Source organism: Lacerta agilis, chromosome 5, assembly GCF_009819535.1.
Source record: "Lacerta agilis isolate rLacAgi1 chromosome 5, rLacAgi1.pri, whole genome shotgun sequence".
Lineage (NCBI taxonomy): Eukaryota > Metazoa > Chordata > Lepidosauria > Squamata > Lacertidae > Lacerta > Lacerta agilis.
Window position 1 is genome coordinate 76,969,577 of NC_046316.1, and position 144,179 is coordinate 77,113,755.

Genomic DNA, 144,179 nt, shown 5'->3' on the forward strand with positions numbered 1-144,179 from the left:
ATGCTTTCCAGTCTTATCTTTACCAATCATTACCAAAGCAGAATGTTTTTGCAGCCAGCAAAAAAGGTTGCTACAAATAACTGTTTCCTCCACCGTCTTATTAGCGCACCTGTCAAAAGTACCTGAAGGAGTTATCTGAGTGGAAATGCTTATGACATCCTGTTTAAAAAAGAAATTGAAGTAGATTGGAGGGGGGGCGTTGTTCTTAAGAACACAATGTAACTGGAGCCTTCATAGAGCACACTATGGATATTACTGTATGTCAGACCTGGTTAGCCTCTTCAATCAATTTGCAAAAAGCTTTCAGTTTTATTGATGCTCATTTATGTAGGCAGAAATGGCTGGATTCAATTTGGACTTTAATGTACTTGTAATTAATGAGTGTTAATCAGGGTCAACTGCATGTTGTTATGCAGAAGATACACAACTGGATCTTCCATGCCCCTGTGTGTGTGTGTGTGTGTGTGTGTGCACTGCAGGGCCCATGGGCACATTTGAAAACTAGAGAAACTGTTGTGGGCATGCAGCCCACACCATGACATATTCTATAGGCTACAACAGAATGCTTATTTCAAGCCTGTTTTCAGTGTGAGAAGGGAACCCAGTGCTGGCTTGTGCTCATTGGGACTGGTAGGTACAGAGTGGGCAGGCAAACAAAGCACAGTGCCATCAAATTCAAGCACAATCTGTAGACATATCAAAGAACCGTATAGCGCACAAAGAAAAATGAATCCAAATGATAACTTTTTTCAAGCCATGGGTAGTGGTTCCCAAATGCCACAATCCCTCAACAGGGGCGTAGCAAGGGGGGCAGGCCGCCCCGGGTTCCATAATGGAGGGGGTGACAAATTATCAAGGAAATTTTTTTTGAATTTTTTTTTAAATGCCTGCTCCGAAGGTCTTATCTTACTATACTAGGGATTATATAGCTATATATGAAATTTCATGCATATCGGTTAATATCTTGACCCTCCTCCACCAAAATAGCTGTTCACTTGGCTGTTTTCCTATGTCAGTTCAGAGAACACTTACTGTTCCCAACCCTAACCCTGTAGAAAGCCATGTAATTAGACTTTAATTAGATTTTGAGGTGTTTTTAGGAGGTAATTTAATTATTGTTTGATTTTATACCAATGTTATGTATCTGATGTTAGCCACTCTGAGCCCGACTTTGGCCGGGGAGGGTGGGATATAAATAAAAGGTTTTTTATTATTATTTGTTATTATTCCTTTGTAAGAAAATATGAAATAACGTAAAACAATTTTTGTGGGGGTGGGAATCAATGGGGGGGGGTTGACAAGAAATTTTCCACACTTGGTACCACCTGACCTTCCCATTTACCTTGCTATGCCCCTGCTTGAAAGCACAGGTGCTTCAATGCACACAGACACACAGGCATAACTTCTTGCGATATTGAATTGTTGAAGCCAGTTATTGTTTATAGAGGTGGGTGGGTGGAGCTGTCAATCTTCATTTTCTCATTTTTCCAATCTTAAATTCAGTTCTCCACATATCTGCACCAGTTTGTGAGTTTTTTTTTAAAATAATAATCCTTGTGAACATCCAGTAGCGTTTTAGTGCAGATCTTTCCCTAATAAACACATTTTTATGCATGCAATTTCCCCTAATGTACACATTTTTGCAAATCAATCCCCCCTAACATGATGCATCTCTGTATGTCATTTTTACTAATAAATGCGCTTCTGTGCACACTTTACCTCAGTAGCTGTGCTTTTGTACACATTAATTGGCTGGAGAACTGTTTTGCAAAATTCAGAGAAGTGTGACTTTCAAAGGGAGGCTGTGCTTCAGTTTACATACTGTTCCAGAAATAGTATATTTGGTAGGTTCATCCTTAAATATGAGTTTTGTAGAATTTCTCCCTCATCCCTATTTGTGGATGTATTTCCATGGGTGGAAACTGCACTGTTTTGGGCTATCTATGAGACAAGTTAATGAGACAAGTCATTCCCCCCCCCCCCAGTTCCCTCTATCTGCCCAATGGTGCAGCTGATTCTGGAAGCAGTTCATGGAATCCTGGAGAATGGCAGATCTGCAAAGCACCAGGGATCCCTAACAGAGAACTGTTAGCACCCACCATCACAAACCACAATTGCTAGGATTATTTGGGGTGGAAGGACAACTGGTATAAAACCAAAACAAATTTGTAATGTGAATAAGTTACCTGAGTCGTCTTTGGAGAGAGGAGAGATCAGTAGGGGACAGATAAAACACATTCTCTTGGCTTCCATAGCTTATTCATAAGGCAACAGATTGCAACACGTATATTTTCAAAAAGAGTTAGCTGCTCGGTTGTGAAAATATATTCTGCTGTCACAAACTTTTGCAATTGGAAGCCGCCTTCTCATTTCTAGAATATGTCAACTGGCATTTCTACACCACACCAGTGTGCTTGTGTGTCGGCAGTTTCATTCAGCCTCAGACTCCATACTCTCTGTGTCCCTCTGAGAGACCTGCTGGGACCTCCAGTAAATACAAATGGAGTAATATGATACTTGCTACACTGACTCAGTAAAAATCACAACGTTGTGTATTCTGTTTCCTGAGGAAATGCCTTAGAACATTGCTCCCGGAGGACTCAGAAAGTATCAATTCTTCTCATTATAAGAGATAATTCTACGCATCCCCCTATTGTAGGAGTCAAGCTGACTGCCGTACACACTTCAAGCTGAAAACATAGCATCAGGACAGCAATTTAATATACGGCTGGCTCAGGCGGGCATATGACCCGTGAAATCAAAAGCTGTGCACCAGCTTTGTTTTGTGGCTCTTGCATGTGTTATGACAACCCCAACCATCTTTGCAGTCCTGCAGGTGGCAATAATAGAAAGCTTACTAAGCCTCTAGCAGGCCTCTGAACATGGCTGCCGGGCTGTGGTCAACTTGGTGAGTCATGAGTTGTTCAAGCCTGTGCTACTCTATTCATTTTAACAGGCAGCCAAACCAACAAGGCCAAAACAAGACATTTTGCTGACTGTGGTGGACTGGCAAATGGACCCCATCTCCCCATGTAAAGGCATGCAATAGCAACTTGACGAGCCGGTTTATTTTGGCACCCAAGACAGAAAATCACACAAGGATATTTTCTTGTTTGCACAACAATAATAATAAATGAACAACTAACAATTTACTGCCCTTTCATGATTGCCTAAAATCAGCCACCTGAGGCAACTGCCTCAGTCTGCCTAATGGTAGGGCTGGCTCTGGTCAGCAAACCACTCTGCCTTGGTCAGAGACAAGAATAGAACGATTATAAGGAAATTGGACTCCACTCAGCAAACATCTTAAATCAGGCCAGTGTCACCCACTGAAGTAAACAATATGCAAATATTGTTTACAGTGCACTTATTGCTTCTCTGCTAGCATTGTTGATTTGTAGTATCTCTGTGTAATGCAGGGATGGGAAACCTGTAGTACTCCAGATGTTGTTGGACAACTCCAGTCATCCCTGACCATTGGCAATGCTGGTTGGGGCTGATGGGAGTTGGGAGTCCAGCAACATCTGAAGGCCCACAGGTTCTCATCCCTGCTTTAGAGAACAATGGTGCATATTGCAACACGCCGCCCACTCAAAAGATTCGTAATGAAGAGCTCATTTAATTGACAATGATGAATGCTTGTGATGGATATGCTGATGTCTTGACAGAACAGTTTATTGCTTGCATGTGTGTTGAATTTAAGACTCCAAAGATGCTGACATGACTTATCAATTATTTTCTCTTCAAAATGCAGAAAGAATGACTTTTTAAAAACATACTTACAAACACATCTTATGATTTGATTTGTGATTAAAACTTCATGTTCCCCTGGACTGACACTGCATAATGAATAACATACTCTCTTGTGTGCTACACTTAGTAAGAATTATCAGCTACTACGATGCATTTTGGAAAACGACCCTCCTTGAAACGCATGCTCACCATGAGGTATGAGTAACTTCCAATCACCCATTAGCTTTCTAACTTTCCCAACATGTCAAGTGACATGGAATAACTACTTTTGCTAACTTATGAGCCCAATCTATGCATGCATTTTTTCAGAAGGAAACCCCATTGAACTCAGTAACTGTGCATAAAATTGCACTCTTAATGAGGGATAGCTTTGCAATTGGTGGGTCATATGAGGAGGGTTGCAACTCAGTGGTAGCACACATTCTCTGCACGCAAATGCTTCACTCCCTGACATTTCCAGGGCTGGGAAAGACTCCTTCGTTTGTTTCTAGCAAGTAGTCAATATTCTGGAAATATCATTCTTGATATAATTCATTTTAACACCACAATTAACACTTTGGTCCAAACCCATTTAAAAGTCAGTTGTGACTAAGATCACGATCCTGTGCACACTTTCTTGAGAGTAAGTCCCTTGCTTTGGACCTTAAAGGTAAAGGTAAAGGGACCCCTGACCATTAGGTCCAGTCACGGACAACTCTGGGGTTGCAGTGCTCATCTCACTTTATTGGCCGATGGAGCCGGCGTACAGCTTCCGGGTCATGTGGCCAGCATGACTAAGCTGCTTCTGGCGAACCAGAGCAGCGCACAGAAACGCCATTTACCTTCCCGCCGGAGCGGTACCTATTTATCTACTTGCACTTTGATGTGCTTTCGAACTGCTAGATTGGAAGGAGCAGGGACCGAGCAATGGGAGCTCACCCCGTTGCAGGGATTCGAACTGCCAACCTTCTGATCGGCAAGCCCTAGGCTCTGTGCTTTAAACCACAGCACCACCCTTTGGACCTTACCTCTGGATAAATAGGATCGGGCTCTGCTGTAGCTGAGAACTCTAATGCACTATTTGAATTTATTGGCACACTTTGCAAACACTTATGTACTTGGTTCCGATACATTTGCCTGTGATTAACTTTGCCACACTAAAGAGGTTTCTTCCACATCTTTGACTGTATGAATTATTAACAATGGCTAATAGGTCAATGATACTAACAGATTGCCAAGTATGCCAAATGTGGCTTTCTTTACAGAGAAAATGGCGGGCACAAGAGTTTCATTGCTTTTTCAAGGAGGGTCCAGGGCAGGTATCTATTTTGGGTTTTGAGGCACTGGCAGCTGCTGGAAGAAGCTGGGTGCTGACGATGGCTCAGGGTGGCATGTGGGAGTCTGATCAGCAATGAACTATGAATGACATGAGTGAGAAACATTTTTCTCTGCTTTTCACTGTATACCCCATAAATTTATAGTGTGTGTGTGTGTGTGACACACAAATACACAAATACAGAGACAGACACACACACACACACACACACACACACACACACACACACGGGGGGGGGGTTAGTCATTCTAAATAAGCACTGCTGATAAAAATGATTATTTATATTGCCAGTAATGGAGCATAAACAGTGCCCTTATTAGTAGGCAATTTCACGGTATCTGCTCAGTACTTCTGCAATTCCCGATTTTAAATGGACACGTCCATTAATTGCCTCTCCACCCCCTCAATGTGAAAGCCTGATTTAGTTCAAAAACAGCCAGGATGAAAACAGAGTCCTAGCTTAGGGATGGTATTTACATGCAGGTCTTTGTGCCACAGGTCCATTACATGCTGTGTGAGTCATCACAACGCACATTGTAGCAGTTGGCTGAAAATGAGAATGTATTCCATGTGTGAAAGTTAATCCAAATATGGAAATTGCCCTGTTTTGTATTAACTACTGATGAAACAGCATAATCCCCGGGGGGTGGGGGTTGTTTTCTAGATGCTTATTCCTTGAAACGTGTGTGTGTGTCTGTCCATATATTTCCCCACTACGAAGAAAGCTTTTTCATTCCCTTGGCATATTAAGAACCCAGTCTCTGGTGTGGGGTACAGCAAACGTATAGAATATAAGCACATTATTCAAGGTATCCAGATCAGGTGAGAGTCTGACATGACATCAGAACACAGCATCCTCCAGCAGGGTCACAGGACACAGGGAACTACTATTGATCCATCTAGTTCAGTACTGTGTGCACTGACTAGCAGCAGCCTTCTCTCTCAGTCTCCTCTAGAGGTCCAAGGGATTGAACCTGGGACACTGTGCATGCAAAGCAGATGCTCGGCCACTGAGCTATGGACCTTCCCTGTTGTTAGAGGCCCAGTGTCAGAGACCAGGCTGAGGAGAGCTATTCTGATGAGGAATGGGGGGGGGGCTCCTCCTCCCCCTGCTCCTGACCAGGATCCTGAAACTGCCTAGGAGCAGTGGAGCAGTATAGCTCTGGAGCAGTGGTTTGCAGAGGGACATAGTTTGGAAGACAACAGCTGGGCAGAACTCAGTGGGGAACAGCTAGGAGAATTAACAGTCTCCCTTTCGCTGGAAAGTGTCCAACCAATCAGTCCAAGGTCAAGGAGAGCAGATAAAGTAGCTACGTAGAAGGCCAAATGGTTGCAAGATCAGGTTGCCGGACGAGGAAGTGATGGGGTGGCTCAGGGGGAAGTGGGTGGAAACCTTAAGTGGGAACGCCTTTCCTCCGAGACTGGAGTCTTTGTTCTTTCGCTGTGAACATTAGAAATTTCTTTAACTGGTAAGAGACTATTTTTGCTTTGTTCTGTTTATCCACAGCCAAAGGAAGGGAGGGAGCAGTTTCCCTGAAACCTGACACCCAGCAAGGTCCACAAGATGTGACCTAAGAATCTCCCTTGTTATAACTGACCAAGGTACCGGTATGTTTAGTCAAGGATTCCATTACTTTCCAAAAGTCAGATGCTTCTGCAACTGCTTAAGTTGGGCCCCATTTAAAGTAGCATGATAGGACCCAAGATGCAGATTTGGCAATCTGTTTGCTCATTTGGAAGTACACAAAGGTTCCATGATACACCCAGCCACCACAATTTTGTCTCCATCCTTTTAGAAAGCCATCTAAATTAGTGGCCACCACCTCCCTTCTCTTTTGTTATAGAGAACTTCACGAGTTTACTTACGTGCTGTGTGAAGGCATACTTTCTTCTGGGCCATTCCATGAAAAATGAGCCTGATAAGAATGCTAGATGAGCACTGGACTTTGGTGAGGAAGATTCCAAACGTGCAGTCTAACCATTTTTTAAAAGCTAAAGACAAAAGAAGTTTAGTTTATGGACCTTCTTTTCAAAAGTCCACCCACGTAGTCGTCACAGAAGTGTTCAAGTTAAAAGTTTTCTGATGATTGTCCCACCCGTGACAGCATTTTTTCCTTAATTTTGTATCGTTAAATTTCTTAAACTTAATTCCTGATTGCTTAGTTGTAACCAATAAACATTGATTTAAACAGATATGCTGAGTTTATCATTGATTCACCTCTCAAGTCAGAGTTCTTCCATAAATCAAACTTATCTCAAGCTCCATGTCCTTTTTTTGTCCCACCCGTGACAATACTTTAACATTTAATAAAATTGTAAAAAATATCCATAAAAATAATAAAAAATTAGTAAAATGTTCAGTATCTTATTAAGAACATAGTTTAAATTTTGGTTGTTAATTTTTATGTATATTTACATTGTTACACATGTGTGAATACAAAAAAACATGGTACAAGTGTCCCACCCGTGACAATGGAATGGCCCTTCTGTCTGTCTTGGCCTGAACTTACTAACCAGATCAGCAGTGTACACATGAACAAAACATACATGCATACATATATATACATGGCGCTTCGCAACATGGCTTCAAATTTAATTTTGGTCTCCAAGAGTCAAAGAAAGCAAAATGAAGAAATGTCATATGCTGGTTCTCCTAACAACAGGAATATCAGTTACAGAAAATGTACATTCAAGTTTTCAGTGCAGGCCAAGTAAGCAGAATGCAAAAGACAGTAACAAATGCAGTTTAGTTGCTTGGTATCAGATTTGGCACATTCAGAACAATGAAGCCAGACATGGAGATATTCCCTATTTTGCCATCTTTCACGAATAACCCTTTCCATGATCCACACAGTCCAGAGTTTAATAAAACCTTTATTGATTTGCCTACAGAGGTTCTTCTTTTCTCGCAGGATGTTCTGTGGCCAATTTAGTCATGCAATAAACAAGGGTAATCTGTTCCACACTCACACAGTTCAAGGTTTATGAATATGGTGTGATACACAAAGAAGGAAACATAAATAGGCATCCTATCCCATAGTCCGAGACCCCTAACTAAGAAGGAAGAGTGATGTTTCTAAAGGTTTGCTCTCAAGACATGCTTCCAGAAAACAAATTATCCCAATTTTACTCAGAATCACAGATGATCTGTAACAATATTTATGAAACTGCCTTATCCTGATTGAGAACATTGATCTATCTAGCCTGATGCTGCCTGCTCTGACTCATAGAAGCATTCCAAGGTCTTTCCCAACCCTGGAGCTTTTTTAACTGGAGGATTCAAACCTGAATCTTGAGGGGTAGCTCCACCATCAAGGTACTGCAGGTAACAGTTACATTAGAGAACATTTTCCAGCCTGGGGATCATGTCCCCTCAAAGAGAACTTTCAGGTAAATTACCATTATGCTTCCTGGAAATACACTTCCTCCCAGAAGCCTTAGGCACAACCCCTTATTTGCCCTACGGAAGTAATGGGGAACCTTTGGCCCTCCAGATGTTGCTGAACTACAACTCCTAGCAGGTATGGACAATGGTAAAGGATGATGGGAGCTGTAGTTCAGCAACATCTGGAGGGCCAAATGTTCCCCACCCCTGTTCTACCGTAACAAAACCTAAGTATGTGTAATAGAAATGAATATTTTTGCATTGGTTAACTGCTTCTGTTCCCTTCACTTTATTTCCTGTGTCAAATTTTAGGTGGTAAGCTCACTGGGGCAGGGACCACACACACAGGGCTAGAAGACAGTCACATCCATTGCCCCCATCCACATTTGCCTCTTCACCCATCTCAGGCAGTAGGTCCCTGGCCAGTTGTCCAAAAGGGAATGTAAAAGTTCGAATTAAGCAAGCTTTGATTAAACTGTGGCAAACACAGAAATTCCTGGGCTCAGTTTATGCAAACGAAGCAGGATGGCTTGGCAGGGCCAGTTGAGTACAAGCCATGAAGGAATAAAACAGAGTAAATGGCTCATCATAGTAAATGGCTCATCACCACTAGAGCCAGTGAGCTGTAGTGGTTAAGAGTGGTAGACTCGTTATCTGGGGAACCGGGTTCGCGTCTCCACTCCTCCACATGCAGCTGCTGGGTGACCTTGGGCTAGTCACACTTCTTTGAAGTCTCTCAGCCCCACTCACCTCACAGAGTGTTTGTTGTGGGGGAGGAAGGGAAAGGAGAATGTTAGCTGCTTTGAGACTCCTTCGGGTAGTGAAAAGCGAGATATCAAACCCAAACTCTTCTTCTTCTTCATCATCATCAATGGAAACTGTCACCTAGGGCAGAAGACTTGACAGCAGAGGGAGGTTTCCAATGCAACAGAGGGGTCCTTCTTTGCTGGGCAGTTTAGGGTTTCTACTTTGAATGATGTAGGCTCGGGGGAGTTCCTTGGAGTCGGTTAGCAGCCAGGAGGAGAAGGAGGGGGAAAACCTCCATGTGAACTGAGAATGGCAGGCTGAAACAAAGAGACACAGAGGATGGCTTTCTGCTGAGCCTGGATAGACCCTCATAGGTAGTCAATGCTCTGCAATCCCTCCATCTAGGTGCAGGTTGTATGTATGTGTCAATAAAACCATATATCATAAAGACATCACAGACTCCGCTGTGCCCAATTTCTGGAGGAAAATTTATGGGTAAGTGCCTGGAACCTCACGCCGCTCAGAGATGGGGTGGCATGTAGCAAACATATAAAGGGACCAGCTTTGTGCTTAACTTCATATTTATCCCATATAAGAGGCAACTCGCCTAGCTTTGTTTGAAAGTAGCAACTGTCATGTTATATAAGCAATGGCACAAGCAATTCCAAATAATCAACGGGACCTTAGATAAGATCAGGAGAGTATATAATACTGGATACAGTTGCGCCAAAAGGAACCTCTTGGCATAGTGAGCGACTTCTACAGAGTTAAGAGTGAATTTGGCCCTGTAGGTCTGGTATAAATTTCAACACCAGATAATAATTTTGGCGTGACTTCAAGGCTATTGAAGGAGGGCTTGTAAGATGATCTCCCCCCCTCCCTTTTTTAACTTTCCTTTTCTTTTCAAATCAGACTAGCTAGAGTATGCATAACAAAAATTTGTATATTGAATTCAACTATCCTGATGTATTCCACCAGGGAAATCGTTATTGGCATAGTAATACGAGCTAGATATAATCCTGGAAGCTCTTCAGGTTTTTGTGCATAAGTACAGTCCTCCTTTCCTGGAGCAAGAAGTCAAATATTCCCTTGGGTCTGAGAAAAGAGCAATTCCATCAAGGATAACAAAAGCCAAGAAAGCTTGATTATCTGTAACATCTGCATAGCTGAGATTGACGGCTGGTTACTGCGAAAGGAATACGAGCAGGTTTGGGTTTTTATCTGCTGCCTCTACCATTTTATGATCTGCTCTTGAACTCTTATGTGTTTTTAATGAGGTGGGTTTATTGACAACAGCAACATTATTTTGATATTTTGTTCTGTTAGCCAACTTGGCCAGGGTCCAAAACTAATACAAGCATACCTAAACCCATGGAAATCATTGGGCATAAGCAGATTAAGCTGCATGTTGGATTTTGACCTTTGACTTGAGTGTAAGAAAGGCAAGATGTAAAAATAAATAAATGCACCATGTATTAACGCTGTAAACGTGTTGGACGCGATCCAGCAAAAGCTTGTTGTGCTTCATGCCACTTTCTTATGTTGCTGTACATATCAAAATGGGGGCTAGGAAATATCCACCCAGTGTCCATTACCTGATTCCCATTACTTGTTTCCCCATGTAGAACTCCACTTCCACTAAAGTTGTCGTCTGCACATGTGCTACTACTCCTTCAAGCAGCAAATGGCTATACATGGAACTCCCTTCCACAGGAAGCAGTGATGCCTGCCAACTTAGATGGCTTTAAAAGAGAACCGGGCAAATTCATGTTGGGATAGGGTTATCAACAATTCCGATTATTATATTCTACCTCCACAGCAGGAGGCAGAAATGCTTCCTGCGTTCCCCAGAGACCACAGGAAGGGAAGGGAAGAGTACTCAAATGCTTGTGAGAAGAGGATGCTGGACTAGACGGGCCACTGGCCTGATCCTGCAAGATCTTCTTATGTTTTTTTATGTTCCTATGATATCATCTGTGCAACAGCTGATGCACACACCTCAGCTAAACTGCAGCTTGTGTTTTCAAATTGGATGGAAGCTGGTTTGAGGGAAACCGCATTATCTCAAGAAACTACAGGATACAGATGGATTGTGCCTCACATCATGCCTACTCAGCTTCAAACACCAGCAGTGGAAGTGAGCTGGAGCCTGAGTGACCTGTAACGTGAACATATCCGAAGCCCTGTTGTTTTAACATCTTGGTCCTGTACATGTTTGTTCAGAAGAAAGTCCCACAGATTTCAGCCTGTCTTAAATCATAGAAAGCGTGCTCTACTCCGACTTGCAGTGGCAGCACCAGCGATTATGCTAACTGGATTCCTCCCATTGTAATTTTATCTTCACACCCGGGGACATCTTCAAAGTGTAAGCTTTCTGTTGTTAGTCAGGCACTTCAAAAGAATCACTCCTTCTTCAAAGGGTTTTCTTCCCCGATAATGGAGGAGTTCGGACTGATTGGGGTTGGGCTTAGTCATCAACAAGCTTGCTATTCTCTCACCACTTAGAGGCACACAGCCTAGTCTCTGCCAAATTTTAATCGGAACAGACTATGGTCTGGGACACCCAAACACTCTGTATGTTTTAGAGGTTCAGGACATGCTTAGTCCTACTGATTTCAATTTTGGGGTGGGGGACATGGAATCTGTTAGAGGACTGATTTCTAAGATTCTATGAGCAGAAGACCATGGTCGTTTTTAAACAGATGTTAGAAGTGTAAAGCTGCAATCCAATGCACAGTTGGGAATAAGCTGCATTAAACACAGTGGCACCTATTTCTGGGCAGATATGTGTAAGATTTCCTGCCAACCTAGCAGTTTGAAAGCACAAAGTGCAAGTAGATAAATAGGTACCCCTCTGGCGGGAAGGTAAATGGCGTTTCCAGCGCTGCTCTGGTTCGCCAGAAGCAGCTTAGTCATGCTGGCCACATGACCCAGAAGCTGTACGGTACACCAGCTCCCTCAGCCAGTAAAGCGAGATGAGCACCGCAACCCCAGAGTCGTCTGCGACTGGACCTAATGGTCAGGGGTCCCTTTACCTATGTATAAGATTGCACTGTAAGAATGTCAGCACCCTGGTTTCAGGGACAGGGCGGAATGTTGCAGTGCTTCTGAATTCTTCTCTCCTAATGTCAAAGCTGTGCTTACGTTCACTGGCCAAGAACCAGATTTGAGAATTAGTTTGGTCTAATAAGAAATCATTGCTAGTCATATTGGACGATACGGTGCAGGGTTGAATCCAAACAGAGCAGTGGGATAGTAAGGACCAAACAAAATGCCACAAAGCCACGAGAAGTTTTTTGCATTCTCCAAAACTCCTTGAAGCTATATGCTAATGAAAACAAGGAAGAAAAAAAGTAGGGCATGCTATTAAAGCCCCAAAACCTTCAGTTTGTGGCTATCAAGGTGCCGGGTGCGTGTAATTATAGTGTCAGACTAGAAGTGGGAAGAACCGGGTTTAAATGTTTTTTTCCCACCATGCAGCTCACCTGGCCTATTTCACAGGGTTGCTGTTAGGAGATAAAATGGGCAGGGGGACCCTGTACAACACCCTGAGCTTTAAAAAAATGCTACTTGCCTGTCTTATTTTCCAAATAAATTCAAGGAAGCTAACAGATTAAAAAGGAGCATTATTCCAAACTAAACCTAATACAATGAAAAACAGATTAACAAATCTGGTCATCATGAAATTAAACACAACCTAAGCTAGTACAAAAGTTATTTAATGAGCCAAAGGCTTTATTAAAAAAAACCAAGTATTCATGAAGTACATGAAATAATACATTGAATGAGCCTGTGCTCCTTCGATAATTAATAATAACAATAAAAGGTAATGAATAAAATGGACCCAGGGGTGTGACTAGAGATTTGTGCAGATTCTTTCCCCCTGGTGAACACAGGTCAGTTCTTCTAAACTTTGCCTTACAAAGAGTACAGGAAGCTGGATGCTGTAACCATCTGAATGCACACCAGCACTTTCCAAGACAAAATGCATCACGGAAGTAAATAAAATCCAGATCACCTCCACTGCTAATAACTGGGAGGTGATTTCTACATTGGTTAATTTTTGTTCAGTCTTTTGTAGCTGCCATAAATTTGTGCTTATCTCAGTTTTGCTGTTGTGATTGTGATACAACAAGCGATTGGCAAAGTGCATTGATTTTTTTCTTACAAATATCCCCTTACATTCAAGGTTATTATTATTTTTTGTTTTTGCCTGAAATGCCATTTAACTCACCCTGGGGAACACGAGAAGACTGATGCAGAATGCAAACATTTGAAGGGCTTGCACACTCATTAAAGTTTGCCCATCGGTTCTTTTGCTACTAAGAGACAGCTATAAGGCCTAATAAGTTAAAAGTAGAGGTAAGCAAGAATCTGTGATGGAAAGGGAGGTAATTTCCTCCTCTTTGAATTCGTCTCCATTCTATCCATGCCTGTGATTGCTTGGGCTGTGTTTAATGGTGTTACTTAAATTTTTGTTTTGTAAGCCTGTGTTTGATTTTACTGTAGAAAGATGGGGGTTAAATGCATGGAAAAATGCATGGAAATAAACTTCTCCAAATTCAAGGTGCTGCTACAAGACGCTTTCTTGTTTTTTCCTGCAACAGATGAACATGGCTACCCTTTCAGAAATAAATTCTGATTGTACACTTCTCCAAGCAGGGACCTGTCCTGTGGTTATCTGTTTCTATTTCCCCCCCCCCTTAAAGTTCATTTTCCACAATAAAAGCATTCAGCAAGGCATTATTTATCCTTGTGAATACCATAGCCACTGGTATGTGACCAAAAGGAAACACCAGGAAGAACTTTCTGACAGCAAAAGCTGTTTTGACAGTGGAATGGACTCTCTCAGGAGGCTGTGGACTCTCCTTCCTTGGAGGTTTTTAAACAGCGGTTGGATGGCCATCAATCATAGTTGAGCTTCTTGCATGGCTCAACTATACAATTCTATGGAAAGGTAATTCTGTGCCCATATGTCTCAAGACGTTTAACACCCTCCTTGCTAGATGGCTGGGTCCTCCTCCACATTCTCCAGGGAAAGGAAGACACCGACCTCTCTCCCTGGCTGGGAAGCATAAGGGAGGCACCCAGCCAGGAAAATCGCAGCCTCCCCACTCCTAATGGAAGAGAAGCTGCATTAAGCCCATTAACATCCGCCAAATGGTTATCATCAATTTTTAATCAGAAATAAGACCAGAAATATGGTAAGCAGCTCCTAGCAGCAAGTAAATTTAAATAACGCCAATAGGGGAATCCAATCACTTAGGCGCAGGAACTCGAGCAGCAATGGGGGAGCAGAGGGGTGTGCGCCGCTACTCCAAAGGTGAAGGCGACAGGAGGCAGCTATGTTAATGGAGATGGAAGAGCTGCAAAAAAGAAAGAAAGAAAAAAGCCAGCCGATCCCTCGGACCCATTAACCCCTTCCCGGGTCGCCCTCTTGCTTTGGCGCCCCACGCGGGCGCCCGCGGCGCAACCACACACACACAGACACACACACACCCGGTGCCAGATTTTCCCGCCTCTCGCCTGCAGGACCCAGCCGCGCGGGCAGCTTTTGCAAAAAGCAGGACCTTGCTCAGCATCTCCGCACTCCGCAGCTGGTCCAATGGGCTAAAGGGAGATCCATCCCGCGGCTCTCCGGAGCCGCCTTTCAGCAGCCTTGGAGAGAGGCTCCTTCGGCAGCAGCTCCCTCCGCCGCCCGCCGCCCCTCGCCCGGCTCCGTCGCAAGAGTTTGCAAAGCGCCCTGAGAGCGCATGCTGGACGGGGCGATGGTGGAGGGGCCGGCGAGGTCCCCGTCCTCTCTGCCTCCTCCCCCTCCTCCCCTCGAGTGATTCGGTGCCCGACGGAGGAAGGAGGGCGAGAGGGGGTCAGGAGGAGGATGGGGGCCGGCCTCCCCCCGGGGCTGCTGGCGCTGGGGGCGGCTTTGCTGTGCCCGCCGCCTTGCCAGGGCAGCTGCGCGGAGCTGAAGTGCGGCGAGCAGGAGAGCTGCTGCAGCTACGGCAACGCCACCTACCCGGAGGTCAAGTGCTGCCGGCTGCCCTTTCACACGTTCCTGGACAACGTGGGCTGGTTCGTGAGGAAGCTCTCCGGGCTGCTCATCTTGCTGGTGCTCTTCGCCATCGGCTACTTCCTGCAGCGCGTCATCTGCCCGAGTCCGCGCAGGAACAGCCGTCGCCGGCGCCCTGGACGCCGCCGCCGCGACGAGGACGACGACGACGACGACGACGATTGCGACGGCGACAACGAGGGCGACGGGGACTCTCTGGCCCGGGGAGGCACCCCGCTCAACGCCACGGCCGCCACGTCGCAGGACTCGCTGCTCGACAGCGGCAGGAGCAGCCAGGCGCCGCCGCCGCCGCCGCCCCCCTTTCTGCCCGTCGTGTCGCCCGTCTTCTTGCAGCTGCCCAGCTACGAGGAGGTGAAGTATTTGCCCACGTACGAGGAGTCCATGCGTCTCCAGCAGCAGCAGCCCCTCGTACTCCCCGTCACCAGCCTGGCCACGGGCGCGGGAAGAGGCCTCGCGGAGCCCGGCTGCTGGGCGGGGGCGGGCAGCTGAGGACCCCCTACCTCGGCCCGCTTTCCCATAGGGCCCCCCCCTCCCCACGACAAGGAACTGCAGCTCCCCGAGGGGGCGGCGGGGCGCGTGGCCCGACGGAGCTGCCCCTTTGCACGGAGATGCCGTGGCGGGTGGAGGGGGCGGGCGGGGAGGCAGGGGGTCGCCCCGAGGGGGATCCCGCGCTCCAGGAGCTAAAACTGTATTGGCAACGGAGGGCATCCGACCCGCCGTGAGGGTCACAAAACGCCTTTGCCTCCTTCTGCCTGCCCAACGGCCCCGCCGGCCTTCCACGTCTGGGATTTCGGAGATACATCGATTGTTATTTTTTGTTAAGATGTTCATTAAGTGCCTGTGACATTCATTCGAGTTGGACACATTCGGAACTAGGAGAAAGCAAGATTCCCCCTCCCCTCTTTTTTTCCCTTGCCTCGCGGAGATGCCTTCCATTGTGTTAATGAACCCCTCTTCTCGCCGCAGATTAAAATCCTGGAAGGGGTCGATGGATGTGATTTTTGTTTTTTGTTTTAATTTGCGGCAAATGCAGCTCAAGTTGTTTTGGAATTTTATTTCTGTCTCCCTACGGAAATTTTCCTCCGGTTGCAACCCTGAGCCCAGTTCCCTAGAATAAAACTCCCATGAAATTCAGTGCTGTTTACTTCAGAGAAGAAACGCATAGGATTGCAGTCTTAAAAAAACAAAGGGGGGGGGCGACCTCCAGCTGATTTAGAATCTGTGTATTGCAAAGCTTCCTTTGAAGGCTGAGGTGGGGGTGTCAGAAGACATAGTCACAGTTTTGGGACTTTCACTCGTTGCTTCTTCAGTTTTCCTGTTTTTAAGGAGTTTGCCACAATTCACTTCCGGAAGATTTGGGGGGGGGGTGTCTTTATTTTTGCAGGCACAAAACTAGGCTTTATTTCACCTAGGTCAAAGACCCAGTTTGGCAAAAAAAAAACAACAAAAAAACAACAACCCACACATTTGCGTACACACACACAACACAGGCTGGGGTCCTCAATGACGCTGCTTTGGAGGCTTCACGGGCAAAAAACCCCAGCTAGCCCTCTCCCCCCACAGATATGGCTCTGATTTTTTGATGGTGGTTGGGAAACACATCAAAAAACTTTCTTCGAAGCGGAGTATTAAGTGCTGTTGATGCTTCCACTGATTGCTGCAGGGATGGAAGTGATAAATAGTCACAGTTTTACGGCTTTTCTGATAATTTGGATTTTATCATTAGTGTTGGCCCTGATTGAGTACTAGTAGCATGTAATCTCATCCCCATACAATGTAGACATGGGTTCAGGGGACAGGTGCAGGCAGACTTGCTGCAAGAGCAGAGAAAGCACCCCACTTCTTTAGGGGGGATATCTGTTAGGGAGATGCATGCTCTGGTGATGCAGCTCCCACTTCTGTCTAGGGCTTGCTGAAGATTCGTGGCCGCCCTTTGGACCTGCACACTTTTTTTTTTCTTTTATAACAGATGGGTTACAGATTAGTGTACCGTATGTTAAGATTACATATAGCCTAACCTCTGCCTTAATATTTTAAGACTGCAATCCTGTACATACCTAACATGAGAGTGAGCTCCATTTAAAATTAAGGGGGCATTTCTGAGTATTATTATCATCCTAATCATTTATGAATCACTTCCCGTGGGGCATCCAAAAGCCATTTACAATATAGACACGCATAAGAGGATTGCACTGCCAGATGATTGCAAACTTCTCCACCTTGCAACATCTTTATCACTTATCTCCACCCACTTCTTGTTTGGTTTGTGGTTTTTGTCATTGGGCAGGGCTGATAAAATATTTTTGATGATCTCAGAAGCATGCTACTGGAAGGATTTTTTTGTTTTTGTTTTTGTTTTGACTATGGCAGACCAACACGGCTACCTACCTGTAATCGGAAGCATAGCTGTCAATCCTCCCTGCTGTTTCCCAATGCTATAATAAGGGAATTTCCCGCAAAAAGGGGGAGAAGAAGCTTTGTTCACTTCTGTTAGTTGGGACCCTCAACTGTTCCAAATGCAATTAATGTAGCACAGTTAAGGAGAGACCCCAGTTCAAATGTTGCCCAGGAGACCTTGTTGGATCCCCCCCGCCAAGCTTCAACACAAGGGTGGTATTTCTTTGGAATGCTGTTACCAGCATGGGTGAAATAATGTTTGCAAAGCATGTACCACACTTGAAACGCTCAACATAAGTGCAAAGTATGAAGTTTAGGTAAATGACCTTAGATTAATACACCATTTACTCTCTCTCTCTCTCCCCCCCCCCACTGCTTCATATCTTGCTCTGATCGACACATCCATTTAAAACCATTGCACATGCTGACTCCCTGCCTGGGGCCTGGGAGTTATGCGATGCTGCAGGCAATAAAAGTCCATTTTGGATCATAGATGGTGCCATGGAACATATATAAACCTTGCTTTAGATGGCTGTGCATGACCAGTTGGTTGCAGGCAAGAAGTGAGCGTCTGTAGTGGTTTCCAGCAGCCTTTTTGATCCCATTGGTTGCCAGAATCACACAGTCCCATTTACATCAGTTGAACTAACTTTTGATTCACTACACTTAAGTGTTGCACTTACTATCCTGCAGCTGCAATACCTACATAAGAGTAAATCCCAGAGAGCTATATGTGGCTTATTTCCAAGTAAACATGCATAGGGCTGGGCAGGCCTGGTACTACTGCACAATAAGATCAGGCAAATGCTGTGGCACATGCAGCTTATAATGCCTGCCGGGGATCCATCATTGCCTGAGCCACCCAGGCAGCCTTTTAAAACAAACAAACAAACAAACAAACAAACAAACAAACACATTAGATTCTTAGAGAAAGTGTATTGGGTAGTTTAATCATTTGCTGTTTTATGTCACCATGAGGTTCTGGCATAATGGTGATAAACAGTCAAACAAAATACTAAAGGTAAAACCAAATTTGCAGCCAGCCACAGAGTTTCCTTGTAACTTGGGGCTCTATTCAACGAAATGTGGAAATGTGGAGAACTGAACTTGCGCATGGAAAAAATAAAAAATGGGAGAAATAAAAATTGACATTCATCCATCCCACCTGCATCTGCAGGGGTCTTCCCTGGGGTCCACAGGGTTCCATTTCCCTGCCAAAACTAGCCTCAAAAGCCTTCTATGGTAGCCAGTAGATTAGGCTGTGGTTTGTGCTTGGTTGCTGTGTGTGTGTTGCACACAACGGTTTCTCCAGTTGGCAAATCTACCCACAAGCCCCCAAAGGTTGGCAACACTTTAATAGATTAACAGGGTCACATGGAAATAGATGGTCCATTAGGTGTCATGGTCGTAAGGCAGGGAAGGATTTCCAAGTACAAAGCAGCAATGGAAACATAGCCAAAAGTGAACAAAAACCAGAGAAGGTGATGTCAGATGGGTACCACTGGCTCACAAGCATCAGCACCAGTCACAAGCCTAGCGGCTGTATTGTGGACCAGCCGCAGTAAAACTTAAAAGCCGCTTCTAAGCAGATGTGGAGCTAAGTTTGCCTTGTCAGTTACAGTGCAAAGGGTTCGGGCACCACTTCAGTTCCTGGTTTTATGTAGTCTGTACAAGTCTGTTGCTCCTGCAATCTCTGTGCTTGTTATACTCGGACCCATTCTGGGTAGTTCATTAATGTACATTTTTTACTTCTATGTATGAATCCCATGTTCCTCAACAATCCAACTTCAGTCCTGCAGTTTAGAACAGTTTAGGTGAGTGTAAAGAAGTGCACTTAACACCAAGACTATGGAAAGTGTTTTGTGTGTGCATGTGTTTACTGACATTTAGCACGTGCACCGTATGTAAACAGGGAATTCAGTCAGTCAGATGTGCATTATAGATGCTTCAAATCAGCATGGACCCACTTTTCTGAAAAGAAGAAGCTAATATTGGCAATGCCCAAGTCATTAAAAGTAAGGCCTCTGTGCCAGGAACTCACCTTGAGACTCCCTATCCATCTTGATACCAGAGATATTACATGAGGACGTGCGGACGACAGCTTTTACTCAATGTCTAAATATTTCCTTTGTCCTGTCTAAAGATCATAGAATCATAGAGTTGGAAGAGACCACAAGGGCCATCCAGTCCAACCCCCTGCCAAGCAGGAAACACCACCAAAGCATTCCTGGCAGATGGCTGTCAAGCCTCTGCTTAAAGACCTCCAAAGAAGGAGACTCCACTACACTCCTTGGTAGCAAATTCCACTGCCGAACAGCTCTCACTGTCAGGAAGTTCTTCCTAATGTTTAGGTGGAATCATCTTTCTTGTAGTTTGAATCCATTGCTCCATGTCCGCTTCTCTGGAGCAGCAGAAAACAACCTTTCACCCTCCTCTATATGACATCCTTTTATATATTTGAACATGGCTATCATATCACCCCTTAACCTTCTCTTCTCCAGGCTAAACAATAATTATAGCAATAATTTCCTAATTTGCACCAATAAGCATATGCAAATTGGCCCTCTTTTTTGGCAATGGGTAACTGGCCACCTTAAACCACAGAGCCTAGGGCTTGCTGATTGGAAGGTCGGCGGTTTGAATCCCCGCAACGGGGTGAGCTCCCGTTGCTCAGTCCCAGCTCCTGCCAACCTAGCAGTTAGAAAGCACGTCAAAGTGCAAGTAGATAAATAGGTACCGCTCCAGTGGGAAGGTAAACAGCGTTTCCGTGCGCTGCTCTGGTTTACCAGAAGCAGCTTAGTCATGCTGGCCACATGACCCGGAAGCTGTACGCCGGCTCCCTCGGCCAGTAAAGTGAGACGAGCACCGCAACCCCAGAGTCGGACACGACTGGACCTAATGGTCAGGGGTCCCTTTACTTTACCTTTAACTGGCCACCTTAGCAGAAGGCAGTGGTGGCTGGTACCTTTGGGATTGGTAGGGCAGAAGGGAAGGAGGACAACAGCTGGTGGGGGGGGGGGTCAGAGACAATGACAGGCAGAACCAACCTCTTCTAGTTTTGTCCCCATCCTCCTCCCTGCAAGTTCTAAAACTAATTTAATCCAAGGCTAAGCCTAGTGGGACTAAGGAGGAGGCAGCTGACAGCCAGTGGTACCGAAAGAAGGCAAGTAATTGCGGGCTGGCTGAAGGCAGGTGCATCTACTGGAGGAAGGGGTTCTTAACCATTAATGCAGCTGCCAATTCTCCCCAGGTAGTTCTCTTCCCCCCCAGGAGGGTTTATAAAATTGAAAGTGAGCTTGCATGGAGGGAAAGCAGTGTGGTGGTTGTGATATGAGATTATTGGGAGGTATAGGAGCTCCTGCTACTCAGTATTCTGTCAAGCTCCCCCTCTCCATAGTTCTCTTATTTCAGTTTTTCAAATTCCTCCTGAAAGTTAGTAATGATGGGGACAGAGCCAGCTTACAAGAAAGGGCATTATATGAGTGGAGAACCACTACTGGAAACATCCTTGAATGGATGCAATGCTAGCTGGGTAGCCCCTTTTGGTAGCACCATCAACAATGCATCACCTGCAGATTGTAGGGTCCAAGATGGTTAATACTAGGGAAGACTTTCCCCCCCAGCTACTTGGGTTGCAAGCCATTTAGGGCTTTATATTATGGTGTATATAGGGCCTGGTAGCTCACTGGCAGCCAGTGCAGTGAAAGGACTAGTTCCATCAGGCTGTCCTACTTACCCATCTAGCAGCTGTATTCTGCAGCCTCCAGACCATCTTCAAGGGCAGCTCCACACAAAGTGCATTACAGTAGTCCAAGTGGGAGGTCACTGAAGCATGGTCAACTGAGGTCATGCTAACCTGGATCAAGGGATAGCTGCAGATAGCAGAGCAGCCTAAGCTGGGCATAAGCGCTCTTAACCACAGAAGCAACCTGAGACTTCATTGACAAGTTGAAATCCAGGAGTATGAACCTGTTCCTTCAGGGGGGTATATGACCCCTCCCAGAATAGGTCATCTATCTAATTCGCGGACACGGGAACTAGCCGCTTCAGTTTATTGGTCCCCATCAAGTCCATCACTGCCTGCAGTCCAAGACCTTCACAGCATCCCCTGATTCTAATGGAATGGAGATAGCACTGTGCACGAACTGATGACACCATGATCCAAATCCCAGATGATTGCTTGTAACAGGTTTCATATAGCATATAGGTGAGAGAATAGATGCTTATGGGATCCACACAGCCCCAAAGCCATGAAGCTGAGCAGCAGTCTCCTAGTTCTACTTTTTGACAGCAACCCTGCAAGCTAGGAGCAGAGCCACTGCAATAACATAAGAGCCCTGCTGGATCAGGCCAATGGTTCATTTAGTAGTCTAGCATCCTGTTCGCACAGCATCCAACCAGATGCCTATGGAAAGCAAAAAAAAGAAGGACCTGAGTGCAGCAGCAGTCACCCTGCACTTCTGCTGTGGAGACTGATGCACAAAAATCATCCAGCTATTCTGTAATCACCTTTTCCTCCTTTAGCACACCTTTGACATACTTGTCATCCAAAAGCCGTACACTCTCCCTAGCTAGTTTCCTGCTTCTAATTATTTATTTGGTGATTGTAGTTTTTGCTTTTAGCAATATGCTACTTTAGTTCTTTTTCTGCGTTCCTTGCATTTCTTTCCCCCAAAGTTTGTGTTCCTTTATGTTCTCATTTAGACAATACTTTCATTTTCCGAAAGAAGGCTCCTTGTCTCTAAAAGCTTCCTTTACTCCGTTTGTTAAGCATGGTGGTATTTTCTGTTGGTAACTTTTGTGATTGATAGTATACATTGCAGGTGAGCTTCTATTATAGCAGTTTTGCACAACCTCCAAGCATTCTGGAGAGATTTAACCACCTTCACTGTACCTTTCAACTTTTTATCATTCTCCTCCTTTCTGATAAGTTTCTTCTTTTGAAGCCACATGTGATCGTTGGACTTACTTGGCAATTCTCAACTTACATACACATTCAGTTTGATAGTACTTTGGTCCCTGTTACCAGTTGGTTTAACAAAGTTAAAATCATGCCTTGTAGTTGGTTTTGTGGCCAACTTATTTAGATCACCATCATTTAGGGTATTTAGAGATTGTGCCACTTTGTTTGACTGGAACACAAATGTATTCAAGTCTATGTGAGGCTACCTGAAGTCATGCAGCAGTACAACAGTTCCTCCTGTGGATGCCTCCTTGATTTCATTCTGCATCTGCATCTTTGGAATTTTTCTTTGCTCCCCCTCCTTCCTTTCAGAGTGGTAGCATTGGCTGTAATGCTAAACACTATTTGACAACCTAAAACGGAGCACATTGTGTAATTAACTTGAGTGCCTGCAGCACAATGGCTCCATCTGAGTTTCTGCCAATATTTCAAAAGCTGTTTTGGGTTTGAGGCTTGAACTGATATTTATTTTGCCATTGGTATGCTGCATGCACATGAAATCTACATTAAGGCAGGGATGAAGGACAAAATGTGGCCCTCCAGGCAGTGGCAGGTTTATGGTCTGTGAGGCCCTGTGTGCAGCCTTTTGGGGAAGCGGGGGGCAGCATTTGTTCACCAGGGCCAGTGTGGTCGGGTGGTTAAGAGCAGTGGACTCGTAATCTGGTGAACCAGGTTTGATTCCCTGCTCCTCCACATGCAGCTGCTGGGTGACCTTGGGCTAGTCGCACTTCTTTGAAGTCTCTCAGCCCCACTCACCTCACAGAGTGTTTGTTGTGGGGGAGGAAGGGAAAGGAGAATGTTAGCCGCTTTGAGACTCCTTAGGGTAGTGATAAAGTGGGATATCAAATCCAAACACTTCTTCTCTTCTAATGTGACTATGTCAAAATTAGGAGTGTGTGAGATGATAATAATAATGTTTCTTCCTTTGCACTGTGCTCATCTTTCTCAACAGCTTGGGAAGAATCACTGCTGTGGATCAGGCAGGAGGAAAAGGTGATGATAATGATGACTCTGAAATGCCTCGCTCCAAAACAAAACAAAACCCTTGGGAACAATCAGGAAAAATGTGATGACGACGATGATGATGAGTGTGTGTCAGCATTGCCCCTCCCCCAAAACAAATTGGGAACAATCTGGGGGAAGCTGACCTAAAAGTTTCTGACCAAAAAGTCCCAGCCCCTTAAGATGAAAATATGGCCGAACCAAGTTGTGGCTGAGATCATTTTTCAAATGATGGGATTTTGCTTTTAGTAGGGAATTTGATTGCTTCTACAGAATGCTCCATTTTGATGTGTTTAGCTTATGAGGTCAGGGGGAACTTAATATGGACTAAAAAGAAGCTGGCGAGTGGGTGGATTGCAGGTTTCATCGAGAAGCAAATCAGGTTTTGTGAGGGATGGGTAAAATTCACGCGGCACAATATGAAAGCTTCCTTTTCTGCTATATTCAGAATTAAAACTGCAAAAATAAAAAATGAATGCCTTTTAGGAGCCTTTGTTGTAGTTATTCTCACATCTCATTAGCGGAAATAATTGGGAAATCTTCATACATGGTTCAAAATACAAACATCGGCGAAGGCTGGGGGTACCAGCAAGGTTTTAAGGGGCCCAGTATACTGAATGTAGATTGAGCCTCTGCTGCATTTTCCAAAAATGACAAAATTGCATATACCTTAAGTCACATGCACATTTGTAGCCTCTTTTGCAAGTCCTGGGAAAACTGCAGTCCTTTCCAAATCAACCTGTCTTCTGCTTCATCTTGTGGCACACACTCTTACAAACCATCATGTTGTTGTTGTTGCCTAACCAGTTAAATGGAGTTTGGGCAAATCACAATATAGATGTACAGTAACTATGTTTTTAATTAAACATCTGGATAGAGCCAATGTGCCAACAGGGTAAGATCGTACGAAGTAATACTAAGAGGATATGCTCTGAAATTAATGGACATGACTAACTTTGCTAAAACTGTGGGAGGCAGTGGAAGACAGGAGTGCCTGGCATGCTCTGGTCCATGGGGTCACGAAGAGTCGGACACGACTAAACAACAAAAACTTTGTTATCCATGCAGAACTTTAATCACAGGCATGTGTATGTCAGGCTGCGAAATACTCCTTGCCTTGAAACCATAGTTTCTGCCAGTCATTGTAGACAGTACTGAGCTAGATAGACCAGTGATCTGATTCAATACAAGGCAGCTTGCTATATTCACATGCTATGTTCATTGGGTCTATTCTGAGTATAACCTAGTTCAGTGATGGCGAACCCGTGGCACGCGTGCCACAGCTGGCACGCAGAGCTCTCTCTGCTGGCACGCCAGGGGCGGGGAAATGGCGCCGCCGCGCTGCTCTGCTCATGCGTCCTGCCAGCGCAGGCGCAGCAGCAGACAGCAGCAATTTCCCTCCTTGGCGCCTGTGGTGTTTGGCTGCTGCTGCTGCGGAGGATTCGACGCGAGGCAACGACGACGGCGAGGTAACAGCAGCGGCGGGCTGGGCCAGGGGCGGCGGGTGAGGGGGAAGCCCTCCTTTTGAGCGCTGCGAGTGGGGGGGGGGAGCCGCGCGGCCCCGCCGGCGATGCCATCCCTAAGTAAAACGGCAGTGCTATGTATGTTCGGGTGGAAGGAAGCAAATGTGGAGCTCTTTACTTAAACATGTGCACACAGGGTTGGTGCATTGGAGGAGTAGGCGGCCACCTCCCCTTCCATCCGAGCGGTGTTTGGGATGGCGCGAAGAAAAGTCTCACTAAGACCCAAGCCGCCAAGGGGCGCGCGCCCCCGCGCAGGGGTAGGCGGAGCTGCGCCAGAGCTGAGCGGCGTTTGCTTCCCGCCTCGCACTGCCGGGTGGGCTTTTCTTCCCAACCGCCTTCACAGTCCGGGAGGCGCCGTTGCTGTGGTGGCGGCTCTCACGTGTCTTTAGCTACCTCCTCCGACTGCCTGAGCGCTCTCCGGTAAGGAGGAAGTCAAACCTCGAAGAAAGGGCAGGAGCTGCATTTGGGAAGGTTTGGGATGCAACCGCTATGGTTCCTCCCTTTGCCCAGTTTTTGCAAAACAAAAACAAAACCCCCACACATAATAAATAAAAAAACCCACTGGCCCTTTCCTGCGTTCCGTTTTCTGGGAACGGTCTGTCTCCTCCCTCTGCAAAGTTGTATGCAGATGCGGAGAGGAGGGCGGCGAATAACACCGGAGTTCATGCAGGGAGAACTAACTCTCAAAAGTCTTTCTCTCTCTTCTCTTCCCTTCCTCCCCCCCCCCCTCTACTTCCTTAAAGGTAAATTACATGCATCAAGGCAGCTTTGCCTGTATCACATTCCGCGGATTGATTGCTTATGTATTTACACACACCAGCACAGTCGTGGGCGAAATTTTATTCAGTGTACCCAAAATAAAATAACTCTTTGAACCTGCTGCCCATAACCTTCTATCGATCTGGCTATGAATAATAGGTTGAGAAAGATTCAAAGAACAAATGAAGGGTTGTACTGGTATGTATATTATTTCCTCAGAGCAACCCCAGTGAAATAAGTGAACTTAAGGCCATTTAATTGCAGTGTTGGCACTTTGAAATAAAAAAGTTGGTTTTCCACTGCAGTTTGGGCACTCGGGCTCAAAAAGGTTCGCCATCACTGACCTAGTTGGATCTTACCCTGTGGTGTTCTCACACAGCACATAATAAATTTACAGCCCAATCCTATGCATGTTTACTCAGAAGTTTCAGAGGGTTTAAATACTTAGTGTACATAGGACTACTGCCCTAATCACTGGTACCACATGGAGTGATGCCCACTATCATGGGAGGGGGGCTTTAAATGTATCAGACAATTTTATCCATCTATCCACCAGCGGCTTGAGCCATGGTAGCTAAAAGGGGAGCCTGTATATCCAGAAGCATTGTATTTGGCTACCAGATGCAGTGAATGAACAACAGGGAATGATTTTCAGCTTCATGCCCTACTTAGGAGCTTCTCGGGAGCATGTGGCTGGCTACTCTCAGAGTGCAGGACTGGATGTGCCTTTGGTGTGACCCAGCAGGGCACTCCTTGTGTTCTTCCCCTTGGAGCATTTGAAGATGAAGGGCCAAGTGCTTTTTATTTGCCCACAAAATCCTCACAGGAGAGAAAGGGAGGCGCATTGTTCCAGCTTATCTCAAATTTTGATAAAAATGGTACATTTCTCATTTATATTTAATACAAGCCCAAATTACTCCAGTACTGCAAATTATATTATGGGAATCATTTAACATTTCTGTGAGGAAAGCCAAAGCAAATATGCCAGGATCCTATTACTTTTCAGATTTGTCTTATGCTTTGAAAAAGCATTTTAACTTGGCATGAGTCCCATTTGAAACCGGGCCTGGAGTGTTTTAGTACTTTAAAAAACCTTACTGGGGTGTGTAATAGCTTGGCATATCCTTGAGGCTCTTGTCAGTGGGACGTACATTTTTGGTTCAGATTTTACTTCTTCTAGATTTATAAAAAAATGCAAGCAGTGCAATTTTTATTGCTTATCTTTAATCACAGTATTGCTTCTCTCTATCAGTTACGAACATGCTACATTTACTTTTTTTCCAGGAGTATCACAGAATAAAAATATCAGAAGAAATTAAAGAAAAGTTGTATTGCAAAGTTATGCATTTCCGCTGTGGCTAAAAAGTATGCCATGGCAGCAACTACTAGCTAGTGCAACCAAAGCATTTATAAATTTATTAAGTGCACAAGTACAAGCCCTGTGTGTCCAAAACCTGGGGATATTTGTCCACTGGGAGACATTCATTCCCTTGTGGAATGTTTCTTAAATGTGTTGGAATGTTAACTAGGGGTTCTGTCATCAACGCAACATACCAAACTTTAGCTCTATAATAACTAATTGGCTGAAATAAAGTAGGAAGTTAAAACAGGATTTGACAGGGTCTGTTTTGAAAAATTCTCTCTTACTCACATCATTTGCTAGCACAGCTACAGTGAGAATTCTCATGATGCCAGTGCAGATATAACACTACTAAATGATTAGACCTGGCCATCAACTGGTTTGCTCAAATCGTGCCACCTCTTTTTTGGAGTGCAGATGTCCCTTGCTGAGATTAACTACAGTCAATTTTTATATTGGCATTTATGTTAACCATAGTTGGAGGTTGTCAGGGTTCCTGTTTGATTCAGTATCTGAAACAACGGTTTAAAGCTGGCTGTTGATGCTGAAAGAAGGAACCCTTAATACCCCTAACTGTAGTTAACATCAGTGCTGACATGGTTAGGGCCTGCTCAATGAATTTGCACTCCAAAACAGGGGTGCTGTCTCGCCCTCAAGATTGTGAGAGACCGCCGCTGCAATGCGGATGTGTGACATCACACACACACACAGGCCTGTTGTGGTGGCCAGTGGCAGCGGCTCCTCTTCCTCCTTTCTGCAGCCAGCCAGGCACCCTTTTCCGCAGGGAGGAGCTCGGACGTGAAGCTGGAACTCAGGCCACACTGCAAAGGAAAAATTGGTCAACTGAAATCATACCCACTAGGTGGGCCTAGCCATCTGGTAAAATGGCCCGGTGGGGGTGGGGGACCTCAGGATCTGGCTGAAAATGTTCCCCACCTATTTTCAAACCTGCAGTTTCCAATCTAAACGATTCTGTATTTCAATTACTAACTTATTATGTGGACAGGAATCAGGCTTCTGTGAATTTTAAATAAAGATATACAAATGTCTAATAAAATGCTAGGGATAAATTTTGCTCTCCCCAACTTACTGTACATTAAAGTCTACTCAGCTTAGAAAATGATGGACCCTAATAAATTGTACGTCTAATAAACCATTATAACTGCCTGATCCATAATAAATCAATATTTTCAGTAACCTCTTTCACTATAGGTTGCTCTTTCATGACAAAGACAGATTTTCCTGAAAGTCATTGGGAAGATAAACCAGTTAAGCTAAGGTTGCCAGGAATGCAATAATAATAATAATTTAAAAAAATCATCTTAGTAATTTCTCCCCACATTGCTAGAAATCTCTGTTTCAAAGAAACCTATAAAACATTTTCAATAGATAGCACAAATTACATCATTTCTGATTATTGCCATCTATCCTGGCAAAAACATTAGATTTTCATTGACCTGACCACGTAAAGGTAACTTCTCTGCAATTAAGAGAGGTAGATATTGTTGCTCGGTGAATAAATACAGCAGCTTCCTTGATCAATTTGGAACAATATTCAGAAATGGTTCCAGACCAAAAGGCATTGTATTGCATAAACACCCTTAGTTCTGACAATGCTTCAAGATTAGGGTTCCTTTGTCTGAACAGTCGCCTTGAAACCCCATAGCCCTCTGGGAATCATGTGTATAGCTCCCTCCTCAGCAACAGAAACCCTGGCCTGAAGAGGGCTTTCTTGTTAATATGTTTTAAATTGAATTTTAAAGTTTTATAAATGAATGTGAAATCTACATTTTTCTCTCTCTTCAGTTTCATATTCGTATTATGTTTATATAGTTGTTATGGATAATATTGTTTACAATAGATGATAATTTATTAGAAATCAATTGAGTCCAGTTAGCCCATAATGACAAACAAGACAATAAGACAGATCTATGAACCCAAAGACTTGTGCTTCAAAAATCCTCACTTCTGCTCTGAGATTCAAGGTAAAACTCTCATATTTCATTGATGGGCTCCATGATCCCACTTTGGACATTACAGTATAGTAAAAATGCAAGTCTCTTGCCATTTGGTTGTCCATGCTTCTTATGTATGTTTGACATGGCACGAAGTGATATGTAAGGCTGCCTTCCTGGCTAATAGGAACAAAGCCTGTGGTGGATTTGTAATATTTCAAAGTATTGCAAATGCTTAAGGAGACAATGGTTTCATTTAGCAAGTTCATTAACAAACCAAAACATGTAATAATTTATGCATTTATTATGAAAGGCACAGTATTTCCATTAACACCAGTTACAAAATGATTTTTGATTCCAAGTAATGATTTATTGTACAAAAATATTATACTACTGATATCACCATAAAATATTGTGTTTTGCCTGTTAAACAATCAGGACATTAGTGCTGTATTCTTGAAATCATTGGCAATGGGGATACTTTGGACAAGTAATGAGGCTACACCAATAAAGTGGCTTGAGGTTTTTCTAAATCCCCAGTGCACTGGTGAAATACCATAAATAAATAAGGGAAATGGGACAGCTAACCATCACAATATGCTTTTAAAGGACCGGGATATCTGAACATTTTCAAAAATAGAAATGCCTTATCACCTAGCATTAACTATTCCTAGAAAAATTAAGTGTCATTTTAAACAAATACGTTTTACAACATATGCACATTGTTAGGTGTATTACTTGCTATGTTGAACTTGGGAGAAAACAAGTTTTTAAAAAGTATCTCCAGTTTGTGTTTGCATATGCTGGTATTCATTGTACAGAGTTTATGTTTTGTATACTTCAGTGTCAACAGAAGTTAGTTCAACTAAGGACTACCCATTACATCAACCATCTTGTATGCCACTGTCTATATCAACAATATTTGTTTCATTCTAGCAGGATTCATTATGCTGCTTCTGCTAAAGTTAACCCTGCAATCTCAAAATCATTTACAAAAGAAAAACAAATCAGAAATTTTAATAAATTTCTTGGAAATATTCATTATCCAGCAGTTTCAGGACTGCAGTCTGTGCTCATGGTATAACGCTTCCTTGGTTTTCAGGCAGATTATACTTCAGACCCATAAATTTGTATACAAAAAGAGCTTCCTTAGGCATAAATATGTTTAGGTAAGCAGTCTGCTTTGAAAATAAATTCCATGCTTGTCTATTGGTAATCTTAATAGTTGACCATTTATTTATGTGATAGTTTCCACTGCCTCAGCTCTGCTACCAAGACCAACAATTTTCTTTTGAGAAACCAAAGGTCAGAGAACCTGATTCTGGTAACATATGCCATGCTCACTCCAAACTTTTCGTATTACCATAACTAGAATAGGATTGTCGTTGGTAGCATAGGATGACATACATACAAATTCATTTGCATTAACAATAAATCAATAGCTATAGAAAGTTCAGGATATGGGAGTCAGGCACTACTGTCCATCCCAAAATACCAAGGCTTACCAGTATGCTGAAGTAGCAGAGTGATAAAACCACTACTTAATATAATCAGCATGCCACTTAGCGCTGTATGGTTATGCTTGCTCTGACTGCTGGTGTAGCTGCAGCTCGTTCTCTCTCTTTAGCAATTTCCAATTCTATTTTGGCTTTGATTTTATCCCAGTTGACTTCAAGCTGCAGAATCCAGGGGGTGAGGGGGAGAGAAAGTATCCATTAATCATAATTATAGTAGATGCATATAAATTAACCTGACAAGTCTTTACTTTATATGTTACATCTGCTACAGATTTCTTCATAACTTTCTGCTTGTTGGCCTTTTGTGGCTGGGCAGCTTTCTGCAATGTGTTAGCAAGATTAAGAAACTAAATCTTGGTACTATGGCAGCGATCCAGACAAGCCCATGTGGGTGCAGCAAATGCTTCTGCATGCAAATGGATTGCCAATTTTTCCTTCTGTTGGCAGCCCCTTGCAGCTCATGGGTTGTCACTCTGGAAAGTCCTCTGACTTTAGAGGCAAACTTGATTGCAGGGTGGGGTTTGCTGCTGCTGGAGGGGAACTGAAAAGGCCCTTGTATGTGCAAAAGTTGTACTTCAGATCCTCACCTAAAATATTAAAATACATCATCCAAACATCTAGAGGCATTGTGCATCTCAGATATGACTTTAACCTTTTCATGATTTTGATATCTCTTTTAATGGCATTAGGATATGCATAAAGTGGGCTCTGATGGATCATCTAGCATTGCTTGTTTTCTCTAAACCTGTTGACTGGCTGCTGAATGTGTGACCTGACCACTTAAAGTACTGTTTGAGGTGAAGTGGGTATATAGAAAAGCTCTAGCTAAGGTTTTGTATCTGTAATGGCACATTCATAGAGGCAAATCAACACTTAATGTTGCAGCTGCGAAATGAACATGTATGTACCATAACCCTCCATATAAGAATTGGAATTTGTGCATATTTCAGAACCTTTAGAAAACAATGACTCCGCCCTGAGCCCGGTTTTTGGCTGGGAAGGGCGGGGTATAAATAAAAAATTATTATTATTATTTTATTACATATTTTCAAGGAAATCTCTCTCTCTCTCTCTCTCTCTCTCTCTCTCTCTGTGTGTGTGTGTGTGTGTGTGTGTGTGAGAGAGAGAGAGAGAGAGAGAGAATGATATCCATCTTTTGCCATATTCACTGCAGTTTGTACCACAGCAAATACAAAAAACAAAAAACCTGTTAATTTTATTAGAATTAATAAATGTCTAGGATCTAAAGAAGCAAGAAATATGTTTTCTAGACCCAAAGAGTTATGCTTATTTTTATCAAACATGACCCCATGTCACATAGAGACAGATTTTGAAATTGATGGGAGTTTCAAAAGCAGCTTGTGATCTGTTAAAGAACTCAGCTGTTAAAATTAAAAAGGCAACTGGCCCCTTGCAGAAGCCCCTTGCATTAGCTGTTTGGATTTCAGCCTGTATTCCCCCTCATTGTATATTATGTCTCCACTTCCATCAAAGATGGCACAAATAACAGTGGTGACGTTAGAGCCAAATGAGGCCTCCCTTTACCACAACTATTTTATGTTGTTTCAGAAGGCTGCTACTGAGATCTGTTATAGTACAATCCAAACTTGCCAAATATTGCTGGCCAAGTTAAGTCCCACATGCTGCTTCGCTAAATCTCTATCCCTCTCTTACACAGGAGGAGTGTGAAGGCTATGATGCAGATTGCCAAAAGCTGCATATGATTTTCAGATAATATTTATTATACCTTACTAAAAGCTATGCTAAGCAAAACAGCACTGGGGCTTTTGCTGTAGTGGCCCCACAGGATGTCAACCCAAGAATAGGTTATGACCGCATCTGTTACTGAACCAGCTTGCACTGGTGAAACCTCAAAATTGAAAGCTTCAGAAACAGAAAAAACCCCTCAACCTTAATGTTTCTATTTCCCAGTAAATAACAATGTTCCACCTATATTACTCAGCTGTGTAATATTTACACAGGGTGATTGTCAAAATTGTCATGGGACATCCCCCGACATACTTTGGGCCCAGCTCTGTAGACATTAAAAATTAAGCCACAAAATGCAGACCCTGAAAACTAAAGATAATAAACAGTTTGTTTTATCTGCTACCGTAAAAGCACAAGCACAAAGCATTACTAATCTCATATTAGACTATAGTTTCAAGTTGTTTCACAGCTATAATGCTGACTTTCTGACAATATATAGCACAGCTTCCACAAATACTTGCCCCTTCTGCATACTGCAAAAATCTCTGATTTGTTTCTTTTTTACCAAAGTCATCCAAGAACTTTTGTCGGTAAGCCAGAACCGTGTCAACGTGTGTCTTGTGTTTCACTGCAAGTTCTAGTGCCCTAGAAGAAAACAATAATGAGCTCATCAGGCTGAACTCAGAAACTGGCCTAATTACAAATGCTTTGGTTTTTATAAAAAAAATACATGCTGTACAGTGACTACACTGGTGGAAAGTTTTCTTGACATAAAGCAAGAAGAAACCTAGCATTAGTGCTGGCAATGATGTCTAGGCACTAGACAAATTTTATGAAGTATGTTATGAGAAGCAGTCATATTTCTATTGTCCTTACAGTGCTATTAAGAAATTGACACGTATCTTCCCCATATAATATACTTTGCTCAAAAAGATTATGTTTTTAAAGCAACATTGTTGCTTTCAAGCGTAAACAATGATTCATATAACTATTGGAGAGACTCTAAACACAAATAATGCCACTCTGTGGTCCCTGTATTGCTGGAGTTTAACATCCGTGACTCCAGGGATCTTCACAAGAGACTTTTGGGGTTTATCAACAGGAGAAGCCCCTGGCTCACCTAAAATAGGCTTGAGGAACCCCAGCTATTATACTTAAAGAAAATCATAAATGTTATATGTAAGTAAGGAGCAAGAGACCCAGTTTGGTCTTCATAGAATCATAGAACTGTAGATTTGGAAGGGACCCCCGAGGGTCATCTAGTCCAACCCCTGGCAATGCTGGAATCTCAAAGAATCCATGACTAGAAACATCTCAACTAAAGCATGTTTAAAAGTAGAATGGAAGAGCAAGCACACAAGTTCTACATTGGTGACTCATTCTACAGTTTAAAAAGAACCACCACCAACAAAAAAAACAGGTTCTCTTAAATATTATGGGAGGTTGCTGTCAGTGCTTGCCTGATGGAACAATCTTCCCTCACATGTTGATTTTTTTGGGGGGGGGGTCTCCTGCCCCCCCCAACCAATTTGGGGGCAAATAGAGTGAGGGGAGGAAGAAAGCCCCATTATGCTAGTACACATATTCATGCAGGCTTCAGCTAGTGGGAACTGTTAGCTGAATCCAGTCCTCCTTTTACATTCATAAGAAAATATATAGTCCTTTGGGGCAGAAGAATGGGATTAAATATTCTTTTTTCTCCCAAGTATGTAGTCTTCAAAACAATTTAGTTAAATGTCAGGGAACAATGACTAATAAAATAATGGAATTGACTTACAAGTATATCACAAAAACATTAGTTGAATCTGTAAGACACATGCTACATCCATAAGAAACATACTACCTTTCCCAGTTGTAAAGGTTAATGTTGACTTGAATAGCTTGATAAATAAGGCCAGCTTGAAGAAGCAGTGTTTCAGCATCCTGTACATTTCCACTGAAAAGCAGGATATGAGCCAATCTTGATTCCTTTGATGGAAGATCTTTAATAGAACTGATATACTGAACTTTGTCGATCTGTGTTTTTTATTTAAAAATGCAACAGTTTTAATAAAATTAGCGCATTTAAAGTTACATTGTAAGAAACTAAGAAGACAAACTATTAAGGCGAATCTACTTACTTCACCTATTGATGCATAGGCTACTTCTGCTGTATTCATATCTTTACTGGCTACTGCCATAGCAGCTAAACATGCCCACAATGTTTGATCCTTAAAGTGAAAGAGAAGAAGCTTAAGACAATCGTTTGTTTTCAGCCATAGAAAAATGAGCAGAAGTTAACGTCTATATCAAGCTGTTAAAGTGTCATTGTGGGTCTCCCATCACCCTAACCCCACATTTATTCATTTCTAATATTAGATGTTAAGGAAATAAACACTATCTGACTTTCAGAAGACATCTGAAGGCAGCCCTGTTTAGGGAAGTTTTTAATGTTGGAAGTGTTATTCTTTTTTAGTGTTCTTTGGAAGCCGCCCAGAATGCCCAGAAACCCAGCCAGATATGCGGGGTACAAATAATAATAATAATAATAATAATAATAATAATAATAATTAAATATGGGCTGCAAACAGATTTGCCAGTAGATATTCTCTCTCCATGAAGAGGGGGTACTCTACAATTAAATTTTCTATTTAAAGAAGAACCTTTGTTCAATACTGACACTGAAATGTAAGCAGAAGCCAGAGGGAACAGAAAAGAACCAAAATGATGGACAATAAAAAAGTATGTCAGATTCTGCTTTTAAACTATGATACAAGAGACAACTGATATATTTATTTTATCACGACAATTTCAAGTGCGTGCGAATAAATCAGAAAGTTACAAATTCCATACATATTATAGCAAAATTACTTGATGAAACGTCATTGTTAATTATAGTAAATATATTCCGATCTTGGTAAAACTGTTTGTAACCATACTGTTAAAGCTACCAGATATGAATGATATTTCTATCTGCATGCTCTTAAGAGGGGCAAGGGCACTATATAAAAATAGTGTAGTAACCAAAGCTATCTGATAGTGCAATCCCAACCAAGTCTACTCAGAAGTAACTACTACTGGATTCAATGAGGCATTTCCCCAGGTAAATGGGGTTAGGGTTTTGTAAACAACTGCATAACCCTGCCATGTAAACAAATAGAAGTGAGTTAGCAACTCATTTATTTGCTTGCCTCACTGCCCTCTGCTCCCATTCCCACCTGCAGCAAGGGTATCTGTTGCCAGGAGAGACAGCCACCATAGCAGTGAACTATACTAATGAGTCTGTTCTTGTTTCAGAAGACAGAAAAGAGCCAGAACACAGTGTTGCATGTTCCCTTTTCTCTTCTGCCCTTAAAAGGCTACTAACCCTTACGCGTAGAAAACCCTTATGTGCAAAAAACATAGAATGTAAACACTGTATTGGTGGCTGCCAATGCCTACATTTAAACAGCCTGGACAGGCACATATGACAGCACTCTGGAAAGCAGGGTGTGAGCAGAAGAGGCAGCCAGTCAGATGGAAGGATGAGCAGTTTTGCTACTCAGCTCAGTCAAATGACCAGCTGCATCAATGAGAATCAATTGCATTTTAAAAAGCATTTTAAGAATTTTGGGGGGAATTCAATCCTACAAACCTGCATGCTCTATTTCAGGGTGGCCACTCCCAAGAGACTGTGATCTACTCACAGGGTTAAAACTGGCAGTGATCTACCCCCTTTTTTGGGGGTAGCGGGTCAAGTTGTTGAAATTTTGTCAGGGAAGAGGTAAAATGTTGAGCTTTTTTTAGGGGAGCCACAGTTGTTCAGCTTCTTCATAATAAAGAAAAAAATGACTTTACCAGAATGTAAATAATTTTAGAATTCTCACTGGCTCTGAAGCAGAGCGGTGTGGAACTCTTTAGTGCAACATAAGCTAGTTTTTAAAAGCATGGGGAGTTTCAAAAACACTTGAGGATGGGACATAGAGAGAACTCTTTGCATGCTGAGGGCAGACCCAAAAGCCTGACAAAGTTCATATTTCAAAGTCCATTTTTCAAAAGTTGAAGTGGTAATGGGTATGTGAAAACTACAAAAAACTGCAGAATTTTATCTTTACCTTAACAAAGCGACATAATCTGACAGCATCTTCCCATTTTGAATTGTTGACATATTCATGGAGTATGGCTGGATAAGGTGAAATACTGATGTGAATAAGTGAGCCATCAGCTCTCCTGACCGTTACTTGACTTCCAGCAAAACTCACAATCTGGGGACTTTTACTAAATTCGCTGTTGAGGGGAAAAAATCATAAAATTATTTGAATGTTGAATAGTTTCATCTAAAGAAGGGATTTCAAACTTTCTGGTCCGGTGGGCACATCTGAAATTTTGAGAAGCTGATGTGGGTGTCACTCACAAAATGGCTACCACGAAGGTGTGGAATAACACAAAATGGCTGCCACATCTAAAAAAACCAAGAAAGGAGACAAGACTACAAAGTAGTGTAAGCAAGCCTCCAGCATCAATTGCTCCCATCAATGGTGGAAAGGCACTTACATCAATCACTTAGAGAGAAGCTCTTTGCACCTCTCCATAATGAAAAGGACTATGGGTGTGCAATCCTGCCATCCAATGAAATGTGGGCATGTTTAAGGGTCTGTGCTCAATGTAGGAGAGACTGAGGAAGCACGCAGAATAGCATTCTCTTAGTATTCATTGCCTATCACTGGAAATATGCCCATATTCTTCAAGTCTATATACCCCAATTTCTCTTCTGGGCTTTTGTGACATCACATTATTTTTATTTTTTGTATCAGTCACACCTCATAAAATAATTTATCTAGGCGATATATAGAAAACAGAGTATAAAACAAGTTCAAAGAAAAACACATTAAAATGAATTAAACACTGAATTGAAACAGCAACAAAACAAAATGTCAACCATAGAAAACAAGAGATTTAACTCAGCCAAAGAGGTAAACATGCCTCATAGGAGCTAAAAATCAATCATCAAGTGGCAATAACTAAGGTTAAATAAATACAAAATTATGTTTAAAAAGCACGAGAGAATAAACAGTACATTAATGTCAGTGCCAGATGAGCCTCTCTAGGGAGTGTGTTCAATAGCTGGGGGCCCACAATCAATGGCAGTGTGCCACCATTAACTATACAGGGGAGCTTATAGATTAGCACATAGCAACTAGATCTATTTACCACCCTAAAAATGAAAGTAAATAACCAGAAAAGATAGATTCTTCAGGTGGAGAGATGGAAACTGATAATTTGACAGGGTGGATAAAAATCAATGATTCTTTTTTAAAAAAATCAAAAAATCAGATTTTTGATTTAAATCAGATTTTTTTGATTTAAATTGGATTATTTTTATTTAAATTGGATTTTTTTAAAATAAAATGCTTTTTGGGGAAAATATATTACCATCCAAAGGTTATTCAATCATGAAATAAAGATTAGTTTTTTAATTATGTAGAATAAGGCTGTATATGTTTAAGTGTTTTGGTAAATAATTCCATTAATCCATTCACAAATGTCATTTATGCTCTTCCAGAGGTTTTTGTCAAGATAATTGGGCAGTTTCTCTGCCTACAAGATATTATCAAAGATGCTTGGTTTACTTTTGCCGTTCTCAAAACTGAATTTGACTCAGCAGAGATCACAGCCTCTTCTTCACAGCAAAAATGTTATAACAGGAACAGAGTGAGAAAAAGACCTTAAGCCTATTGTTCTACAAACCTATGAATACAGAATCAACCCCTTCAGTGTTAAGTTTCAAGAGAGTTCAGTGAACAGAATAGAACAATATTTTTCTGATTGTTTGGAGTGGAATGGATGCTAATAAATCTAATTTAAATTGTTATTATTAAGGTAATGATTATTTTTCTCCTTCCTAAGTACAACAAAAAATTGTCCAAATATGAATGATTACCCTATTAAACTGGGGGATAAAAAAAACTAATATGAAAAGTTGTTATTCTAAAAATCTTCATCTACTTGCATATTCATCTACTTGCATAGTTATACCAGCAAGAATTAGTCTTTATGTAGAAAACTGTGATTTAAATCAAGCCTTACTGACTAGTGATTTAAATCGTGATTTAAATCAGTTTGATTTAATCAAATCCAACCCTGTAATTTGAAACTGCAGATTTAGTAGCTCAAATTTAGCCCCTGATCCAAGTGTAACAATGGCACTCCACACTTGTTTTCTCCTGTAATTGCACCCATGTTTTCACACTGTGTAATCTTACTCCAGATGGTTTCTAATGGAAAGTATTTATTGATGAGGGTACTATTAATTAAACACTAGATGTAAAAGTATATAATACCTTGCATCCCTTTCATAAAGGGTTTTTGGTAAGAGATCTTTGTCTACATATACCACATTGGGATAGTACCAGACTGTGAAGCGTGTATCTTGAAGTCCACAGAGTATGTTGCATGTGTCATTCCACGCCAAAGTATGCACCATTGTTCCTTAACAGAAAGTAAGCAGAATCAAGTATCTGCTCAAGCACATGACACTACGATATAAACAATATATCTTCAACTCTTCTCTGCCAGTAAATACGACTCTTAAGTAACAGTTTTGTCTTCTGTGTAAAACAATGTTTATGATTTACTTCCCATAAATTAGAATTTGTACCCTGAAAGATTAAAGCAGAACAAACAAACAAACACAAGCCTGCGAGAATTCATGGGTAGTTTTTTTAACCCCTTTTCTTGGTGTTCCTTGTGTGTGTGCTGAAACTTCCTCTCACTGTAGAATACTGGGCATGGGTGTCTTGTTTCCCCCCTCACAGCACACAGGGTTATGGCTCAGTCCTCCTACTGGGGTTTTATGCCTCAGTGTCTGCAATATGCCCTCTCCAGCATCAGCTGGGCTTCCCCCACCCCTCAAAAAGGAAGTGAACATGTGTTGGTCTACTTAGGTGCAGAACCTGTATGTATGACTGCACCGAGAACACAAAGAAGTACTGAGCATATAATTTTTAATATCACAAATTACTGTTGATTGCTTCATGTACAGTATTTTAGCTTACTTACTGGACACCGTAAAATTATGTGCAGATATTAGAAACTGAAAATACCATTGGCTTGACTTATTCCATGGTTGCAAGCCAATAATGGGAATTAACTCCTGGAATATTGTCCACCCACGCCTAAGGGGTGCTTCTATTTAGAAATATAATTTTCAGAAATTTTGATTCCATGGGAAAGAACCATTTGGGTGGGTGGGTGCGGGGCGGAGGGCTTCATGAAAATGGAGGGCTTTCAAGAAAAAAAGATAATAATTTTTATTTTATCAATAGTGAGGGGCTAGAAAGAAGGGGATAAAAATCAGTTGCATAAAGTTAATTCTTACCTATTTTGATAACCTTCTGTTCTTTACCAAATCTCTTCACTGATGTTATATAAAGGTCTCTATTTTTGTCAATAAAAGCAATTTTCCTTTCATTTGTATGTCCTTTCTGGTCTAAGGCAATTTCCATGATTTCTGTCTATATTATAAATCAGTAATATTTCATGGAGTTAGGAACTAAATGCTTTATTTAAAAAACAAACATGAATGAATAAATCATTATAGGAATAAACATTTTGCACATTGATCTTGTACACTGAAGGACAGTGAGTTGGTCCAAGAAGAAAACAGGAACCTGCGTGTCCCAGTTCCAGAACCTGCTCTTATATCTACTATACCACACAAGCTCATACTATGCGAAGTCAAAGGTATAACTTATACCAGGTCTTGAATCCTCTTGTAATAAATAGGTTGAATTATTTTTAAATCAGAATAGTGTGAAGTCTAAGAGTGGGCAATATTACATTAATATCTTAAGTCACAGACCACTTTCTTTTAGAGCCATGTTTGGGCTAGGACATATCAGTAGGCCGTGGGTCACTTTCAGGTGATCCCCTTAAATTCCCTGCTCCAGTCCCTAGCCATGCCAAAGCATTTTGGTTAGACCAATCCCAGCACTAACAACTGTGAGTAAAATTGGCCGGGAGAAAAAGTGTTTTTTTTTGGGGGGGAGGTCTCCCTCATCTGAGGGGGAAGGGCCAAAGGAAGCGTTGAAGGAGACTGAGAGATAAAAAAATAATAATATTTACTATTATTAGATTCAGGTAGGTAGCCATGTTGGTCTGACGCAGTCAAATAAAAAATAAATAAGACCAACTAACATTGGTGATGACACAACCTTGATGGCAGAAAGTGAGGAGGAATTAAAGAACCTTTTAATGAGAGTGAAAGAGGAGAGCGCAAAATATGGTCTGAAGCTCAATATCAAAAAAACTAAGATCATGGCCACTGGTCCCATCACCTCCTGGCAAATAGAAGGGGAAGAAATGGAGGCAGTGAGAGATTTTACTTTCTTGGGTTCCATGATCACTGCAGATGGTGACAGCAGTCACAAAATTAAAAGACACTTGCTTCTTGGGAGAAAAGCAATGACAAACCTAAACAGCATCTTAAAAAGCAGAGACATCACCTTGCTGACAAAGGTCCGTATAGTTAAAGCTATGGTTTTCCCAGTAGTGATGTATGGAAGTGAGAGCTGGACCATAAAGAAGGCTGACCGCCAAAGTATTGAATTATGGTGCTGGAGGAGACTCTTGAGAGTCCCATGGACTGCAAGAAGATCAAACCTATCCATTCTTAAGGAAAGCAGCTCTGAGCGCTCACTGGAAGGACAGATCCTGAAGCTGAGGCTCCAATACTTTGGCCACGTCATGAGAAGGGAAGACTTCCTTGAAAAGACCCTGATGTTGGGAAAGATGGAGGGCACAAGGAGAAGGGGATGACAGAGGATGAGATGTTTGGACAGTGTTCTCGAAGCTACCAACATGAGTCTGACCAAACTGCCAGGAGGCAGTGGAAGACTGGAGTGCCTGGCGTGCTCTGGTCCATGGGCTCACAAAGAGTCGGACACGACTAAACAACTAAACAACAACAAAGTTTGTTCTGGGTATAAGCTTTTGTATGCATTTCATGGTATCTGAAGAAGTGTGCATGCACACAAAAAGCTTATACCCAGAACAAACTTAGTTGGTCTCCAATGTGCTACTGGACATTAATTAATTAATTAATTAATTATTGTTATTATTATTAACAACAACAACAACAACAACAACAACAACAACGAAACAGGGAATACAAGAGGAAAGCTGTTCTAGGAGGAAGAAGTTAAGTGAATGTAAAAGAACCAGGAAGTAGGGATGAAAGAAATGAGCAGCTGGGGGGTAGTGATAAGGTAGAGGTTGAATATGAAAGGAGAATGAAACAAGAAATGAAAGGAAGAGGAGTTTGGATTTGATATCCCGCTTTTCACTACCCGAAGGAGTCTCAAAGCGGCTTACATTCTCCTTTCCCTTCCTCCCCCACAACAAACACTCTGTGAGGTGAGTGGGGCTGAGAGACTTCAAAGAAGTGTGACTAGCCCAAGGGCACCCAGCAGCTGCATGTGGAGGAGCGGACACACAAACCTGGTTCCCCAGATTACGAGTCTACCACTCTTAACCACTACACCACACTGGCAGGTCAAGAAGCATGTGGGAATGGGAATAAGAAAACTAGGGGAAAAAACATTTGCTATTTAGAGCAGGGGTCATGAACCTAGTGCCCATGAAGACCTTAACTGGCACACCTGAGGCCCAGACTTTGAGCTTTCATTTATTAAAAAAGTTAAGTCTCTAGCTCTCCAATAAAGAAAGTTATGAACAAAATGTGTATGGCCTATTAAATATAGGGGTGTGGAGAGGAATGTTGTTATGATTATTTTATCATCATGCAGTCTATTATTGTGTTCTGTACGATGTTTTATTATTATGCTCTGTGAATTATGTTCTTTGGATACAGGGTGATATATAAACAACAAAAACAACAACAATAAATGTTCATTTCTACAAATGAGTTATCTTACTCTGACCTGTATCTTATTGTTTTAAAAAACAAAGCCAAGCCGTTATTTAAAAAAACCCAAATATATCAAACATCTGGCCAAACTGGCAAAATATTTTTTTCTGACTTTTAAAATTGAAACCTGTATTTCATTAATTAGATGTGCATAACTTCTAAACTCCCATTAGCTAACTGCTGAAACAGCTATATTAATCTCAATGATCACTGAATTAAGATTTCTTTCAGTTTCAATCAACACTGGCTGATTTCTAACTGATAACATGCTGGGATACTTGGAACTCGAAACTGGGAACATATCCAAGCTACAAAGCAGAAAATTATTCATGCAACGTCTCTTTCAACAATCTGAGCACACCGAGGTTTTCAGCAACATTACACCTGCCTCTCCAACCTAAATTACAGAGGATGATTTCCAGTGATGGTCTGTTCTGATAATGACTATTGATATTACCCCCAAATATTAAATGATACTATGTACATTACCTTATGAGTAAGGGGCTTCCCATCTCCTAAGGGCTTTCCAGCTAAAGGCTCAAACAGGTAAATAACTTGAGAGAGAGAGAGAGAGAGAGAGAGAGAGAGAGCGTGTATCAATAAATAATTTGACTGTTATACTCTATTTATTTTTAAGTGTTTTTGTAATGTTGGTAGGATGACATGGGAACTTTGGTGTATTTTATTCTTCATTTACTATAGTTCAAATTTTGTGCCATGCATCTATTTGTTTTTCAGGGTACACAGTAGTTTACAACCTTTACTTCATTTACCTTTTCTATAACCTTGATAACATAAGACTGAAAACATTCATGGTAGAGCTGGGGTTTGAACCAGGTTTTCACATGTCTAGATGTAACACACTGCCAAGGCCACTCTGAATCCCAGTTATCATGATTTCTGACCATTTTAACAATATAACCACAAAGCAAAGAATAGCTGCTTGATTACTGCAAATGGAAAATCTATACATTACACTCTTGTCATATGACTGTAAGGAGAAAAAAACCCCCAGGAACTTTTCATCGGAATGCTTTGAACTGTTGTTATTATTGTTAGTAATTTGCTTGAGAGCCTGATTTGTGCTAGATACCTGAAAGACTTATAACTGAAATTTAACAACTGGACAAAGAGCCCCCCACCCACAAGTTGTGTCCTTTTGCAAGCTGCTGACTTCTTGGGCCATTTTGTAAACAAAAACTTATACATGACAGAAAAATTAAAATGTGATTATTTTTATCCCTGCTCACTACATTTTGTCATAAAATGCATAAATCTTTCAATTAGACTTACAGGAATATAACATGAAATATTGAAAAATGAAGGATATTAACAATACAATGCAGGATCTACTTTGTTTTTTACTGTTGGTATGCTAAAATGCTACTGTTTAAAAAAAAGATGAAAAGGTTAAGTAGGTGCACATAACTAGCTTCATAAAACAGGGTTTTATCCTATGTACACCATTACAGGGGAGTAAATCCCATTGAATTCAGTGGCACTTACTTCTGAGTATACAAGCATGGGATTTGTGAGTTAATATATTAATCTACTTTATACAAGGTCACATTTTATACAAGGATTAACCCCATGTTTACTTTTCTCAAGACAGGAAGGTTAGAAAAACTAGTACATGTACAATCTGAAATAAATGTTGCATAATTCAGCAAATACATGGAAGGGAGTGATTAATTCTAAACAGATTTTAAGCACTGACATCACATGCCAAATCCAGCTGATAATATGTCATCTATATTCCATGTGGCATGCACGTTTAACTTTAAAAGACTCTTCCATTTGCATATTAGCATAGTGTCATGAGTTTCTTTTAGAAGGATACAGGATATTGGTTTGCGGTCACTGGTTATATTGGCAGGAAAAAACTATGTTATGAGAACAGGTGCTGTTCTGATGTTGTTGGTTGCATATGAAAAGGAAAAAGAAGGGTTACATCCAGTGCTAGTTTGAGCCAGCTGTGTAAACACAGGAAAATAACTTGTGACTTGAGACAGTGCTGTGCTCTTTTTGATGTAAGGTTTCCCTTGTCATAGACACTGTTTGTGTTTTTATCAAAACCAAAAGTTTTACTTACTATCATGATGTTCTTTTTTATATAAGAAGTGTATATATTACAAACCCCATAATTTCTCAAAAAAGGAAGAGGAAGATCAGAAAATAGGTGGAAAACAGAAAATATTGTCATCTTTTAGATTCAATAATTACTAAAGTGGATAAAGGAAAGAAGGGTTAACCCTTCTTATCTGTGATATGCCCACAAGAAATGCCACTCCCTATTGGAATTAGGCTTGAAAAATGACTTATTTTGGCAAAGCAGAAGAATTCTTTCAAATTTAATTGCGGTGGGGGCATTTGTGAGGTGGAGTAATCAGTTGGGGGGTGAGAATTAAGCTGTGATCTATTGAACCCTCACTTCATCACATTTAGGTTTGAAAGAAACCTTCTATATGCTGCAATAGATTCTTTGAAGCCTAACTTAAGTAGGAGAGAGAGGATGCTGAAAACATCAAGAAAAGGCTTGGTAGGTGCAAGTACACCCATAAGTGATGCATTGGCAACCCCATATTTACTTCTATTTGCTCAGAAGAAACGTTTTATGCAAAAATAACAATTTAAATGTCTGTATAACATACCTTTTTCATCAGATTTATCTCTTATTGCTAGGGTATCATTACTCAAAGAAATGGTCTGAACATTTAGTATATCTGTTCTCATTCCTGGAACCTTCGGAGAGGAAATTAAACGTCCTTCATAAGAATATAAATATAGCCCTCCACCATCTACAAGAAGAAAATGTCTATAAATAAAAAGCAGAGGAGAAAACACTGATTAACTATTTTCACACAATACTATTAACGTAATTGTCCACATACTGTATTATTATTATTTCTTGCATAATTTAAAAATGCATTGATTCAAGTACGTATTTTCAAATAATATATCAATGCACTGGCATTTGTAATCGAATGTGTTTCCTTTAAAGTTCTCTAATTTCTCCTCTGCTTAGGACATCTAATATTACATCAATCCGATACTGAAATGACTCGGCACAGATGCATGGTAATATTTGCATAATGATACATACACTTATTTGGAAAATGAGGGGTTTTTTGCTAACTGGTTTAAAAGGCAAGTGTTAATGATAAAAATTCAAGACCTACAAACATTTACTTGGAGGGGAAATTATTATCAAGTCCAAACCAAGCTTATCCACACAGATTTACTCACAGAGTCAAGATTGCCAAGTGTCACATTCATGAGCATATAACAAGGCAAGCAGAGCACATAGCTCTAGATTATTGTAATGAGGTCAAGAGTCAGATCTAGCTGGGAAACTGCTTCCCAAACACTATCATCGAAGTCAACACATATATTTCTTCCAAATATGATCCCACTATCTCACCCTATTTAAGTAAATATTGTTTTAAGACATGCAATTAGCAAGTTACCTTTCTGCCTGTAAAATTAAACTGACAGTTCCTTCTTTAAGGTCAAATATTAATGGCGTATTCCAGTTTTTAGTCCTAAAACAAAGAGCAAGACAATATACATTAAGAAACAAAACAAAAAAAGAGATAGTGTACATACTTTAGTTATATAGTGAGATTTTCACAGATATATCAGCTTGAAAACATTGTGGTATGACTTCAAAAGAATCAGAGGACAGATAAGTATTTATCATTCTGTTTATATAACAATAACCTATTTCACATTTTTCCAGTATCATTTTAAACTAGGGCCAGACTAAGACATTTGGGCAACTGAGGAGAACCACGAAATGGAGCCTCCCGCCCCACCAGGGAATAATAATAATAATAATAATTTTAATAATAACTTTATTATTTATACCCTGCCCATTTGGCTGGGTTTCACAGGAGGGGTGAGTGAAGATCTACATCAGGAGCAAGGGAGATAAAAAGATCTATATTGGGGTCTGCTGCCTGAGGCTGTCATCTCACCTTGCCTCATGGGTAGGCCAGCCTTGTTTTAAACATTAGTTACAGCTTTTATGCACCAATAGAATGTACATGAACATCAGCTAAATGCCCACTAGAGCTTTGTCATATTCCCTTGAAACAGAACTTCCAACTGTACCCCTAAACTTTGTTAGAGGACTTCAAACTTTAAAAAGCAATTTAGAAAGTTGGCACGAGTAGTGATTAAAAGGTTACAGACCAAAATAGTGCACGGTTGCACTGGGAAACAGGATGCCAATAAGCAACAACATGTGGCTTCACTGGGAGGGTCTCACTCATGGGAAAATGAACATAGCTAATTCCATTCACAGTTATGAGAAGTTTGTGTCATTTAGCTTAGGTTTATGGGAGATCTCCATAAAACAATGGATGCTTCCCAAATCAAATCACGAAGCTGTGAAAAATTCAAGGTTTTTAATTGATCAGATGGCTGTGTCTCATTAATTCAAGCTGCTTACGAGAATATGTAACACTGAAGAGATGTTGAAACTACTAAATGGCCATAGTTCAAAGAGGCTTTAATGACTCTGTCTCGAAATTCCAGTAAATCCACTGCATCATTAAGTACATTACGAACCTAGTGGGAACAGAAGCCAATGGTTAAATAAAATTTAAATAATTTTGAAAGCAAAAGCAAAGCAAAGAAGTAGCCTTATTCTTAGCTCTAAAGACAGTACAGAATGTCAGGAAATGAAGATGAATAATGAATATTCAAGTATTTATATTCCTCAAATTCAAGCTTTAAAACTCCCATTTTTGTATTTATTTTAAAGAATCTAGGGCCTGTAATTTAGAAACTATTGAGCTGAAGACTGTTAATGTATTGAGTGAGACCTAGCAATATGCAGTGTGCTCCTATGTATCTTTATTCAGATTAGTAGTGTAGGGTGTAGCCTTCTTTGAGGTCAAAGACTGAACACATGACTCCTAATAAATAAGACTCATTTTTCTTGTCCACATGCTTCCCCAGATTATTGCAGCAACAGACTTGGGACATATAGAGAAAGGCATCCTGTGCCTAAGTTGTTCAGGGCTTTGTTCATTACAATACTGGTATCATTAGATACTGGTATCTGAGAAGGCCTCACAGAAAGTTGACATTTGGAAAGTGAAAGCTGTTAAAAGGGAATAGTTCCTCCCATCCTGAACATGGAAATACAATGATAATTCACAATTAATGGGTGGAATGTCACTTAACTATTTATAAGCAGTAAACCAGGGCAGGACCAGTGGGGATCTAGTGAGCTCTGGTTTCCAGAAACTTATAACAAAAGTGATCTAAAGTTTTTATGTAAGATTGAGAATGATATGTTAATTGTACATTTATTCTTATTTCTAAACAACATGGTAGAAGCTGGGCTGGAAACCTTTCTTGAGACAACCCCAAAACAAGAATTTAAATCATGTGCAAGTCATTTGCATACACTGTTAGTGAAGACTCCTTTGTATACCTTTCCCACAAAGCTGTACAAGCTAAATATAACTAAAGCTTCAGGGATTACTAGACAGAGTCATTCATTACGATTCGCTGTCTGGGAATGAATACCAAAAATATGATTTTTACCTGCCAATTTGTCTTCCATATTCCCAGACACTGACTCATAACATCCCACCCAGTGGACAGATGGGTAATATAGAATTTCTGTTGTTGCAAGTTTTCCCAATTATATATTCAGCATCAAAGACAACTTCACTTCAGGCCAAAAGATATTTAGGTGCCTAATTATAGATTTGGGAGCCTAACACTGGGCACCCAGGGCTGAAAAGCTTGGCCTGAACTCTAATACTGAATGTGTAATTGAGAAAACTTGTAACAACAGAAATTGTATATTATCTCCCTGTCCTCTGGGTGAGATGTTATGAGTCAGTGTCTGGTCAGCGAGAACATTTAGCAGGTAAAAATTTAATGCATTTGCTTTCAGATACTCAGACTCACATTTTAAATTTAGGACCATGTGTTTTTAAAAGAACCTACATTCATAATTCTTTTAGGCTTCACTTCTAGTAAGGTAACCATAAAATAGAAAGTTGCCTGAAAATCTTTAATTGGGTCTAATAAAAGGCTCTTTAAAATATTCTGTAAGCAATCAGATTTTAGGTATGAAAAGCTTATGATTTCTCTAGGCAGGACAACTAGTAGTTAAAATAAGTCATAGTAGATGAAAACTATTTTAACCTAGGGCTGAAATATTCTGGGCAAAGTTTCATCAAGAAGCACCATTAGGTTGGGGGGGGGGTAGTGCTTGACTAATTTACTGATTTTGTAATCAAAGAAAACAGACACATTTAGTGCTATCCCTGTTCTTGGCAGAAAAACCTGCACTATAGTAAAAAAATAAAGCCCAACAATGCTGCAGCTGCTATAATGGTAAACCACAGCTGTGTACATGTACAGGTTTTTTTCCCCAAAGCCAGTAAACCAAGGCTATCTGTGCATGGACTATTATGCTATTGGTTCTGCAGCTGTGACTTTGTTGCCAGCTGCAAAATAATTTCTAGCATAAATGTGTTTTTTTTATTCTGAATTTCCAGTCACTGCAGTAACCAGAGGTGCACTCCACAGTCAATTTACTCCAGAGTAGCCTTCCTAACATCAACAAGCTCACATTGGATTGTGAGAATTGACCTCAGTTCATAAACATCTTGGTCAACATGCTAATATCACCAGGAGCATCCTGAAAGCTGCTCAGTCCAGCTGACTGATGAACAGATCTCCTGGGGATAGTTAGCTGGCCATAGAGATCTCCTGGGGATAGTTAGCTGGCCATGTCACTCATTCACTCAGTTCATCTACAACTGAAAAGGATATTCAAAAAGTACCAGTTATTTTCTGTCAACATTTTGTGCTCACATTTGTGTGCTACTCACAAAGCTTGAAACATCCAACACATACCTCCATCGTTCTTCTTTTAGTTAATGTTATTCCAAAGTTTTTCCACACCCAGCGCTGTTCCACAACATGAGCAAAAATCACGTGTCCATTTCCACAAGCCCCCGCTATCTGTGTGCCATCAGTAGACCAAGCAATATTAAATATGCTGCCGGTGTTTGGTTTCTCTAAGGCATAGGACCACTGCAAATTTAAAAAAAAAGTGCATACTTTCACTTGTAATTACTTCTATAGCACACAACACATATATTACAACAATGCAGTAATAATGCTCTGTGTATGTGTACACATACAACATCTTTGTCTATCACTCTTAAATTATTTGTCTTTTGGACAGTGATAGGATTACTTAGTTTTCTGTTCAGCATCCAGGACAGTGAGGACACTAAATAAATGTTAAATGGTTTCTGAAGCAAAGGCATGAAGCTAATTAGCTAACGGTAAGGCAATGCTATTCCAGCTTTTTATTAGATGAACTGAGTGCAAAATAAAAGGAAAAATGTTGGTATCTCTGGGATAATTTCACATAAAAGTCTAAATTGCTAAACAACAGTGAACACTTGTTATGTGGAGCAGATGATTTTTGTGAAACAGTTTGAATAGGTATCTGTGGGTGGGGAAGAATAGAGGGGAAGAGCTCTCTTTGTGGTTCCCTTGCAGGTGGCTCCGTCTACAAAACAACTAAAACAGCACATATCCAGACACAAAATAGGACAGAGGTTGATTCAAACTTCATAAATATTATTTGAACAGAGGGCAGAGAAAGTAGCATTTTATCTATTGTAGATGCTTTGTTCTTGTTGTTGAAAGCTCCTCCTTCCAAAGTCAAAGGAGCAGCTGTATTAAGTCTTGCAGCAAAGAGATATAACATGATGAGACATTTTAGAGACCAATAGATTTACTGTGGCATGAGCTTCCATGCACCTTACACAATTGCCCCACAAGTCATATTCTAGCTACATTAGAAGACAAATGCAGAATGTTATGCAGTGTTGGACTTGAGTCAGGGAGATTCAGGTTTAAAACCTTGCTCAGCCATTAAGCTTACTAGGGTTTGGGGTGATTACTACCTTTTACTCTAATATATTACACAGCAGTGTTATGAACAGAATAGAATGATAAACTTTTGGTTTGTCCTGTTGCTACTATGCCATATCAAGGCCCATTGTGCTTGCTAAACAGTTCCATATCACGGTGTACTTTGCAATCAGTTGTGTCCATTATTATTACAACAAGGCCAACCTACCCTAGTGTCCCACGGCGACATCCTCACTGGTTTATGGTTAACTGGTTCCATTGTTAAACTTTTTTTAACATTAAGAAGTTTTCCCGAATGTTCAATCCAAATCTACTATCCTGTACCTAAAGACCATTAGATGTAGTCCTGCCTTCCAAGGCAGCAGATATAAAGTATTTCCTTCTTCTACTGTGAGTATTTGAAGAGTGCTATTATGCCCATCCCTACCCTGCCAAGGCTTCTTTTCTCCAGGCTAAACGTACTTCAACCTTTCGTCATAGTACTTCAACCCTTTGTCATAGGACTTGTCTTCTATACTCTTGACCAGGGGTCCCCAAACTAAGGCCTGGGGGCCAGATGCGGCCCAATCGCTGGCTAAATCCAGCCCGTGGACAGTCTAGGAATCAGTGTGTTTTTACATGAGTAGAATGTGTCCTTTTATTTAAAATGCATCTCTGGGTTATTTGTGGGGCCTGCCTGGTGTTTTTACATGAGTAGAATGTGTGCTTTTATTTAAAATGCATCTCTGGCTTGTTTGTGGGCCATAGGAATTCATTCATATATTTTTTTCAAAATATAGTCCGCCCCCCCCCCACAAGGTCTGAGGGACAGTGGACCGGCCCCCTGCTGAAAAAGTTTGCTGACCCCTGCTCTTGACCATCTTCATTGACCTCATCTGAACCCATTCCAGTTTGTCTATATCAGGCATAGGCAAACTCGGCCCTACAGATGTTTTGAGACTACAAGTCCTATCATCCCTGACCACTTGTTCTGTTATCTAGGGATGATGGGAGTTGTAGTCCCAAAACATCTGGAGGTCCGAGTTTGCCTATGCCTGGTCTACATCCTTCTGAAAGCACAGCACCCAGAGCTAGGACAAAATGCTCCAGCAAATGTCTGACTAATGCAGAATGAGCACTTCTCATGACTTGAAACCTATTCATCCACCAAAAGTTAACACTACAATATACATTATTTAAATAAGCAGTGGTCTGTCAAAAGCAGAGCACTTGTAAATTGTTATACAGTATAAATTAAATCAGAAAAATAACACTGTTTTTGAGGATATGCTTTCCTCAGATGTGAATGACTTTGTGGTTGCTTTCCAGAGCAATGGATTAATATGGTAAATGATGGAAAAATCTTCAATGATATTATGATGGTGGCATATTTTCTTGCATCTCATTTTGTGTCTATTTCCAGCTTAATAATCAGTTTTTGTAATATGGGCCCGAACGATCAGGGGAAAGCAGGAAGCTCTTAACATTCTTTTCTAATGAAAATGATCTAAGATATGCAATACAATGCATGAAAATTATACTAAGGGCCAAATGCTCATTAAATTGTCTTACCAAAGAATTTGATATAAATACTAAGCAGATGTGCTTCCAGGCCATAGTGCGAAAAGTAATAATATTTGAAATAAGTTACAGCTTCACAAAATCTATTTCACCTAAAAGATGACAGAGCAATGCAGATACCTTAGTAGTACAAGGTGACCTGAATCTTCTCCAAGTACGCCTTCATGTACTTGTGATTTTCTCAGTCTGCATATGATGCAGAAAGTGACACACCTGAGGGAGGGGAGTCACGTATCCTGATCTAATAATTAAGCAACTGTGAGGCCACAGAACCCTGGCAGGTCTACCTGTGGAAACAATTGTATTTCCAGTAATGTTAACTGTGGCTATAACTATCAATGGCCCCTGTATATCCGTGCCTAAAAATGACTTAAATTTATGGTTTTAGTATGGGTGAAGTGGGAACCCTGGTTACCATTAATTGCAATTAATGGTCCAGTATGGATCATCTCAGGAATTAGTGTTGGGTTGGGTTCTCCTCCCTAGTCCCTCCCTCCCGATGTACTACTTTGGAGCTTTTTTGTTGTTGCTTGTATTAAGCCAGAGTTCCATGTTACATCTGAACCAGGTTAACCAGTTGTCAAGTCATGAAAATAAGCCAGAATCCAACTCACCACAAGATCTGGCTTAATACAAGCCAGAAAATAAACTCCAAAGCAGGATGGAAGGGGATGTGCTACAGAGAATAGCTTCATTCCATTGCTCATTCTTGGCTTCATATACTTTTTATGAAGTCTCAAACGATTGTCAAAACCATCCTATTATCACCAGAAAAGTAACATTTAACCAGATATACCCTGCAATCCTACAGCTTTCACCTGAATGTTTAACCGTAGTTTAGAAATTGGGAATGTCACATTTGCATTCGTTGTATACTGTACAATGCATATTATTAACATAAATAAGCTTTTAGAATTTATTGTAGCATAATAAAGCAGCAAGTTCTAAGACCTGTGTTTTGAAGACTATAAGACAGCACTGCTCAAACTGAAGATTTTGAAGACACCAAGGCAACCTTTCCTATTTAGAAATTTGGCTTTCACTACAAAAGAAAAATAAATTCAAGTTTCTGAAACTCAGAACAGTCAAACCTAAACAGAAGAACAATAGAGAATAAAAGTTCTAAAAGAAAAAATAGCACATATTGAGAGATCTGGATACATGTGTCAAATGGAAAAGTTTAACATGGTATTAAGCCTGGCACAAGGTTACTCTTACTTCTCTTGAAGAAAGATTGTTTCAGCCTAGACTGTTTAAAAAGGCCCACTTCATTTTCAAGGGAAAGGAAGCCAAAAATCAGATCTTATTACAAGAGTTCTAAATCAGTATATATGAATTCACCAACCTAAGTTTGGTTTTGGGATATGTTCAAAACATTAAAGTGTACACTTGATTTCTCAGGAGCGTATTAAAAACACCAACGATAAAATTACGACTGTGTTAAAATTAAGTTTAAACACACTTCTACAAAAATCTGTGTTTGGGTCTTTGGGTTTCTCTCTTGAGATTAAAAAGTTCTGTGAGAACCAAAAGCAGCAGCATACATATTTCTTGTAATTAGAAGATGCTGTCAGCGCCTCTGTAACTGATGGAAAACAATGTTCTAATAGGTACTTCAGGTTACAGACGCTTTAGGTTACAGACTTCGCTAACTCAGAAATAGTACCTCGGATTAAGATATTTGCTTCAGAATGAGAAGAGAAATTGCACGGCGTCAGCGGGAGGCCCCATTAGCTAAAGTGGTACCTCAGGTTAAGAACAGTTTCAGGTTAAGAATGGACCTCCAGAACAAATTAAGTTCTTAACCCGAGGTACCACTGTAATAGGTTATTTAAAAGATATGGGGGGAAATAAATAAATTTTAAAATGGGTAACTTGTAGAATATTATTACAGCAAAACCTCAGTGACATTTGAGCAGCATTGTGTATTTTTTTCTGTGTGTTCCACCTTGTTGTGGCTGCAAAAACGTATCCACAAAAAGGTATTCCATAAACAAATAAATGCATATTTTATTCCCACAAACAAACACAGTGGAAATTGCATCACTAATGAGATGCTCACTGGATGATGGGAACATGTATGTATACATGGCTAGAAATGTAACCTGTAGCCAAGTGGACAGGCAAGTACCAGAGCCAGTATCCTTTGTGTTCCTAGCTGGCTTTGTTCCATACTGGTATTGCTTTTTCCTCCAGTGGTTTTTGCTTAGATTCCTTGTTTCCTCCAAATGGCTGTAACTTGAACTTCTTTCTTTATCCACTGTTGCCTTTCTTTGCTGCTATCCCCTTTTTTGTTTTGACCTAGTTTCCTTCGTTAGCCCAGCCACAGCTTCCCTTTGCTTGGCCCACCCTTCTCTTTTAGATTGGTTTGACCACTCACATTTGGGGAATAACAAGGTTGTACTTTTACATCAGGGGTGAAGAACTGGATAAGGCTGGTGGGCCAGATCCTTATCTACCCTAACTCTTGCCAGCCAAATTTGACAGGTGAGCATGGCTGCTTAACTGTCAATCACCTGACACCACAATGACATCATGTGATGCAGTGCTTTGAAGCCCTGACAATCAGCTGACTGTTGTAGCTTCAAAGTGCCATGCAGGACTCTTTAAAGTACCAATGATATGCTGATAATTAGGAATTGAAAGCTCTTTGAAACCCTGATAGTCGCTGATCTTTAGCCAAATAGATGGGGAAGGTACAGAAATACCTGGAATGTAGGAAACAACCCAGTCAATGAATTGCTAAGCCACCTCCTACAAAAGCTTATGCAGCAGCTTTTGCTCTCTCCAAGACATTTGAATACCTCAGACTGGCATCTCCAAGTGGTGGTCCAGTTTGCTTCAACCCTCCAAGGTTGCTTGCTCATGTATATAATTAACAAACCAGAAGCACAGTGCCATAAGCATTACTTACATGTGCATCTGCACAAAGTTAACATTAAATCAACTTTAGTATTTGCTTCTGGGCAGAAACAGCTGTAATACAAAGGTTTTGTATTACCTATGAAACCAAGGTTTATAGTCACTGTTGTATACAAAGCTAATAGACTAATGGTGAACTAATGTACTACAAAGCTGATTAAAAACTGAAACCACTGCTACCTTTTAAAATAATTTCAGTCCTCCTCTCATTCTTAATCTTGGAACTTAGTCAATGATTTGGCTCTTTACTAATCTAAGATATGAATTAAATGCACAACCTACTTTCTAATATTTGGATCATTATCTCATCTAGTGAATTCTACCATATCAAAATGTGCTGTTCTGGAAAAGAATTGCTGCCAAAAACCTCTTTTTAAATTCTGGTTACAGTACATTGTCAAATTTCAGTAGAATTCTACCCAATCATTCCCAGTATATTCCAAGGAAATCAATGGGAGGCCACAATGGAAACCAGTGTAATTTCTTTAAATAACTGAATTTGGTAAAAATAAATATATTCAAATATATAGGTCATACTAGGGAAAACTGGGATGCAATCCCTGAACAGCATTAAGGGAAACAAATTTGCTAGGTCTACAGTTATTGAATCAATCCCAAAGAAGGGCAGTGCCAAAGAATGCTCCAACTACCGCACAATTGCGCTCATTTCACACGCTAGCAAGGTTATGCTTAAAATTCTACAAGGCAGGCTTAAGCAGTATGTGGACCGAGAACTCCCAGAAGTGCAAGCTGGATTTCGAAGGGGCAGAGGAATCAGAGACCAAATTGCAAACATGGATTATGGAGAAAGCTAGAGAGTTCCAGAAAAACATCTACTTCTGCTTCATTGACTATGCAAAAGCATTTGACAGTGTTGACCACAGCAAACTATGGCAAGTTCTTAAAGAAATGGGAGTGCCGGATCACCTCATTTGTCTCCTGAGAAATCTGTGTGGGAAAAGAAGCTACAGTTAGAACTGGATATGGAACAACTGATTGGTTCAAAATTGGGAAAGGAGTACGACAAGGTTGTATATTGTCTCCCTGCTTATTTAACTTATATGCAGAATTCATCATGCGAAAGGCTGGACAGGATGAATTCCAAGCCGGAATTAAGATTGCCGGAAGAAATATCAACAGCCTCAGATATGCTGATGACACAACCTTGATGGCAGAAAGTGAGGAAGAATTAAAGAACCTTTTAATGAGGGTGAAAGAGGAGAGCGCAAAATATGGTCTGAAGCTCAACATAAAAAACAAAACAAAACAAAACAAAACAAAAAAACCTAAGATCATGGCCACTGGTCCCAGCACCTCCTGGCAAATAGAAGGGGAAGAAATGGAGGCAGTGAGAGATTTTACTTTCTTGGGCTCCATGATCACTGCAGATGGTGACAGTAGTCACGAAATTAAAAGGCGCCTGCTTCTTGGGAGGAAAGCAATGACAAACCTAAACAGCATCTTAAAAAGCAGAGACATCACCTTGCCGACAAAGGTCCGTATAGTTAAAGCTATGGTTTCCCCAGTAGTAATGTAAGGAATTGAGAGCTGGACCATAAAGAAGACTTATCGCCGAAGAATTGATGCTTTTGAATTATGGTGCTGGAGGAGACTCTTGAGAGTCCCATGGACTGCAAAAAGATCAAACTTATCCATCCTTAAAGAAATCAGCCCTGAGTGCTCACTGGAAGGACAGATCCTGAAGTTGAGGCTCCAGTACTTTGGTCACCTCATGAGAAGAGAAGACTCCCTAGAAAAGACCTTGGTGTTGGGAAAGATGGAGGGCACAAGGAGAAGGGGACGACAAAGGATGAGATGATTGGACAGTGTTCTCGAAGCGACTAGCCTGAGTTTGGCCAAACTGCGGGAGGCAGTGAAAGATAGGCGTGCCTGGTGTGCTCTGGTCCATGGGGTCACGAAGGGTCGGACACGACTGAACGACAGAACAACAACAAAACAGTTATTGAATGGAAATATAATCTTCAATGCAGTAATGCATTTATTCCATGCATAGTAGCTACTTTAGAAAGAGGATCCCATCAATTACATATATTTTTTTTACAAAATCAAAAGCAACAGTTTTAATTATGGGATAAAATAATTCATGGTGCTTTTTCATTTCAGATTGATACTGATCATGGAGTTTAATCCCAATAGAAAACTTTGAAAATATATCTACAAATATTTGCTGACAAACACATATTACAAATACAGAATACAAATACATATTTGCTGATGTAGCCTTCAGGAGGAAGGTACTGCAAAGAGTGGTACAGACTTCCCTCCTGGATACCTCAACTGGTTAGAGCGTGGTGCTAGTGGCACCAAGGTTGCAGGTTCGATCCCTGTATGGGACAGCTGCAGATTCCTGCACTGCAGGGGGTTGGACTAGATGATCCTCAGGGTACCTCCCAACTCTATGATTCTATATCATAAAGGAATTCTTAAAACTGCTTTTTTCTCAGTACAAAATATCATGCAAGTATGAAGAACAAATATGTATTATAAGTATTTTATATTCTAGTCCAATGCCACAGTACAACAATCATAAGTAGTCCTTTTAACTGCTTTGTTATGATGAGAGAAGTGACAATAAAAGTACGGTAAGTAACCAAATGTGATTGAAAATAAAATAGCTTTCATGCACTCTACAGAGTTTAACAACCCTTCACCGTGCAGTTTAAATCACCTAGAACAGGAGTCCCCAAACTAAGGCCCGGGGGCCAGATGTGGCCCAATAACCTTCTAAATCTGACCCGTAGACGGTCCGGGAATCAGCGTGTTTTTACATGAGTAGAATGTGTCCTTTTATTTAAAATGCATCTCTGGGTTATTTGTGGGGCATAGGAATATTTTTTTCAAAATATAGTCCGGCCCCCCACAAGGTCTGAGGGACAGGACCGGCCCCCTGCTGAAAAAGTTTGCTGACCCCTGATCTAGAAAATATCTCAACACATTCTGAAGTGAAGAAACAAAATGCCATTGTAGTCCTTATCTACTGGTTCTCTTTAATATCATTGCTACCTACCTTCATTTACAGGAGGGCAAAGAAAACAGTAAGGAGATTATAGAAACTTGCAAATACTTTTTACACAATTCTTGTTTCAGATTTTTATAATGTTGTCAAGCTTTATAAAAACCCATTCCCATCAATCTATTCTGAAATGTGACCAGGAAACAACACAGAATGTAAACTCTTCCTATAGATACCCGAGGCCAGGGCAAGAAACAGGTTTAAATTCCATCCCATTATTGTGCCCAAGTTTCATTACCTTCAGTCAAGGAAATGGTGGTACAGTCTCTACTACCAAAAATCCCTCTGAAAGTAAAAATATTTCCTGACCGCTCCACCTCAACCACATCTTCAAGAAAGGGCACAGCTACTATAATGACTATTCATTTTAAAAAGCTGTGCTCATGCATTAGAATGATGAGACATATGGGATATGTCCTACTGCAGGCACCCCCAAACTTCAGCCCTCCAGATGTTTTGGACTACAGTTCCCATCATCCCTGACCACTGGTTCTGTTAGCTAGGAATTATGGGAGTTGTAGGCCAAAAACATCTGGAGGGCCGCAGTTTGGGGGTGCCTAGCCTACTGCATAGAGTAGAGATCAATAATATAATTAAAAGTTAGTATGCAGAGGCATTCACAATATAACAAGATATTCAGTAGGAAAATGTGTTGCCCACAAGTCTAAAAAATACAGTTGATGTTCCAATACCGGTACTTAGACTAAACAACTGTAGTAGTTTTATTTTTTGTAGAATAGTGCACATTTAAAAAAAAATCCCTTAAAATCTGGAAAAGAATTCACAGAATGTAATGGCACAAACAATTGTTTAATGGGGCTCAATTAACCTCTGGTAAAGAAAGCAGAAAAGTAACATTCCTTTATATGAAGGAACAGATTGACTAAATGATTGTAACAACAAAAAATCATGTATATGTGTGTGCGCACTCGTACTGACTGTGGTTTATAATGTTCTTTATGCTTTATATAAATGTTTCTTTCATTCTCTGGGGCACTGAGAAAGGGGTCCTCTCTTGTGATTCATTTTCTGTAACTGCGGGGGTGGGGGAATATTAGAAGGCCTCAGTCCTTCCTGATTTCTATTTCTGTGTAAGAGTAATGCGACATGACCAGCAGTGTCAAAGCAGGCATACAAACCCACAGGAAGTCACCCACAAGGTATGTATGAATAGTCACCGGCGTCAGGCACTGGTCTTTTCCTCAGACACTTAGCATTTTAAAAATCAGGGACAAAGAAAATGCAACTGTTTTTGATATTATATGCAGAAGTGTGTTTGGCTTTGAACATAATCTATGCCTAGCACAAATGTTAAGAGCAGCTACCAAAGTTAATTCTAATACTGGGTGTTGTTGCTTTTCATGAAATTTTAACTGAAGTCTGTTTCTAAGCAGTACTACTGTAAAAGTGGCACGCACACACACACACACACGAACAGATGTAAAGCAGAAAAGAGATGGAAGCAAAAGAGTATTTGTTAGCGTATTTAATTAAATTATGCTTCGTAACTAGTTGCATATGCTGTAGAAGGGTTAATGATATGTATATCTCCTGATGGCTCTCGAGGGAGCAATTCGCTGATTCAGCTCCATTACATCAGACACAATAAAAATGTCTGTGTTGACCAGAAAGCCAGGTCTGGTTCTCTTCAAACACTATCACACTGGTTATGTGACTCATTCTCTCTTCTCTCTCAGCACCAGCATGGCTAATTCTTTAGGAGCTATTTATATTTAAGTCAAGGAAAAAAATTGCATGAAGCAGCAAAAACTAAGGAGGCAAGCCTCATAAATTATTCCTGCCAGCTGTAAAGGAATAGATAGTATCTGGCTTTAGCTACTGTTAATCCCCTCCCCATTCCTTTGTAGAAAGAAAGTCCCATTTTAAAGTATTTTTCTGTAAACAGACTTAACGTCAGTATTTTATGCTGTGTGTTCTGTAATAGATGAACTTACAAATGATTAAGAAAAGTCTCTGTAAAGTTTGTGTTTCTTCTCTCATTCACCTTATGCTTCAAAACAAATACACCACCTACGGTATATATTTTGTGTTAATAAATCAATAATCATTCATACCGATGCCAGACTCATAAACAATACCATGGATTAGAATTCTCACTTTGCCTATAATTGTTGAAAGAGTGGAGATGGGGATTCTTTCCATTAATAGCCTGAATGTATGACACAGTGGTTGAAAAATGTTTGAGAGTAACTAACATCAGGGTTTGCAACAAGTGATGCTTTTACTTAGTCTGCAGTCTCCTCCTCAGAGTCCATCTTAAGGCTATGACTAAATGCAGAATTTGGGGTTTCACCATTAAGGTAGCAAAATGGGAGCAGAGTGGAGGAAAGCTAAGTATCCAGCCCAATTGATTAATGAACAGCTCTGGGAACCTGAAAGCTTGCTTACTATTTTGTACTATTTTGGTGGATCTGTATGAAGGCAATGACCAACAATGGATTTTGAAAGACAATGAAAGAGTGTGCCACTGAGGTCAAACTGTTGGAGTTACAGCGCCTGTTGTGGCTGTAGAGACCAATATGGGAGAGACATGTTTTGTTGCAGCTGGGGCAGATGAAGGCATCTGGTTTTGGAGAGAGCTATTGCCATAGCTGCCTTACTTACACTTTTCCAGCTCAGTGTCATTAGAAAGTATGCTGGTTATGGTGGAGACCAGGCAGACAGAATAGTCCACCACCTCAAGCATGTGGCCACCAATGATGATGCATGGAGTGCTGATAATGTCCTGACCCAAGATGTTGGCCTTCATGAGGCAGTGATGCTGCAATAAGCCAGAAGCTGACTGGTTGATCAGTTCCTAGCCCATTACTTCACAGCAGCTGGGTTAGGTTATTAACAAGTACAGGCGTGGAGCTCCCAACCCCATTCCCCCCCCCCCCTTTAGAATGAAATTTTCATGTGTGAAGAGGATTCTTCCTGAAATCCAGCATAAACTCTATCCTGTTGTATTACAAAGTATTCTCTCAGATTTTCAACGGAGTTAAAACTGTTGTGATCCCCAATTAAAGAAAAAATGAGGCTTTGAAAGTTTAACTTAAAGAACACTCTTCTAGGCTGTAACTGAATTCTATGAAGTGTAACGAAATTCAGCAGGTCACATCTTGAGTTGCAAATAATTTACAATTTGAAAATTTAGTAATTTGAAATCCCATTAAGCTCTACTAGAAGTAAATGCTGCTGTTTTCATATGGCTCACTCCCAAGTAAATATGAATAAGATTGCAGTCTCAAATTAGTAAGCATACAAATGTGAACAATGCATACAGAAAAGTTATTCAGATTATGGCTTTGTTGTGACAGATTTTGGGGAAAGGTTTCTGACTCATTTACCATGTTCTCACATACCACTAAACCACTATTTAGCACTACATGCATGAGCTGGAATGAGCCCAAGCAAAGCCTTGGACTCACACACTCTCTCCTACCTTCTCCACCTCCTGCGCAGACCGGAGAAGGATTTTGCCAGCATTTGGCTTCACTTTCCCCTAATCTTGACTTGTTGTTGCATATAAACCAGAGATTGTGGTTTATCAGAAACTCTGGTTAGTTAAACAAGCCAGCTTCATAACTCTTGGTTTGAAGTTTGCTTATTTTGAAACTGACTAGTTTGAAATAAACCATGATCCCTGGTTCCTATGCAACAAGTCAAGATTAGGGGAATGTGAAACTAAACACTGGCAAAGTCCTTCTCACAGCTGCATGGGAGGAGAGGATTAGAGATGTGAAAGCCCCAGGGGGAAAAAACAAGAAAATTGGGTGGGGGGTACCCAAACTACCCCCATTTTCCCATTCTTTCAATTTTTCTCAGGGAAATTGCGGGGGGTGGGGGTGGGGAAGAAAAATTGGGTGGGTTGATTTTTCCCACTTTCTTTCCAGGCCTTCACATCTCTGGGAATGATTCAACTTAAAAGCTTTGCTCATGTTCATTCCTTGTCACTGATGTTGTGCAAACCATGGTTTAGCATTATGTTCTAACTGGGCTAGTGTTACTTTCAAACATATTCTTCAATTATCTATTGCATTATCAACAATTTATGTGTTACAAGTATACCTCCCACCCTTCCTTCAAGAAGCTCAATGTGGTATACAGTGGTACCTCTGGTTAAGTACTTAATTCGTTCCGGAGGTCCGTTCTTAACCTGAAGCAGCACTTTAGCTAATGGGACCTCCCGCTGCTGCTGCGCCGCCAGAGCACAATTTCTGTTCTTATCCTGAAGCAAAATTCTTAACCTGAAGCGTTATTTCTGGGTTAGCAGAGTTCTTAACCTGAAGCGTATGTAACCTGAAGCGTATGTAACCCGAGGTACCACTGTATATGGATTACCCCTCTTATCTCACAAGAATCTTGTGAAGTAGGTTAGGAAAAGAGACAGTGACTGGCCCAGAGACGAGCCCTATTTTACATGGTAATCCACTACCCTACCCTAAACTCTTCTTCATCTTATTCTACAATTGTCGTTATTATTTCTAAGTGACTGATGAATCATGGATTCCAATATTCATAATCTAGAGTCAGGCTAGGTAATAGGTGGTGGCACACTGCTTTGTCAAGGAAAATTAAGGCCACTCAAAATATTACAGCTGTACAACAGGTGCCAATATGATAACATTTGTTTGAAGAAGGACTAGAAGTCACAAGCTGTTGTGACATGAAAGTCAACTTCTGGACTGTAAAATACTAGTGCAACCTGATTTATCCTCTGCTAATAATGTTCATAATTGAGATGTAAAGCACCTATATTGTCTTTCTTTTGTGGCTGTGAATCCTCCCTATGAATAGTGTATGCAGAACAGAGAAGTAGGAGACAAAGATTGAGAGGAAGCACGAGAGGAAGGAAGTATTAAAGGACAAGTGAGTGTGGAATGGAGTGAGAGATGACAAGAGAGAAATGTATGAAACTGGAAGATGTGAATCGTATCAAAAATGTTATGTATTAGAAAGTTTTCTTTTTAAAAGCCAACATAATAATTTATGTAGCATTTTTAATATTTCAGTATAAAACACTTTAATACCAGACTATTGCATACTAAAGTTACACTAGCATTAGACCCTTTCATGGAGTAAGGTGTTGAAAGGGATGGTAACTCTACTGTTACAAACTTAGCTCACTCTCATGCCAGCACCATGAGGAAACTCTGTTTCACTCTTTATAATTATATTTAACTATGATCAAATAGAATATACTATGGCAGATGTGAATCACTGTAACAAGAACTAGTCTTCATGATTGATTAGCAATTTACCTACTTTAATGCTCCAGCTGCAAACACTGTCTTTGGAAAGTCAATTATTTTGGCACAAAATTGCAGCTTATTTTATGAACAGCATACTTTCTGGTCTGAAAAGATTATGATTGAAAAGCTCCAAACAAAACTATTTTGCCAGAGAACCTTAGTTAACCTAAATCAGAAGTTGCCATTTATCCTTTTTTTCTAGCCAGAAATAAAGCAAAGAGAACTATTAAATGAGATGAAAGTTTAAAAATGTAAAATATCCTACCTTCTTAGTTGACTAAGAAGTATTTTAGAAGTAAAAATAAATTAGTGATGAATAAACCTTGAAGCTATGATTTATAACAGATTTTCAGATTCAGAGGAAAATTATAATTTCTGAACTTCCCTTATTATCTACATTTAATATTTGTTTCTAATTTGCTATATATGTGAAGCTATGTGAATGATCATTTGAAGCACATTTTTTCTTTTGATTTAAAAGTCAACTTGGACACATTTTGAGCTCTTGGGCATGAGTAGCAAGAGGAAAGAGAGTAACATTGTTCAAAACAGTTCTAGAAACATGAGTGAAACACACATACATTAATAGAAATCCAAAGCCCAATTCAGCACTTCTGTGCAGTCAGGGAGCACGTGTGTGCAATTACACCTCAGCCCCATGTCATTCATAGCCCACAGGGAGGGTGGCAATCCTAGTGGAGTAATCAGATTACCAGGTCATGTTCCAGAGGCTGAAAAGAAGCTGGTAGCAGTTTATGTAGTGCTATGAAGTGATCCCTGCCCACAGGGAACTTAAAATTCCTCTCAATGCTGTATTAGCCTCTGGGATATGACAACCCCATTAAGAACGGAAGCCTGCTCCCACCTCGCAACATGGGCTATCAATACCAGCATATTCCCGCTTATCAGCCGGAATCCTGAATAGGCACATTTCATTTGTGGGCATTGCATCCACTACTCAGTCTAATAGGTATTTTGATCAGTCCCTCGTTCCTGCTTGAAAAGAGGTGTCCTTCTCCACCACAAAGCACATTCAAAACCTGCTCTGAAACGAGTCATCAACTTTAAGAGATAACATTTGTTGCAAACAAACCCTAGGCAGTTTCCAGAAATATAAAACAAAACATTAAAATTATAACTTAAAAGCAGCTATTAAAATATTAAAATGATTATTAAAATCAACAGTAGCTAAAAAGAAATAGCACACTTGTAACTTCTACATGCCTGGATAGACTTGCCTAAATATATTTGCTCTAAGCAGGCACCAGAAAGGGTACAGTGAAGGCACCTGCATGATGTCAATAGGAAGGGACCTTTTAATTGTAATTTCTGCCACACTAAAAGACTGATTTCTTCGAAGTGCAGAATGGGTATTATGTGGCACCTGAAACAGGGCCAGTTGTGCATACTGAAGCAGTCAAGTGGGCACAGATGGGGTAAAGTGATGCCTCAAGTAAACTGATTCCAAGTGGCTAAGGCCTTCTTTACGAATAGTAATACCTCAAACTTGTCCCAGTAGAAAATAGGTAATCAGTGCAGATCTTTTGGAAGTGTCGTATGTTGACAGGGGAATAAGACTGCTTATTCATCATATAGCATAATGAAAAGAGGAATATCGTAAAATTTTAAATTGGAAATATAAGATGTATCAGTGAAATTTCTTTACTATTCTTCTTTACTACTAAATAAACAAATATACAATATATACATTAAAAATTCTAAGTTATGGTCCAATTTTGTAAAGTTTAGATTTTTAATGTATACAGCATTCTTTTTTAAAAGTGAATCCACTAAGCACACCAGGAAATAATTTGTAAAGATACCCCACTGGACAGACACCCCAAAACAAGAGTTATTCTCAAATCATCAGGTACTTACCCCAGTTTTATCGCAAAGTCGTAAGGTATGAAAGGACCCCACAGCAAATAACTCCCCATCCAAAGCCCAAGCAACAGAAGTGATAGGATACTCATGTGACTGTGAACTATACAATAGACGACCATAGCTATCCCACACCTATAAAACCATTAAAAGATCATTGTTAATGACATCGTATTTCAAAGGAGTCTTACTTGTTTTCCAAATACAAATCATGTTTCAGAACTACATAACATTTCTTGTATATTACCCAAAGTGGGAGCAATGGCAATTTCCAGTCCTTTCTCCACTCCCACCCTTTATATCCACTCTCCAAGTGGAGGATCTGTCCTAATCTTTCCCTTTGCTCTACATGCCACAATGGATTATGGTTCATAAATAATGGGATAGCTTGGATATGTGTGGCTGGGGGTACTACTGAAGTAATTGACATGGGAAAAACCAAGAGTAGTACCAGGTCTGCTCAGATGTTTTATGTATCTCATCATCAATATTTTGTGCCCCCGGTTTGATATTCTGAAGTTCATTCCTTCAAATAGTCACCTTACCCCACACCTTATTTAGAGTATGTGCACAGACATTTCCTTCTACACTGCATGAGATCCTTGGAACACTATGTGATCCAAGTAAAAAGGTCATTTGGCTTGCTCAGTATGGGCAGACTGAGGTAATATGGGTTATATCCAACTAAGTTCTACTCATAATAGACTGATTAGAATTAATGGATCTGATTTAGTAATATCTATATCTATATTACAGTTTTGATTTACCAATCTATTTAGTTTTTTATGATGCAATCACTCTTACCTCGCTGTTCTTCTATGAGATTAATTTTTGTTCTAGCACACTGGTGTGGACAGGCATAAGCAGTACTTTAAAAATATTTAGCCATAAATAAGGTTGGCTGGTATATATATTCTGAAGAACAAAAGACATTTAAAGGAATGTGTTCTGAATAACGAATAACCTACCTGTAACTGGAACTCTTTTACTTCACTGCATTTTTTTCTGTAGACTTCGTTGAAAATAATACATACCTTGTATTTGCAATCTTCACCAGCTGATAGAATAAGATCATTGACAGAGTTCCAATCAACTTTTAGAATAATTCCATCATGAGCTTTCCACTGTAGAAGAAAATAGAATTGAAATAAACTTTTTAAAAAACAAACTAGGAGGATGTTATCATTTGTATATTACAAACAGCTACAATTGCAAGATGTAAATTATTATTATCATTAATCACCATAGGCGAGGTTAAAGAGAAACATTTCCCCCTTGTGCCTAAAAATATGTAATGAACAGGCACACCTCCCTGGGGAGAGCATTCCAAAGCAGTTCCTGTGCCAAAACCGGGCCTAAACCCCAATTGAAATGGATCTAGAAAATCTAACACTGGCCCAACAACATATCCAGTGTCCTCTGTCTGCTAGCACAAGGGCTCTTGTGCTGGAGGACAGGTGAGTTTTAATATAGCACAACAAGGGAATCAAATGCAACCATTGCTCTATCAGAAAATCAATGTACAATGATTACATAATCTATTGTACAACAAAGCAACCTGCTTATGCATTTTCTTTCACAACAACTTTCTGTTGGTGTAAAACATTTTGCCAGAAGAACAAGCAGACCACTAAGTGACCTAACTTAACACTATACTGCATACAATTCTAAATATTAACAGGTTACAGTTTTAGGCTGGCTATCCATTTCAACCATATTGGGGGGGGGGACAGCAGTATAATTGACAAGTTGTTTTAAAAACAAAGCTTTTAAAGGTCATGTCATTTGAGGACAGCTAAGATTAAATAAACTAACTTTATATACAACAAACTGATAAAGTCATATATTACTTTTGCAACAGAGCTCTCTCTAAGTTAGGTTGCACAATCCATATAAAAACATTTGGATAGATAAAAGTTAAATATTCACCCACTGTGTGCGTTTTGGATAATTGTTTTAAAAATGGTGTAGGTTCTGCAATGTAGGGTGAATAGTTATGAATCCACATGTGTTCCAATGTTTAGGACTATATGCACTTCTAGGTGTCAGTCCTGTTAAGACGCTGTGCTGGTGCACACTTAACATTCATGACTGATTAACTGTGCTTAAACAGTCAGGACTGGGTTGCAAGATTTTGTGCTCTTTCTTCCCAGTGGTTCCCTACTTGAGTGAGTGCAAATCCCTTTCTCCCCAGCCTCCTCAATCATGATTAAGCATTACATCAGCACCACTTTCAACCACAGTTTCTAAACTTATTTCAAATTCTGGTTAAGTCTGGTTAGCCTTAATTGCAGTTAATATTGATCCCCTGTAATGCTTAACTGTGGTTATAATGAGTGATTGTGCAACCTCTGTTAATGAAAGTAGAAGTGTTATGTGTACATACAAACAGTTGCATTACCTTTTAAGAAGTGCAATTAGAATTTTAGCACCATGTGAAGAGAATGCCAATTTATTTCACAGGATTACAACAACTGCCTTGAACTATCTGGCGCCAGGCAAAAACATTCCTCTTTACCCAGGCCTATGGCTATTAAATAATCTACGGCCTGTGAAAGTGTGGGGGAGTGGACAGTTATTATGATGCCAATGTCATTATTACACTGTCTGACAGTATGTTTTTATTATGTTTTTATCTTCTGTAATGTGTTTTTTATATTGTATAGTGCCCTGGGATTTTCTGATAAAGGGTGGTATGTAAATTGAATAAATAATAATCCTAATAATAGTTGCAATGTGGATACTGAGGCTCTGTTCCACACATGAACTTGCGTATATGATGGTACTGTATTCTCTATGCCAACACTACTGAGTTAGTCCTTAACACTGTTGTGAACGACAATGTTCCTGCCAAAATAATAACATAATTTTGTTATTCATACCCCAACCATCTGGCTGGGGTTCCCCAGCCACTTCTGATGCACACACAGTTTTTTATTATAAAAATATTATATATAAATATAAATAACCTGCAACAGTATGAAAGGCTAAATCCCATTTCACATTACAGTAATGGTACCTGCAGAACTTTAGCATTTGGTTGAAGTGGTTTGATAATCAACTGCTTTCCTGATGTGTAAAGAATCTTTTCAGAATCAGGGCCCCATGCTACTGAATATATCGGTGTGCCTGTAGAAAAGCCCAAGAAAGAAAGAGAGAAAAGAAAGAAGTAAGGATATATTAGCAGTGCTTTTTTCTGGGGGGACGCAGGGGTATGCATACCCCTAAACATTTCGATTTTGTTTTGACTATGGCAGACCAACACGGCTACCCACCTGTAACCTAAACATTTTGTGAATCTAAGTTTGGCCTCATTGAGGGGCAGTATTTGACTATGAGTGGGTAAATCCCCTTCATGGATCACTGCCTTGTCGTGGCGAAGGGGTTTGAATAACTCCAAGAAGCTATGAGCTGTCCGTGCCGGGCCACCCAAGATAGACAGGTCATAGCCGAGAGCTCAGACTAAATGTGAATCACCTGGAGAAGGAACTGGCAAAGCACTCTAGTATTTTGCCAAGAAAACTCCATGGACATAAAAAGGAGAAGCTTTGAGAAGAAAGTGAGAGCTTCCAAGGCATGCTCTGGTTCATGGGGTCACGGAGAGTCGAACACGACTAAGACGACTAAACAACAACATGGTAAATGTACCCCTAATTTTTTTTTTAAAAAAAACACTGTATATTAGTAAGAAATCCTGCTAACTTGCAGAGTATGGCCCAATATTTTCTAGCACTGATATCTGATCTGTTTTTAAAAGGCTAATTTACAGAAACTGTACTGTTAAAAAGGGATGGAAGATGTAACCAAGGTCAGCTGCTGTGGCATGCAACTACAGTGGTACCAAGGGTTAAGAACTTAATTCGTTCTGAGGTCCGTTCTTAACCTGAAACTGTTCTTAACCTGAGGTACCACTTTAGCTAATGGGGCTGCCGCATGATTTCTGTTCTCATCCTGAAGCAAAGTTCTTAACCCGAGGTACTATTTCTGGGTTAGCGGAGTCTGTAACCTGAAGCGTCTGTAACCCGAGGTACCACTGTATTATTTATTTATTAAACTTGTATAACGTTGATCTCTGGGAGGTTCACAGAATAAAAATACAAGCTAAAAACACAAAATACATAATAAAAACAAGAACATAACGAACCAATAACCCCAACTGTTGTTGTAAACTTACAAACCACTACCTAGGAGGGACAGGCCCATGGGCACCAACTAGTGAGATGCGTTCCTGCTCACCAAAAGGCACTTGGAGGTTAGCAGGCCAATAGGTTAAGAAAGCAATTACACACTGGGAATTCTCTTTTCCTGAAGACTTTACAAAGCATAATCCTCTATTGGAAGGTGTTTCTATCTGGGCTGGCTTCTTGTGGAAATGAAGGTTTTTAATGGAATATTAAAGACAAATCCAATGTTGTGCAACCAGATTTCCCTTTTCTCTCCTCCCTCTTGCAACCCTCCACATGTGCAAAGGGAGGGGAGCAGAGGAAGTCATGTTGTGTGAGCAGAGGTCCTTTCTGAAAGCAGATGAGCAGAATTAGATATTGTCTTTATATTTTAGGACTTTAGTTATTGTTACGTATTTATCACCAGTGGGCTAATGAGTTCAAACATAAAGAGTCCAACTGGTTTTAGCTGGCAGCAATTTCACTCCTTAAAAAGACAGCACATCAAACTAATCCAGAGTACCTGGAGGGGGGAAACCAAACTTAGTGTTGATGTATGTCAAAGTTTATGTCTGTACAGGATCGAAGCAGAGCAGGCAGGGCAGAAAGGAGGAGCTGAGCAAATAGCAGGGATTAGCAGCAGGCTGTTTCTTGTTCCTCATATCAAAGAACCAGATCAGAATTGATAGTTCTGACAGAGGATCAGGGTTATTGCACGACCTGCATCACCCCATCTGGAGTTTGTTTAGATCCTGCAAGTTGGCATTAGATCTATCAACAGCAAGAAACATAAGAATCTACTGAAACAGCATCACAGCTTTAGACTATAGCAATGCTAGTGCCACCCTTATTGGATAGCCGTCACAAAGTAGGCAACAGAGACGCAAGCAAGGGTATAAGAAATGGCCTTGTTGCAGGGACTGTGAGGTGACCGATTTTAAAGTGAGTATATAAATTTAGTCCCTGTTTGATATCCACAAGGTCCCAGCTTTAGGACCTGGTGTAGCCTCTGATACACACAGAAATACAGCTTTATAGCACTGTTATCCCCGGATCCTTATAATCCCATCCTGTTCTAGTTTTAGGACTGTAGCACAGTTATATTTTATGGAATAAAGTCAAATTTTCTCAATGCTAACATTTTCTGAGAATCTCTCATTGCTATACCACCACTAGCAAAGCTATAAAACAGCAAAATTCCATCAGAAGACTGCTCTAAAAAACATGTTTTAAACAGCAGCCAAGGGTGTTGAAGATTAAGAGAGGTACTGAAGAGGTTGCTGCTGCCACTGAAAGACAGAAAAAGATAAAGAATGGAAACTGGCTATATGAGTTAACATAGCTGCGTTCCATATGCTTAGAAGGTCCGTGCTTGACATATATTAGCTATCATTACACATTTGGATTAAAAGGTCTGTTGGTATGCCTAGGTCTAATTAAACTAATTAAATTACTTAATTAAAAATATATAACCAAAAGCAGGGAATAATCCTTTTGATGTAATTGGGTTTTAATGCGCACTGCAGATCCTTTAACACGCATTAAAAATAGACAGCACTGACATATTTTTCAATACTGTGAGACTTGCCTGATTAAAAGTAAAAGATACCAGCATGTGCCTTATCTGCATTCCAACAGTAAAATCTGCACTGCTTGAAAGCTACATGTATATTTACAGATATATAGGGTTTTATAACAATGGAGTGCAGATTTCAGATATCATTACCACCTCAATCAATAAATTAAGATGCCAATGAATATTAGATTGCTTTGGTTTATTTTATTTTTATTGGCAAAGGTGCTTTGATTGCTATGGCTAGTTCCCATGAACCCATATTCAAACAGTATTTTCTGAATTAGGCCCTAGTAAATAAGTGAAAGGTTGAGTTTTGAAAACGGAATGTAAAATAATTTTTCTTGCCCTTTTATACCTTCCTTTGTTATCTAACCTTTGACTTCTTCACTTCTGTAATATGTGATATATATTCTACACAAGCTTCTATTACAGTGGTTTTAAAGAACCTCCAAATGTGCTGAAAAGATTTTGATTCTCCCTTTCTGCTGTCTTTTAACTTATCCTCTCACAGCTCTTTCCAGCCTGAGGAACAAATACAGAGCGCTGTTCTGCAGACTTGAAAGGGCACAACAGGGGTAACATACATTTCAGGGCTGAACAAGGAAGCTGGAGTAGCCCCACAGTGATCTGTTTAGTAGCTAAAACAAGACTGCGGTAGCAGGCAGAAGCAGGTGGGGGAGGACAAGGCAACTGGAAGAGAGACAGTGGAGAAAGGGCAAGCAGGCAGGATATAAGGAAATTGTACAGTTCTATAAGTGGGAGTGTGGACCAAATAATTTTAAAAAGAACATCAGTACAAATTCTAATAAAAATAGAAGTAGCAAACAACAAGGCAAGAAAAACAAAGAATTTTAAAAGCAGAGATAATGGTATCTGTGTGGGAGGAAGTTTGACTGGGAAAGATTGGGAGCTCATTTTTCACTATACTGCAACAAGACACCCAATAAGAGAAACCAATGAAACAGCCAGAAACACAGTATTTAGGAGGCAATGGTAGGGGCAAATTCGAATGTTATGGTCCTCACAAAGAAACCTCTTCAGCATGATGGAGCATCGGGGACGTGTAATGAGTGACAGCATTTTGACTGGCCACAAATTTATGTACAGTATTGGGATGAGAGCATGCAAAGGCTGTGAGGAGTCAGAAGACAAGAATCAGGACTCAAGCTAGATTTGATATTCTCAACTGACATTCTTTATCCTTTAGATTTAAGAGTTGGGTAAATAGATCACTAAAATAGCATAATGTGTTATTATCTTTAGAAAGTTTTTAGATGAATGTATCTGTTCATAATCTACCATGTGTTATAGGTCAAAATCCATGTTACTTTGCATAAGCCTATGAAATAAAATAAAACCTTTTTAAAAAAGTTGCCTTTCCTTCCATTCTTGCCTATCCTATCCTTCTTTGGTCTCAGTCCATTTGTCCATTAGGCCTAAGTCTCATATTTAAGTGATAAGCATTTTAATAAGAAATCAGAAAACTGTGTTTGAAATTAAAATACTTCTGAATACATTCACTAACTTCTGCTAAAATTATTTTTAATGCATTTTAAAAATACACAAATGCATCTAAAATGTTAAAAAATATCAGGTAAGAATAATATCCAGTATTGCTAGCTTGCTTGAACACATGAGACTTTTGTGTAATTTCAGAAGCAAGACCCTGCCAGGAATAAGGCACAAACATTCTATTAACTGTGTTGATAGAAAACTAAATGTCAACATGTACTGTTGGCTCATCTTGGGGGTTTTTCACAGCAAATGAGAAAACAAGCTGCATTTGTGATAGAAACTTCCTTCAAACAGTTGAAATCTCTTTGTCTTTTACTTTTGTGGTTAGAAATGTCTTTCATAGGCTAAGAGAATTTAGATATTTTGTTTGAGGGAAAAAAGAGCTAAAGGTCTGACATTTCACCAAACCCAGCTGCATGTGACTTCTTAATGTCAAGAGAGTACAAGATCTAAATGTATAAATGTAAAGAGTTGGGTGTTTTCAATGAAACAGAAAATGAACACAAAATATTTTGCTAAAAAGTACTGAAAAGTGCATATTTAAAATATATTAGCTCCAAATCACAATGAAATATCCCCAGTTATGTTTTATTCTATTTGTTTGTAAAAACAATAAAGCTGCCTTTCAGAGTACACTGCACTCACAAGTTGGTGTACAAAATTACATTAACAAAATAATTAAACCACACTACAGTCCTTTTATAAACAGCAGAAACAATGAATGAAAACACAACAGTTAAGTAAATACAGATCAAAATAAAAACAGCTAAAGAGCTTTCTTAAACATTCTAAGCTCAATATAACTCTTGTGCTTAACAAAAAGAGAGATGTATGAATAGATGTGATGGAATGTGGATGAGGATGCACATTCTAGTGAGAGTAATGCTCCACACTCAGATATGCATATTCCAATGCATAGCACACTTGATTTGTGGGTATCATTTTAAATTCATGCATGAAAGCCTTCCTAATTGGTTCATCTACTAAGAGGCAGATGATTAATCAATAAATGTTCCCTTTACATAAGAACATAGTAAGAATTCTGCTGGATCAGACCAAAGGCCCATTTAGTCCAGTAGTAAGCTAGATGTGTGCAATAGCAGTCTCCCCACTTGTAATTCCCAGCAACTGATTTACAAAGGCATACTGCCTCCGACAGTAGTGGTGGAACATAGCCATCGGGCTAGAAGCCAGTACAGTCTTACACTCCATGGATTTGTCTGGCTGGGAAGCTACCACTGGCAGTGTTCCTACAAGTGGTAGCCGGCATAGGAACACCTCTTATTGGGCATGGGGAATGGGGAGAGGCAGTAAGGGGTGCAGCAATTTGCCAGGTCCTGAGTATGAATGAATGAATTTATTTTTACGGTCACAGACCAACTCACGGTCCTGAGTATGGAGAGATAAGGCACTGGAAAATGGTGTCATTGCCATCATTAAAGGAGGGACAGGCAGATGTTTGTCACCCCCTCCATTCCAACTTCCAGGAGTGCCAGCTTGGCCCCGTGACCGTGGGTGCCTGGGGTCGTGGGTGCCATGCAGCGTGCATGCCCAGGCACAGAAATTTGTGGGTGCACGACCCCTTCATGGGGAATTTTGTGGGTGCTTGGGTACCCAGGGCCCCAGGGAGTTGGCACCTATGCCACTAAATCCTAATGGGACCTGGGTAGCCATGCTCATTAGTCCTCCCACATGTCAGTCAAATAAAAAGTCATGTCAGTCCATAATAAAACTTGGCTCACCCACAACTTGACATCTTGTGTGTATTACCAAGATCTGGGTGGGCAAGCAGGGTGGTCCTGACCTCACAATTTCACATCACCCCCCAAAGGCACACTCCTCCATTGTCTTGTGAGACAGACAGATGCGAACAACAATTTGTGGTACAGGACTATTGAAGAACCAACTAATTCTTCTGGGAATGTAGGAAAACATATATATATATATATATATATATATATATATATATATATATATATATATATATATTACATAGAAGGGTATAAAACACCTTACCTTGTTGTGCTAAAGTTGATCTCAGCATTCCACTCTTAGACCATATTTTGACTTGTCCATCTTCACCAACTAGAACAAAGGAACATTTAGCAATGACCTTGCAAATGACTGAATTAAAATTCTTAATTTTAACACTCAGAATTTTTAACATTGTGTTAACTACACTGAAAAAACAAATTTAACAGACAATAAAAAAATTCCTAATGTTTTCTGAGGAATCACATGCCACATCATCTCATTCATCTGGAATTCCTATGCCACTCCAAAATAACCATAATAAATCATGCTCCAATGCAGTATGTCAGTGGTTGGGGGTGGGTCATAACAGCAGGCTTCAATTGACTAGAAGAAGTGATGTAATAGCCAGTGATTTTCATGTAGGAGGTGATAGAATGAGGATGATCCTGTTTGTCCCCCAAGAACTTGGAAATATATAGAATGGGAACAGATGCATACTCTATGTTATAAAACTATGCTTCCTCAGAGGGTGGCTATTTCAGGGCACTGAGATTAAATGACACAAGTGGTGTGGGCCCAAAGGTTTTCTAAATCTGATAACATTGCAATAAGTAAGGCTGGGGAACAGGGAGGTTAGCCTGTTCTCCCTCTTCCTCCAATTGAGGGCAGAACATGCAAAATAGCAGGGGATGTAACAAGACATCCAGATAATGAAATGCTTAAAGAAATGGAAGCATCAGGTAAGAATTTATACTGAGATAAACATTGATCATTAGTTAGTTGTTTTTTTGGTTGGACCTAAGAAAGATATTACTCTACTGCTACTTTTGGTTTGTTTTTCTAATGGACTAACAATTACTACATATTGGCATTAAAGTATTTCATTGTTATATGCAAATATTTGACAGTGAACAGACAACAGCTATTCAGGGCTGGCCCCAAGTGTTTTGTTACACCACAAAAATTATAATTTTGCCTATATGCTTCTTTGTGTATTGTTGTCTACAGAATAAATTACCAAGAATAGAGCGGAATACTATTCCTTATTTTTTCCTAAAATGACTGTCACCGTGTTGTGCTACATATTAGTTCATCTATACTAAATACTATCCTGATTCCTGGTTCCCATCATTAACAGATTAGAATCCTCATTGCACCTATTTGCATGCGTTCAAAAGTGATTAAAGCCAAACATGTAAATGTTAACCATTTGCAAATATAACATCTTATGAAGAGTCTGCATTGCAGGAATCTCAACTAAAGCATCCAAGACAGATGGCCATCCAACCTCTGCTTAAAACCTTCCAAGGAAGGGGAGTCTACAACCTCCCATTCCACTGTCAAAGAGTAGGAGATAACATCCCACAAATAAGCTCCTAAGCTGTTGATATGTGCCTTCTCTAAAACTGCAGGTAGAGCCTTCCTCTTTGCACAGTTATGGTGCATCTCCTTTCCACAGGAGGGTGGGCTGGCCCCCTCTTTGCTTTCACTAGCAAGCAAAGATTTTTGTGTTCTGTGTGTCCCGCTATGACATGGTCCTCGAACAGCAGGTGTCCTTTTATGTGTGTGCTTTTACATGTGTTTAATTGTTTTTTGGTGTTATTTTTAATAGGTCCAGTTACAGGTGGGTAGCCGTGTTGGTCTGCCATAGTCGAAACAAAATAGGAAACAAAATAGGAAATTCTTTCCAGTAGCACCTTAGAGACCAACTGAGTTTGTTCTTGGTATGAGCTTTCGTGTGCATGCACACTTCTTCAGATACACTGAAACAGAAGTCACCAGATCCTTAAATATAGTGAGGGAGTGGGGAGGGGTATTACTCAGAAGGGTGGTGGGAATGGGTGATCAGCTGATAGGTGTGGAAAACCTGTTGACAACTCTTAATGGCTGCAATTAGTCTTGCAGGGAAAGGCAAGGGGTGAGATGGCTAAAGATAGCTTTGTTATGTATAATGAGATAAGAATCCAATGTCTTTGTTCACACCAGGTTTCTCCATGGTTTTAAGTTTGGTGATTAGTTGCAATTCAGCCACTTCTCTTTCCAGTCTATTTCTGAAATTTCTTTGTATTAAGACAGCTACTTTGAGATCTTTTATAGAATGTCCTGGGAGATTGAAGTGTTCTCCTACTGGTTTCTCTGTCTTGTGATTCCTGATATCAGATTTATGTCCATTTATCCTTTGGCGTAGGGTTTAGCCTGTTTGTCCAATATAGAGAGCTGAAGGGCACTGTTGGCATTTGATTGCATACACAATGTTGGAAGATGAGCAATTAAATAGTCCTGAGATGGTATGTTTGATGTTGTTGGGACCAGTAATGGTGTTGTCCGGGTTTATGTGGCAGCAAAGTTGGCATCTGGGTTTATTGCAGGCTCTGGTACCAGTGTCCATGTTGAGTCCTGTTGTTGTATTATTGTGGGTGAGGAGCTGTTTGAGATTGGGTGGCTGTTTGTAGGCGATGAAGGGTCTTCCTCCCAGAGCTTGAGAAAGAGAACTGTCATTGTCTAGGAGAGGTTGTAGATCTCTGATGATGCGTTGTACTGTTTTAACTTGGGAGCTGTATGTGATTACTAGTGGTGTTCTGTTATTTTCTTTTTTGGGTCTGTCTTGCAGCAAGTTCTCTCTGGGTATCAGTCTGGCTCTGTTGATCTGTTGTTTAACTTCATCAGGTGGATATTTTAGTTCTAAAAAGGTTTGCTGTAGATCTCTTAGGTGAGAGTCTCTGTCTGTAGAGTTGGAACAGATGCAGCTATAACGTAGGGCCTGGCTATATACAATGGATTGTTTGGTATGTTTGGGATGGTAGCTGGAAGCATGTAGATATGTTTGTTGGTCAGTTGGTTTACGGTATAAGGTGGTGTCTATGTGTCCATCCTGTATTTTTATAGTAGTGTCCAAAAAGTGTATTTCTTGCATAGATTGGTTCATTGTTAGGTTGATGGTGGGGTGAAAGTCATTGAATGTCTTGTGGAAGGTGTCCAGGGTCTGTTGACCATGTGTCCAGATAATAAAAATATCGTCAATGTAACGCAGGTACAAGAGAGGTTTGAATGGGTAGGAGTTTAGGAAACGTTGTTCTAAATCTGCCATGAAGATGTTGGCATACTGTGGGGCCATGCGGGTGCCCATTGCTGTGCCGCTGATCTGAAGGAACAGATCCTCACCAAATTTGAAGTTGTTGTGGGTAAGGACAAAATGACAGTTTCGTAGCAAAGTCCGCTGTGGTTTTATCTGAAATAGTGTTCTTTATAGCTTGTAAACTATCGTTGTGTGGGATGTTGGTATACAGAGATTCCACATCCATAGTGACTAGAATAGTATTGTTAGGAAGGTTATTCAAAGATTGTATTTTTCTCAGAAAATCTGTGGTGTCACGTACGTAGCTGGGAGCACTGATGGCATATGGTTTCAGAACAGAGTCCATATAACCGGAAACCCCCACTGTAATGGTGCCAATACCTGAGATGATGGGGCGTCCTGGATTTCCTGGTTTGTGTATTTTGGGTAGAAGATAGAAAGTTCCTGGTCGAGGTTCTGCTGGTGTGTTCATGAGGATCTGTTCTTGGATGTGTGGGGGTAGCTCCTTAACAATCTTGTTCAGTTCTTTTTTTGTATTCTTCTGTGGGGTCTGAGTCCAATTTTATGTAAAAGGTGGTATTGGAAAGTTGTCTGTGAGCCTCCTGGATGTAATCAGTTTTGTTCATGATGACGACAGCTCCACCCTATTTTTAATAGGGTTACTTTTTAATATTTATATGTATTGTGTTTTTAGTTGTATCCATTTTAATTTATGCTGCGAGCTGCCTTGAGTCCTGCACTGGGAGAAAGGTGGGATACAACACAAAAATAAATGATCCTGGAATTTTGTCACTCTGTGCAATTGCTTCTTTTGCTTGTATGCTTGGGCCAGCCCTATAGCTACTTACTGTTTTTACCAGCCTCAACAATTTAGTATCAGCAAACTTGGCTATCTCACTGCTTACTCCTAAGTCTGCCTTATTTTCACTTGTATAAACACAAGAATTAAATGACAAGCAGTTGCTGTGCATTTATCATGGTGTTGCTTCAAAAGGTTGCTTAGCAACTTATTGAACTTTATAGGAGTTGAAACAATTCACATGTGATGCAGCCTTTGGCTACTTTCACAGTAAGTACTGAACCTTGGCCAGGAGATATTGATTAACAATCATTTATTACTTTTGCAATCATAGGACTGTGGATGGAGAGGACAATGTGCCTCTGAATAACAGTTGCTGAGAATCTAAAGTGGGGAGAGTGATGTTGTACTTGCTGGCTTTCCATAGTCATTTGGTCGGCCACTGTGAGACCAAGATGCTGAACAAGATGGTCATTTGGTCTGATGTAGAAATGCTTTAATCTTCTTGTGTTTAATAAGACATCTAGTCAGTAGACATCTAGTATGTTTTAAGTCATGTTAATTTTGTCACTACATTTCAGGAAAGTACATGTTCTTTTGCACGGACAGGCGGAGTCCCCCAAACTCCAGGCGGCCCCCCGAGCGGAATAATGACACACGACAACGTGCTATGGGATTAAAATTGGCCACAACTTTATTAAGATTCAGATGTAGGGAGACCTTGGCTCAGGCATTGGGCGTTTATCCTTCCCAGCCCCCCCCCCCTTGCCGGGGATCTGGGAAACTGCAGGGCTATCCAGAATGTGTGGGGATTGGGCTAGCTCTGGAGAACATATGTTCAAGCAGATAGCCCGCCCTCCGTTTGCCGCCACTGGTGCAGGAGAGCAATGACAACCTCTCAGCGTATGGACAATGCCTCCCCCCCAATACCCCTTTAACAGGGAACCCTGTTATCGCCACCACACTGGGGGCATGAAGTCACTGCCCCATGCCCACCCCCATTTAGGAAGATGACTAAAGGATTCCGCCCAAGGCCTGAAACTGCCAAAATTGTGATGAATTGCTACGGGAAAGGCGAAACCTGCCAATGCAGGGAAATTCCTTTCCGGCCCTTCAACAGCGGTCTTGGCATAGCAGCACCTGCGTGCCTGTGGAACAAAGGTTAACCTGTAAAGTAAACGTTAATTGAGGGAGTGGAGGGTGGATGAAGCTCTGAAGCTGACTGCTGCTTCTCAGGTAAGCTACACTCTCTACTGTGTGGGCTGGGTAGTCCCTCCCCTTACCTGGCCAATCCCTTGGCAACGCCTCCCCCAGGCGGGACTGGACAGTTAACTGGGCAGGCGGAGACCCCAGGTATCCATTCTGGGGGAACTACCAGCTGTCGCCCAGGAATTCAGGGGGTTGCGCACGACCACGCAAACGTCGGCCCCCATTTAATGTGGGGAGCGGTCATTCTATGAATGTTATACTTCACTTTTGAAGACAGTTCTCCTTCATCATATTTTTACCAAAAAAAAAAAATCCTCTTACCTGTAACAAGTGCTGTTCCCTCATAATTCCATCTCCCTGCAAGTACAGCTCCACAGTGGGCTTCTACACTTTTTTCAACTCTTCCAGTCTTGGAAATCAAATGGAACTTGCCTATACAAATTTTAAGTTGTAATGTTAGAAATCAAATATATACAAGAAGGTTATTACCTTAGAGTTGTGACATTGGTTAAAATAAACAATTATCAGACAAATGTCACTTGATTCCTCTAAACCTTTTTCTGATTCCTTGACTAGCCAATTAGTGATCATCCCATAGCCCAACCAATAAGCAAATTCTTCAGTTAATAATCCTTCCTATTAATCTCATACCTTCCTATTAATCTCATACCTGTATATACCAGAAGTGAAAACTTTTCCTAGAATTAGACATTTACATCTCATTGAAATCAATGGGACAACAACTTAAGTCCCACTAACAACAGTTAACTTTAGCTGGATTAGGACCTCTATATTGGTAAACAGTTATGTATCTTCCTATACATTACCCAACTTCAAGGAACCCTTTCCCCATTATTTCTTCATCCTTCTATAGGCTAGTTTTCCTTAGTTTTGCAAAAGCAGATATAATCCTGAATGCAATGATAGGTCTGTGATAATTTGTTCCTAACAAGAAAGTATTTTTAGAAAATTAAAACATTAGTTGTTTTAAGAAAATCCTGCAGTGCTGGCTTCTCCCTGATCAAACTGATCAGGTCACAGCTACCATCTGTGATGTCATGGCACTCACTCCCAGTTTTGCTGGAAAGCTTTTCCCCTCAAGCTAAAGAACAGATCACCTCTCATCAATAAGTGAGAGGCTTCTGAAGTGATGTGTAAGTTTCTGGGGAAACTCTCATCTCCCACTGGGCGCAGCACTTTCAGGAAACATCAGTTTCCTATATATTCAGCCTGCTAGGAGGAAAGTTGGATGGAGCTAGATGGAGCTAACGAGTTACTCCTTGGCCATGGCTGCTTCATACTAAAGATGGAATATGCTCACATGCTATCATCATTATCACCTACATCTATAACAGCTTTCGCCAATCTGTCTCCCTCCCATCAGATGTTTTGGACTACAACTTTCATCAGTCCCAGCCACCATGGTCTACAGTCCCAGATGATGGAAATTATAGTCCAAAACATACAGGGTATCAGGTTGTGGAAGCCAGATTTAGAGAAAGATTAGTTGTGGCACATTTGAATGACATATTATAGTTATTCTGAATTCCAGTAGAGTAGGGATAGATATAAGATGGTCAATTCATTAATTGTTGTTTGTGGCAAATATCAGATACAGAAATCTATACTGGTGGAAAATGTTCATACAAGAAAAACTTTCTATTGTCAACCAGAAAGACTGAAGTTACAGCATTCTATTATGGAACAGTGCCTTAAGATTTGAAGGTAAAAAAAAAACATGTTGGACAAGTGACCAAGACTGAAAAGATGGATTCAGAGCAGGAACATTCAAACTGTGAAAGACAGCTAACTGATCTTCTCACAAATCCACTGTCAGCGAACAGATCATAAGCAGAGAGTTATCTTGTAGCCTCATACAGTTTAAGAGTCACTTGATGGGTGACGCTGGCCATGAAGACATTAAAAAAAATATCAGATGCTAAAAAACTCATTTGGTGTCTGTTGGCATGAGTGGACATATCAAGATTTTTTTTAAAAAAACTTTACTGTTATAGGCTGCATAGAAAAGTGAAATCTTTGACCATATGCTTTATTCATAATATAGTTTGGAACAGAATGCGAAGGGACTCAGTTTCAGCCTTACATTAATTCTCAGTTTTATAAAATACTGCTCCTTTCTTCCTGTTTTTATTATTTAATGAAACCATAAACTGTTCTCAAAGTTGAAGCTGTTTTGCAGTTCTGGATGGCATTCAAATAAGAGATTAGAGGCCTATTCAAGTACAGCATGTACAGAACCATGTCTGTTATATTCATTTGCTACCACAGACCTCTTAAATATTCTGCTCTGATTTTAATGATTAGTCATCAGTGTAACGAAAACTAGTAGAAAAAGAGCCAACATAATTTTTAAGGAACCATTACAGATTGTATTAGATGAATAATTAAAGTGGTAACATAAACATATTTCATATGGGAAGACAGATTGTAATTCCACCAAATATATCTTTACATACAAACTAAACAAACTAAAAGTTATTAATTAGGAAGAAAACATGCTATAAACAAAAAGGAGAAAGGTTATTGTGTATAGCAGATAACTGTAGCTCAATTTTAACGTAGAATATGTAAATACTGGATTCTAGATACAGACCATAGTTTTAAACAGAATTTTAGAAAGCTGAAGAATTATAAAGATGCTAGCAGATACCTGTTATGAATGTCAGTCCTTAAAACCCTGCCTATCAGGCATTTCTTGTTGGCAGCAGTTCCCTTTGAGGGCATAGTAATCCTGTGTAATAAGGGCATCATGACCCCTCTAACTACCTTTGGCTTAGTTCCTGGGATTTTAGAATCTGAATTCAAGGTTCTACGGGCATTCTTATAAATTAACCAAGGGGGTTTTCATAGCACTTTGGTTGAGTGGTAGAAGATCCTTTCATACAAAATGGTGGACAACATCTGCTGCTCAAAATATAGCTACTGAGACTCGCTGAACTAGCTAAAAGGAGATTGATGACATTTTTAAAAAACTACACTGCTCAAGTATCCTTGAATATGCTGCTGGCATTGTAGAGAAGCACTGAGCTCATCCTCACATGGGATCCCTTATGGAGGAGCAAGAGAGAAAGCTTCAGGACTATCCCATATTTATAACAGCCTGTTTAAAATGGCTTTTCACTTTCACTACCTCACCTATGTGTCACTGAACCCCCTTCACAGAATGATGCCAATAGCAGTGTTGACTTTGAAAAAAGAGATCTGCGAACATACTAAAATGGAAAATCTGCTATTCTGGCTCATCTTACAGGCATACACAAGGAGGCACAATCATTAGGGGGACATTCAAAGTTCAGGTCTCACACACTCCCGTTGCATAAATGATTTGCCAATGCTTATGTATAAATACTAATTTTAAATTCTGAATGTTATGAACTAAGACTAGTTGCTAGTTGGCAGGGTAAAAAAAAGGAACTTTTATTGTAATCCATAAGGATTTAAGAGTATTTCTTTTGGTTTTGGTTTAACCTTTCTTAGTACAATCTTGCATGCATCAAATCTTGGAACCTTGTTCCTTTATTGTCACAACTACAGTAGTGCTTTGTCAATGGGCAGTGACTCTGACAAAATTAGGGAATGGTATGGACCACAAACCTAAAGTCCCATTAAGAAACCCGAGTGATTTTTGATCATAATAATTGGAGAAAACCTTTTGGACTTTTTGTGTGGAAGGGGAAATTATCACTATTCTCTCATACCCACTTAAAAAACAGATACTAGCATATGTCAGAGAACTAATGCTAATTAGTCCTCCTTCATCTCCTAGTGAGAATAGTGCCAAGTAAAAGTGTTTCAGTAACTTGCATTGAGCCATTTGTATATGCTTTCTCAGACACCCAACATAGCACTAAGGCAATCCTTTAATCAGTGCAAGGATTTCTTATTGTGCAATGCAGCATTCTCCCTATCTCCTTTGTCCTAAATCTGTTCTAGAAGTTCTTAAAGGTAAAGGGTCCTTTGACCAGTAGGTCCAGTTGTGGACGACTCTGGGGTTGCGGCGCTCATCTCGCTTTATTGGCTGAGGGAGCTGGCGTACAGCTTTCGGGTCATGTGGCCAGCATGACTAAGACGCTTCTGGCGATCCAGAGCAGCACACGGAAATGCCGTTTACCTTCCTGCCAGAGCAGTACCTATTTATCTACTTGCACTGTTGTGCTTTAGAACTGCTAGGTTGGCAGGACCTGGGACAGAGTAACGGGAGCTCACCCCGTCGTGGTGATTTGAACCGCTGACCTACATATTTGGGCACATGGTGAGAGGAGAACAAGTCCCATTGTGCAAGTGGAAATCTTTGCACTGACGAGTGCCCTCTGTATGTGAAGTTAGTTGTAGAAGTATCATGAGCCAAATCTCCTTTGAAGTGGGCCCATTCAGTATTTGTTTTCATGTTTACCATACTCCTATGAGAACGAAACTCCATGTAATGCTGACTATGGCTTACTACAAATGAGCAAACACATGGGCTGCTAGAGAGGAGATTGTGGCTATTTTGCTCCTCCCTGCCTCCCCCCACCCCCGCTTTTCTTTTGCTACTGCTCTGTGCTTCAGTTAAACTGCAGTTTGGCTCAGCTTACTGTCTGAAGCAGAGCTCAGGGTTTATCCCTCCCAGACAATCCACAAGTTGTAAACCATAGGATAAACCTTGGTTCCAGCTTGTGGTTTGTCTGGAGAGCGCTAAACTACAAGCTCGGGTTTGGACAAAAAGCCAAACCACAGCTCAGCTCAGTGTAGCAGAAAACAACCAGGGAGGAGCAAAGTGCTACAATCTCCTCTTTGGAACCCCACGTTTGTAGTAAGTCATGGTTTGGCTCAACATTATGTGGGAGCTGGGCAACTGTAAACATTTCAGCAAGGAAACAGCTTTTTTGCTCTTTAATGAAAAACCAGAGGGAAAATGTAACCCACACTGAGCCTTTGAGATAGAGCAGGATACAGTGAAGATCATTTTGTTTTGTTTTGTGTTTACATTTTTATGCTTGTTGTTTTATCACCTGTCTCCTCAAAACATAATGGGATAAAAATAAATATGGATATTTCCCATTTTGTAGCAATGTTTTCCAAAAATAGTTCACATATGTAAGATATTGGGCTATTACGGTGCCAAGCACCATAAAAGCCTTTCTATGAAATCCTATATCATGTATAGGCTACCAGTGTGGTTGGTCTTAAATGTGACAATCACAGATGATTAACTCAGCAAATCTAGGAATTCTATACTACAGCTTTGTTCTTCAGAAGATGTGTTACTCCTGTTAATCTATGAATTATAGCAGCTGTCTAGTTAGATATACTTCAAGACATAATGGTCCCTCTATTACATATGTGGTAAAATAAAGGTCTCAGTGGGCACTTTCTACTTTTTACACTGCTATTAAAAAAATCTAAGATGCATTCATAAAACACAGGGAACTCAGGGGAATTCTGGTTTGCAATATTAATACCATAAATAAGATTAAAATTGCTGTACTATCATGTAAGAGGGATTCTCTTGGTTACATTCATACAGAACCAATTTGTAGGATTTTGATTGATGGCATAGAAATGCTCTGAGAAACACATTAGTGGAATATAATGTCTATATATACATAACAGTTGCATTGTTCTCTTTTCAATGGACATAATATGTTTCTTTTAAAATGTCTTTATCAATCTTCATGTTGTAGATTGCAAAGAAACATGAAAAAGGCCCAGTCCTGTCAGTGTACATACCTTAAAACAACTTAGGCTCAGGATGACAACAATGGTAGCTTGTTCATTTGCTGTCTAAATATGTGTGTGTGTGTGTGTGTGTGTTAGGATAACAAAATAAAACTATTTGGTTTTAAAGAGATGTTTTATCTTTTGAGTTTTGCCAGTTGAGTACATTTTCCCCTTATGCCTTTGATATTGTCAGGAATTTTTTTTAATGCTAGAAGTGTGCATTTTTAAATCTTCAGCCATAATTATATCAAACAGATTGTTGTATGTACAATACATTCTATTTTACAGTATACTCAAACATATACAGCTACTTACACTAGGTAAAAACTTGTTGTCATTTGCCATAAACAACAACCTCCACTGTTTGCTTGGAAATAAATCAATTTACTTCAATAAATGTCCACATGAATGCATCCTCTACCTCTCCTTCAAATCGGAACCAGTGAAGGCGGTGAAGGTCCTCCATCTAGAGGCAAATGGATGGATGGCGGCTAACAGATTGATGTTGAATCCTGACAAGACAGAAGTACTGTTTTTGGGCGGGCAGGTGTGGAGGACTCCCTGGTCCTGAATGGGGTAACTGTGCGCAACCTGGGAGTCATTTTGGACTCTCAGCTGTCTATGGAGGTACAGGTCAATTCTATGTCCAGGGCAGCTGTCTACCATCTCCACCTGGTACACCGGCTGAGACTATACCTGCCTACAGACTGTCTTGCCAGAGTGGTGCATGCTCTGGTTATCTCCCACTTGGACTACTGCAATGCGCTCTATGTGGGGCTGCCTTTGAAGGTGACTCAGAAACTACAACTAATTCAGAATGTGGCAGATAGACTGGTGACCGGGATTGACCACTGGGACATTATAACACTGGTTCTAAAGGATCTTCATTGGCCTCAGCCCAGACACTGAGGTCTTCCTCAGAGGGTCTTCTGCTGGTTCCCTCACTGTGAGAAGCGAAGTTACAGGGAACCAGGCAGAGGACTTTCTCAGTAGTGATGCCCTTCCTGTGGAACAATCTCCCATCAGATGTAAAGGAAATAACAACTATCCAGCATCTGAAGGCAGCCATGTATAGGGGAGTTTTTAATGTTTGATGCTTTATTATGTTTTATATATTCTGTAAGCCAACCAGAATGACTGGGGAAACCCAGCCAGATGGGTGGGGTGGTCTTCTTCTTCTTCAGTGGGTGCAATGAGATATGAGACAGTGCAAGACTCAATTTTTTATCCCTTATAAAGTGTGGGTGGGCAGATGATTTAAAGTGCAACATATGTCAGTGGGAAGGAACAACATACTCCTGCTAGCTGTGGAGACCCTCAAGGAGAAATATCATCAGGGTAAAACATGTAAAGACAGGCTCTGGATTGAGTGGACGTGACCAACAGTGAGTCCAATGGTCAAGAAGGCGGTTTCTGCATATGCTGTAGGGGGAAGTGAGGGGCAGATGGGGCCCATGAGCCTGGGATGGTAGCCCATCTAGGAGAAGGAAAACTCTGATTCTAAAGAAAGGGCTAAGGAGTAAACTCTACACATATCCGGAGTGGAGTCCCTAAGACAGTTAGATGGCAACTACAGCAGCCAATTTGGTTCCAAATAATAATAATAATAATAATAATAATAATTTATTTATACCCCGCCCATCTGGCCGGGTCTCCCCAGCCACTCTGGGCGGCCTCCAACAAATACCAAAATACAATACAAAGTCACAAATAGAAAGCATCCAATAGAAAGACGGATTGCCTGCTGACGTCATCAGACCTGCGCCGACAAATAAAGCCCTGTCCACCATTTTATAACTGCCATCTGTAAGCACCCAAGGACTTTCTGACACAAACTGCTTAGTGGAAATGTGGAAAAAAGACGGAGCAGGAGGCAGGGCAGTTGCCGAAGAGAGGGGGGAGAAAAGAAATGCGGGAGTGAAATAAGCCCAAGGCTGCCTGAGAGGTCGCAGTGAGTAAGACCAGCTCTGAGGGGATTTTGTCACTGGGGTGCGTAATTTTGGGACTGGGGTGGGTTAGAATGCTCTTTTTAATGGCGTAGGGCATGGGGCCAGTTAATTGTGAGGAGGGGGGTCTTTGTGGGGGGGTGCACTTTTACAGTAAAAAAACCCACAGCAAGGCCCGCAGTAGGCCTCCATAAGGTGCCCAGTGCCCTCACTTAAAATGGCCGCCACAGCTTCGCATGTTCAACACACACAGTCCCAAGTGATCAATACCACCGACCAATGTGTTCTTTTATGTAAAATGCATCTTTGGGTTATTTGTGGGGCATAGGAATTCGTTCATTCACATGGTCTGAGGGACAGTGGACCGGCCCACGGCTGAAAAAGGTTGCTGACCCCTGCAACGCGTGGCCGGGCCAGCTAGTTATAAATAAAACAGCTTATCAAGACAGATACCTGATTTACAGTTAGAATAGATACCAGAAGAAAAAAAATCTCTTCTACTAGTCTTGAAAGTCTCTAATATAGACAGTTGTCCATGAGTGTCACAAGGAAAAATGTGTGCCATATTCAATATAGCTCATGATTACAATTATTTTTATTTGCACTAAAAGCAAGTGGAAAGGAACCATTTAATACAAACCACACCAGGACAACAGGGATTGCATGTAACATAGTATGTATGTGCATCTAGGCAGAACTGATTCAGCTTACCAGAGCTACTCTGCATGTAGATCTAAATTTACCCTTTTCCCCACATCCATGCTACTGCTGACCTACACCTATGGTGTGCTCAAGACAATTTCTGGATTAGATCAGATAAGATTTTGTTCTTAAAAGACACACCAGTTACAAAGCTGTAGCATTCTTACTTGAATTGCTTGCAACATCCCAACACTTTGGGATGTTCTTTCAACTGCTATTGTAATTAAACTACTGTTTTCCTCTAGAGTGAAAACAAATCATCCCAAATACATGCTTATGTCTGGCCAGTGTATTTACAGCATAAGGTCAGAGCCCAATGTTTCAATGCAAGGGAAAGCATGCACCCAGAGAACAAAATAAAGTTGTACAAAATGAAGAATCAGAGAAGGTGACTCTCGAAAGGAGTAATAAAGTTAGTGATTAAAGATGGTGCATCATATTGCATGATAATCTCAGGAGAAACTGTAGACTCAGCAGTGCCATTTAAATGACTAGACATTACTAATTTAGGCCCATTAATTTCAAAGGAACTGCTCTAACTCATTTGGCTACAACTTTGCATACTGACAAAATGAAATACTTTCAAAAGCACTGTACTCTAAAATAAGCTATATACATCTCCATATTGACTTACCATCAGAACTTGTAAGTACAAAGTTCTCAGCGTGAGTTTGTCTCTTTCCACCAAAACTTTTGGGAAACCAGTGAAGATCGATGGGATAGATATCATCAGGAAGCTTCGCTACTTGTGTTGTCTCACCATTTAACAAGTTCCATTTCATAATTTGGTGATCATCGCTGCATGAATAAAGATCGTCTGCTGTTGTCCAGCCTACACAACTAACCAATTCCTTATGTTTTAACAGAATTAAGGAATTTCAGAATATTGGTACAGTTAAATCTTCATACATATTGGCAAAGACATATATTATTTTTTCTTCATTAAACTTTTTCGAAAACATGAATTAAAATTATTTAAACAAAAAAGATGCAAGGGGTTGGTAAAGAGAGCTCAACAATTATACATACCAAAAATACTTTATTTCTTGCTTATATTTTATTTACAGTATTTTTCTTTAAAGGTTCAGTTACAGGTAGGTAGCCGTGTTGGTCTGCCATAGTCAAAACAAAATAAATAAAAAAATTCCTTCCAATAGCTACTGGAAGGATTTTTTTCTTTTTCTTTAAAGGGTTTTGAGATGAAGAGAGAACTCAAAACGTCTATAGCAGTGTTTCTGAAATGTGGGTCTCCAGCTGTTGTTGGACTACAACTCCCATCATCTCTAGCTAGCAGCAGCAGTTTGAGAAACACTGGTCTATAGTGTGCACTTACAGGTTGTAACCAGTTTTGCAAAGCCTATTTAGTTATTCTACTACTAGACTTATACAAATCATGAAAATGATGAAGGCTTTTTGGGCACCAAGCTTTAACATCTCCTACAGAAAAGCTTCCTAAAAAGGAAGGGTAGTATGGTAATAGCAATAGGAGAGGTGTACACACCTGTCCAGGACTTTCAGGCATGAAATATGCAAAGGGATAGATTTTGACCGTCTTTACAAGTGCTCTTAAAAACCAACAACTTGATCAAGTTCATAAAGGACTAGAAAAGTTGCATCTGCTGGTTGTCCAAGCACAAAGAAACCTGGAATATCTTTGTGGTCCATATTGTTGTAAACAAAATCTGGCCCTTTCCCCCTTATGAATATTTATTATATATATAAAATACCTTTTTAATATTCTTATTACAATATACAGTAAAGCTGGCTTAAAAATACGATGCTGGCTCTTAGGACTTAGAGATACAGTGGTTCCTCTGGTTACGAAGGTCCAGAGGTCCGTTCTTAACCTGAAACTGTTCTTAACCTGAGGTACCACTTTAGCTAATGGGGCCACCCGCTGCCGCTTTCCTCTTTGTTTTCCCTTAGTTTGAAAAGATCCATTATGATTCACACTAACCAGGAATTACCTGCAAACCATTTGAAACTATGTTTTGTAGGTAATACAATTTAGTGATTATTGGTTTGCCCAACTCAAGACACAACAAACAATATTTTTTATTTTACAAGATTTATAGACTGCTTAATGGTGTGCCACTCTTGTGCTGCATGGATTATATGTGTAGTACAAGGAACTTGAATATGGGGATACAGAAGTAAAATCAAATAGCTAGCACTGAAACTGTTTACAATATACAATAACCTATCAACCAATAACCCTTTGCATGTCTGAGCATCAGTGACTTTTCCTCACAGATTTAAAAGTTCCATGATAACATCAGTGCATGAACAGGAAATAGATTCTATATGGGCACTTCCTTTTCTTCCACACTTCAATGAAACAGATGCTGTTAAACTTTGCATACGGTAATTTTCCTAACAAATACATGGACAAAAGGATTCTTGCCCCTCCTCAAAAACTGTGCTATTTTCTCAAGGAATGTAAGAGTTCTGTTGGATAAAACCAAAAGCCTAGCTAGTCAACCATCCTGTTTCACAAAATGGCCAACCAGATGCATCTGGGAAGGCAACAAGATTAGACTGACCAGCTCAATTGAGAGCACTCGCTTTAGTTGTGAACATATTAATAGTAATTTGTATTTTACAAGTGGGGTGTCATAGTTCCTGATAACTTTTTTTAAAAAAATTCTCACACACAGATGGAATTACACTGGTACCTCGGGTTACAGACGCTTCAGGTTACAGACTCTGCTAACACAGAAGTAGTACCTCGGGTTAAGAACTTTGCTTCAGGGTGGGAACAAAAACTGTTTGGCGGCGGCGCGGTAGCAGCGGGAGGCCCCATTAGCTAAAGTGGTACCTCAGGTTAAGAACAGTTTCAGATTAAGAACGGACCTCCAGAACGAATTAAGTTCTTAACCCGAGGTACCACTGTATTCTAACAGCCCTTAAGATGCTGTTCAATGATAAGTCTTCTATATTCCCTGGCTGCACAACAATATCAATATCCATTTGCTCAAAAACAGTAGGTCTGATGTTACTGCCTGAAACTGGACCAGTTTTCATGTCACAGTGACAGATAATGGGTTTTTGGGAATGTGCAAACCCTGCTTAACTCTTCTCCTAGGACAAGCAAGAGCAACAGTGTTGCCTAGCTGAGTGCAATCTGAATCAGGTATCATAGTTTGCTTTCGTTACAACCCTTGACTGACCATCACTGTTTGTTTGGAATTAAACAAATCACACTGATACCAGGTTTAGACATGACACTAAGCCAGGGACTGTGATTTGTTGCTCTCATTCACACTAAGGGATCAAAGACGGTTTACCAGAATATGCAAACTGGACCATTGTAGGATATTAATAACCAGAGTGTATTGTCAAAAAAATTGTGTCTTTCTTACAGTTTGAGCTCTGAGATACAGAATTATATTTTGATACATTTGTGATTTTTTTAAAAAACCACATTGTTACAAGCACTGAAAAATAACAGAACATTGTCAGCTATGCCTATGACATAGGTTTGAGAGATGAACAAAGGATATGTTTTGGTTCCTTCAACAGAGATGTCTTTAATCTCATTATGATTTCTATTATTGATCATCCAGTTGCTACATTGATAAAAAAATATATTCTTGGTTGCACAGTTAATACCTGTAAAACACATACAAAACAGTAACCTGTACTAAAATATTAATACTCACATTTTAATCAATCATTACTTTCTCTGGCCCAAAGTGGTAATGCAATGTGCTACAGATTTATGCATAAAGATGAGGAATTGTTTGTATTAACTTTTCAATACAGTCAGATACTTTAGGAAAGCTTTGGACCCATTCCTGGCAATAAAATGCCAAGTTACAAACAACTGTTGGAAGAAAAAAATGTTTACAAAAGGTTCTGCAGAAATAATGGACTTTAGAGAACTTCTTCAATTGCCATAACTCCCCTTAATGTAAATTAATGGGCACTTTCTTATTCAGAAGAGAATATGCCATTATGCACAACATATGCCCTCTAACCTCTTGGGATTCCAGCAACATAGATACTACAACCCACCAAGGAGTTACTATGCAAGGATTTAGCAACAGAAGCAGGCCTTGCAATGATTTGCAGTCTTTTGGTTCCTGGCAGTTGACTACACAATATTGGTTTTGAGCCTATTGTGCTTTATTGTTACTGATTTTGTTCTCAACCATTGGCAAAGCTTTAACTGATAGCAACTGACCAGACAAAGTAACACCTAGGCAACACAATCCAATGCTTGTTTACTTAGAAGTAAGGCCTATTGACTTTAATGTGGCTTACTCTGATATAAGTGTGCAATGGATTGTAGCCTCAGAGTGAAATATAGGGTTCAAATTATAATGGACATATTGATTTTTCCCCCCTTGGGAATTTTAAAAGAATGGGAAAAACAGTTCTTTCATGACATTTTTTAGTGCAGAAATAACCTCTAAGTACCTTCCATAATCACAAAGCACCAATGTAAAATAAAATCCTCATGCCTTTTTTTTTTAAAGCATGTGCTGAAACAGGGGGACAACCTGTTTTAGTTAACATCTTCCATTGGCTTCTATGAAATACTTTACTTTCTCTTACTGATGCTGATGTTACATGTTACATATGAGCAGAAATGGCCATGCATAAAGACTTTGCCTATGATTCTAGGGACAATTCATTGTCAAAGTGACCTCTGCAATAAATAAATAAATAAATGCATGCAGTATGGGAACCAGAAGATTTTGTTTCAAAGGCTACATCTGTACAACAGCAGCAGCAGTATTCCGAACCCCCTTTTTTCAAGGCTTTGAAAGCTGCTCCGAGTAAAACGGGATTAAAAATTAAGGGGGAAACTGCATGTCAGGCTGTAAGCAGGCCTCCCTTCACCCCCGCCCCCCGGTAAAGTCTACTGTCGCTTTCTGTCCCCAGGTTAATAACTCCCGAGAGCTTCAGTGGGGTCACCCCCCAAGGAAGCGAGAGAGAGGACTGCAACATTGGAGCCTGGAACGAGAAAGAAAGGCACCGTTGCGTACCTGGCTATAACGCACTTTTGCAAAACCAGCGCGTACTAAAGACCCCGGAGGTTTCGGCGGCCAGTTACTCTCAGGACTCTGAACCTGACAATTTCCCATTCCCTCGTCCGCCCGCCCCCACCTGCTCCTTCCTTTTTTACCTGCGCAAGGTGAGCGCCTAGTCCAAGCGCACAGCGCCGTACCTCTGTGAGGAACTCGGAGCACTGAGGGGCGATGAGGCCTCTGCTCCTTAACTTGTCTCCGCGCCCGCTTGCCAGTCAGGTATTCCCGCTCCAAGAGCCCTCAGAAGTTCGCCTTTCTGGCCAAAAGTACTCCCTCCCTCCCTCAGCGCTTTTGATGCCAACCGTGAGCGGGAAGCCGTTCGGTCTCTATAGCGACTTCGCGCGAGATTTCTCACTCCTCCCCCCCCCACCTCCCGCCCGCGAGGTTTCGTTACACTCTCCTGCCCACCTCAGACCCTCCCAGAGCGTGTGACGCCAGCCGTGACGTCAGAGGACTGACCTGTCAAATTTGTATTAAATGCATTAATATTTTAATATATCTATATCTCGTTATTCCTCCGCTGTTATATTCTATTGGATATTGTTGCTAGGTGACCGGTTCCGCTTGTCCGATTATCCGCGGGAGGGGCTCGGCTCCTTTCCCCTTTCGTTACATTTGGATATTTTATATTTTAATCCTATGTTCAAAAGCATTCTATACACACGCACACATATACGGTATACTGTATATACTTCTCTGCCCCCCCCTCTATTTTTTGGAGGGGGGGAATACTGAGGAAAGCATGACGTGAAAACATTCAACCCCCCTTTCCGCTAACTAACGGAAAACAAGATGGCGGCGCCAGAGGGGTTTCCCTCCCTCCTTTTTCCTCTCTTCGTTTTTTTCCCCCTCCTTTCAAACCTGTGGGAAGCCAGCCCCTTTTTTCATTCCCCAGCGTGCTTTGCGCGTTTCTAACGAATTTCGTTACGAGTTTGCCGTTTGGGCGCCATTTTCGAGTGTAGAAGCCGCCAAGGCTGCAGGCAGGAAAAGGGAGCTTTCCGCAGCTCGCGCCGCTGCTACGTTGGGAGCGCCGTTGGCCCTCGCTCCAGGTTGCTCGTTCTGGGCCCTGGATGGGGACGAAGTACTCTGTCTCTGCCTGGTAAGAAGACCTTTTTGCGGGGAGGAACTGTTCTTGCTTTTGGGTTTTTGGGGGGAGAGAGTTTTGAGAACCTTCCCTCCCTGCGGTTAGAATGGAGGGTGAAACTTTCAGTAAGGATCATGGACTTGGCTGGTACTTAATGGTACTTGGGAAACTCGTTCGCTTTTTAAAAAATTTTAAATTTATTTTTAAATTAAAAACAAAACCCCCACAAGCTATTCTATGAGGAAAAAGGCGGCAGCCTTCTCTCTCCCCCTCCCCTCTCCAAACCGGCCGCTTTTTCCTTCTCCCCCGCTTTCCCCCCTACCCGCCTCCGTGGGGGTGGGGTGATAAGCTATATTTGCTGGCGATTTCCGTTGCTATCGGTAAAACCAAGTTGGTCTCCTTCCATTCGCTCCTTGCACATTTTTTAAATTATTATTATTATTTTTTGCTGATTTTGGTATAGGCTGTCACAGACTATAATCATAATTTTTTTATAAAAAAAATTATTCCCCCTCCCACCGTGATTTTTATAGTCGCCTGGAGGATTTAATTCTTAGCTGTTGGAGCGGTGAAGTAGATATTTCCCCTTCCTCCCGCGAAAAAAATGACTTCAACTGGTTGCTCTCGGTAAAAGGCACGTACGCATCGGAGTCGAAAGGAGGGTTGGCTGATTCCAATGCATTCTTAAAGAGCATGCATGCCAAACTATTTATTTTTAAAACTTCTGCGTTCGGTTTACAGCAAGTTTTTTTTTTAATTTTATTTCGCGGCCCTGACCTGATGAGTGATATTTGGCAGTAGTAGGACTGCAAGTGCTTTTAGTAAAGCACCACTAATTAGACCCCCTTGATTGGAAGCAAGCTACGAAGGGGTGGGGTGCGGGGAGGAGGTGATGGATTTATGAAGGGCAAAATGTCCGATTCATTTATTAGGGCGTTTAATTTCCCATAATATTTGTGAGATAACGTGCATAAATTAAAACAGCCGTTGCTTTGCAAACCTGTTAACGTTTGAAAGCCGACGTCACTTCTTTCAGTCGGATTCCTTTGGACTCCTGGAGGCTATAAATGTCAGTGAAATATAACTATTACAGTATCTTTCCTGAGTATGCTATTGGCTTAAAGAGAATGTTAATAAGCCTATTTAATTATTGGGTGTGGGTAAAATTAATACAAAACAGTCCACATCCTGTATGCATGGGTTAAGATATTTTATTTGATGTCAGTTATTTAAAGAGGTCTTTTGAACATGATTTTAATAAACCTTGATTATGAGAAGCAAATTAACACCTCCCCTTTCAGTTCCCCCCCTCAAGTTATATACTTAAATATGGGCTTTCTTGAATTACTCTCATCAGGTACCAATTTAAAAAGGTTGTCCTCATTTCAAGTTTTACACTTCTCTTCATTGGAATAAAAGAATGAGAACACATCTTGTTAAGGACTCTGTTAAATTATTTAAGCAATACTAGACTAATTCTTGAGTCTTGAACCTGAACAGAATCCTTTAAAATAATTCAAATAAAGGGCTGGAGATTACACTTCTTTATTGTAAAGAGATTTCTGCATTTAAGGAGATTACACCTGTAATTCTGGTTAATAAAATAGGCAATATTTTTTTTGTTTTCTATTAAATTAGTTAACTTTTTAATATATTGAGTCAATATGACAGTTGTAAATTGTCAGTTACAGTGGAGAATGGGTGGAGAGGTACTACATACTTGTTATAATAGCTTGCCAAATTGCAAAATTAACCCACATTTTAGATTAATATTAGGCACTGGACACACAACTTTATCATTTTTTAATGTAATATTTAGGTCATTGGGATTTTTTTCCGTTTACATTAACAAACACAATAACAGGGCTTCTGTAGTTTGGTTGTTTGGAATCGGAACAGCTAAGTGAAAACCATGCCAAGAAAAAGAGCTAAAATATCTACAGCAGCCCATCACAAAGGCAATGAGCCCTTGGATGACTCCTCCAGTGATGGGGAACCTGAAAAAGAAGCCAATATGCACACCCCTGAAGTACCTCAGCAAGGTCAGTTTCTCTTCATCTTTATATATTTGGCTCATAAACTTGGCCGTGGAGGTGTTCTGCTTAGAAGCTAGGACAAGTCAAATTTTGCCTTTTAACTCTGTGATGGTTTCCACATTAGTTATAAGTGTTTCAGGTTAATGTGGTGTTAGCGGCAGTATCTGTCTTCTTATTCCTGGTGTTTAGCCTGTACTCATTATATTGTGCCAGAAAAGCAAGTAATGATTCAAACAGATATAATTTTGAGGTGGTGTGAGAGTAGTTGTTTGCATCTTGTGTGTCCTTAGGCAAGTACTGTATATTTTAAACATGTTTGAGCTTTGCATGTTGTATTGAGAACGTCTGCATTGAAATGAAGCAATAGGCCACATAATACATTGGTCATCAGACATTTAGCATTTTATTGGGGAATGGGTTAATAACTGAAAAGTGACACCAACAAATTATTCAAAGTAAACGTTGCCTCAATGAGTTAAAAAATTGTTCTACGTCTTCTTGAAATCTAAGTGGCCAGTTTTCTGTGTGTGACAAACTTCCTGTCTGAGGAATAGTGCTGTTGCTGTCATTACAGCTTGCAGGGCATTGTGCAGAGATCCTCAGACCACCTCTTTTACAGTGTTCGTAAGCTCTGAGCATGTCTGAAAATGCAAGTCTGCAGAAAAAGTTGTTTTCTTTGGATTTGTATGGATGAAAGTCTCTTATTGCCAGCATATTACTTTGAAAATGTTGTGGCTTTAAAGTACAGTTCTAGTGGTAGAATAAGTTTGCTTGTAAATGGAAGCAACGTTCTAGATCCTTTTCCTAGTAATTCAGCCTGTGGATAGAAATTTGCTGATTCTTGTATAGTAACGGTGTTATTGGAAGGGGGGGATTCTTCTGTTTTTACTACAGAGATGAAATATTTGTACTGTAGGTGTATGTAGTTATTAAGTGTGTGTGTCTTTCTGCTTTTGTTTGGAAATTTCTAGCAGTCTCAGATGGAGTAGTTGACAATCACAGTTTAGAAGAGATTTTGAGTAGCATCTCTCCTCCCCCACCTCCAGCAATGACCAATGAAGCTGGAGCTCCTCGTCTCATGATAACTCACATTGTAAACCAGAACTTCAAATCTTATGCTGGGGAGAAAATTCTAGGACCGTTTCATAAGGTATCTTTCTTTTTTAAGTGACTTCTAAGTTGAGGTAAGACTCTTTTTGTCTTAGCTGCTCGCAGTAAAGTGAAAATTACAGATTGCTAAGTAACATGGGTGCGCTTTTAATGAAAGAATGTGAATTACTATTGTCTGTACTTCTGTTTTCAAGATTTTGCTTTCTGTGGAATTCAAGCAGCTAGAAAAAGATGCATCTTTTTCTATTATGAATAATGATCAGTAATTCACTTATACAATATGAGTTCATGTTAATTTGAAAACATATTGATACTCTTCAAGAAGCTAATTATAAACATGTTTCTTTGTAACATTTTGCTTGCTGAATGCAGTTCGTTTTGCAGAGTTCATAGGATGAAACTTCAGAAATTTGAGCTAATAGGAGGTGTCTTTGAATAGGTTGTACTTTTTACCGTTGGCTGTAAAAACTAAGCTTTCCAGTAGTTCACAATTTCCTGCACTAGGTGTAATGATATTTTAAACTGTCTACAACGCAAAGAAGCATAATTGCTAGTGGTTATTAAAGTGGAGTGCTTTCTTTTTTCTATTATGCAGCGTTTTTCTTGCATTATTGGACCAAATGGCAGTGGAAAGTCCAATGTGATTGATTCTATGCTCTTTGTTTTTGGTTATCGAGCACAAAAAATAAGGTCCAAAAAACTTTCAGTTCTGATCCATAATTCTGATGGGCATAGTGATATTCAAAGTTGCACAGTAGAAGTTCATTTTCAAAAGATCATTGACAAGGTATGTTTTAGTTTTGTTAAAATTGGGGAAGGTTTACCATATAGTGTCCTATATCATTTTATTGAAACATTGTGCCTTTCTAGTTCTCTGTGTTAGAAAACAGAGTTCTGAAAGGTATTTGATGTACTTACAATCCAATTATGTGCATGTTTACTAGGAAGTAGGTACCACTGTTTATTGGGGCTTACTCCCAAATAAGTGTGCATAGGACTGTAGCACTGGAGTTTCATTTCTGCTTCATAAGTATATTTAACTTTAAAAGTATTGTCTTCACATATTACGGGAGTGTAAAGCTTATTCTGGTTTCAGTTTAAATATGTTAAAGCTAGATATGCATGTTATAAGAACTACTGTAGAACTGAAAGGTTTTATATGTTTCAGGATAGCTACAGGGTTGTGTGTGGTGTATATGTAAACTATAAATGTGCTCTGAAAGACCTCCTTAAAGTCATCATCCTTCCAATATCAACGTACAATAGCTTAAAATTTTTAAAACTAATTCTTGGTATGGTTTATTATAAATTACAAACCTGTAGACACTACATATCTGTTTAATAAATAAATTGACCAGTAGCACCTTAGAGACCAACTTAGTTTGTTCTGGGTATAAGCTTTCGTGTACTTGCAAACTTCTTCAGATACACTGAAACAGAAGTCACCAGGCCCTTATACAAGGGTTAGTGTTAAACTAAATTCAAATCATTTCTCTTGCTTTTCAAATTTGTGTGTGGGTAATATGTTAAAATATGTTTTAAAATAATCCCAATTAGCTCAATAAAACATTACCAGGTTAACTGTCCAAATAGTAAAACCAGGAGGGGGATTCTTTGTACACAACTGGGGATGCTGTTGTGGCTGTGTGTGTGGTTTTTTTTAAATTGTCAGCATTGATGGTGTAATGAGCTGGAAAATATTTTTAAAATATATATTGAAAGACTATCCTAAATTAATACACATCTAAAATAGAAATAATATTCCATTAAAGCCAGCCACATACAATCATATCTAATCTTCCATTTATGCTTTTTTAAATAATAAATCACTTTTCCATAAGTAATTTTTCTGTAGAATTTCATTGGAACAATTTTAAGCTCTCAAGGAATTAGGCTAGGAGGACAAACAATTTAAATAAGAATAATTTGTGGGATAAAATTTCATAGAAAAATATTTTTTGCATTTTTTTGAATATGGATTAAAACATTGTATGTGTGGCTTGTCAAAGATCGGCTTAAGCCCATGCTTAATAATTTTTGTAGAATGATTGGGGATTTTTTTAAATAAAAAAGACGCTGTATTCCCAGTTTTTTTAAAACTGCCTCTTTAAAATGGTTAGCCTTGGGTACTGAAGGTTTTCTTTGCTGAAAACTGGGAGTAACTTCTTTGAACTGACAGGAAACTGCTTTGCAAGTTGACTGGAAGAAGATAGGAGGAGGGTATCTGTTCTACAATATGGTGGTAGGCAAATGACTAAGGCTACAATTCTATTCACTGATATTTTGGAGTATCCCACTGAACTGTGTTGTGATTGCATGTTTTCTCAGAAGTAAATATCAGTCTGCACATTAAGTTGTTGAAATCATATGCTACTAAATTTAGAAAAAATGGAGAGGTTCTGTGTTTCCAAGACATTATCTGACAGCAAAAATGCTGGCATTACTAATAAAGTGCATATGTTATAAGATTTTTAAATGAGTTTTAATGTAAGAGTTAACTAGGATATAACAGATTTTTGAAAATAAATTATTTAATTTTGAAATCTTGGGTAGACCTGTGGCTTAAAACTAACAATTGTTTTTCTGTGTTTGTTTTCCGTCAAAACAGGAAGGGGATGATTATGAAGTCATTCCCAACAGCAATTTCTATGTCTCCAGAACAGCCTACAAAGATAATTCTTCCGTGTACCATATCAGTGGGAAGAAATCAACATTTAAAGATGTTGGGTTTCTACTTCGAAGTCATGGAATTGACCTAGATCATAATAGGTTCTTGATTCTACAGGTAATTCTTTGAATAATATTGTTACTAAATTAATTTTTTCTAACTGCATTAGTTTAGGTATATCGGAGTGAGTCTTGTGTTCTAGAAACCTTACAGTACTCTAGCAGCACATCATGATTTGTATGTCATAGTAAATATGCAAGTCATTATATGCTGCTTTAGAATTTTAAGGAAAATAATCTTTTCTGGTATTATGGCTTTTTTTTCTGTGTTATAAGCAGGCAAGTGAGTAGAACAATTGTTATACTTGTTCCGCCCTAGCAGCACGTAAATATTGGTGTAGTAAAGATAATCTTAACCCCAATATTATTGTGCTGCTTAAGCGTAGCAGGGATTAAGCAACATTGTTGTTTCTTTCTGTCCTACATACCATGTTAATTCAGTACTGAAATGTATAGATATTAACTACAGTATATGGTTGAAATGAACATTGCCATTTTCTTTTGACATCTTTCTAGCCTCAGAAGCACAAATACATAGAAAATTAACCAAATCATGCACTCTGAAAGATCAAATTTCATCATTTACAAATAGTTTAAATTTTCACAATAGTATATGATGGGACCATTTATGATACTGGATTTAACAACAAATATTCACTACTCATGCTACCTAAATGAAAGTTTAATATGTGACACAAACAATTCCTCTTCTGGGAGAAAATTGGTGTAACTTGATATTTGCTAATTTCCACTTTCTGTTTCATGATTATGACTGAATCCCCACACTAATCACCAGGGAAAGACTTCTGTAAGAAACAAAGCTTTTTGTTACAGTTATATATATAAATAAATAATATAAAGTAAAAGAAAGACTTAAGTTCAGTTAAATGTACAAATACTGACATACTCAAAGCCTTTTCCTTCAATGATAACTTATTGTGATAGCGTGGAATCTTAAAAACAGGTACAAAGTACAGATTTTATTTGGAATTAGTTTAGAAAATTAGGATCCTATAGAAGGGCAAGCACTGGAAGTTACCGTGTTTCTCCTAAAATAAGACATGGCCATAAAATAAGCCATGGCAGGATTTCTATGCATTTGCGAAATATAAGCCGTTCCCCAAAAATAAGCCATACCCCGAAAATAAGCCATAGTGATGCAGCACCTCCCATTAAAACAGCCTGGAGAGGCGTGGCTATGCAGAGTACTGATGCGATGCGGTTAAAATAAGACATCCCCTGAAAATAAGCCATACTGTGTTTTGTTGAGGGGAAAAAAATATAAGACGGTGTCTTATTTTAGGAGAAACACGGTATAAAGGTTGAAATGGAAGGGCTGGTCTTCTGTACAATGCCAGCAAGCTTTGGGAATGTTCTTTGACATATATGTTGGAGGCACCTCTGTGGCCTGGGTGCCATTTGAAGTATGGGCTATAGCTCTGCTTAGAAGTACTCTGATGTAAACATGTATGCTTAAAGGGTATGGTCTCATATATGTATGGATACAAGCAGTGTTAAAAACTCAGATATATAAGCTAATCGCCAGATGGCACCTTAAACCTTGGTTCCGATTGCCACTACAAAACGTCTAGGTGCCATTCCCACCTCCCCACCCCAGTGAAGTTTGTTGTTGTTGTTATTATTATTAATTTCATTTGTATACTGCTTTCTGTTCTAAAGAAAAATTCTCAATGCTGTTTACAGCACATTAGAACATCAAATAAAACAATCCAGAATAAAACAAATTCAAGATTCAAGGAACATATTTCAGATCCTTTTCTAAGGGACCTTTTGCTTTCCTTGTATTTATTTACCTGTTTAATTTATATATCTGCCCCATAGCAGAAGTACTGTAGAAAGCCAGTGTGATGTAGTGGTTATAGTGTCTGATTAGGACCTGAGGGATCATGGTTCAAATCCCCACTCAGTCATGAAGCTCACTGGGTCACCTTGGGCCAGTCACAGCCTCTTAGCCTACCTCCCAGGGTCGTTGTAGGGATTAATTCTAGAGGAGGGTAAACCATGTACTGCTTGAAGAAAAAGGTGGGATATAAATGCAGTAAATAAGCTCTTCTGCTTACCTGCTTAAGAAAGCTGAAGAGGCCAGCCAGAAGGTAATGTCAGTCGCCAACCTGGCATCCAGAGATCTCTTAAGTGGTTGCATGCACCTGGCACCTGGGGGATTTCTAGCACTGGATACAAGAATTTGTTTATAGATTTGTTTGTTGCTTCCCTTTTTACCACATTCAGACAGGATCAGATTTTAATTTCACTGAACTTTGAAGAAATCAGACTGGTTTTACAGTTAAGAATAAGAAACCATAACCTTGTGTGGAATTATAGTAGCTGGATAAATGAAGGCTAATTGCAATATTTGCGCAACTTTTATTTAGCATTCATTTTTTAATGTACTTCATTTAATTGGTTACTTATTCATTGTGTCATAATGGGAATGTGTCATAATGAAAAAATAACTTCCAGTACTAACAAAAGGTATGCTTCTCAGAATTGTTGAAATCAATGAATGATTGTCATCAACATGCACATTTTATAAGATTAATGATGTTACTTCCTTTAAAAAGTAATAAATACCAGTTTTCACAATTTGTTATATAATATGCTAAAAGACCCTATTTTTAATGCCCATGTTAAATAATGTACAGATTTATTACCGTATTCCAGCTCTTTGAATTATTTGTATTATATAAAGAGGCATTATTTTCTAAGCACCCATACCTTTATGATTTATGATAACCTGTACGATTGGCAAGCTACATCCTTGAATGGTATTATTGTTTTCATTGGACAACTGAGTAATTGAAATGTTGCTTATATTTGATTTGGTAAGTGATAATATGTGTACTATTTCTGTGCTAGTTTCTTTCCTTCTGTCTCTCAAGTTCAAAAATGGGATATAACTAAACGCAAAACTAAACTAAGTTGATTTTCTGAAGCTTTTTGTATAGTAATTTCTAGAACATTTGAAGGCAAGTGGTTTGAATTTAAATCAAGGCAATTTAATTAAGAAAATTCCTAATCTTCAATCAAGTTTCCATTTGTAGTTTAGATACTTCTTAGATCAATCTACACACTAAGGACCTAACTATAGGCTAACTTTTTTAAATCTCCACATAGAACTAATATCTTTATCTGGAAGATAGTATCATCATTAATATATATTTAGGTAGTGGCGTGGCAGAACTGAAGGCAGTCAAGCTTGTTTACCCAGTGCCCTGCTCACCCTGTCAGGGCAGAAGTAAGAGCAGAGCAGCGCTCTTGTGCTCATACATCTTCTTCAGTTTTGTGTTGGATTTTGGCTTTTTTACAGTTTTCTTCTATTGGAAACAGTTGACAGCACCAACTCTAGGTGTAGTGTAGCTTTCTTACTGATTTGGGGGCATGTCAGGGAATAGGAAGACTTTAGATCTATGCCTTCCCTTGCTCCATCTCTGGCACTTCTCCTTTATAGCCTTACTGATGTTGGAGTTCTAACAGTCAGTCTCCCTCTCTGAGGTTGTACCTCTCACTTAGAGTGGGAGTTTCAATGGTTCCTATAGTCCAGGCATGTCCAAAGTCCGTTTCAGGGGCTCAACAACTTCAGTCCTATAAAAAAGGTCAACAACTTTGGTTGGCCCTTTGGTCCACCCTCATGGCACTTCACTTCATCAAATCTGGCCCTCTTTGAAAAAAAGTTTGGACACCACTGCTATAGTACCTGGGACTCTTCTTCAGGGATCATAGGATTGCAGGGCCTATCTCTTAGAAAAAGTTATATGAAGCATTGTTTATTTAACTAATAACTTACTCTTTTCTCAAAATTTTGTGCCACACTGTAGTAGTGTGGTTAGTAGTGTGGTTAGAATTGGTTAGTATTTTTTATTGTAAACTATGGATTTTTTTCTCAGTGCCATTCTGTATACCTTCAAAGAAACTGAGCAAGAACCTTTACTTACAGGTTAAATGGTACTAAATGGCAATGTGGCTCAGAAGGATAGGTTTATAGTCAGCTGAATAGTATTTGTCCATCTCATGCAAAACTAATTTTCATGTGTGGTTGATGGATAGAGATATAAAAAGGGGCTGTTTTTAATGTGTTGGCCTATCAGGATGCTTAGCCCATTTGGACTCCACTTCAGGCAGCAAACTAATTTGGGCTGGCTCTGTACATGAACATGACAGAACCCGAGAAAGATCAAAGGAGGTCTCTGTTCATGCATGTGGGGTGGGTATCACTAACTTTACTTTCTAGCTAACTTGCTTTCCCAGCTATGGATGCTCCGGAGGACCCCATGGAACTTTTTTATATGGGGCAGTAAAGCGTGAAGGCTGATCATGTCGCACAAATGACTCTTTGAATACAGTGGTGCCCCGCTAGACGAAAAACTCGCTAGACGAAAGGCATTCACTAGCGCAAGGCTGCCCCGCAAGACGAAAATGTCAATGGGGCTGCCTCGCAAGACAATTTTTTTTTTGTTTTTGGCGCGAAAACCTCCGCGCTGCATTGCCGCTTCGCTAGACGAAAAATTCGCTCTACGAAGACACTCGTAGAACGAATTATTTTTGTCTAGTGGGGCACCACTGTACCTGTTCTTAAACAAGCAGCATAGGTGTAATGTACAAGATGACCCCTGTGGGTATGGCATCTGTTATGACTTGCTAGTCTTTGGCTACCAGTTTTGGACTCCTAATAAATTTTAGCTGGAATCCAGAGAGCCCCATGCATAAGTAGAAAGGGCTTCCACTGGGAGAAGGATTCCCTACTGGCATGTGCAGCTCTTCACATAATGTTGAAACTCGCTGTAAACTGCCCTCTCCATGTTCAGCGGGTGTGAAATATATCAGAGTTTAGGTGTGCCTGAAAAAAAATCTGCAAGCAATCCTTTGGATCCCAGCCAAAATATGTGAATGTAAAGATGTAATTATAGTTTTTGACCTCAGTAGCTACAGTAGTTGTTTTTTCTCGTGGTTCTTAATTCACATAGAATAGCAGTTTTATACACAGACTGTTTGATACTGTGTGACATGATCTATATGGAGAGGGTTCTGGGTTCTAGCTTATAGCTAACTTGGTTCCATTTACTTCAGTGAGTCCTTTTGGATGCAACTGTCAGTTTTATTGTAATTTTAGGTTTGTCTGAAGATACTTGTATTAAATTCATTCATCTTTCCCCCCCAGTTTATATAAAAAGATAAGCTTATACTATAACTAAAGTTATGTTTTAATTTAGTTGTCTACTATACATGATACTTGCAGGAAAAATGTTGTTAGCAGTTATTCTGCAGCATCCTTGCTCAGCTAAAAATAATCAATTTTAAAATGCGTAGTAAATTTTACAAATAATTTTAATAATATTTTAATTACATGTTAAATGCATTTTTTCTTGAAAATCATCTTAGGTTTGAAAACTTTGAAAATATTTTTAATTGTCTGCATTTTAATAGAAAGAACAACTTTAAAGTCGTATGATTCGGCCAAATTCATCATTTTAATTCCCTGGTTCTTATAGTTAGATAAACTTTTCCCCACAGAAATCAGTGATACCTAACATTTAACTGGATGAGGCTCAAATGTATTTGCTAAACACTGCCACACAATTTTATAAGTTTAGCTTCAATGTATACTTATACCAGTATTACTCTGCTATGATTTTTGGGAAAAAATGCCATTATTCTTGCTTTAAATTCACACAAGTTCCTAAATCTGCACATCACAAATTGAATTTACTTCGTACACAACCTAATTTCTTAAAACTGGTAAAAGATAAAACTCTGAAGTATGTCGGGGTGTACTCAGATCAGTTCAAAAATATTGCATGTTTATGGTATAATTTAAAAGTAGAGGGCTTTTGGTTTTGCATGTGGTGAGTTTTTAAATTTTGTATGATGTATGCTAACATCTATTACTGAAACCAAACAAAATTTAAGAAAAATCTGCCACAGTTGAATAATTGCAGCAACAACAAAAACTTGACTTTTCCTGACAATTATTTGCAAGTAGCTTGTATGCCTGATTTAAAATAATTATACAAGCAGTAAAATATTGTTCCTATCGACTGTTATACTTTCATTTATTTTTTGAACATATACTACAGAGAGTGTAATGGATAGCTCTTACAAGTCTATCAACAGATCTCTTAATCATTTATGTGGGATAGTGGTTGCTTTCATTGTTTCCTTCTCAAAATTACTATAAAGGCATATTGGAGCTTGTGCAGTTTAAGCATAGTCAAGTCCTACTAACATGCTTTATTTCAATGAAAGTATTGAGCACTTTCTTAAGTCTCCCAGTGAAAGCAAAGATATTTTTAACAGTGCAATTCTATACATGGCTACTCAAAAGCAAGTCCTACTTAATTCAGTTGAGGCTTATTCTGAGGAAATTTGGTATAGGTTTGCAGCCTAAAATATTGCACTGTGGAGTGTTTACACATTTTATAATATATTGTAACTGGTGTTAGTATTTTTATTGTATCTGTAAGTTTCTTTGAATCACTTGAGTAAAGTGACTAATAAAATAGCAAAAATAATGATTTAAAAAAACCTGTTTGATTTGCATTTCATAGAACATAATATCCAGAATGTTAAAAAGCAGTATTCAGTAATATTTCAGTAAAACGTATTTGGTTTGTATTGGTTACCCAGGAAGTGTTTTGCTGTTGAATCTGAGGGTGGTGTCATGGTTCCCCCCTTCCTTTCTTCTATTTTAAAAATAGTGAAAGTGATTAAGGATTTCTTTGCTGTGTGTGTGTGTACACACATATACTCAAAATAAAATATAGAAGTTAAAGAATAAAATCCATGCAAAAATAGTCATGTATGGTTTATTAAATTATTCTTTAGTCATTGTTTCCTTTTTTAATAAAACATAACTTTATTTTTAAAAAATACTAATATAGTATCCATATTAGTAAAATCCATTGTGTAAATGGTAGCTCTTGATTTTAATGATTATATTGATGTTTGAGGTGATTATAACAGTGTTATGCATGCAGTAATATGTTTTTATAATACAAAAAGGCAAATAGCTTTGCCAGATAAAATCAACAAGTCTGTGTCAGAACAGTAGTGAAAAAGGGTTATTTAACAGTTAATGAAATATTAAAATAATGTCAGGTGAAAGTCCCCAGTGTGGATAATTTTTATCAGGGTTTTCTGTTTGCACTTCTAATATAACATATCTAAAATGCATACTGATTTCTTTATATAATAATTAAAATACTGATTTTCAGCTAAGTTGGGCCCACATTTATGTATTGCATAAATAATAGCAGTGTATTTATTACTTTAGAAAATTGTACATCATATATCTATAACTATTTGTGTATGACTTGAGCTGCACTGAGAGAGTGGCTGGAAATGAATTACATGTGCAAGTGTATTTTATTTTAAAACCTGGATCTTTTCTTTGTGAATACTTTGTATTCAAGTGCCCAGAATTTTATAAAAAGTACTGGATTCAGTGTCTTTCAATTTCTATTAGTTGGGTATAAAATTTGTTGGTTGGTAGTAGCTAATACTCATGGTTTCAGTACAGAACAGGTTGTAGAGCTCAGGTAGTTTTGTCATTTCCCAAGTGGACTCTTGATTCTGATGAGTTATTAGATGATTTTTCCTTAAGCTTAGTGTCTCAGTTCAACCCCACAATAATAAACGTAAGCATGCTGTTGGGCTATATTTAGAATACTTTCCCTTTTTAAAAAGGTGGATATTCTACAATTTTTATTTTTTTATATAAGAACCTCTGTTTGATACAAGCTCAATATATTGTAAGTGTAGTTCACGTGTTCATGCTGTGTTCTGATGGTCTTTTTTTTAAAAAAATAAAGCTCCAAGTTTAAAACTGTTACAATGAATTTTAAAAACTAAAAGACTTTATCCACCCATCCTTGGCATGTGAATGAAGCCAATGGAGAAATGATGTCCACTGCTATTTTGCTGTTCTCTGAGGATTGAGAACTACAGTTCCTAGATGGGTTGACCGATTTTCAGTACTAAAAGGTTATAGAACAGAATCTTCTCTGCTGGAATTTTACTAGCCTTTGGACAGACTAAAATATGCAACTCAGTTCAACTTGCACTTCACTTCCTTTTTCTTTCTTTTTTGTCCCACTTTCAATGCATATGCCCGGTTTCATTGTTGAATTTACTCACTCAATTATTTTTTAACCAGCCATTGTAATAGTTACTAATTCTAGTCTAACATCAGACTAAACTAGAGTAATATCAAACCGTTACTGTCATGTAAAGAGTGGCTGTTATGTGTGGCCTGACCAGTCATGATAAAGGTTTAGCATGGCCTGAGGCATTAAACAGTTTGCCCACTTTATCTTTGTTAGCCCGATATTATCAGGCTCCCATCTTCAAACAAAACGACTGGAAGGAAAATATATTTATTTAGGTTAATAGTAATATAGGCTCAACAGCAAGCACAAGAGCCAAAAGTCAATATTTTGTGGTACATAAGAACGGTGAAAAGTTCATAACTGAACAGAAACTACAAAGATGTCCCAACAGTTGGCACATCTCTCATGCATGCTTCAACTAGGCAGGTGCCTCTGATTCCATCCAGGAAGGGATGGTGACAAGACCACCCTGCCCTTTTTTCTCCAGATCCAGTGCTCTTCCTGGCTGGTTGAAGTCTTTCCCCTTGATGTGAGGTTCTGTACTCCACAGTAGGAGAGGGGTTTGGCAGATATGCTTTCTTCTCTCTGACATCTAGAAAGAGAAGGAAAGGACCTCTTTCCCTTAATCCTTGTGGGCCCCTTTCCAGTCCCCATTTGCTGCGGCTTCCTCTTGAGTCTGGGGCTGCCTATTCATGCCAGGTCCTGCTTGGAGCCAAGGGGCCCATGACAGATAACTGGCTCAGGTTCTAAAGTAGTTGGGGTTATTTTATGTATATAATCAATCAATAGGCAATATTTCCTTAAACCTTATATCAAAAACTTACTTGGCGTGAGTCTTCATGTTTGGTGCCTATCACTGAAAAGTACCGTGTTGTGGGGATTCTTTGCTGGAGCCTCCCGTGTGCAGGACAAGGTCAACTGCACACGGGATACCAGTTGCTGGGGATCTGCGGCCAGCGCCTCACGTGCATCCTTGCATGGGCGCCGGCCAAGCCTGCGAACGGGACAACCGGTAATTCCGGAGCTTGACTCACACCGCGCCCTTGTCCGCCAGGCTGAATCTGAAGGGTGCGTGAGTAGTTCGGATAAAAGGTGCCTCGTAGATGAACCTGAAAGCACTTGCGACCTCCTAAATTGTTCCCTTAAGTAACGTACCCAAATAAAAGGTGGCCAAAATTACGACCAAGAAAAAGCGCTAGTAAGCTACGAAAAAATTAAATAAAGACGAAATAAAGACAGACAACCATTGTTTCTTTTGATGGCTTTGGCTGACCCGCATGGGCTTCTATTTTTCTCTATGCCTCGACTGTTCTAAGCTTACCTAAACTAGCCGACCCTGTACCGCCAATTCTTCCGCAATCTCTAGGCTAACTAAATCTTTACCGCCAATTCGTCCGCAAGACTAACCTATGCTAAAGCTAAAGCTAGCTAAACCTTTACTGCCAATTCTTCCGCAAGCTAACCTCTCTACCTCCTGCACGCGCTTCCAACCCAACCAACCCGTTCCCCAAAACCCCAGCTACCTGAACGACTGATCAATCCTGACTATCTGCCCAAAACGGGGAGCCGCAGCCTTTTATTGACAACGAACCAGCAACGTCATGATCAATACTTTTACCAATCAGAACACGCTGCCCTTGAAAAGGGCGAGAAGCAGATTAACTGACCATTAACAAGTTTAAACCTTTGGAGCCAAAAAGTCTAAGCGGAGGGATCTCAGTGGCAAGACGCCTGCTGAGTCCTGCTTTCACTTTCGCTTTTACTCGGAAGTATACGTTAAATAGTGCATATTATAGACATTAACCAGATACAAATAATCGCGGGTGCAAAGACACCCACGGAGTGTATTCCCACACCGTATATCGCGGCGTATAAGGCAACTGGGCGTATAAGACGACCCCCCAACTTTTCATGTTAAAAAACAGAGTTTGGGGTATACTCACCCTGCCCGGCGGCTGGAGCAGCAGGGAGAGCCTCCCCCTTGCCACACAGGAGCCCTCCGTGCTTGCCGCCCAAGCGCACAACGGCCTCCATGGCGGCTGAGGCGGCGGGGAGAGCCTCCGCACAGGAGCCCTCCGCGCTTGCCGCCCACGCCCAGCCCGGGCTCCATGGCGGCTGAGACGGCGCACACACGCAGCCAGTGGCGGGGCGGAACTCCGTGTCACCTCGCATGATGTTGCCGCCGTACAAGACGACCCCCGACTTTAGAGAAGATTTTTCGGGATTAAAAAGTCGTCTTATACGCCATGATATACGGTACATACTGTACCTTGTTGACATTGCCCTCCATAACCTAAATGTAATTGCAGTAATTCAAATTATTACTGCCTTTTTCTAAAGGCAGATTATAAACTATTGCATAAGATCTTATGAATATTATATGTACTTGAAAATAACATTTTCTTAACACGTAGATAGCCGTGAATATAGGTATGTATAAACAAATAGCATGCTCAGTGTTCCCTACATATCGGCAAGATATTATGGTTTCCAAGAGTGATTAAATATTTGTATTAAAGCAAACACTCTTTCTGATCCGTAGGCTAGGATTATTAATATTTTCACCAAAGCTTCTCAGCCAAATCTGCAGCCACAAATTACAATAAAATCTATTCTCCGAAGCCATAGATTGAACAACTTCTCTTCCTTCTCCTCCTCCTCCTCCTTCAGAATATTTCTCACCACCTTCGTCTAATTTGACCTGCAGTAGTCCATTGTGAGCCTGTCTTTGAGAGTTGTGTACACGTACATGCCTTAACATTACCACCCCTCTGTGGGGCACTGTACTGGTTACACAAATTGGCTGTATTTGCATGCAAAGCTGAAACATGGTTTAGTGCCGTGTAGACAAGCCTAAGCAAAGAGTCCCAGTTATTCCCTTCTCCAAACTTCTCACATAGACAGAGAAACGGCTAAGTTTCATTTTTTGTGAATCTTGCCTTACAATTTATATTTGAAGAAGGGATTCTGCCCTAAAACAAATTTGTTAGTTTAACAAGTCAGTTTCATAACCCACAGCATTATAAAATTAACCAGAGTTTGCTTTAAACCATTACCCCTGGTTAAAACATAATGTTAAGTCCTGATTTTTCTTTAAAGTGAAACTAAATTCTGTCAAAGTCCTTAGCCATAGGAGTACACGTGAAAGCTAAATGTTTTGGTTCACTTTGTTAAAGCTCAGCTGTGCAGTCTACTTCACTTCTAGTTTTTTGTGCAAATGAGGGGCAAATCGAAAGGCCTTGTCAGTTGTCCACCCTTGTAGAAGAAATTCAGTTTATGTGAAATCTAAAACATTTGTATGGGTTGTATGCTCATAATTTATTATACCTCTGTTATGATACTGTAAATGTAGGTATATATTGTTTGCTGACTGAGGCGCCTGTGGGTGGGATAAAAATAAATAGGGATCTCGACCTGCAGGGGGGGAAAATCACATGATGCTTCAGTGAAAATGCCATTAACTCAGAGTTTTGTGAATTTTCCCTATTTAAGATCTCAAATGACTAACATATTAATTGTATGCATTCCTTATTGTTGTCACACTTGTAGCGAGGTGCAACTACATTTGTGGTTTTGAATAGAGGTCTTACAAAATTGTTACCAAATCATTTTTTAGGGGGAAGTTGAACAAATAGCGATGATGAAACCAAAAGGGCAGAATGTACATGATGAAGGCATGCTTGAATATTTAGAAGACATAATAGGATCAAAACGATTAAAAGAGCCCATTCAAATATTATGTCGAAAAGTTGAAATATTAAATGAACAGAGGGGTGAGAAGGTAAGACTTTGGATTACTAATTGTTGTTTTTAAAGTATAGAATAAAATAAGTATTGTGTGGAGTGCTGCTCTTCAGGATTCCAGCCATTCCATTTTATTCCCCTCTTCAGTTCTTACTCACCAGCAGTCAGTATTCTGTGGCCAGTGAATGTGCTCAATCCTCATTAGGCTGCGTTTTTTGTGGGAAGATGGAGAGACGCAATTCAAGCTACATTAAAATTCTGGATTGCCCATTGATTCCTATAGCCTAGTCAGTCTTCCATCCCTGGGATCATTTAAAAATACAGCTTTTCCTACAGTGGAGGAAAGTGTCCTTGTATGAGCCTTCTTGCATTAGAGAGAACCAATTCTAGTCCTGACTATCCTAGAGTCTGTTGGCAGAGCACTATCAGTTTTTTCTTGGGACTTACATACCTAGTCCCTATTTTCTCCCCCTCCCCTTTGGGGTATTGAGCTAGAAAATGCCATACAAATGACTTCTCAATGTGAACCCAAGAAGTGGCCAATTGAGACAATGACATGGTTCTTTCTATGTACCATATTTTCCGGCGTATAAGATGACCCCAAACTTTTCCAGTTAAAATATTGAGTTTGAAATATACTTGACCGCAGATTCTCCATGCGGCGTATAAGACGGCCCCCGACTTTTGAGAAGATTTTCCTGGATTAAAAAGTAGTCTTATACGCCAGAATATACAGTATTTTTTATATATCTAGCTGTGTCTTCCCAGATACTCTACTTCACTCCTCCTTACCTCTAGTTTTCTGTTTGTCCGTTTTAAAGTTGGATTTCAAGGGCCACTGAGCATGTTCGATTGTCATGGGGCTTTTGGGAGAGTTGGGTTTTTGTTCTAAAGATAACACCTACCCTCTTGTATGTGGTTGGTACTGTTTCCACTACATAAGCAATAATGCTTTCTCTGAGGATTCAAATTAATATATATAGGATAGTATTTAGCATTTTTTTTGTAAGCCTTTGAAAGTTTCAGTTTTACATTTTGCATATACTGTGGGAGGGAGGGAACTGATATTTCCTGGGCCAGAGTGAGCTGAGTGATTGCAGTAGAAAAACACACAATTCCTGTCATTCTACTGGTTTGTGCCCATAGTGTGTTACCTGCTGTGAAGGTCTCGTCTTTCCTGTTTCATATAAAGTGTTTTTATGGTGTGCATATCGCAGCATTAAACCAACCATTATTTATGAAATATTCTGTCTAGTTGAATAGAGTTAAAATGGTGGAAAAAGAGAAAGATGCCTTGGAAGGAGATCGGAACAAAGCACTTGAATTTCTTTCTTTGGAAAACAAAATGTTCAGAGAAAAGAATAAGATTTGTCAGCACTACATGTAAGTAGCATCATTTCGTATGGGGTGGGAAGGTACAATCTACAACCAGTAAAGAAGCAGCATGATTTAATGTGTGTTCTTTACACCCTCAAATTAGATCAGAGGGAAGTTGAAGATTTGGGCTAGTTGTGAACAACTCTTGCTATCATTTGTTCACTGTGTTGCTGTTTCTCTATAGCAGGGATAGTCAACCTTTTTATATCTACCACCCACTAATACATCTTTCCTGATGGTAAAATTTCCTTACCACCCACCAGTGCTCAATGGAAGGAGGATTCAGCTTGTGCTGTAGAACCCCCTACCGCCCACCTAGAATCCTGAAATGCCCACTAGAGGGCGGTAGGGACCAGGTTAACAACCCCTGCTCTACAGCATGTGTTGGCTCTAAAGGTACAGTGGTACCCCGCAAGACGAATGCCTCGCACAACGAAAAACTCGCAAAACGAAAGGGTTTTGCGAGTTTTTAGTTGACTCGCGAGACGAATTCGTCTATGGCTCTTTTTCGCAAGACGAATTCGTCTGGCGAGCTACCACTGTAAGCACCGGAGCCTCGCCGCACCACATTTTAAAGCTGCAGCGAGTGAACAGCAGCACTGCTGTTCGCTCGTTGCAGCCTTAAAACGCGGTGCGGCGAGGCTCCGGTGGGGAGAGGCAGCGTCGGATCGCGCCCGGCCATCCAAAATGGCGGGCGCGAAACGACTTTCAAGCGCGGCGAGGCTCCGGTGCCGGTCGGAAGGGGCCCCCGGACTTTCCCCCCCCCATAGGAACGCATTAATTAAATTTTAATGCGTTCCTATGGGAAATGGTGCCTCGCAAGACGAAATTTCCGTAAGACGAAAAGTCTTGCGGAACGAATTAATTTCGTCTTGCGAGGCACCACTGTAGTTGTATTTAGTCCCCACTGAAATAAGTGGAACATAACTGTACCTAACGTAGACCATAAACATGACATGAGTCAACAGTGTGATGCAGCAGCTAAAAAAGCCAATGCAATTCTGGGCTGCATCAATAGGAGTATAGCATCTAGATCAAGGGAAGTAATAGTACCACTGTATTCCGCTCTGGTCAGACCTCACCTGGAATACTGTGTCCAGTTCTGGGCACCACAGTTCAAGAAGGATACTGACAAGCTGGAACGTGTCCAGAGGAAGGCAACCAAAATGGTCAAATGCCTGGAAACGATGCCTTATGAGGAATGGCTTAGGGAGCTGGGTATGTTTAGCCTGGAGAAGAGAAGGTTAAGGGGTGATCTGATAGCCATGTTCAAATATATCAAAGGATGTCATATAGAGGAGGGTGAAAGGTTGTTTTCTGCTGCTTCAGAGAAGCGGACACGGAGCAATGGATTCAAACTACAAGAAAGAGGATTCCACCTAAACATTAGGAAGAACTTCCTGACAGTAAGAGCTGTTCGACATTGGAATTTGCTGCCAAGGAGTGTGGTGGAGTCTCCTTCTTTGGAGGTCTTTAAGCGGAGGCTTGACTAGCTGATTTCTGCACCCTGTAACTTGCCTTATGTATGATTTGATCTAAAAATCAAAGCCTTTAGCAGAAGCGGAGTTGTGAGTTGAAATTCTTCATCCAACATGGAGGGCCAAGACAAAATCTGCCTTGGAAGGGTGAGGGCACAGGGATTTTCAATGGGTGAAGAGGACAAAGAAGTTGCTGTGTGTGCTGGCACAATGTTGGGTCTCTCCTAACTATTTTAGTATCTTTTTATTATGATGGGAACAGTTGTCTGCATTATCAGACATGTGAAACCTATCTTTTTCTTTTTTTTAAAGCTATGAGTTGCAGAAGCGGATAACTGGACTGGAGACCCAGAAAGAAGAAATACATGAAGATACTAAAGAAGTTAATGAGAAAAGCAGTAAACTGGCAGATGAAATGAAAGATAAGAATAAAGCTCTGAAAGAAATTGAAAAGTAAACATCAATAATTCTATTACTTTGCAGGCGTTAACAATACTTGAAAGATGACTGCACTCATTTTGCTGTTAAAGCAGTGGTTCATTTTGTGCAATGAGCATGACACTTTGCTTCCTTTGTTGTTGGCATCCATCTGTCTCGGGAGACAGTGGAGTGTACCTCCAGGAGTGAAGTCAGACCACTGAGGTGACCTCCCCCAAGGCACAAGCCTGGGAAGTGTATAGGGAGGTCCTGGTCTGCCCAGACAATACGTTGGCACTAGTTTGATTTCAGCAGTTGCCAGAAGGAGATGTACAAGGCACCATCCAACAGTCTTAGGGAGTCCACTCTGGATTTGTGTATGGTTTACTCCTTAGCCTTTTCTTCCCCCCAATGTATATCCCAGAAGGCAGCAGGGGTTTATGATTAGTTTTCTCTCTCGATGAGTTACCTTCCCAGGTTGACAAGCCCCATCTGCCCTTCATTTCCCTCTACACCATGTGCAGAAACCGCCTTTTTGACCGCTGGACCCAGTATTGGTCTTGTCTGCCCAATCTGCCAGAGTCTGTGTTTGAATGCAGGAGATGTCCCTAATTCACTAAGGATTTGAGATCCATCAGCTACCCTCACCTGGTTTAGCCAGCCAGTCAAACTGTTACCTGGGGTGTGGCTACTGTCATATTCTGACAGCTTCTAGGAGCCAAATGTGAATGCTGAGTGCAAGGTAACGTACCTAAGGTGGACGAACTACTCCAGAAGGTTCACAATGTGTCCACCAGGGATACTAGCCCCCCCTTAACATCCCATATATACTTTGTAAAAGGTTTTTTTTTTAACTAGCTTAGTTTGATCATACCATCTTTAACTGATTGAAAATGTAATTGGTATGTTTCCCCTTTTTCTAGAAAACTCAGTGAAATGACAGCATTCATAGAAGAAAATAAAAATACATTTAAGCAGCTCGATTTGGAGGATGTTCAAGTAAGGGAAAAACTAAAACATGCAAAAAGCAAGTCAAAAAAACTAAAGCAGCAGCTTCAGAAGGATAAAGAAAAGGTACGCCTGTAAACTTCATTCTGACTTGTTTAGGCAAAATACAGTGGTACCTCTGGTTACATACTTAATTCATTCTGGAGGTCCGTTCTTAACCTGAAACTGTTCTTAACCTGAAGCACCACTTAAGCTAATGGGACCTCCTGCTGCCGCCGCACCGCCAGAGCACGATTTCTGTTCTTATCCTGAAGCAAAGTTCTTAACCTGAAGCTTTATATCTGGGTTAGCGGAGTATGTAACTTGAAGCGTATGTAACCTGAGGTACCACTGTGCTTTGAAAATTGACTTGAAAAAGTCAGAGTGTGCTACATTATGCTATCTATCTGAAAGCGTTTTCTCAATGTGCTTTTAAAAATTTAAGAATAAAATCTGGAGCCCAAGCCTAAAATATTTTATACTCTGAAGTAACACTTATATTTCAGTGGGATGCTTCCTAGTAGAAGAAGCTAAGTGGAGTGCAGCAGCCTTTCTACAGTGGAATTACTGCTGCTTACTGGGAGGGGTGCAGCAGGGAGATTGGGGGGTGAACAAAGCACACTGGTGGGAGTGCTGGATTGACTCCACCAGTTCATTCACACAGCTCCAACAGCAACTGCACTGCCAAGTGGGGTAGCACAGTGCCAAGTGAGGTAGTGCAGCAGCCGCTTTCCCTCGTGTCCTCCAGCCAGCCATGGAGCTTGAACTCTATATTTTGGTCTGGATTGGGGAGAGAATTGGGAGAGGGAGCTGGATAGCAGTGGAAAACAGGCATTGAGAGGGTGTTCCCCACTTTACACAATTTCACTTATGGGCACAGGGCCCTGGAACGTAAGCCTCGTGTAAGTGGAGGGATTCCTGCATAATCTCTTGTGCAATAAAATCATTTTTAACTTTATTTATTGAAAAGTTTATATCTGCCTTGCTTGTATATAACACCCAAAACAGATTAAACACAAAACCTTTTTAACAACCATTATCATAGAACAAAAAGTTGAAAGACAGGTGCAAATTGCCAATCCAAAAATGACAAACTTTGTCAACAAGCCAACTATAATGTCTGCCTAACCAATAAGGTCTTAAACAAAAACAAAATAAAACAACACACTAAAGGTGGGGGAGGAAGAATGATTGTGCCTACCCAAGGCAGTTTTCTTCATAGGGGTCAATGTGCCCCCCACATTTTTGAACCACAGCAGCTTATGATGATTGCTGCCTCTGTAGCTGGTACCTTTCTACTTAGACAGGCATATTTAGCAATAGACTAGGGCTACTGCAAAGGTTTATACAATTCTGGCAGCTCTCTTGTTGGTATCTGACTAATGTGTTCTGCCAGCACAAGGATTTTTGCATGTGTAACGGAACTTTCCTTCCCTGCCCCCTTAAATCTGTTTTAGGGGTTCCACCAAGCCTCCAGAGCAGATTTGGGGGGGGTGAAGTGTGTGTGCAGGAAGGGGGGGTAGAGATCCTTCACACAAGCAGAAATTATTGTGAAGATGGAATGTGTTAGTTGGATAGCTCCCAAAGTAGCTGAAATTGGTCTCTAGTGAACCAGTTATTGGTAAGTGATCTTTTCCTGAGTAAGAAAGGAAATGAGTTTGTCATGAGCAAATTTGTCAAGGAAAATTTTGCAAAAGAGGCTTTAGTGTGTATTTTATTGCCTGCATCTTCCTGAAAAATAATAGGGTACTTTTCATGTTATACATTCATGTTGACGTTACAGGTAGGTAGCCGTGTTGGTCTGCCATAGTCAAAACAAAATATAAAATAAAATAAAAAAATCCTTCCAGTAACACCTTAGAGACCAACTAAGTTTGTTCTTGGTATGAGCTTTCGTGTTTCAGTGTATCTGAAGAAGTGTGCATGCACACGAAAGCTCATACCAAGAACAAACTTAGTTGGTCTCTAAGGTGCTACTGGAAGGATTTTTTTATTTTATACTTCATGTTGGTGTTATTGTCAGTCTAAATTTATAAAGTGTAACAAATATATTTAATTAGTGCCACTACAGGTACTACATAATACCTATTCTGCATTTGTAAAAACCCAATTGTTCAGTGTGGCAGCACCTACACTTTGAAACTCCCTGCCTATAGATATCAAGCAGGCACCTTCACTGTATTTTTGGTGCCTGATAAAAACATAATTGTTTAGACAAGCCTACCCAGATACTTGGAAATGCTGATGTGAATTTTAATCTGTTATGCTATTTTAACTCCTGTAACTCTTATCTGTTTTAATATGTTGTGATCCCCCCCCCTGATTTTATAGTTTTATCTTTTTGTAAACAGCTTTGAATTTTTTTGTATGATCAAGCAGTCTATAAATTTTATGAAATAATTCTTCTAAGCAACCTGTGCTATGAACAATTGTGCTTAATAGATCTGCCAGTGAAGTGCAGTTTGTTTGGTATCTGAAGCGAAACTGGTTTCCCTATTGGAGAGACTGTTCCCCAAGTTGAAAAAAATAACATTACCTTTTTCATAGGTTGAAGACTTGAGAAGTGTTCCTGCCCGTAGTGAATCTGCTATTGGTGAAGCAACAGCTAAGAGAGAGGTTCTAGAAAAAGAAAAGAAAAGGGTAGAGGAAAAACTAAAAGAAGTTATGGACAGTCTTAAGCAGGAAACTCAAGGATTGCAGAACGAAAAAGAGGTTTGTACACTTGATGCATTCAGCCATCTCCCCTGGAGTCTAGATGCAAATCAGCATAATTAACCAAGTAATAGGAGCATATTAATCTCTTCTCTGTCAGAACAGAAGTTAAAGTATATTGCAGAATAAACTAAGCAGCCAGCCAAGTACCAATTCCCTGCAAGCAGCTGACACTTGCGGCACTGCCATTGCACTGTACTAAACATCCTGGAAATACATATGAGCATTATTACTCTCTTATGGCATTTCCCCTTTTTAAGGCCAGTGTTTCTTACTAAGGACATTCATTGGCTGCACTATGCTAAGTGGATTGAACACTGCTTTTATCGCTTGCTTAACTAATATGGAGCTACGAACCATGCATGCATGCATATGAGGTTGATTTTTGATTTCCTGTATTAACACCAGAATACAGAGGGAAATGGCAGTTGACATAATCTGGCTGGCAGTCTGGTTGGTTTTTCAGATAACCAGATCTGCTTGTGTGACTTTGTGCATACAGTGGACACTTGGGTTGCGAACGTGATCCGTGCAGGAGGCATGTTCGCAACCTGCATCTGTGCACGCACAGGTCACAATTTGGTACTTATGCGCATGTGCAAAGCGCAGAAACCCAAAAGTAACCCATTCCGGTACTTCCGGGTTCGGCGCGGTGCGCTACCCGAAAACACACAACCTGAAGCGTCTGTAACCCGAGGTATGACTAATGCTATTTTTATCCTCCTGTAAGGGAAATACAGTACTTGTTAGCAAAAGGAAGAACAGTGTTGATTATGGGTGAGCAAAGCAAGGGTTGCATGACCATTTATTTGTATGGCTGGATTAAATCCCTTGCTACGTATCTATAAACTGAAACTATCGTGAGTTAATCTGTGTCATTTATGCAGTGTATTTTATAAGTGGTTTACAGTTTAAAATAATGTCTTCCAATCTAGACCAGGTGCAAAAGGGGTGAAACAATGAGGTGTGAATGGAAAAAAGCAAATTCAGATATAGACTTTCAGACTGTTGGCCAAAATGCTCATTGTAGGAGATGGTTTTGGGATGAGAGGAGCCAAACAGTCCCAGCCGAACCAGTGGAGAGGGCTTCTAACTTAAATATTTGAAAATACTGTGGTTATTTACAAAGGCAGAACTAAAAACAGCATGTAAAGTTAAAAAACAGCATTAAATCCATCTGCAAAACCAATAGGAAAATACCTTCTACACACACCAATGACTTCAAGATTCAGCAAGGTAGAATGACTGCTGATAGAGGTAGTTCTAGATGAGGAGGAGACAATTAGCATTTCACTAAAGCTGATTTTTGGGAAGGTCGCTGGCTTATCTCTACTTTTCAGGAGTGACATTGCAGCTGAGGAAAACTATTCTGGGAGAATAGCTAGGGTCTGTGCATTACCACTTTAATTGTGAGCAAAGGTTTTTTTTAATATGACCTTTACAAATTTCATTTTCATAGGACAAAGAAAAAGAACTCATGGAATTTAGCAAAACAGTTAATGAAGCACGTTCAAATTTGGAGGTGGCACAGTCAGAACTTGATCTCTACCTTAGTCACCATAATACTGCAGTATCTCAGTTTAAAACAGCAGAAGGTGCTCTTCAGACTGCTTCAGGAACACTTAAAGAAAGGTTAGCCACTATCAAAGAACTGGAGTCAAAACTGCCTCAAGCTGAGCATGATCTAAAGAAGGTTAGACGTTACTGAATATTTGTTTATATTCCTGAAATGCTTAATTTCATATTGCAATTTAAGTGTTATTATTTTTCCCAGAAATGTTTGGTGTTAAGACTGTCAAAACTACTACTATCAATAGTATTAAAACCTGTAAAGACACCCTGCATAGTTCCTCTCCAATTACTTTCTTAGATGGAGCCTCCCCGCTACTGCCCCGCTTCTGCTGTTGCTATTCTAGGAAGGAAACAAGCCAGAGGGTAGCTTTGCATTCCGTGCAAACCAGCACACATGGTTTGTTTGGGGGAAACCAACTACAAGTACTGTTTCACAAATAACACGAAGCCAGCTTCTGGCTTATTCCCCCACCCCAATGCAGTAACAACACAAGTGAAGGAATTGGGGACTGTTGAGCAGCATGCATCAGTACACTGCTCATTAACATTAAACTAGTTTGATAGAGTGGAGTGGAGGACACTCATTGAATAGGATAACTTCTCCCACTAGGCTGTATAGGCAGTTCATAGGTGTCGGAATACGTTTCACGGATCCGCCATGGATTCATAATTATTTGGTTATTTTATGGGTTTTTCAAGGTCTACTTTTGGTATAATTGCGCGCAAAAGTGAAAGTGAAAGTATGAATGAATAGTGTGATTCACTTACAAGATTAATCCGCCTTTATTTTGTAGATCCGGTCATGTTCAAAGTTGTTAATGAGCGTTAAACTTGCTTCCCGCCCTTTTGGAGGGCAGCAACAGTGATTTTATTGGTTAAAGTACTAATGATGATGTCACGTTTGTTCCCTAATAAAAGGCAGAGGCACCCCGCTTAGGCACGAGACCGCACGTTCTTTAGGGGAAGTTCGTTTATGTTCTTTTAGTTGGGTTTTAGTTGAAGTCAAGTTTAGTTTAAGGGACTAGGAGCGGGCTGGACGGGTTGGATGGGTTTTTCTTTTAGTTAGAGTTAGATCGCGGAAGATCATTCGGTTTAGCCTTAGTTAGGTTTTCTTTAGGTTTAGCCTAGGGCTAGAATTGCGGAAGATATTTCGGTTTTAGTTTATTTAGTTAGCCTCGCGGAAGATTGGGCGCGCAGGGACTTTAAGCTTAGGAGAACTTAGCTTAGGGGACGAGCCTATGCGGGTTCTGCCGAAGCCACTAAAGATACAACCGGTGTCTGTCTTCCTTTGGGGTTAAAGGGGGGAGTAAAGTAAAATTTTTAATTTCTTTAATTTGGTCCGCCTATTCAGAGTCAGGGTATATATTTTATTTCACGAGGCAACGTTTCTTTAAAGAAGGCAATTAGGAACTCACACACCACCAGAGTCTTCAATTGGCTTACTCATCATCCTTCAGACTGTGAGGCTTGGCCGGCGACCGTGCTCAAAAGCACGCGGAACGCTGGCCACTTTCCCCGCAACTGGTACCTCGTGCATAACCAATCCAAGGCCGTGCACGAGGAGCTCCAGCACCCAAACCCCGACACATAGGTTCCATCTTGAGGGTCTGCACCCAAGTTATAATTAAAGATCATTCACTCACCTACTCCATTTAGTTATGTCCCTTAAGATATGACCCCAATTAAATGCCTTTTACATGGGCATTAATCCTAGAGTCTGAGTAGAGTTTAGATGGTCATAGTTACAGGTGGGTAGCTGTGTTGGTCTGCCATAGTCAAAACAAAATAAAATAAAAATTCTTTCCAGTAGCACCTTAGAGACCAACTAAGTTTGTTCTTGGTATGAGCTTTCGTGTGCATGCACACTTCTACAGTGGGTGTTAATAGTTTGGGGTGTCAGCAGTTTCTTCTTCAAATTAAACAGTTTTGTAAATAATCTCTTTCGAGGACCTGAAAGTTCCTATTCAGTTTCTTCATCTAAATACGAAATCCTTGTATGCTGTTGACACATCCTTTGTATTCACTTCCCAAGGTGGTTTGTGATGCTAACAGAAAGATACGGAGGTGGAAAAGAGTTGCTATTGAACTGTTAAAATATTCATACTGGCCAAAAACGTGAAAGCAGATACTGAGTGTGAAAAGGTTTTATTTAATGATATATTCCATGATATAGCTGAATAAGGGAACTTCTGGACCAGGACATCTAGAAGTGATAATTATGCTGTCCCTTAAAACCTTTAACCATATTCAGAATTATTTGTGAGTCAATGAGCAGTAGATTCAGGGATTTACAATAATTGGCTAGTCCTGCTGGCCAAAAAAAAAAAAAAAAAGAGTTGCCAACCCACTGCTCTCCAAGCAAGTTTCTGCCTGCCCTTTCCTGGGATGTGTTGCTGGATGGGTGTTGTCACCTGAGCACATTCAGGCAATGACATTCAATTTCCACCATTTTTCTTGCTTCAGTTTGCCAGTTTATTCCTGTGAGGAAAATGCTATCCAAGCATTTTGGTCCCAAAGCTGCCAAACAACTCAAAAGTCTAGTAGTGGGCCAGGGGAATCATTACACAACTGCTAAGATGATCTCTGCCTTGCAGCTTCAAAGATGGGGAGAAGACTGGCTGCTCATCATGTTTGCCAGACAGCAGTTTCTAACTGAGCTTGCCTTCTATGGCAGCTTGTCTGTGACTGAAAATTTGTGGTGGCATCTCCTAGACATTAAAAGTCCAAATGTGCCTGTTAACCCAGAAAGTCTGGGAACCCCAGCTTAGTTCCTCTGTAGTGGAGTTTGTTACTAGAGGAATACAATTTCTTTAGAAAATCTCAATTCTGTATGCACTACTTGTGGAATTTTCAAAAACAAAATAATTTAATGTCTTTTTCTTTTAAGAAAGAGAATGATCTTAATAAACTTGTAAAAGATGAAGCAGACATCAAGAATTATGTTCAAGATCTGCGTCAGAAAGTAGAAGAATCAAGAAGCTCATTGGCAATAAATAAAAGTCGAGGAAAAGTTCTTGAAGTTTTACTTCAACAGATGAAGTCTGGGAAAATCCCTGGAATTTATGGAAGACTAGTAAGTTCTTATTTTTCTTGCCATTTCTGTATTGTGCTTTTTCCCATTGCCAGTGAAAGGTTGACAGACAGATTGGGTAATGTCTCCACTTTGTGGTTGAAGGTAGGAATAGAACTAGAGGGAAGTAGGCAGCTCCCATAATTTACTTTGCAATCTGCCTTGTTTGAAGTAATCACATCATTCTCAAGCTCCCATTCTTCTCAGGCCAGCTTTAGTTGTGTGTTTTATTGTCTTTCTCATGTACCTGTTGCAGCGTATGCCTTGTTCGCAGACATCCCCACTTCCCTTTAGTACAGCTTAGCAATTTCTCTCCTTTAGGTGTTTTATTGTATGGTGTTCTTCTAATGGGATCAATTTCTGGTTAGCAAAAGTTAGGGATATTCTCTTCCTTCAGGAAGACCTTTGTAAACACACTCAAAAGACATATACGTAGCAACTATATCTTCTATCCCTTTTTAGTTGGCCTCATCTACAATTTCAAATCTGTCGCTGAAACATTTCTGTCATAGAGCTATGCTGAAATGCAGAGCTGTACAGTGGTACCTTGGTTCTCAAATGTCAAAAACCCCGAAGTGTTCTGGTTTTTGAAAGTTTTTTGGAAGCCGAACATCCGATGTGGCTGTAAGCTATTGTTTCTGGGGCACCTGCGGCAATCAGAACCTGCACCTTGGTTTTTGAACATTTCGGAAGTCAAATGGACTTCAAGAATTGATTAAGTTTGGCGCTTTTGTTTTTGCTATTTATTTTGCATTTTTGTTTTTGAGACTTTTTCGGTTAATTTGTTTTTGTGACTGTGTGGAGCCCAGTTCAGCTACTGATTGATTGATTGTCTGACTGCAGAAATGGGTAAAAGCCCCCCATTCAAACAATGACTATTATCAGTGCAGGTAAGAAAAAAAAAGTAATTTTAATTTTTATCATCTACAATACTGTCTTTATTTATTTTATGGTACATTAGATTATTTCTTTCATTTTATGGATCAATGGTCTCATTAGATCAGTGTTTTTCAACCACTGTTCCGCGGCACACTAGTGTGCCGCGAGATGTTGCCTAGTGTGCCGTGGGAAAAATTGAAAAATTACTTTATATATAGTCAATATAGGCACAGAGTTAATTTTTTTAACATTTTCTAATGGTGGTGTGCCTCGTGATTTTTTTCATGAAACAAGTGTGCCTTTGCCCAAAAAAGGTTGAAAAACACTGCATTAGATAGTAAAATTCATGTTAAATTGCTGTTTTAGGGGTTGTTTTTAAAAGTCTGGAACGGATGAATTCATTTTGCTTTGCTTTCTATGGGAAAGTGTGCCTTGGTTTTGGAATGTTTTGGTTTTGGAATGGACTTACGGAATGGATTAAGTTTGAGAATCAAGGTACCACTGTACATGGTTTCTCAGCTCTCCAGAGACCACCTTTGTGTCATAAATGTGCCCCTAAGAGTGTTTTAAATCCATTTCCAAGTAGCTATCTCCTCTTCTTGCAGGGTATCTGAGTTGAATGCTTTCTCCAGTCTCCACTGTAAAACACTTGTGTATTTTTCATAAGGATAGGGTAGTGTTGAGGGCAGACCCAGCTTTCATGCCCAGTCCTATCAAGGTTCCATAGACAACAATAATTAGTTGTACCAACCGGCTGTCCAGATCCTTGCCATCCTTTGGAGCAGGCCTAGCATTCTTTAGCTGCCTGAAGGGCCATGAAGGTTTACATAAATAGGACCAAAGTTTTCTGGCAGAGAGGCACACAGTTTGTCATTCCACTCAGCTTCTCTTAGATCTATAGTTTTAGGGAAGTAGGTGTTTTTTCTCTTCAATCACCTTAGATACTAATAATGTATGGCCGGTTTGAGCTTGGTGAATACGCAGATTTAATTATGGGAGTTACCTTCTTTCCCCAAGATCTGTTTCTGCTTTGGGCCACAAGGATTACTTGCACTGGCATTGTAAAGCTAACCTTCAGATAGATACACAGTGGTACTTCTTCTCTTCCTTTATCTGGGTAGCTTAACTTGGTTAGTGAGAATATTTGGCAGGGGAAGTTGTCAGACTTGGTAAACCCAAGACATTGAGGCAGCTTTTGAGAGTACTGCATGCACAATCATCTCTCCAAGGCAAAAGTTGATTTCCAAATTAAAGAAAAGGTTATATGATATATTGAAGGAAATGTTGTTGTTGTTTAGTCATTTACTCATGTCCGATTCTTCGTGACTCCATGGACTAGAGCATACCAGGCACTCCTGTCTTCCACTGCTTCCCTATTTTGGCCACTTGATTTTATTAGAGTTTGGAATAGATTTAGCTCATAGTTCTTGTTCAGACATCTGAGAAAAGAGTCTCTGACTGGTGATAGTCATTCTCATCTTTATCTCCCAGATAAAGCTCAGCGTCTCTGAATCTTCAAGGAAACATGCAGAAATCTGGGCAGCAGCATTGTCCAGCATCTCTGGATGTAACCAAGCTACCTTTTATCTGCATTCACCTACATGTACCGTATAGGCACCTGCAAATAAGCCACACCTTTAAAATTCATGAGGGGGGTGGTGGAGACAATACCTGACTATGGATACCATGCCCCCACACTGCTGGGCTGCTTCATGGGGGGCATCCGCGCCACTTTGCCGGCGGCCTTTCCCCCGACGGCTCAGGGGAGGCTTGGGAGCGGCAGGAGGGTTGAGCGCTGTTGCCCCATGCTCCCGGGCTGCTCTCTGGGTGGGTGGGTGGAGCTTTGCCAGTGGCATAAGGTCGGAAATATAAGCCGCACATTTTTCTCCAAATTCCAACCGTGAAAAGTTAAAAAGTGTGGCTTATATTCGGGCCAATATAGTAATATTTCATTGTCTCATCTCCAGCCTGGAAGCTGATTGCCAAAATGCCCTGTGAGCCTATTATGCATTCTGCCCAAATGTAGCTACTTTAAGAAGTAAGAGGTTAGCCAAAACAGTATGCAAATTTGAGCAACTGCCTTTTGAGATATTACCCCCTTGCATATGTTCTGAGCCATCATTTCTTAGTTAACATCTTTCCCCCCATAGCTTACAGGAGAGAGTTTTGCTTAAATTCTACCCTAAATCATGGGAGCAGTGTGAAAGGACATTAAGACGACAACGTGAGAAGTTCTTTTATGTTAAGGGATGAGATCCATTAAAACCAATGGGACTTACGTGCAATTATTCTTAGCACTGGATGTTTGGTACTCATTACTAACCTAAGTGCTTTCTTTTCTTGCTACTAGGGTGACTTGGGAGCCATAGATGAGAAGTATGATGTTGCAATTTCATCATCATGTGGAGCGTTAGATCACATTGTAGTCGACACCATAGATACCGCTCAAGAATGTGTTAAATTCTTGAAGAAGGAAAACATTGGAGTGGCAACATTTATAGGGCTTGACAAGGTTTGTAATAAACTTTTTTTAATAGATAACTTTTTAAGTTGAATAAGTTGAAGTTGCATATAGATATTTTTTACATTATTACTATGTTCAGCTGGTTTTTAGTGTCATTTTTTAGATTTTAAAATGGCTTATAAAACTGTTTTATATATGATGGGTACAAATATTGTAAAGTATATTTGTATAAATAGTATCTTATTACAGCCTGTTAAAATAGTCTTACTAGTGACAGCTCATGTTTGTAATAAACATCGCAAAGTCTCTGTTTTTAATATAATAGTAAGTACATACTGGGAGTCATATATCTGCATCACATAGATTTACGTAAGGGAAAAATGGTGCTTCAGGTTCAAAACACTTATTAGAGAGTAAACCCTATGGAGTTCAGGGAGCTTTATTTTGAATAAGCCTGTATATGATTGCACTGTTGTAATAAAGTATTTGAAAACAATTAAAATGTGAACAAAGCTATATGAAAGTAAACTAAAGAGGTATATCAAGGACCTGTGCAGTTCTTGATGGTTAGTTTACTGGTTTTGTGGTGGTTTTAATCCTTCCAGATGGCAGTATGGGAGAAAAGCATGGGAAAAATCCAGACTCCTGAAAACATTCCTCGTTTGTTTGACATGGTAAAAGTTAAAGATGAGAAGATTCGCAGTGCTTTTTATTTTGCATTACGTGACACATTGGTAGCCAGTAACCTGGACCAGGCTACCAGAGTTGCATTCCAGAAAGACAAGAGATGGAGAGTTGTAACTTTACAAGGACAAATCATAGAACAATCAGGTATTTAAAAATTTTAAAGTTGTGGTTAAAGTTTTATTTGAATGGGAAATAAAGAATTGCTAATTTGTTATTGGTCCTTCCATAGGTACAATGACTGGTGGTGGAGGAAGAGTAATGAAGGGTAGAATGGGGTCCTCTGTTGTAGTTGAAACATCAGAAGATGAGGTTAGTATGCTTTCTCTAATACCTGCATTCCTAATGAGTGGGGAGAATCTTTTACTGGTTACCTGCCAACTGAAATCAATGGGACAGAAAATGCCTATCTAGTGCCAGGGTGGCTGTGGTCAGGGGCACAATCTGTGGATATGATGGGGAATGAAGGAACATTTAAATCTGGCAGATCGAACGTCGCTCATGGAATGCCCTATTTTGGCCCCTGCCACCTCTGGGACTGGTGTGCTTTGCTTGGTAGCAGAGATGCACTTCTATACCAACACCACAGCCAACCTTTAGCAGGGGCTATGTTAGTTTTGAAATCTCTTTGCCTTTCTTATATTAAGTCTAGACGTATACACACTGAAATATATTTTGATGAATTGGGGCTTTTTTTGGTCTGGTATTGAGAACAGTTGGCTCTCCAGATGTTGAAACACAACCCTCTCATCATCCACATCCATTCACTAGCTGAGGCTGTTGACAGCTAAAGTCCAATGACATCTGGGGGGGCATAGGTTCCCCATCCCTGGTTCATTTGCATGTTATATACATTACTTTTTTTTACATTTTATAACTTGCCCCTAGGTAAATAAAATGGAATCTCAGCTGCAAAAGAATCTCCAAAAAGCAACACAGTATCAGGAACAAAAAGTGCAACTTGAAGAAGCAATATCAAAATTTCACCAGAGCATTAGAGAAATGAGGAACACATTAGGAAAGTACAGTGCAAACATTCAGGTAAATCGTAAGTTAGGCTAAAGATACCTTACTGCTTTTTCTCTTAGCTCTGGATACACCAGTTGTGTCTTCTGATGGAGATTATCCTTTAAATATACTATCTTATATGAAGGATTTCAGGTATTTTAAAACTTGTTCAAAACACAGGCAATAGAAAAGTGGGCTGTTTAACTTTGGCTGAACTTGTTCCTGCATTGTATGGAAGAATGTTAAAAGCAGTTATTTTGAAAAGAGTGTTTGAGCCAGAGAGAATGTTAACCCCCCCCCCCACAGATTTTAGAAAAGGCAGGCCAGACAAATTAGTTTAAGTAATAGGGAAGAGTAATTGTCTCCCAAAAGTAAAAAGCAGAACCCATTAAGGGCAAGTTGTACAACCTCAGTCTGATGTTCTTAAAAACTTATAATGCACCTAATGTTTTCTGGTAAGCCTTTGCCAGCAATTATCTTGGGGGTCTTCCGTCTATATTCTAAGCCAGCGCAGGCTCTCATCTTAAGAGTTATTTGTTAAAGTCTGTCTCCCAAGTCCAAGGCTAGGATCTTTCTTGGAGTTAGTCCTTCAGCCTAAAATCCCCCTGAAATAATTATGTTAGTTGGTGTGGGCTGTTTTAGCTATTTTTATGTATGCAAATGTTTTATATATGTTTTTATTGTGTTGTAAATCACTGCTAGATGCCTCATAGGAATAGTGTCACAAATGAAATTAATAGTAATTAATAATTGTGTTCTTTAGAGTTTGTCAGAGCAAGAGGCTCACTTAAAAATCCAGGTTAAAGAACTTGAAACAAATGTAATTGCTGCAGTTCCAGACAAAATCAAGCAGAAAGAAATGGAGAGAAAATGTCATTGTTTCAAAGAAGGTATGTCAACATTGCAGTGAAATGTAATTGAGGGTGAATCATAATTGATGTGTTTTAGGGGTCGACTACTTTTTTGGTCCATGGGCACATTTTTTTGGGGGGGGGGACCTGTACATGCAGATCCAGCTTTTAGTCTGCTCGCTGTATAAAACTTCAGTTTTTTGAACATACCTCTCTGTGCCCCTCACTCCTATCTGCTAGAAATCAAATAAGAGGTTCAATAATTTGGAGTCTATTGTATTTTTATTCAATAAAGCTATCCTTTCCAGTTAGTCAGCAAGCCTGATGCTAGTAGTTATAGATAATTTTCTTTGTAAGAAAACTATTCAATCTACAAAGCAAATAAATTAACAAATACTGTTTAGGAAATTACAATTGAAGTAATGCACACACTGTATTATAGCTATGTAAATGCGGAGATACATTTATTTTGCACAATAATAAATCTTGTAAACATGTAAACATTTGAACATGTAGTTTGCTCATACCATACTGTTTATATATTTATCACTAGAAGTATTCATCCAGTTAATTTTATTTGTTTTTTGTCTTACAGATTATGACAGAGTTGCTGCAAAGGCTGGTAAATTGGAAACAGAAATAAAGAGATTGCATAATCTCATAATTGACATAAATAATAATAAGCTTAAAGCTCATCAAGACAATCTTGATAAGATAAACAAGGAAATAGATCAATGTGCTTCTGCTATTACTAAAGCTCAGGTGGCAATCAAGACAGCAGATAGGTATGGAAATGATTTTATATCCTTTGGAGCCAACATAAAAAAATAAATAGAACACTCATTTCATTAGTGTTTAAAGAAAACAAGTAGCAAAATTATCAAGTAATGGATTTGCAAAATAGTAGCTGGTTCTTTTTAAAATAAAGGCTTCTATTCTTAAAATGTTAATTTGTGTGCTAATAGATTCTGACGCTTCAGGTTACAGACCTGCTAACCCAGAAATAGTACCTCGGGTTAAGAACTTTGCTTCAGGGTGAGAACAGAAATCGTGCTGCGGCAGCGAGAGGCCCCATTAGCTAACGTGGTACCTCAGGTCAAGAACAATTTCAGTTTAAGAACGGACCTCCAGAACGAATTAAGTTCTTAACCTGAGGTACCACTGTACTTAGCCACTGAAATAGTGTGTCAGGAAATCCATGGACAATGGGATAGGAAATAAATATCACAGGAAATGATTAAAAAGTGGGAAAACGTAGGTGAGTAGTCTCCAGAAGGTGCATATACAGTAGGCTCACAACTTGCACACAGGTTATGTTCTGGGTGTAGGAGTTTGTACATAAAGCTGAAATTGCATATAGTCAGAACAACTTTGGAACCAGTCCTACATGACCAGCCCTACCTTTCTGAAGCAGGCACACTGAGCCAGCCTTGCACCCCACGCAAGGCAGCAAGCTTTTAAGTTCTCTGCCTTGCTTACCAGGCTTTGAGAAGCTCCTTCCCAGAGCCTGGTAAGCAAGTCTCAGAGCTGTAAACCTCTGCCATGAAAACCCTATGCAGAAAGAGCTTTTAAGTTCTCCGCCTTCCATGTGTTCAGTTTGTGCAATTTCAGCTGACCAGCTGCCAAGCACGTAAAGCTGCAATTGCACAAGTTAAATGCACAGAAGTTGCAAGTCAGTTATAGTTCCAGTCCTTTTGCTCTTTAGAAATTTAAAATCTGTGGTGTGTGTTTTTCATAATGAAAACAGATTTTCCAAATGGAAATGTTACATCCCTTTGAATAATTAAAGATGGCCATGTTTTATATTTCATTTTAAAATTTGATTTATACTCAAGGTTTTAATGTCAGTAGAGTAGAGGCTTCTTGCCTACTTTATTATTGTATTGTATTTGATAGAAACCTGAATAAATCAGAGGATGCTGTTCTTCACACTGAGAAGGAAATTGAAGAGAATAAAAAAGCCCTCCAAGACTTAACAGAACAGCTGACTACACTAGAAGAAAGAGCTGTTAAAGTTATGAATGACAGCAAAGAAGCTGAAGTATGTATGATACTAACTAACATGCTTTAAATAGGATGTGTTTTAAAAGATACAGAATAGTAAAGGGTAAAGGAACCCCTGACATTAGGTCCAGTTGCAGACGACTGGGAGCTCATCTCGCTTTATTGGCTGAGGTCATGCCAGCATGCCTAAGCTGCTTTTGGTGAACCAGAACAGTATATTAACACTAAAAATGTATGTGATGTACAAGTAGAGTTTTAATGCATGTGGTAATAAAATCCACCTCAAGTCTTCAACACCAGCAAAAATTGTATTTAAGAGAAAATATGATTCAATTGCTCAATTTATTTATATCATTTTAAAGGTACGCTCATATGGCATAAAAATGAGGCACTGTTCACTCCGGAGAATTTCCTTTTTACACTTAAAATCATTACTCTTCCTGTTCCAGGTTATAATTCTATATGCATTACTTCAGAGTAGAAAAACGTGTGTATGTAAGGAGTGTGTGCCCAAAAAAACTGACTTTTCCCTCATTCTCCAGACATTAGTGTACTACCAGTCTTTTGCAGCTCAGAGGTGGTGAGAAAAGCTGGTGTTCCACATGTTACTGAGTTGATGCTACTCAACACAAGGCTGCACAGAGAGGCCCCCCTCCCTGCCCCTTTGTTAACACCTGCTGCCACTGCTAAAACATTTCCAGGTTGGAAATGTTATGTTGGACAATTATTTTGATGTTGGGTATTACCTATGTTTTTCCACATTTTAAAGAGACATTAGCATCTTGAACAAATTTGAGCTCTAGAAATGTAAACCCTTTCCGGTAACTGAGTAATAAAAAATAAACTTCCACCTATGATCTTTACTTAGGAGTCCTTGCCAAAGATTCAAGCGGAACACCGCTCTATGCTTCAGAAAATTAAAGCTATCCAAGATGAAGAGCATTTGCTTCAAAAAGAGGCTCTTAGTATTAGGCTTAAAATTGAACAGCTAGACAGTCATATTGCGGAGCATCAATCAAAGATTAAATATTGGCAAAAAGAGGTAAACACTTTATAATACATTACTATTTTAAGAAATACTATAATATGTTTTGGGGAAAAACTTTTTTTTTTACTGCGTTCTCCAATCCTGTCATATAGGATTGGGTTGTTTTTGTTTTTTTTAATATTGCATGTTATCTGTCATACAGCAAACTACCAAGATCCTGAAAAAACTATAAAAGTCACAGACTATGCCTCATTAGAGAATATACTATTTTCATATCCCACCCAGTCTCTTTATTATCTAGAGCCACTTGACTGTCCACAAAGCATGAGCCTGGCTTACTTTTCTAAAGAAACAATTTAATTTCTGCTGTGTCCTGTAAAATAGGGAGGACATGCCTTGCATTGTAACAATGTCTGTTTGATATAGTTAAAACTCCATACTATCCAAGATTTTGTTGTCTGTTTTCTGACTTGAAATGGATCATTATTCTTATTTGGATCACACTCAAATAGTGCCCAAATCGTTAACTTATTTCTTACCAATAGGCTGCTTTTTCCTCAGAAGACCTTTAAAGTGACTACATGTATAAATCTTGAAATATCAGTAAAAATGCACAATTTCTAGATGGGTGTGTGACTAAGAATGCAAACTTGTTATATTAGCACACAGTTAAGGTACAAGAAAGTTCCTTAAAGTGTAGCTGCAGAAATGTGAATATGACTTGTTCATTAACTACTTAAAATGTATTTTAGATATCAAAAATATCACTGCATTCTCTGGAAGATGAACAAGTAGAAGAACTTCCAGTGCTCATCCAGGAAGAACTTGAGGCTATAAGAAACCCGGATATTATAACCAATCAGATAGCTCTCTTAGAAGCACAGTGTCATGAAATGAAACCAAACTTGGGTGCCATTGCTGAATATAAAAAAAAGGTAATCATACTTTTTTTAAACCAGTATCTTGAATGCGTACAAGCAATTACAGATCTGTGGCAAGACTGTTACCTGAAATGCTTGTTCGACTAGTATTTCTTGTTTGTCATTGAGAGAACCTCTCATTATAAAGAGCTATGTGGCATTACTTCCTGAGGAAATTATAAAGTTTATAGATTCCTTACAAGTGCTCACTTCAGCTTGCACGCTTTAGCAGGAAGAGATTGTATGAATACCATACTAGAAATATTTCCAAAGGAAACTGTGGGCTTGTTATGCGAATGCTTACCTATGATTTCCAGGAGAGTGCATTGTGTTTGGTAAGCAGGACCTGTGTGTATAGCCCAACCTCTAGATACCTTCTCAGAAAGTCTCTTTCACACTTTTTGTATGGAGCATTAATTGTTACGGAAGGGGAATGCTAGGACAGCCTGCTTATGTCATTCCTTTGCACAGGTGCCAAACATACAAGTCAGTTACTTCATAATCAAAGTTCAAAACTCCCATTGTTCTAGACACATTTTTGACAGGGAATTTCATTAGCGTGAGCAGTTTCTGAGTTCTGGGTGCAGTACTGTGCCTGAGATTTCAGATTAAAACTGCAGAGTGGAAGGAAAGCATGACCTTTTTCTGCCTCCCCACTTCCAGCTACTTTCTGAAGACTGGACCCTCTGAAGATTATTAGGGGGGGTGGGCCAGAGAAGGAGTAGACCAGTGTTTTTCAACCTTTTTTGGGCAAAGGAACACTTGTTTCATGAAAAAAATCATGAGGCACACCACCATTAGAAAATGTTAAAAAATTTAACTCTGTGCCTATATTGACTATATATAAAGTAATTCTCTTGAATTTTTCAATTTTCCCCACGGCACACCAGGCAACATCTCGCGGCACACTAGTGTGCCGCGGAACAGTGGTTGAAAAACACTGGAGTAGACCATGTGAAAAATGAACTTAATATTTTAACTGCAGTTCATTTTCAGCTTTGTATTCTTGTTACTAAAAAAGTGAGCCTAGACGTTTTGTTATTGCACCCATAACCTATGTTTAAGGTTCCATTTTGCTCCTAGCTTTCATATATCTCAGTTTCTAACACTATTCACAATGGCAACAGAAACTCACCTTTTGTATATTAAAATTCTGGATGAATAGAATTTTGAAATTAAATCTATCTGATCCTTAACAGAAATACTTAGGAGTCATTTAGAATATGCACATTTATCTTGTTTTATTTTCAATTTTTAGGAGGAACTGTACTTGAAACGTGTGGCAGAGTTGGATGAAATAACCAATATGAGAGACAAGTTTAGGGAAGCTGAAGAAAGTCTTAGAAAACAAAGGCTTCATGAATTTATGGCAGGATTTAATGTAATAACAAATAAACTAAAGGAAAACTACCAAATGCTTACATTGGGAGGAGATGCTGAACTGGAGCTTGTAGATAGTCTCGATCCTTTCTCCGAAGGAATCATGTTCAGGTAGGTATTGAAGGTATTTTGATGGTCCTTTTACCACCTATATGTGGTATATTTATGCTCATTAAATGTTGACTGCAGAATTAACCAAACTTGGCTGACTCACATGTAATTCTAAATTATAGTTTAGTAGCATTAGAAGGATTGTAGCCCTCTCAACTGGTCTACATAGTTAAGATTGTGAACTAAGACAAAATTCACTAAACTAATTTTATGTATATAGAGCAGCCATCAGATCCTAATTCAAAATACTGAAGTGGCATAATAGTGCTCTACCAAACAGCACTGTTGTAAAGTTACTGAGATAATCTATAGCATAGACTTCTAACCTGCTTAGCACTGCTTAAAAGCTTGGTTGTGGAGATTGTAAATTGTAAGCTCATAAACATATTCCTTTCTTTCAGTGTTCGTCCACCAAAGAAAAGCTGGAAGAAAATTTTCAACTTGTCAGGTGGCGAGAAGACACTTAGCTCGCTGGCTTTGGTGTTTGCTTTACATCATTACAAACCTACTCCTCTTTACTTCATGGATGAAATTGATGCAGCCCTTGATTTTAAAAATGTATCCATCGTAGCATTTTACATATACGTAAGTAGTACAGAAGCCAATATCCAAATTTTACATTTTTAGTAGTATCAAATTAATGCTAGTTTTGTGTAAAATAATTAGAAAAGGTCTTGGATATGTCTGCTTCTGGTGCATGTCAATGAAGAGCAGTGTTTCTCTTGAAGTTACCCAAAAGGAAAGGATGAAGTCCCAGTACTGTCCACAAAAATAAGGAAAATGTCATTAAGTCTTTGAATTTACATCTTAGTTGCTTGGAGTCTTCCCCAGTTCACGCTTGCCTTTACTCCAGGATAGCTTTTTACACAAGCTCTTTGCTTCAGCGTTTGACAATACTTGCATGTTACTCCTTACTTATTGGTAACTTTTCAGACCAATACATTACCAAACTTAAAACCATGGAGAGACCTGGTCTGAATAGAGACATTGGATTCGTATCTCATTATACATAATAAAGCTATATCATCCCTTGCTTTTTTCTCCAAGACCAATTGCAGTCGTTAACAGTCGTCAACAGGTTTACCAATTGCCAGTTGCTCATTCCCAGCACCCTTCTGAGTAATACCCCTCCCCACCTTCTCACTATATATAAGGGTTTGGTGACTTCTGTTTCAGTGTACAATATCTGAAGAAGTGCATGCACACGAAAGCTCATACCAAGAACAAACTTAGTTGGCCCTCTTAAGGTGCTACTGGACAATTTTTTTATTATTCTAATGGAAAAGATTGTACTGGTCTTGATGGTTGTTAATTAATAGCACTACTGCTGGGAAAAAATGGGGAAACTATATTGTCTTCTTTTTTTGCCAGGCTCATTACAAGTCCTAATTGAAAATATGTTTCAATTTCTAGGAACAAACAAAAAATGCACAATTCATCATCATCTCTCTGAGAAACAACATGTTTGAAATTGCGGATAGACTAATTGGGATTTACAAGACTTTCAATACCACCAAAAGTGTTGCAACAAATCCCAAAGTGATTGCATCAAAAGGACTTGCTGAACTTGGTTTTGTTGGGTGCTCCTGAATATAGAAATGACTTCTATTTAACCAGTAGACTTTTCTAACGTACATTTCCTAATACGTATTTTTCACCACTTTGTTTTTGAATACTATAGCAACTTTTTCAAAGCTACTAGCATGTTGAAAGAAAGAAAAGGAAGTTCTAAACTGCAGCTAGATGCACATTGCTCTGTGGTGTTTAGCCACATTCCATGCCAGTACACTTTATTTTTGAGGCAAAGGCTACAATTGTTTTAAAAGCATTTAATGCTGTTTTTATTAAAATAAAATCATAAATTGAGGTGTGATTTCCTTTTACTCCTGCAGGGATAGTTTTTAAATATATATCAACTTCTAAAGAAAACTGAAATGCGTGGAAACTATAGGTTCATATTACATATACATACAGTTGCAGAAGCCCTCACCTCCTTAGCATTGTAAGCTTGCCATGTTGCAAAGTTGCTTGTATTCTCCAGCATTTCTGTGCTGCAGCAGTCTGCTTCTGGACAAATGCTAGCCTTGGTTGATAGGAGGGCTTCCAGCAACACTAGGTCTATTTCTCAAATTGAAAGTTAAATTGCTGTTCAAATTATACTTCAGCTTATTTCTCTTATGGTGCTGGAGGAGGCTCTTGAGTCCCATGGACTGCAAGAAGATCAAACATATCCTTTTTGAAGGAAATCAGCCCTGAGTGCTCACTGGAAGGACAGATCCTAAAGCTCCAATACTTTGGCCACCTCATGAGAAGACACCCTAGAAAAGACTCTGATGTTGGGAAAGATGGAGGGCGCAAGGAGAAGGGGACAACAGAGGATGAGATGGTTGGACAGTGTTCTCGAAGCTACCAACATGAGTCTGACCAAACTGCAGGAGGCAGTGGAAGACTGGAGTGCCTGGCGGGCTCTGGTCCATGGGGTCACGAAGAGTCGGACACAACTGAACAATAACTTCTCTTATGGGACAGAGGCACCATTTCAAGCCTTGTTTTTGTTGTGTGACAAAAAGAGCATCCCTGAGGAGAGATTTGCCTCTTTTCTCCTGGTATACCTTCCTGCACTTAGCTTCCTCATCCAACACAGAGTGGAAAAGGAGCTTGTGCCAAAGCAAAAATGTGTAGCCCTTTTGCACTACCCAAACCATTTGCTCCTGGAGCAACTGGAGGTTTGTCTGGGTATAGAGGCTACATCTGAAACATGAAAATGAGTTTTCTAGTTTGTTTGATTTTAATAAAAATGTTAACTGAAGGTGTGCAAGCACAGTCCAAAATTCTTGGTCCTCCGCTATAACCTTACTGGTCAGTGAGCAGGGCGGAAAAAAAGACTTGCTAATGACACCCTGCAGGTCCACGAGATGTTTACTTGCAGGCTTCAATCTCAATGAGAATCCATGGTTGAGGGAGAATATCTTAAAACCACCACCCTTTCCCCCCTCTGATTGGGAATGGGATGAACTCCACTAAAACAGGTCCCATAAAAAGATACTTTGTTTTGAACAATTGATGTCTTGTGCCGTGTGGGCGAGGCTCAGGAAAGCAGACATGACTCTTGAAAGGCAGATACAGCAAAGCACATGTGGTGCAGTTCTCTTGGTTGACACTGAATAGTTGACAACACTCCACCTCCTGGGAGATGTGTTAATTACATTTAAGCCTCTGCTGAATGTATTTTTTCATATGGCACAAATAAGTGCTACTGATTTCAATGAGATTTATTCCCAAAGTAACCAATATGTCCAGTGGCAAGAACATTTATAGATTCCCACTTGTTCATTTTTCTCTGAGTATACCCTTTGCAACCCAATGATATGGATATGATCATTTGTCTAAGGGAACCTGAAATTTACAGGCCTCTGTTTCCCAAGTGGAATGTTTCCTGACTACATTATATGTGCACAACTGATTTTGAAAAGACTGAAGCCTTCTTTCTGGAAAATGTAATCCTTAATTAATCTCTCTCTCTCTCTCACTCTCACTCACACACACACCAATAGTGTGAATGGTACATAAGGACAGCAAAGTTAAGTTTTTAAATTTTTATTTAAAATACTTTCAGAAGTAGGTTTGTGATAGAGATGTGACAATTGTCAGCAAAAGTTGTTCACTGTAATGAAGATTAAGATATTAGTACATGGAGAAATACGAATTCTGCAATCTGAAAAACTGGAAAAATAACTTCAATACATTTTTTAAAAAACATTTTAAAAGCATGAAGCTGAATACGTAATAAAAATTCCCACAATTCTTAGGAAAATAAATTATAGGTGCAAGTTACATAAGGCTGTGGTGGGTAAACAACCAAAATACAAATCCCATAGGGACTGCTCCACTAGGCAAGATATCAGCGTGTAGCTGCCCACCATCCAAGTCCTAAACATGGTAAGTGGCAAGATTGGCAAATGGTGTACTAAACTACTAAGTAGTTTAGTTTTCAGTTCCCACCTGGCTCTTGTGATGTGGTCCAAAATAAAGTAGAGCAATATATTAGGCACCAACGTGGATGCAGGAGTTGCCAGAAAGAGGTGTACAAGGCACCTCCCACATACTGTATTGGCCCAAATATAAGCCACACCTTTAAAATTAAAGGGGGGGGAAGAGACAATACCTGAATATAAGCCTATCATAAAAGCCAGTTTTTGTAAGGTCGTGAATTTAAGCCGCACTTTAACTTCAGTTGGAATTTGGGGGGGAAAGTGAGGCTTATATTCAGGCCAATATGGTATTCTGCAAGGCAGGGGTTTATGTTTTCCTTCTCCCAGGTGGGCAAGCCACATTTGCCCCTCAATTCTCCCTCTATAGCAACATGCAAAAAAACAAACAAACCCACAACCTTCTTGACTGTTGGGCCCACTATTGGTCTCATCCGCTCAATCCACTGCAGCCTGTCTTTGCATGCAGGGATAGTGCAGAGGGGCAAACTACCCCAGGAGCATGATGTCCCCCACCAGAAGTACTACCCCTCGCCTAACATTCCTTGGATATGGAATAGCTTATTACCAAATGCAGCAGTGCCAATTTAAACATACAATCCACATCCAGGTCTGCGCTGAAAACTTCAGATGATCAGTGCAGGACACAGATATTCACCAGAACAGTGATGCACTTGTCCAAATGAACATTCATTTCCTGTAACTTACACATTTGGAGTGACATGACATCTTGGAACTTAGATGGGGCTGTCGCCTGTAGGGGTTATGTCTACTCTTGAATCTCAACAGGAGGCACTTCTGAGGTATTTATAAGAAAAATGTTTCAGCGCCCTTCTTAGAACTGACTCAAGTTCAAACCTCTGTTGAGCCATAAAGGTAGAAATCATGTGAGATTTGTAACAGATTATGATCCTTAGCCCACTCTGAAGTAAGCTTCATAAAAAGAGACCTATTTCAGAGTAGAAGTACCGTGTTTTCCCAAAAGTAAGACATACTGGTACCCATAAAATAAGCCGTACCAGGATTTCAAAGCATTTGCGCGATATAAGCCATACCCCAAAAATAAGCCATAGTGATAGGGGTGGCTATGCAGCGTACCGACGTGGAACAGTTAAGAAGACGGGCAGCAACTGATGTAATAAAAATAAGACATAGTATGTCTTCTTGAGGACAAATAAATATAAGACAGTGTCTTATTTTCGGGAAAACACGGTATTAAGAATTGTGGTATATTATGAGATAAGCAACATGGTCTGTTGAAAAGTGTACGTCTATATCTCTAATTTGATAAAATGTAATTCATTTATACAAATATGTACAGTGAACATACAGAAACATTGAATCCACCAAGTCTTATGCCAGCAGAAAAACTCCTCCTGTTTCAATTAAGGCATACTCTTGCCTTCTGTGTATATCCCTAAGATAATCACTAAAATACATATACAGGTACAGTTCTGGTTTGTAGGGTTTTGTGATTTCCTACAACAGCTGCAAAGCAAACACCTTCCAATGTTCCCAGACATGCTGTTTTGACGCTTTGGGATTTACTGGCAGCTATTTTTCACACTAGTTAATAATTTTGTTTTCCAGGAAAAAATGCATTTTGAAATCTTTGGAATTTAAAACATTAAACACTGATGGGGCAACAAAGAAAATTAGTGGAAGGTTATAGCGTACTTAAGATTAATGTTTCACTAAAATACCATGACATTCATTCCAGCTCTTTTTGCACTAAATAATACTTTGGAAGTAGCATTTATAAAATCTGTAAAAGTGTAAGTAAAGACAAACAAGGATTGAAGGTCACAAAGATGTGATAGCAGAGGATGCCAATTCAAGGGAAAGTCTATAGCTCCCAGACTGCCTTTACAGGACCCTTTCATATTTACTTCTTTTTTAATACATTATTTACACTTTAATCTTTACTTATATCAGTCTGTGAACATATTCTGAGACCAGAAATTCCCAGGTATTGGTTTCATTTTAATAACATTTTCATCCCCTTACTAAAAAATTGTTGCTGGTAAATCAGCCAATAGGCTCAATCATCTGATCTTAACAGCTACCATTCTAAATTTAACAACAGGCTATAAGAATCTGTTTTAAAAAAAATTAAAATAATCCATGAGCTCCTTAATATAGCACAGGTTGCTACTTGAAGTATTCACGTGGAAGTAGGAAATATTCTGTATAGATATTCAAGTAGAAAATTAGAGGTATACCACAGGGTTTCCATCACTATCTGAAACCTCTTACTAAAATCTTGATAGAATGTTTCCAAGGAATCCATAACAAAGGGGAATGCTACTTCCTTTACAAATGGAAAGAAATGTTGGCTAAAGATAATAGTAGCCACAACTAAGGAAGTGAATATAACTGCCAGAGGCCTTAAGGACCTGAAGAATTCTTTCCGTGGTTTCTTCTCCTTTTCACAGCCATGGCTGCATATTTTTTCTTTTGAAATTAGCTTTATTTTGGGAATGAGAATCTTGTTGACCTGACTGATTTCACTTTTGGACCACACATCTTTCAGCACCTGCCCTATTCGCGGGTAGATTTCAACAGGCTTTATATTTGGTAACGGCTTTTCCTTCAAAGCTTTAACACGCTGGCGAATATCATCAACCTTCTCCAGAAATAAGAGAGGAGATTCCTCCTCCTGAATGGCTGTATTCAGTGACATCAGTTCAAGTTGTTCTTCCCGTATGCCCTTCATATTTTCAATTAGAGGTTCATATTCTGTCTCAATTTGCATGTTCACTTCTTCCAAAGCTGCAAGCAAAGCTTGTTTTTTATGATCAAGTAAATCACTGAGTCTCTTGAAATATTGCAACACAGTTTTTTTATCCTCCTGGACAATGCTCTCACATTGAGCTTTATGTTCTTCCAGGTTTTCAATAAGTAAACACACTTCACTCCAGTGTTTATCTGTCAGCTGTTCAAGGAGTTTGCCAGGAGTTTCCTTTTCTTTCATGTAGGCACTTTGAAGGTCGTCTATGGGATGGCCATGGTGTTTTCCTATTGTAAGACAATGGCCACATACTAGTTTTTTGTCTTGAAGACAGTAAACATTTAGAGGTTGTCTATAATGTTCACTACATGTAGCGACATCTGGATGGTCCTCTTGCTGATACTTTTCAATTATAGCCTTTAATACAAAGTTGACAGGCAAAGATTCTGTGCCAGTCGGTGGAATTTCAACAATGCTTCTACAGTTGGGACACTTCAGTGGAAGTCTTAAGGGTCTCCATATGGAAAAGTTACCTGATAACTGAAGAACACTTTCCAAACAGTTTCTACAAAAAGTATGTGAACATGGCAGTACACGAGGGTCATCAAATATACTATAGCAAATGGAACAAGTTAGTTCCTCTTCAAAATGATGCATTTCCTAAAAATAAAGAGGGAAACGTTTTTAAATATATATAAAATCTATTAGAATCAAGTCATTCTAAGCCGGTTTAATTAAGCTACCGTTTTTATTGCAAGTCTATTTCAACATAGTTTAAGAAAATAATAAAGAAATTGATTTTTCTTTAAAAAAAAAAAAAAAGTGGAACAGGCCAAAAACTAATCAGTTATATATTAGAGATTCCCACTTACTCTATAAAACGATGTGTTGCCAAGCTATAATTAGCGCAACCCTCTAATGAAGCAAGAAAGGGGTTTCTGTCAAACCATCAAACATGGACCATATGATCAGATAAATCAATGCTGCTTTTGACCTATAAAGTATATATCTAAATTATACCACCACTCATACATACAGTTTATATAGGGCTAATGTCATAGGTTTTCTATATATTTTTTATTCAAGTACATTTCTGTTCTTAAATAAAAGTATACATTAGCTATGCAAACAGACACTTAGAAAACATTTCCTCTTAAGCAATGGATGTATTTATCACAGGTAAACTAAGGAGTGTATTGAGGTTCATTTATGTCATCAGCAACATTAAGCCACAAATGCACTTGTTCATCATTGCAGGACTTTTCTTGTCAGACTAGGGCTGCCTACTCATGTTCAAATCCCTACTCAGCCATGAAGCTGAGTGGGTGGCCTTGTGCTGGCCATCAATTCTCAGGCTAACCTACCTAGCTCAATTATAAGGATAAAATGAAGATGAGATGCTGTATGCCCAACTAAACTGATTAGAAGGGAAGAATAATAAAAAGGTGAAAAGCTGCAAGCTTTAAAGGAAACAATGTTTTAAATAACTTTCCCACACCTGATCTGTATTAAAACTGAAGACATAGTTCACTCAGACCCAAATAAGGCTTCCTTTTAGAGAACGTTAAGATAAAGATTGCTCACTCTTAGAGGAGCCCACCTCTTGTATCTCTGCAGGAGCTACTGACCAGTATATGCCACCAACTTGGAAGGAGGCAAACCTAGAGCAGTGACTCAAGAGATGCAAGAGCACCCTCCTTCAAGTTAAAGTAGTTCTGCTGTCTTTCTGAATCAAGAGTGGTGGAGTGGTCCAAGTGTATATTAGGAAACAAAACAGTACTGTAAATCATACAGAGTCAAGGGAGGTATCTATTCCTTGTAGCATACCAGCAGGGACAGCACACACTTTGGAGATGACTACTTCAAAAAGCTATATAGAACTGTTTTTTGGAAGGAGTGCTTAAAGAAAACAAATAAAACAAATGCCATAAAGTAGCAAAATGTTTCTTTTAAATTTCCGCTCAAAGAGAATTTATGTGAAACTCAAAAGCATCAGATGAAGTACATTAACCCAATAAATAGTACTGTTCACTTTAAAATAGGTTTGTATCTCCTTCAATGGGCAAAGGGAGAAGTAGAACCAGCAAGACAAAGCAGACATTTCCCACAGCTCACCCATCCAGTCAGCCAGTGTTGTGCAGGGGTGCACAAACTGCGGCCCTCCCAGGGCCGTCTTAAGAAGATCGGCCGCCCTGGCGCGGCTATCCCTCCGGCGCCCCCGCCATGCCGCCTCTCCGCCGCCTCCCTCCCGCGCTTGCCGCCCCTTGGGAAGGGGGTGGACGAGCGGGGGATGAGGGGTGTGGCGCTGGAGCGGCGCGGGGCTGCGTCCTTCCAGCGCTTCCGGGAAGGGAGGCGAGGGTGGCCGGCTCGCGCTCCGCGGGGCAGTCGGATGGCGCAGTGCAGCCGGGCAGCTCGTGCTGCACCGGGCAGTTGGAGGGTGCGGCGCGGCTGGCCAGCTCTGCTCCCGCACTCTGCCGCGCTCCTGTGCTCTGCCCTTCCAGCGCTTCCGGGACGGGAGGCGAGGGTGGCCGGCTCGCGCTCCGCGGGGCAGCCAGATGGCGCAACGCAGCCAGGCAGCTCGCGCTGCGCCGGGCAGCTGGAGGGCGTGGCGTGGCCGGCCAGCTCCCTTGCTCCGCTGGGTAGTTGGAGGGCGCTGCCGGCAGGCGCTGCCAGCGGGGCTGGAGGGCGGAGGCGCCCTCCAGGCCATTGCGCCCTGGTGCGCCGCGCCACCAGCCCCAATGGATGAGACGGCTCTGGGCCCTCCAAATGTTTCTGGACTACAACTCCCATCAGCCCCGGCCAACATAGAAGAAGAGTTTGGATTTGATATTCCACTTTATCACTACCCGAAGGAGTCTCAAAGTGGCTAACATTCTCCTTTCCCTTCCTCCCCCACAACAAACACTCTGTGAGGTGAGTGGGGCTGAGAGACTTCAAAGAAGTGTGACTAGCCCAAGGTCACCCAGCAGCTGCATGTGGAGGAGTGGAGACGCGAATCCAGTTCCCCAGATTACTAGTCCACTGCTCTTAACCACTACACCACACTGGCTCAACATAGTCAGTGATCAGGGATGATGGGAGGTGTAGTCCAACAACATCTGG

At 40.0% G+C, this 144,179-nt stretch overlaps 4 protein-coding genes across 11 annotated transcripts in view; 2 read left to right on the forward strand and 2 right to left on the reverse strand.

Moving 5' to 3' along the window:
- Positions 1 to 14,988: 14,988 nt before the first annotated feature.
- Positions 14,989 to 15,793, forward strand: C5H3orf80 (chromosome 5 C3orf80 homolog). Its single transcript, XM_033150560.1, has one exon. The coding sequence runs from the start codon at positions 15,079 to 15,081 to the stop codon at positions 15,754 to 15,756; it is 678 nt and encodes a 225-aa protein (XP_033006451.1). The 5' UTR covers positions 14,989 to 15,078; the 3' UTR covers positions 15,757 to 15,793.
- A 13,719-nt stretch (positions 15,794 to 29,512) lies between these two features.
- IFT80 (intraflagellar transport 80) lies at positions 29,513 to 92,961 on the reverse strand. 2 transcript variants are annotated; one of them, XM_033150562.1, is made up of 20 exons: positions 92,772 to 92,961; positions 91,099 to 91,207; positions 88,230 to 88,451; positions 79,548 to 79,658; positions 74,185 to 74,253; positions 67,934 to 68,043; positions 65,949 to 66,038; positions 64,912 to 65,049; positions 49,228 to 49,407; positions 46,793 to 46,911; positions 45,807 to 45,881; positions 44,991 to 45,154; positions 42,829 to 42,893; positions 39,790 to 39,925; positions 38,753 to 38,900; positions 36,527 to 36,698; positions 34,574 to 34,663; positions 34,297 to 34,469; positions 32,975 to 33,098; positions 29,513 to 30,902 (listed from the first exon to the last, which is right to left on the reverse strand). In XM_033150562.1, exons 2-20 carry the CDS (start codon positions 91,133 to 91,135, stop codon positions 30,789 to 30,791), a joined length of 2,337 nt encoding a protein of 778 aa, XP_033006453.1. In that variant the 5' UTR covers positions 91,136 to 91,207; positions 92,772 to 92,961; the 3' UTR covers positions 29,513 to 30,788. The 2 variants fall into 2 exon arrangements, with proteins under 2 accessions (XP_033006453.1, XP_033006452.1); XM_033150561.1 differs by having other exon boundaries at positions 92,730 to 92,961.
- A 2,585-nt stretch (positions 92,962 to 95,546) lies between these two features.
- On the forward strand, positions 95,547 to 136,070 carry SMC4 (structural maintenance of chromosomes 4). 2 transcript variants are annotated; one of them, XM_033150563.1, is made up of 23 exons: positions 95,547 to 95,757; positions 96,723 to 96,901; positions 97,457 to 97,648; positions 99,470 to 99,646; positions 111,328 to 111,492; positions 112,711 to 112,838; positions 114,623 to 114,763; positions 115,651 to 115,801; positions 118,262 to 118,426; positions 119,886 to 120,119; positions 122,886 to 123,071; positions 126,298 to 126,459; positions 127,017 to 127,242; positions 127,328 to 127,407; positions 127,984 to 128,136; positions 128,867 to 128,993; positions 129,550 to 129,739; positions 130,851 to 130,995; positions 131,827 to 132,000; positions 132,699 to 132,881; positions 134,125 to 134,357; positions 134,759 to 134,942; positions 135,771 to 136,070. In XM_033150563.1, exons 1-23 carry the CDS (start codon positions 95,628 to 95,630, stop codon positions 135,945 to 135,947), a joined length of 3,882 nt encoding a protein of 1,293 aa, XP_033006454.1. In that variant the 5' UTR covers positions 95,547 to 95,627; the 3' UTR covers positions 135,948 to 136,070. The 2 variants fall into 2 exon arrangements, with proteins under 2 accessions (XP_033006454.1, XP_033006455.1); XM_033150564.1 differs by having other exon boundaries at positions 96,726 to 96,901.
- Positions 136,071 to 140,453: 4,383 nt separating this feature from the next.
- Positions 140,454 to 144,179, reverse strand: part of TRIM59 (tripartite motif containing 59) — a 9,523-nt gene continuing 5,797 nt past the window's right edge. For 3 of the 6 annotated variants that reach the window (XM_033150565.1, XM_033150568.1, XM_033150569.1), the window contains one exon: positions 140,454 to 141,737. In XM_033150565.1, coding sequence (XP_033006456.1) covers positions 140,511 to 141,734 — 1,224 coding nt within the window. In that variant the 5' untranslated portion in view covers positions 141,735 to 141,737 and the 3' untranslated portion in view covers positions 140,454 to 140,510. Of the gene's footprint in view, positions 141,738 to 142,575; positions 142,600 to 142,677; positions 142,831 to 142,904; positions 142,930 to 144,179 lie in introns of those variants that run through there. The other 3 variants (XM_033150570.1, XM_033150566.1, XM_033150571.1) reach the window with 3 other exon arrangements.

Coding starts and splice junctions, on each gene's coding strand:
- C5H3orf80 (XM_033150560.1), top strand. CDS start 15,079: ATGGGGGCCGGCCTCCCCCCGGGGCTGCTGGCGCTGGGGGCGGCTTTG.
- IFT80 (XM_033150562.1), bottom strand. CDS start 91,135: ATGAGATTAAAGACATCTCTGTTGAAGGAACCAAAAC. Junction 74,254..79,547: donor GGGAACAGCACTTGTTACAG/GTAAGAGGATTT, acceptor CCTTTGTTCTAG/TTGGTGAAGATGGACAAGTC. Junction 36,699..38,752: donor CTTTATGAAAGGGATGCAAG/GTATTATATACT, acceptor TCCCCTCAACAG/CGAATTTAGTAAAAGTCCCC.
- SMC4 (XM_033150563.1), top strand. CDS start 95,628: ATGCCAAGAAAAAGAGCTAAAATATCTACAGCAGCCCATCACAAAGGC. Junction 99,647..111,327: donor ATAGGTTCTTGATTCTACAG/GTAATTCTTTGA, acceptor ATCATTTTTTAG/GGGGAAGTTGAACAAATAGC. Junction 132,001..132,698: donor TTAAATATTGGCAAAAAGAG/GTAAACACTTTA, acceptor AATGTATTTTAG/ATATCAAAAATATCACTGCA.